The 144,179-nt window shown below is 37.8% G+C and overlaps 1 protein-coding gene and 1 non-coding gene across 3 annotated transcripts; both read right to left on the bottom strand.

The window, feature by feature from the left end:
* Positions 1 to 42,609: 42,609 nt before the first annotated feature.
* Positions 42,610 to 122,102, bottom strand: MOXD1 (monooxygenase DBH like 1). 2 transcript variants are annotated; one of them, XM_036871133.1, is made up of 12 exons: positions 121,806 to 122,102; positions 100,711 to 100,857; positions 98,901 to 99,068; positions 98,683 to 98,766; positions 64,146 to 64,325; positions 63,405 to 63,507; positions 61,773 to 61,939; positions 60,466 to 60,657; positions 58,539 to 58,598; positions 54,566 to 54,708; positions 44,556 to 44,724; positions 42,610 to 44,072 (listed from the first exon to the last, which is right to left on the bottom strand). In XM_036871133.1, the coding sequence occupies exons 1-12, from the start codon at positions 122,067 to 122,069 to the stop codon at positions 43,929 to 43,931; spliced, it is 1,821 nt and encodes a 606-aa protein (XP_036727028.1). In that variant the 5' UTR covers positions 122,070 to 122,102; the 3' UTR covers positions 42,610 to 43,928. The 2 variants fall into 2 exon arrangements, with proteins under 2 accessions (XP_036727028.1, XP_036727029.1); XM_036871134.1 differs by lacking the exon at positions 121,806 to 122,102 and adding an exon at positions 117,095 to 117,189.
* A 6,924-nt stretch (positions 122,103 to 129,026) lies between these two features.
* Positions 129,027 to 129,191, bottom strand: LOC118905559. The gene has a single exon (XR_005022265.1). It is a non-coding gene; the product is annotated as a U1 spliceosomal RNA (small nuclear RNA).
* Between the last annotated feature and the right edge of the window lie 14,988 nt (positions 129,192 to 144,179).

Below are 144,179 nucleotides of genomic sequence, written 5' to 3'. Positions count from 1 at the left end.
TGCCCAATTTGGGGAAAGGGTAGGTATCTGAGTGAGGGAAATGTCAAGAGTTGTAGGGCTTCCTTGGTGGTGCAGTGGTTAAGAATCCGCCTGCCAATGCAGGGGACATGGGTTCGAGCCCTGGTCTGGGAAGATCCCACATGCCGTGGAGCAACTAAGCCCGTGCGCCACAACTGCTGAGCCTGTGCTCTAGAGCCTGCAAACCACAACTACTGAGCCCACGAGCCACAACTACTGAAGCCTGCACGCCTAGAGCCCGTGCTCCGCAACAAGAGAAACCACCGCAATGTGAAGCCTGCACACCACAATGAAGACCCAACACAGCCAAAACTAAATAAAATAAAATTAATTAATTTTAAAAAAAAAGAATTGTAAAAGGTCAGAAATTTTACACTACTTCCAAGCTAACAATTTAACCTGCCATAGTTTCATGGATGCTGAGAGCAGACACAGTCTCCTGTGTCAGAGACAAAGGAGAGTTTAATCCTCATAGCAATAACAGTAGTCAGAGTATCTGCATTTTTGTGCCAGTACCCTGAGCCTCCATGTCCATAGGGTGACATAAAGAAGGACCAGATGTCACTTGCACACACAACAGATTACATTACTGGTAAAGAACCCTGCATTTAGAGAGCCTAAAATTTTTATCATGAGCATTAAGCATGCTTGCCTTTTTCTCTAGAGGAAGATGCTATCTATATCTTCTAAGACTATGAGCAAATCTGCATGTTGTGCCAGAGAGAGAGACACTACTTCTGTCTTTCAAGACTCTTCACTCTACAAACATTCTTGTAAAGACAATCTTGAACAGTGGGCACTCAATGCCTGGCTTGCAAGATTTGCAGAAATGCAAGACACCCACAGAGAACTGTTTTGCAACAGAAACACCCAAGGAAAAGAAGAAATTAGAATGACTTCCAGTTCTGTGGCATGAACAACAGGTGAAGAAATTGTAGGAAAAGGAGGAGAAGGTTTGGTTTCATGTATGTATCAAAGCTGAAATGGTAAAGAGCGTGACACAAAAGTCTTCAATATCACAATCACGTGTGACAACAGTTAACCTCTAAGTTCACACAGAGTTTAGATTTCTCTTCTCAATACTGTAGTAAAGAATCTCCTTAACCAGTATAGTCCTTTCTGGAAGGACTGTTGCCTGTTGCCTGTTGACTGTTGACTGTTGCCTGTTCCTGTTGCCAAGTTTGAACCAATCACCAGCTTGAATATCTTGACCTACCTGTCCTTCTGGCCTTCTAAGAAGAATCAGTGAGACTAAGAGAAACCATTGCAAGAGCAGAATTAGAAGGAAACACATAATTCAGTCTTTGACACACTTTATGAGAACTGTAGATCCTACTCAAATTTCCTCGGACTAGGGATACAGACAGTTGTCTACAGGCTGTTATCATTCACAGGGCATCCTCCAAGCTAAAAGGAAGACCACTGAGTTTGTCATGAGCTGAACAATGATTTCAGAGACCCTCACACATCTATTTGCAGCCCCACTGTAGCATTGATTTCTGAGTTGTAATTCTGGTCACAATTGTTCATCTCTTCCAATAAACCACAAGTTTCTAAAACTAGGGAGTGTCTTATTCATCTTTATATTTTTCTTGTACCTACCTTCAGTCTGATTATGTTACATAAATCAGAAATGAAAAATGTATTTTAAGTTTAACTTTTGCATTTTAGAAGCTCCTTTGTCCTCCATACCATATATCTTGGATACCATCCAAAAAGTCAAATTATCTTCAGAAATTAAGTAGAATGGCACAAACAGTTTCTACAAGCAAGATTTAGAAAATCTTATTTATATACCATTAATAGTTTATTCATGGATGAACAGAATCCTCTCATACCAAAAAAATGAATTGCTCTAATCTATATTTCCTTTCTTAAGGTCATAAGGCTTTGGTTACTTCAATAGAACAATAAATTGCTTTGTAAAGGAAATAGTGGCATCATTATATTAATCTACGAATTAAGTATAAAATTTTAGTTGCTCTGAATTTTAACAGCCCAATTACCATTTGTCTTGCCGGTAGCCTTTTTAAAGATACAATCTATTTACATGTGTTAATGTTTTTCAGTTGCTATAGATTGCCTAAGCCCCAAGGATTTTATCACCAAAACCATTACAGCATTATAAAGTGATTTTGGTATTACACAGAGAACAATCAGTGGCTTTGTATACCACCATTGACTTACATCAGAAAATCCAAGGTCTAGAGTTTTGCCACTGAATGGGATGGTAATAATAAAAAATAAAATTGACAGAAAAGGAGGAGAGAGTTTTTAGATACCTGAATAAAATGATTTGGAGCTGGGTTGTGGAGATTTATTGGGATTTTGTTAAATCAAATACTTCTTCCTTAAAAAGTTCAGCTATTGTATTAGTTTCTGAGGGCTGCTGTTAACAAAGTACCACAGGCTGAATGCCCTAAACAACAGAAATTTAGTGTGTCACAGTTCTGGAGCTAGAAGTCCAAGATCAAGGTGACAGATGGGTTGGTTCCTTCTGAGGGCTGTAAGAAAGAATCTGTTCCTTGTCTCCCTCCTCTTCTGGTGGTTTGTCAGGAATCCTTGGCATTCCTTTCTTTTAAACACATCACTTCAATCTCTCTGCCTTGATATTCACGTGGAGTTCTCTGGGTGTGTGTGTGTGTGTGTGTCTGTCTCCAAACTTCCTCTTCTTATAAGGACATCAGTTATATTGGATTAGGACTCACCCTAATGACCTTGCGTACTTCTGTAAAGGACCCTATTTCCAAATAAGGGTCACATTCTGAGGTACTGGGGGTTAAGAGTTAATTCTGCGGGGGACATAACTCAACCCATAACATCTGTTAATATCCAAACCCCAACTTTAACAAACCTCTTCTAACGTATTTGGCTCTGTTCCCCAGAACGTACAATCTCTTTCAATGACACATATTAGCCAATGAGAAATAAATAACACTCCAATGAACTTGGTTCATTGGAAAATAATTTTTCTCAATTGTATATTTCAGACATTCAGACACAATTTTTTTTAACATAAGCAAGAAGCAAAATTCCAACTGAAGTGAGATCAGAGTTGGGTGCATTACCACTCTCAACTTCTATCTAGAATTTCAAAGATCAAGTAAAAGAAACTGAATTATGAGCTTAATTATGTCAAAGTGCCTAGGACTGTTCTGAGCCCATATAAGATCCTTAATAAATATCGGTTAACTTTCTTTAAATATAGCAGTTATAAATCCTAGGCTCAAGAAATAATTTATTTCTCTATTATCTACAAAGCAAACTAATTCCCTTACAAAGTCCCCACCCACTGGGTCAAGAGGAAATTCCATCGTAATGAGATTCTAATTGTTTTGCACAGACACATCTTGCTGAACTATCCCCATCTCATCTCTCCAGGTATAACTCTTTCCAGTTCAAAAGAAAACTCCTTATCTCCTTCTTTTCCGAATCACTACCTCTGACCTCAAATATTATTTGAAAAATAGATTTTATGCCACAGTATAATCAGAAACTGACTCATCAGCAATTAAAAACCCGTTCTTTCCTTCAGGACAAAAAGATTTTAATATTCAAATCTCACAAGAAAGTAAAAAAAAAATTGTTTTAATCTTCTAACAAATTTTTTAAAAAGGACAAAGAAAAGAGAATTATGTTTCTGTAATAAAATTCATATTCAGGCTAGACTAGACTGTAACTCACCTGAGAGCAGGGGTCAGACCTATTGAACGCACCTCTTCATACACAGTGAGTTGATGAATGAATGAATGGATGAAAGTAGTTCTTTATCGATATGGACATAGGAAAAGCCCTAAGGTATCCTGATGGAAAAAGTGGGGGGAAAGGCAATGTATTTTAGTTCAAAGGCTTACATTTTGTAGTGAGAAAATCCATGTTCAAATTCCAGTTCTTGATGTTTCACCCATTTTGAGCCTTGGTTTCTGCAATTGTAGGTAAAATGGAAATAAAATCTTTCAGAATTCTTGTGAAATTTAGAGATAATTTATCTCAACTGCTTGATACATAAAAGTACTTCACATATGGGTAGTTGTGATATTTGTTATTATTACTGTTTTGCTGTTGTTATTGTTTTACATTCCCAACAGATCCTGTAGAGCTTGGTACATAGTTGCTGCTCAGGAAAATGTTAACTATGGAAAGCGGAAGCTTCCTCATGGTTTCAGGGTCAGATAGTCTGGGTCTACTGAATATTAAACTTCAGTGTCTCACACTAAGACACTGTGGTAGATAGAATAACTCCCCCTAAAAAAGATGTCCATGTTCCAATCCCCAGAATTCGGATATGTTACTTTATATGACAAAAAAAGGACTTCGTGGGTATGACTAAGTTAAAGATCTTGAGATAGGGAGATTATCCTGGTGGACCCAATGTAATCACGAGACTCATAAAAGAGAGCAAGAGGGTCAAAGTTAGAGAGGGAGAAGGGAGGCAGATGCAGAGGTTGGAGTGACCTTGGAAGGTGGAAATCCAGGCTGCTATTGCAGAATACCACAGACTTAAAAAACATAGATTTATAAATCTTCTGATATTCCAGGAAGTGACTTCATGAGGGGAGAGAAAGACCAGGCAGAGTTGTGGCAGATTGCTGAGATTAGGTCCCTGCTATGGACAAGTACTAGTTTCCCAAGTACATTGACCGAGCGTGAGAAGCCAACACCATGGGAAGTCATTCTGCATCTATGCTCCATGGGATGTCTTCATCCTGTAATCCTTTTGATTTTATTAAATTACATCTTATATGGCTTGTTTTGGTATTACAGAAGACTGCAAGAAAGAAGAGACATGATGGTCCAGAGTACATGGGATAAGAGGCAAGAAAGTCAGACAATGAGTGGATGGAGTAGGGCAGGTAGAGTAGTCAGCAGGACAGGAGAGAGCTGTGGGTAGGTGGTTCATTAGAGAGGTTCTGCAGAGAAGAGGAGAAAGTGACCAAATTCCATGGTGATTTGTATGGTAGATTCTTCCCCAACGGGAGAGATGCCAGTATTTCTTTGTCACTAGCTTGTTGAATATAACGAGAATCAGACACAGGTAACAGTGCAATAATAAGAAAACCAAGAATGTGCAGTATCCTGGAACCCAACTGAAGAAAGTCTAAAGGGATGATCATTCATGTCAAATGCTGGTGATAGGTCAGATAGGATGCAGCCTGAGTGGTAGCCTGAGATTTATAGCTGCTATATTTAAATAAAGCCAATTCATAGTTAATATAAACATCTGTTTTATGCCCAGAGAGTGCTAGGCACTCAGGCACCTAATGAAGACCATAACTTTTATTTGATATTTTCCCCCCTCTTAATTGTGACTGGGGGTGGCAATGAACCAAACTTTCACTTTCACTGGTGTTATTCACTCACTCCCACCCTGTTACTCCTCACCCCATGCAGGATCTACTCGGATCCCTATATACTCTTTGCTTTTTTCCAAACAATTCCCTCCCGTGTAATTTTCTACTTTGTGCTCCTCTGTCTTCACCCTTGTCCACCTAGCCATTCTTCAACCCAACTCAAGTGTCTCTTCCTCGACTGGAATAACCCTCTTCTTTCTTTATTTTTGACTGACATTTATTAGGGGCAAGTCTATGCTGGTACTGAGCTCTCATTTTCTATGCATGGTCTCATTTAATGCTCAAAACAACCCAAGGAGGAAGGTCCTGTTATTATTCCCATGTTACAGAAAAGGCAAAGAGAAGATAAACAATTTGCCTAAGGTTCCCTTACTAGGAAGTCGTAGGGCTAGGTTTACAATCCAGGTCTGTTGGCTGAATTCAGAACTGGGGATCTTAACTTCTATATCACCCTCCCCTCCCATTGTCCCCTTGTTCCCCTCCCTCCCCACTTCCTGCCCAGAGAGCCACTTGCTTCCTCTCCATGTACCTGAGCTCCTTCTTTCCTAGCAGTAGGGTACCTGTAGGATACTTCCTGTGTTGTTAAGCAGTTGAACACGTATCTGACTCATTGGACTCTGAAACTACACCTTTTCTCTTTTCCTCACTAGTGTATTCTCTGTGCATGGTGTAGGGATGTATATATAGTAGGATCTACAGTAGGGCCTTAGTGTTTGTTGACATCTTTCCCATCTCCAGAGAAGAAAAACCTTCTATGTATTCTAGACTTAATACTCAACTTAACAGCAAAGTTTTCTGGTTGTCACATAAAAACAAATATATTAATAAGAAGTTTCTTCCTAATTCTAATTTTACCACATAAGCTCCCAGGGTGACATCATTTAACTGTTGTGGTTTTTTTTTTAACTGGAGAGTTATGATAGAAAAAAGCAGAAGAAAACAGATTTTTGATGGGTATTTTGATGTAATTGATGCTGTTTGTAAAGAAGTGCTCATTTTCCAAAACCTGAGGGTTCAGAGTATGTGAAATAAAGCTGAATATTAAGGGAATGTTTTTCACACGTTTGCTTCCTATGTAACAGTAGATACACTACTAAAACCGTCAGTTCTATACTAGGATAGCGGTTTTTGGGGGGTTTTTTTTTGTTTTGTTTTTTTAATGTTTTAGTGGCACTAGGAACTGTACTAAACACTGTAGGTATTCTTTTTTTTTTTTTTTTTTATGGCTGTGTTGGGTCTTCGTTTCTGTGCGAGGGCTTTCTCCAGTTGCGGCAAGCGGGGGCCACTCTTCATCGCGGTGCGCGGGCCTCTCACTGTCGCTGCCTCTCTTGTTGCGGAGCACGGGCTCCAGACGCGCAGGCTCAGTAGTTGTGGCTCACGGGCCTAGCTGCTCCGCGGCATGTGGGATCCTCCCAGACCAGGGCTCGAACCCGTGTGCCCTGCATTGGCAGGCAGACTCCCAACCACCGCGCCACCAGGGAAGCCCAGGATAGCGGTTTTGAAAGTCATGAAGAGAAAGGTGCTTGTATATTTTTGCTTCTCAGGCTGAGATCTCTAGTCCGTTATTAAGACAGTCAACATTTTAATGAAAACTTTATCAGGTGTTGGCAAGACAGGTCTGAACTCTGAGCCCTAAACCAAAGAATAAGTTATGCACATTTGTTTGCTAATATGTGAATCATGTCCATTTTTTTTTTTTTTTTTTTATCTATCATGGTAAATAAACTACTTTGAAGTCCTGTAGACAGAAATGCCACCTCCCATCAGCCCCGCCTCCTGACCGGATCTTCAAAGCTGGTCTTACCCTAAAAGGTCTCTTCCTGCTGGCAGCCCCACGCTGTGAGATGGCCCTCCGTGCCCAGCAGGCACCAACTCTACCCGTGCAAGGTCATGATGCTCAGGACCTTTGTTTCAGGAGGTTTGCTATCTTACAGAAGTGAAAAATGCAATCAACCTTAACCACATGGACCCTGCAGGGAACGTTGCTGTGGATAGATGTACTTTGGTTCTAGTAGGGTATTTACTCCCTGAAGTATTATGTGTCAGTTTCAAAAGTAACTAATTTGAATGGAAGTCTTTCTCAACAGCTTTTTATGTTTTCTTCTTCTTGAACCAGTAATAAAATGTCATTTGAGATTTTCTTCATCACTTAGTATCACCCACATGGACATTTCTTAATGAGCTCTGTTACAAGGATATAATCGTTCTGGGGTTTATTAAAATTGATCAGGATTTGGACCCTTGCACTAAACTTATAAACATGGTTTCTTTTTCCATTTAGCTCTTTTCTCATCATTTCCTGTGGACTCACTCTCTTCTGTGAATATAGAAGTCAACGACTGCAGATCTGAATTGCCTTGGATTTGGAAACCATTTATATCTATAGTAACCATAAATAAGTCGTGTGATATGGTAATAATTGTGATGTATGTGTGATAATAGTAAATACAGTTGAAGTGAGGGCCAGCTATGCCCTCCCAAGGATACTGTAACTGTGCCTTAGTACCTTGATTGAGTGTGTTTTTAGCAGCTCGCAGCTGCTGTATTTTTTTTATTCCTGGTTTGCAATTATACTCCAAATATATAAGGCTGCCAAGTAGATGGGTTCCTTAACAGACCAGGTACTAAAGCAGTGAGCTCATTTCTCTCATCCCTGTACTATTATGTTCATCTGTAGAGTTCAAAACAGAGCTTGTACCGTGTGGTGGGTAAGAGACTGGGCTCTGTAACCTGGCCTGGCAGCTTGCATATCCTTTCTCAACCACTTATCAGCTGTGTGACTTTACGCAGGTTGTTTAACTTTTCTGTGCCACGATTGTTTTCTTATAAAATAAAGGTAATGAAAGTGCCTAACTAAGGGGCTATTGTGAAGAGTAAAAATGTGGCATCCATAGCGCCATGCTTAGCACATACTGAGCATTCAGTGAATGTTGGCTTTTATTAACATTGTTATGGCCAAACGGAACTGTAGATACTTGGTGTTTAATTGAGTCACTACAGGTGCTCCATATCCATGATCCATCTTTAATTCCACTTCCTGCAAAGACATTTTCCAAATGTAACAGACCCTGTCTTTAAAATACCAGGGGAAAGTTGGTCTGCTTTTCTTTTGGTGCTTATCTTGCTGTACCTGCCATTGCAGTTATGGAAAAAAGCTCAGAAGAGAGCAAGAACCACTGTATTGATCGCCAGGACCTAAAGCGCCCAAGACCGATCAAATACTAGTTTTGAACTGAGAATAGACATATATTTATATATCAGGCAGCTCTTTCACTCAAAAGTCATATATCAATTACTCCTTGAGGAATATCCCCAATTAATAATAATCTCACAGAGGAACACTTGCCTTGAGAGTGAGTAATGTTTACCAGAAAAATAAAATTTTCCAAGTGCTTTTTTGGGCTGCTAAATCTCAGCTATGCACATCAGTAGAAAAACCAACCACCTCAAAGAATGCGACTCAGTAATAGCAACAGGACTTTACTCTCATGCCCAGACCTTTTGCTGGGAAAAGGAAAACCAATACCCCACAGGGGATCCTCCAGGTTGACTTCCTCCGGGGTTGCCCTGCTCTGGCAATGTGAGTTGACAGCCCAGATGGAACATGTTGAAACACTTGGATGCTCTTCCAACAACGTCAAGCTGAAGCATGTGGAACATCTCTCTGATATAACTACCCTTTCACATACTCTCCCAGTTCCCTCAAGTGAAGAAGGGAGGAATGTGGATTAAAGGCATAACACCTGATCAGTGGTAACTAGTCTCTTTGGATAATTGTTCATAGGTTACAGTACCGGACAGTTCATAGTCTATGAAACTATTCATGGACTCCACTCAAAAATGTGTTATGACTAAAGAAGAAAAGTTGTGCTCCATAGGGTATATATATTGTGTGGTCACTTCTAAAGACAAAAATCGTCTTTGAGGGAGGTTTAGAAAGAAAAAGAGAGGTTCATGTTAGTTAGGAGGAGGTGACCTGAAGAGAAGCATGACTGCCCTGAGGAGAGGGAGGAACTCGGCCTCGGGAGAAAGTACTACAGGCAGGACCCAAGTTTCCCGATTTGCAAATAAACTTACCACCACTTCCCCCCGCCCACTCCAACACCAGCACCCCCAGTTCCAGCTGCTCCACTTCCCTGCTTTACCTCCTCTGAGGGGGACTCTTTCCCCCTCTAACCTCCCTTAGCCTCTCCTTGCTGCAAGACAACCAAGCTAGACTGGACTCTTTACACCACCTTCTGGCAACACCTAAAAACGTTTTAAAAAGGTGTGTTTTTGTTTCTTTTACTCAGAAGTATTCCCAAAGGTTTCACCTAGCTCTTCCTTTTCTAATTAAATAAGCTTTAAAAAAGAAAAAAACATTTAAGATAACTAGAAATTGGTTTCATACTGTTAAATAGTGTAACATATACTATTTTGTACTCTAGTAGCATAAGCTGTTGTTAAGGATCCTTTATCACCATTCTTATTTGTGTATTCTTAGTTTTGTGCTACTGATTAGCAATGAACTTTTATGGTGTAAGCTTCTTTTTTCAGTTGAAAAAAAGCAGAATTACCGCTGAAACAATGAAGCAATAGTAATATGAAATATATGAAATAATAATAATAAATAAAATTTTAATGTCAGGAAGGATGTAGAGACAGAATCATATTCTGGTCTTGGTGAGCTCTGTTTAGGGTTTCAGAACTTCATTCTCACACGTCACTGAGAAGCACAAGATAATTGGCTGCACTTCTGCTTTCCTAAGCAAAGCCCTCCTCAAATAGACTACAACAATCATAGACTGCTATTATTCCCCTCCCTTCCAATAAAACCTCTACAAATTATTGATATCTCTCAGACCCTCCTTTGTTCCCAAAGTTCAGTAACTTGGAAAATATATGGTGTGTCCTACTTAAAGACTAAAGCTTCCATACAAGAGAATGGTTGAATCTGAAGAAGCCTCATTAGAGTGTTTGGATTGTTCAAGATAGAAGGGATCTGAACAAATAGCTACAGTCATGGACGTGTCCGTGGATGAAAAGAAATGTTGACTTAAAAGAAAATAACAAAGAGAGGGTTTTAGATTTAGAAAGAAATTTCCAAACTCTCATTCATTGGCTGGAGAAATGAAGAGACATAACCAAGGTCATACATGGCCTATTGGTAGCCGTGTGGGACAAGAGCCAAGAATCTCTGATCTCCAGCTCATTGGACCTTCCTACAACAGAGAAGGAGATTCGGGCCATGTTGAAATAATGCCAGTGAAGCTAAACAGGACAGTGACAGCAGTGGTCCCCCTCTAAATCTAGACTTATCTGGATGCATTGTTCTAGGCTGCATGCAATATATAGAATTCTATGTAGAAGAAGGGGAAGATCTAATCATAATTGGATGTACATCAAACCACCTTGCCCACAGTTTTAGATAACTCCATGAATAAAGAGCCAAGGCCTTTTATATATTCTTCTTAAAGTTTGATATATATACACAATGGAATATTACTCAGCCATAAAAAAGAGTGAAATATTGCCTTTTGCAGCAACAGGATGGACCTAGAGATTATCCTACTAAGTGAAGTAAGTCAGATAAAGACAAATATTGTATGATATCACTTGTATGTGGAATCTAAAAAATAGTACAAATGAATCTATTTACAAAACAGAAACAGACTCAGAGACATAGAAAACAAACTTATGGTGACCAAAGGGGAAAGGGGGAGGATAAATTAGGAGTATAGGATTAACGGATACACATACTGTATATAAAATAGACAAGCAACAAGGATTTACTGTATAATACAGGGAATAATATTCACTATTGTATAATAACCTATAATAGAAAATAATCTGAAAATAATATATATACATATATATATACAACCGAATCACTTTGCTGTACATCTGAAACTAACACAATACTGTAAATCAACTATACTTCAATTAAAAAAAAAAGAAACAAGGGCTAGTTTTGGATTTCTTGCCAATCACAGAAACAGATTTCAGCAGATTGTTACACTAAACGTTAATTAGGTGAATTCTGAAGCTGTTTTACTCTTGGACGTGTAGCAGCTGTAGACATGGTCCTCCAGTTTGCACAAGGAACCTCTGGTGCAGGCTTCAAATGAGGCAGCCGATGGGTAACATCCCTCTTGCATATCTCAGTTCCAGCAAAGCCAAACTTCTGTGTAGCCGTTGTCTGTTCTAATCTCTCTCAGGCAAGGATTTCAATGGAAGTTCTACTTCTGTAAATAGAAAAACATCACATCTGATTTTTATCATATTGAGCTAAGGAGAATTTCCTTCCTGTAATGGTTCTCTCATTAAAACTAGGACACTCTTACTATTTTTCAAATGACTTTTGCATCTGCACTTGAGGAGGAAGTGAGGAGGAAGACCCATTGCTGTCTGGAATCCAGCATGCTTCCCCAGCATAGAAGGTACTGTGCTCAATGTCACTCTTGTTGAACACATGAGAGGCAGACATGCTGGGACATCCTCAGTTGTGTGAAGTCAAAGAAGCGTTTGCTGCAGGCTTTGGCTTGGCAAGCTTTGAAACATTCCCCAGCTTTTCGGAGGTATTATTATATTTTCCACACATAATGGATCCACTTTTTTATGCTGCCAAAATGTGGTATATGGGAAACACAAGATGGAAAGCTGCCTGTGTTTACAGAATTCTAGTTACTGTATGTTTCTGTGATCTACACACACAAGTTAGGACCTGGGCTCAGTCAGGAGAGCAATTACCCCTGACATATCACATTACTGAGCCACTAATTGGTATATGAAATGGGGTATCCAGGCATTCAGAGAACAAAGCATAAGTAGTACAAACTAGTGGCTAAGTATGTGGCCTCAGACACATTGTTGCCAACATATGAAATGAGAACATCTATCCTTTGGATTTGTTGCAAGTTTTAAATGGTATAATGCAAGTACAGCAGTACATTCTAAAAATGTTACCTACCATCAGCATTACATGATGCTAGAATCCTGGGTTGAAAGTGGGAACAAGACAATAATCCAGACTTTATTTAAATGATTAGGAATATGAAAATATTTGAAATCATTTGATCAACTGATCTTTTAAAGATTTGGAATAACACCGGCTTATCCTTAAATTGCCTTCTTTAAACAGTTCATTTCACATCAGGTGCCTAGCGTAGTGTTTTGCATGTAGTATTGGTACAATAATTGTTCGTCAAATAAATGAATTTTAAAATGAATGAACAAATGTGTTGTTATCCATCACATAGTATATGATTTGTTCTTTTATGAAAAAATTGCGTAGAAATTTATCTTTACCCTCCATTTGTCTGAACATATATGGGAGCTGTAGAAAGATTTGAATACAAGTCCATGAATTTCTGGCCCTCATTTATATGAATGTGCTCATTTCTAGTGATAATATGTTAGTCATAATAATAATATCTTACTATTGTAGGGTACCTCAACAGTTTTCAAAGCACTTTCACATAGACTTCATGGGAGAAGTAGTTGGGGATCACTGTCATTATTTTACAGAAAATAAAAATGTTCAACCAGATTGTAAATTAAATGAGTAAATGAAAGAAAGGGAAGAGTGTCCGCACGTGACTAGTTCTCAATACATGTTTCTTGGATGGATGGAATACATCTTTCACCATAACAAAACCAGTTATACATATTCTAAATCTACTGCTTTTTCTACTACATCAAAACAGAGATTAAAGAACTATATCTTAGTGCTTGTATCTATTTCTAATTTTACCATCTTTTTATATGTTTATGGCAAAATTATTTACCATATTTGAAAAGCAAGTTAATCCGTGCACAGATAATTTTCAGTACCTACTAAGTATTAGAAATTGGTGATATAAATGTGGAAAGGAAGAACTTCTTCAAGGAGTTCATATTCTATTTGGGAGTTGGAGAGCACTGACAGGAAACACTACAACAGAAGCATAAATGTAACCTTTTCCATGATTGCTAATTTATGAAGAAGATAAAATGGAATAATATGATAGAGTCTAGAATATAGGACACGGGGTTGGGGAAGGTTAATGTTTTGCACAGTTAATTGAGAAGTCTTTTCTGAAGAGGCGAATGGGAAGAAGGCTGTTGTGAAGATGTTGAGAAAGAGTCTTAGTTTTTCTTTCAATAAACCTTTGTTTGTAAATGGCTTTAAGATATCTATAATTATATACTTCTTCTTCATATATTATTCAACATGATTACAGAAGCCTATTAATTTATAAAATCTTCATACCTTTTTATTATTACTTATAAGCATTCTATATTAATTTTTAAAACTGCTAATTCTCAGTACTTTTTTTTTTTTTAATTTTTATTTATTTATTTATTTATTTATGGCTGTGTTGGGTCTTCGTTTCTGTGCGAGGGCTTTCTCTAGTTGCGGCGAGCGGGGGCCACTCTTCATCGCGGTGCGCGGGCCTCTCACTATCGCGGCCTCTCTCGTTGCGGAGCACAGGCTCCAGACGCGCAGGCTCAGTAGTTGTGGCTCACGGGCCCAGTTGCTCCGCGGCATGTGGGATCTTCCCAGACCAGGGCTCGAACCCGTGTCCCCTGCATTGGCAGGCAGACTCTCAACCACTGCGCCACCAGGGAAGCCCTCTCAGTACTTTTAAAGCTACTTAATAATTATATTTTACAGTGAGGTTGTTTATGCATATATTTTAAAATCTGTTTTGTCTCTTTCTATTTCTTGCTCTAATTGGATTAAGTCAAATTTTAGGAACTAAAATTTTCCTTTTATCCTTTTTAAAAAATTCCATTCGGATCAAAACAGTCTGATAAAAATATTGGTACCAAACGATTTAAGACTAGCTGGAGTAAGATAAGAAGATCAGGAAGGCAGGAACAAATGACTGTGCCTTTTTTCTGAGATTTTGATTGGATACTCGTTATTAGTTTTGATGTAAATAATGGTTAGTGAAATTCATGATTCAAGCAAAGCTCAAGAGATCTGGCATCTTTCACCATAACAAGACTAAATTTATAGTAAATCTGAAATAGAACCCCAAGGAAAGTCTTGCAAAGAGCCTGTAACTTTACAGTTGTTGAAGATTTTTGCAATGAAAATACCCAAAACAAAACAAATTGTAGCGTGCATGGGATCCTCTCCTGACCAGCTTGATGCACCGCGGTGGATGCATCATGATGGCAAGTTAGGGGACAGAATCCACGGCCTGCTATCGGCTGTGTATTTCAGGCAGAGGAACGACCTGCAGACGAGAGAACCCAGTCTGTCCAGCCCACTGATTCAATGGCAGATTTTAAGAATTCTGTTTGCAATTTTCAAACATACATACAGTATAATGCCTAAATTGAGAGTAAAAAATTAAACTATGGTGTTTCTGTGTTCAGGAGTAAACAAGGTAAAAAATATACAACAAGGATAATAAGAAGTGATAAAAGCAGCATGGTGGGAGTGGGGGGTAGGGGCTGTGAAGATACAGACATTTATTCACTATATAACTTAAGAATTTTAAGCCACCAAACTCAGTCTTCTCAAAGGCATTTAATGCAATTCAACTCAATTCAATATAATATTGAGTGCTTAGTATGTGCCAGAACTTGGAGGCAGGTCAATTTTAGAAATATCTTCAAAACCAAGCCTAATGCCTAGTATATGCACCGTAAATACTTCTGAATGAATAAAAGAATGAGTGAATAAAACTGCATGGCCCATTCAAGGATCTGATTCCAAAACTAAAATCAACCATGCTTTTTCTTTTGATCTGATTCCATCTCTTATGTTCACTATCTCACTTAATGATAGTCATATGTTTCTAGTCACCCAAGTTGACTTTAGCTATTTCCTCACCTGGATTGGTTTTTCCATTACTGTTGCAACACTTGACCACAAACTTATTGCCTTATAACAAAACCCATCTATTATCCCACTGTTCTGTAGGTCAAAAGTCTCAGTGAGCTCATCTGAATTCTCAGCTCAGGGTCTCGCAAGGCTGAAATCAAGGTACTTGCTGGGCTGGTTCTTTCTGGAGATTCTGGGTGAAGAATCGCCATCCAGGGCTTCCCTGGTGGCGCAGTGGTTGAGAATCTGCCTGCCAATGCAGGGGACACGGGTTCGAGCCCTGGTCTGGGAAGATCCCACATGCCGCGGAGCAACTCGGCCCGTGAGCCACAACTACTGAGCCTGCGCGTCTGGAGCCTGTGCTCGGCAACGAGAGGCCGCGATGGTGAGAGGCCCGCGCACCGCGATGAAGAGTGGCCCCCGCTTGCCACAATTAGAGAAAGCCCTCGCACAGAAACGAAGACCCAACACAGCCATACATACATACATAAATAAAAAGAATGTAAGCAGACAAGAATAGCATTAAAAAAAAATAATAATTAAAAAAAAAAAAAAAAAAAAAAAAAAGAATCGCCATCCAAACTCATTCAAGTTGTTGGCTGAGTTTCGTTGCTTACAGTTGCAGGATAGAGGCCATCATTCCCTTGCTGGCTGATCGCTGGGAGTCCCTTGCAGCTTCTAGAGGCAGTCCTCAGCTCTGCCGTTCCATCTGCAACCAGCAGTGGCCACTCGTCCAGTCCTTCTCATGGGTGAGTTGAGTGCTTCTCATTCTTTAAATCTTTCTGACTTTCTCTTCTGCTCCCAGGCAGAGAAAACTGTTTTTCAAGGGCTTATGTGATTAGACTAGCCCTATCTGGACAATCTCCCCTTTGTCATATAACAAGACATAATCACAGGAACAGTGTCAGGGGGTGAGGGTTGTGGAGGCTATCCTGAAATTCTGCTTACTCTACTCCCTATAACTTCTCACTTTGAATTGTCAAGCGTTACAGATTCTCACATTCACTCCCTTGCGTTACTACTACATACAAATTAAGGAAGTGGGCTCGTGTATTTGCCAGGAAGTGGTAGGAACTAAAGAACAGATGTCTCCCCTAGGCAGTAGCCCAATGTTAGGTTTTAAATAAAAGCCTAAACATCCAGATTTGGAGAGAAAAGTAGCTATTTTCGCTATATCAATATATTTTTTAAAATCTATACAGATCAAAACAAACATTTTTGCTGGCTGCATCTAAACCTGGTTTATCATGTTATAATCTCCACACTAGACTCTGCACAGACTTTTAGCTCTCCTCAAAACAGGGGCTGTAAATGTATATCTCCAACATCTGGAATTTCTCTGACACCTGTTAGGTGCTCAATTAATGTGTATTCAATGAATTAATGGTAACGTTAATCTTTTAGTTAAAATAAGGTAATGGTGTATGTCATCTGCCTCTTTCACAGGAATGTAATGAGAATCAGATATTTTTTTATCTCCTTAGATAATAGACACTGCACCTGATATACGATCACAAGAGTTATTTTAATAAATGAGGAGTATGGTGTGTTTCAATGTGCAACTCTATCACTGAAATTGAGATTGCTCAAGAAAATTAATTAGGCCTTTGACAATATTTATATCCACATTATTTAGAGATTGCCCAAAAGCATTTATTCTGTGTATGAAGCCATACTTTAAATACCCACAACTCCCTGAGCTAGTTTATTGGATACTTTACAAATGGACTTTTTACTCTACCTGAGGCCCAGCGTTCTGAGTACGTTATCAATCCCTGCTACACCAAGAATTTCTCACATGGCTCTTTACCAGTGTAATAGTCATACCTAATATTATATTTAGCAGCAACTTTGATGTCTCTTCCAAAATTGAAATGTTATATGTTTTCAAAAAATAAAACGGCTCAAATGATTGAGTGGGTGCTGGGTAGGAAAGGATTAAGAGAATGAACGAGGACTTTACTGAATTATCTCAGTCAATGACATAGATAAAAGGTCCATCAACATGCAATAAATTTTGAACTCCTGGGACAATTATCATGCTTCATTTCCTTGGACCCTCATGTTATTTGTTTCCATAGCAAAGAAAATGCATCGTTGAGCTCAGAAGCTATCAACAAGGAAAGGTAGAAGAACTGCCAATGTTATTGCTACTGTACAAAGATTAATGGCATCCACTGGATTAGCCTGAAAATAAATTCAGAGCTAGAATGTTGTCACAGTGTCACTTAACTGTCAAAATTAAAGTGTATGGGCTTATATAAAAGATTAAAAACAAAAGCTTGCTCTGGATTCATCAATAAATATATGGCTTCACAGATGTTGTCTCCCAGCAGATACATAAAAGTGTTATTATTCTCTCTTTAATACCCAAATAGTAAGTTCCAAAGGGGCAAGGCACTGGATTCAGATAAATCATTAGCCATTTTCAGTAAGCAAGTCTTAATTTTTCATTTGAAGTTTTATGTGCTTTATGAAAAGAATGACATTTATAAACTGAAAGGAAACCTGGCATTCTTAAAAATTGTGGAGAAAGTTAATCTATACTTTGAGGTAGAACATTCTGATTTTTATTCTATGATTACCTGTACAAAACTAAATTTAGTTATCCAACCAATAATGTCTAGTATGCTATGCCAATTGAATTAATACTGAGTTCTCAGAAAAATAAATGAAACGAAATGAGTTATTTTAAGGGAAATAAATCTCAATCATATAAGATAGCTGCTTTTCAAATAATATCAGTTGGAATTTTAATATAACTTATGAGAATTTTGTTTTCTTCCTTTTGGAAGGGATGTTTTAAGTCAAATATAGTAACCAAAATCTACAGTTTGGCTTTCTTCCCTCCAGGCATTCTTATGTTCAATTCCCACTATTTTTAGCTTTCAGCAGTTGCTCCAAGAACATACCTTTTCTCAGAAAGCAATATTTTCTCCCTTCAAAGAGAAAAATTCAGGAGAAGTTCAGAAAATGCAGACGCCCTAAAAATGTACTTGGCCTGCTTCTTCTTAGAATTGAAAAACAATTGGATCTCTTCAGTTCAGCCTCTCTAAAGAACAAAGGCAACAGCAGAATTTGTTGTAACTAACTTGACCAACGATAAACTATTAAATGACTTCAATACCTTCAAACCACTTATGTTCCCTACTGTTAGCTGACTTACCTTATTGTCACTGATTCTGAGAGTCAAGACTGGTCTTGATAGTCTACAACATATTAGCCCAAGAGACTCCACTGCCTTTTTAGTTTTTCTGTTTAAGAAAATTGGGAGCTTGGCAGTATAATCATATCTGACTAGCACGTGATGATCAGGCAGGGTACGCAGTAATTGCATTTATGTCTTATTGTAGGGATGTGATATAATGATATATTATAGAGATGTGATATAACGTGGTATGTGATACAATGAGTTACAAATAAACAAGAACAGGTGATGCTAGTATAAAAATACCTAGAAAAGTGTGAAGTCGGGCGTCAAGTATAATTCACAGGAATGAAAATGATTAAAAATGAAAACTGACTGTGGTGATTTCTACTTTCTAGGGGGTAGAGTAGTTGTTTGGATAATTAATAGTGAAAAAATAAATTTCTATTCTGGTCCCTTCCACGTACAGAAGTTGTTGCAGGGGCATGGGGTGTGGAGGGTGACGTTTTAAAGGCTCTGCTATATGATGAGGTCGTTAGGTGGATCTTTGTTGATTGCTGTGTATCAATGAGTCCTTTGGAGATAAGAGGAGGCTCAGAGGTGAGTGGATCATGGAGGGTTAACTTGAAAGACACTATAAGGTGTTGGGCCAAAAAATAAAGGAGTAGAGTGAGGTAGGGGACGCCTTAAGAAAGGGATGGATCTGAGTACCATGACTAGAGTAGTAAAGGCAACCAGAAGACTTAAGAACAGAGATGGGCAATAATTAATTTTAAGTTACATGCATTCCACAGCTGTAAAAAAGTCACTGGGTCATACATAAACTTGGGTACAATCTGAAATAAACACAGCGCCACCAGTCTGGTGAACGCAATCATTTTCAAGCATTAGCTCAAATGTCATCCTCTCTTTGTGACTTCGCCTGACCCACCCATCTCCTGGGAAATCCACCAGAGAAAATTAACCGTTTCTCTTTTTTTAATCAATGTTCATTGAAATATAGTTCATTTACAATGTTGTGTTTAGTTTCAGGTGTACAGCAAAGTGATTCAGTTATATATATTCTTTCTTAGATTCTTTTCCAGTATAGGTTATTACAAGATATTGAGTATAGTTCCCTGTGCTATACAGTAGGTCCTTGTTGCTTATCTGTTTTATATATAGCAGTGTTTATATTTTAGTCCCAAACTCCTAATTTATCCCTCCCCCACCCCCTTTCCCCTTTGGTAACCACAAGTTTGTCTTCTATGTTTGTGAGTCTATTTCTGTTTTGTAAATAAGTTCTTTTGTATCATTTTTTAGATTCCACATATAAGAGATATCATATGATATTTGTCTTTCTCTGGCTGACTTACTTCACTTAGTATGATAAATCTCTAAGTCCATCCATGTTGCTGCAAATGGCATTATTTCTTTCCTTTTTATGGCTGAGTAATATTCCATTGTATATATGTGCCACATCTTCTTTATCCATTCCTCTGTTGCTGGACACTTAGGTTGCTTCCATGTCCTGGCTACTGTAAATAGTGCTGCTGTGAACATTGGAGTGCATGTATCTTTTTGAATTAGAGTTTTCTCTGAAAAGTAACCTTTTCTTGCTCTGTGTTCTCATAGTACCTCATCCATAACTTCTAGAACTTACCTACCTGAATTATATGGTATTGCTTTGAAAATCTGTCTCATCCATAATACCATGAACTATTTTAAGTCAGGGGCCTTTTCTAGTCATCTGTGTAGCCCTGAAATCCTAGCACTATGCCTGGCTGGCACATAATAACCATTCAACACATCGTGGCAATCTTCTACAAGTGAACTTTTCAAAAAGAAAGAAAAGGTAAAAATAAAAATCTTCAAAAACCACTTATTGATCAGATAGAGAGATAACTTAGCTTAAATAGAGAGAGAGAGAGAGAGAGAGAGACCAAAATTGTATTGGTACTTTAATTGTATTAAAGTACCAGTTAGTGTGGACCTCTAATGTTTGGCAGGTCATTGTCTAGGACACATGTCACTTTGTACATGAGTCCCTTGTAGTATTTAGAAGGTTGTATTGCTACTAATTGTTTTCAAATCTTTCACTAGACTGTAAACCCTGTTGATGCCAAGACTGTTTTATATACCTGTATACATCCCCAGCAGCACAGTACCTGACATATATAATAAGGGTCTAGAAAAGTTTGAGAAAGGAAGAAGGAAAGGGAAGAAAGAAAAGGGAAAAGTTTAAAAGGGTGGAAAAAAAAAAAAAGACAAAGGGTAAACCCTTAAAACTGTAGTATAAAAATATTACAAAAGAATTTTTTGCCAGGTTGGGGGTGTCTAGGCCAAATAAGGCTCTCAGACATGTAAGAGTTTCCAAGTTGACAGTGACTGAGCCAAAAGAAAATCTGATTCTTTCCCGTCTCCTCTTTGTTCCTCAGGTGCCACATGTGTATCTGACTAACGTCAAAACAGAAAGCTGGACTCTGTGTACAAAAATGTGCTGGCGAGCCATCCAGTGACCTTTAAGAATCAATCGTTGCAAACGGGCATCGGGGCAAGAGGAAATGATCTTCAGCTGGGCCATTTCTCTTCTGCACACGCTGGCTGGCGAAGAGGCAAGCATACAGTTACAAGGAGCACAATTTTTGTTTTCAAACTGCCTGCCCAAACCTTCCAGTATTTTCCATAGCTTTACTGCAAAAAATAACACAAGTCTAACAGGATGTGAAAACTCCCTCCATGTCTTGAGACAATTCCCCTCCCCGCAGCTCAGCCTACTGGCCTCTTCTTAATCAGCCAGTGTGATCTGCGTCAATTGTTTTAGCAGCCAGATACCGAGAACAAATATTGGCCTTTCTCCTTCCTGTGTCCCTGAGTTCTCCCCTTATACACGTGCACCTGGCAATTCCACAAAGTCAGGAGGTATTGCCTAGCTCGTATTTGCTAGCTCAGTGTGGATAAACACAGTTCATCAGTAGCTGCCAGCCCTCCTTCCTTCCTCAACCCTCTTCATTCTTTCCCAGTGTAGGGTCCAGCTGCCTACCTGGACCTCTTTTTAAAATACCCTGTAGAGTGGGATGGTAGACTCATACCTTTCCAGACCTCTAAAAACAGATAGAAAATATTGTTTGTAGGATAATATTACTCCTTTGACATTTGTTAAAGTTCTGGCTCAGAAGCTTATACATTGTTTGTCATTGAATAGTTAATGGGAATCGTCAGTTCCTGTCATTCTTCTAATGAAGACACAAGTGCGTGCAGGAAATGGGTTTTGTTTATTTCTTTGTTTCTCTGTTGTTTGCTTTTGGAACAGAAGGAGGAGGTGAGGAAAGGAAGTTGCTTTGTTTTTTAGAATACATTCTTTTAAGGTTAAAAAAAAATCTGGTACATCAGCTTTCAAAAATCATACTGTATCAGTCAGAACTTTGGATATAGGTCATTTTTTCCTAAAAGATAAATTTCTAGTTTAAGGAGGTCAATCAGAAATGAAGGTAAGCTGCTTCTGCTACTGCTAACATTTAAGAAGCAATGTTATATTAGAATAATTCGACTTTGGATATAAGATTTTGTCAACAGCTGATGATAAGTACCTGCCTGGCTGAAGAAGTTTACATGACGCTCAGAAGTGAATCTAATATTGTAGACACAATACTGTTGATTAAAAATATCTTTCCATTTTGAACAAATCTGTAAACTATAGTACCTGTAATAGTCACTGTATATCTGGCTGTGAATAAAATGTGAAGATGTAAATGCTTGTGAAAAAAATTCATATTATATCCCCTGCTAAAAACTTTATTAACTTTGTCTTTTCTTTTTCAGATATCATAAGGGAATACATTTCAAAATCTCTTCATCTTTGTCCTCCGCTGTTCTTATTTCTTCTTAGAAATTTTCTGTGAATGTGTCTTTTGAGCTTTAAGAATGCATTCCTATGAGCTCAAAGCCTACCTAACCAGAGGGAGAGGCTTCTTTTCAACAAGCTGGTATAAAACTAGGTTTGTCATACAATACATTTGACATCTCTCCACTGGTAGGAGACATCATTAATTAAGGAAGCTACTTTCTCCTGCAGAGTACACATGAGACTCAACCCTGCCAAATACAGAGCTCAGACAGCTAAGGAAACCTAGCTCTTGGACTGGTTTTAGAGCTGAAGGAGGTCAATTCGATTCTCTAAATTCCTTCTCAATGCCTTATACAAGCATATTTTGTTTTATTCCACTTCACAGATACTGCATTTTTTGCAAATTGAAGGTTTGTGGCAACGCTGCAAAGCTATTCGGCACCATTTTCCCAACAGCATTATTTATTTATTTATTTATTTCCATTGAGATGAGACAAGCTCTTTGTTATGACTCATGTGTATGTACAAGATCATATATTTATATTTCCACACTGTGAGCAGATCTGAATACTTCAGAAAATCAAAGAGGGAATAATAAACCCAAGATTAAAGTATTGAAATGTAATAAAACTAATCTTTTCACAGTTTGTACACGCACAGAAGATTTTGAATACTTAAAGTCTAAGTACATTAAGCTAAGCAGGATGGGTTTCCATATCAATTTATATTTTTGAATGTTGATGTTGAATTCAGTGGCGCTGTATTACTGAAATACAATATCATATATCCCACATAAAAGAGATTGAGAATCACATGGCAGTATATGCTTGTGATCTTTATGACCCGCATTACATGATGTTGCTAGATGGAAAATGGCATATGTCTATAGTCTCATTTATTTTCTTTTTTTAAAATTTATTTATTTATTTTTAACATCTTTATTGGAGTATGATTGCTTTACAATGGTGTGTTAGTTTCTGCTTTATAACGAAGTGAATCAGCTATACATATACATATATCCCCATATCTCCTCCCTCTTGCCTCTCCCTCCCATCCTCCTTATCCCACCCCTCTAGATGGACACAAAGCACGGAGCTGATCTCCCTTTGCTATGCGGCTGCTTCCCACTAGCTATCTATTTTACATTTGGTAGTGTATATATGTCCATGCCACTCTCTCACTTCGTCCCAGCTTACCCTTCCCACTCCCCATGACCTCAAGTCCATTCTCTATGTCTGTGTCTTTATTCCTGTCCTGTGCCTAGGTTCTTCAGAACCTTTTTTTTTTCTAGATTCCATATATACGTGTTAGCATACGGTATTTGTTTTTCTCTTTCTGACTTACTTCATTCTGTATGACAGACTCTAGGTCCATCCACCTCACTACAAATAATTCAACTTCATTTCTTTTTATGGTTGAGTAATATTCCATTGTATATATGTGCCACATCTTCTTTATCCATTCATCTGTCGATGGACACTTAGGTGGCTTCCATGTCCTGGCTTTTGTAAATAGAGCTGCAATGAACATTATGGTACATGACTCTTTTTGAATTATGGTTTTCTCAGGGTATATGCCCAGTAGTGGGATTGCTAGGTCATACAGTAGTTCTATTTTTAGTTTTTTAAGGAACCTCCATACTGTTCTCCATAGTGACTGTATCAATTTACATTCCCACCAACAGTGCAAGAGTGTTCCCTTTTCTCCACACCCTCTCCAGCAGTTATTGTTTCTAGATTTTTTGATGATGGCCATTCTGCCTGGTGTGAGGTGATACCTCATTGTAGCTTTGATTTGCATTTCTCTAATGATTAGTGATGTTGAGCATCCTTTCATGTGTTTGTTGGCAATCTGTATATCTTCTTTGGAGAAATGTCTATTTAGGTCTTCTGCCCATTTTTGGATTGGGTTGTTTGTTTTTTTGATATTGACCTGCATGAGCTGCTTGTAAATTTTGGAGATTAATTCTTTGTCAGTTGCTTCATTTACAAATATTTTCTCCCATCTTGAGGGTTGTCTTTTCGTCATGTTTATGGTTTCCTTTGCTGTGCAAAAGATTTAAGTTTCATTAGGTCCCATTTGTTTATTTTTGTTTTTATTTCCATTTCTCTAGGAGGTGGGTCAAAAAGGATCTTGCTGTGACTTATGCCATAGAGTGTTCTGCCTATGTTTTCCTCTAAGAGTTTGATGGTGTCTGGCCACACATTTAGGTCTTTAATCCATTTTGAGTTTATTTTTGTGTGTGGTGTTAGGGAGTGTTCTAATTTCATTCTTTTACATGTAGCTGTCCAGTTTACCCAGCACCACTTATTGAAGAGGCTGTCTTTTCTCCACTGTATATTCTTGCCTCCTTTATCAAAAAATAAGGTGAGCATATGTGCATGGGTTTATCTTTGGGCTTTCTATCCTGTTCTATTGATCTATATTTCTGTTTTTGTGCCAGTACCATACTGTCTTGATTACTGTAGCTTTTTAGTATAGTCTGAATTCCAGGAGCCTGATTCCTCCAGCTCCATTTTTCTTTCTCAAGATTACTTTGGCTATTCAGGGTCTTTTATGTTTCCATACAAATTGTGCAATTTTTTGTTCTAGTTCTGTGAAAAATGCCATTGGTAATTTGATAGGGATTGCATTGAATCTGTAGATCGCTTTGGGTAGTGTAGTCATTTTCACAATGTTGATTCTTCCAATCTCAGAACATGGCATATCTCTCCATCTGTTTGTATCATCTTTAATTTCTTTCATCAGTGTCTTATAATTTTCTGCATACAGGTCTTTTTCTCCTTAGGTAGGTTTATTCCTAGGTATTTTATTCTTTTTGTTGCAGTGGTAAATGAGAGTGTTTCTTTAATTTGTCTTTCAGATTTTTCATCATTAGTGTATAGGAATGCAAGAGATTTCGCAACAGCATTATTTTTTAATTAAAGTATATGCATCATTTTGTTAGACATAATACTATCACACACTTAATAGACTACAGTATAGTGTCAACAGAGCTTTTATATACATTGGGAAGCCAAAAAATAGGTGTGACTCCTACTATATTTAAAATATGTAACCAACAAGGACCTACTCTATAGCTTAGTGAACTCTGCTTAATATTCTGTAATAACCTAAATGGGAAAAGAATTTCAAAAAGAATAGATACTTGTATATGTATAACTGAATCACTTTGCTGTACAACTGAAACTAACCCAACACTGTTAATCAGCTATACTCTAACATAAAATTAAAATTTTTAAATAAAAAGCAAAAAATATAAATAAACCACAAAAAATTGATGTGACTCACTTTACTGTGATATCTGCTTTATTGTGGTGATCTGGAACCAAACCCATGGTATCTCCAAGGTCTGCCTGTCATTGTGGTTTCTTATCTATCACGATCACTCTGGGCATTCTTCATGGCCAATTTGAGAAATATGGTCATATTATGATTACCTACAGCTTTTCTACAGTACTGTAATGGATAGAAAAGGGTTTCTGACCTCTCCAGTGTTACGAGTCAGAGAACTTTCCAGAATATTAATAAGGCTAGACAAGACCTTCTCCTGGAGCAGCCAGTGCCACGACAGGAGGGTCCTGCAGCTGTGGAAGGAGCACATTCCGTTCCTTTCCTTGATCAGCCAGATTAAACTAGAGCAGGGCTCCCCTCATCTCTGCAGCTGCATTCCAGCATGGACTGGAGAGGTGCCCCCGGCACACGGTGTTTCCTACTAAGAAATGTGCTAAAATTACCCAGAAGTTCCTCAAGTCCTGGCTTGGAGGATGCCACACAATCAGCATCACTCCCTTTCTTCTTCAGCGCTGTTTTCCTTGCTATTTCTGGAGCAAGTTACCTTTGGCATTTTGGAGGATTTATCATTGTTGGTCTTAAACTCGGAACTCTCCAGTAATGACCAAATAGTGGAAATTTCAGTGAACACAATTTTTGACTATATGAATTCCAGGCATGAGCTGCAAGATTCTGTTTGTGTATTTTTCCTCCACAGGCCCTACCTGGCGTTTGCAGCCTGAGTCCAAGGAAACCTCATGAAATAAAAGCTCCTGATGGTCACGTGTGTTATCTATTGGGCCACCCCTTTAGTATTGTCTCTTTGGGCCAAAGGTGCCATTCTTTCCAATAAACCATCTGGGGGTGAGGGGGCCTGCTCCTCTGAGACCAAGTCAGAGGCACCACACACGACATGGCCTCACGCAGCTGAGGCAGGGAGCATGCTCCCTGTGAGAGCAGCCATGCTTGGGCCAGCCCCCAAGCCCTCCAAGTGAATGTCACCTCATCTCCTTGTTACTGAGTCTAAGCCCTTACTGCATGACAGGCCAATCAATGGAGAGACAAGGTGTGGAGGCAAGGAATGGCAGCTTTATTCAGAAAGCCAGCAGACCTAGAAGATGGCGGACTAATGTCCTAAAGAATCATCTTGCCCGGGTTTGGATACTACTTTCTTTTATGATACAGAAAGACAGAAGTAAGGAGGTAAAGCAGAAAAAGGCCATAAGTTGCTGCAGCTATTTCCTGGTTCTGGCCAGACTCCAGAGGGCATGTGTTAAAATTCTTCTTTCCTGAAGCTCTTCACAGGTGGACCTGGTCAGGATGTTTGCCGTGAGCTAAACAAAGGCATTTTAGCTTAACATTCAGGCATGGTGGGCAGGGTTCCTGGAGATGGATCATTATGTATGTTTTAAGCTATAGGCAACCTTTCTTCAGGGATTCACTTGCAGCAAAGGCAATAGAAAACAAAGGTTGAAGTCAAAGCAACAGATCCAATATGGAGTCAGATTTGCTGTTTCCTATTATAGCCTCACAGAAGTGGTCCAGGCCAAGGGAGACAGCTGAGGGCTTCCTCTACCTATCCCAGGCTGACTCCACACCCCAACACAAACACTTGTTGGATTGCTCACCCCACCCCCTCTAGCTCTCACTTTGGCCTGACGTGACTTCCCACCCTCCACTCCAGCCTGCTTGGTGCCCCCACCTCGCCATGACTAGCTTCTCTTCTGTGTTCCTCACAGACCTACAGTCCTGCCTTCCTGCTAACAAGATAGACCTGTGCTTCAGGGCCCTTTCTCTCCAGGTCTCTAGTGTCTCTCTGGAACCTTCAAATCAAGATTCTGCTTCCCAGAAAGCAGGAAGTTGGGACAGAGCCCAGAAGAATGGCTGCTGATGGGGTGAGGGGCCAGAGAGGAGTATGGTGCTGGGTGATGAGCACGGCCTGGAGGTCATGGACTCCTTGGCTCCCAACCGTATGCAGGTCTCTTACCTGCTCTGCGGCTTGGCTTTTACATCCTAAAAACATGATCCTACTAATAGGCAAGGATGAATTAAACAATCTCTTCAAAGCCTTGAGTCCTGCCTTGGTACATGGTGCCTCTCCATATTAGTTTTTATTATTACAGGGGTACTTACCAATGCATCTCCTGAAGAAAGGAGTCTTGTGATTGGCCACACCAGAACATGTTCCAAGTTCAAATATGCCTGAGAAATGGTATGAACTGAAACTTACCCAAAGTCAAGGGAGGTTTGTAAAGTTCAGAGTCAGTTCTTCCACAGAGGAGCCTGGATAAGTTTCTTAACTGCTCTGCTTCCATAAAATGGGGCCAGTAATAGTCTCTTCCTCCTATTACTTTGTTAGCATGAAATCAGGGGCCATATATTAAACATTTAGCAAAATACTTGACAAATCATATGTGCTCAATACATGTTAACAGGGAATATTAAAATTATTACTATTACTACAATTATTTAATGATACTGAGAATTCCTCAAGTTAAAAAAAAAAACAAAAACTTGTATATGTTGTTGAACCAAGTGTTTCCCAAACTTACTTGACCACATGGATCTTCTTTCTGGCGACCAGTAGAAAACACAGGCTAAAGAACTGAACCCTTTAGAGATGTGTGGTTTTCAACAAGAACCTCTGGACCCAAAGAACCTTTCAGGCTACAGTAATATTCACTGAACTCTTCTTGGCATGGATGGTTCATGCTGCAGAAGGCGAAATGTTGAAGAGGGCACAGTAGTGGCAGAATTATGAGCTTCAGAGCCCAGATGTGAGAGCATCCCAGCAGAGTGCCAGGAGCATGAGCCTGCAACTCAGCTGGAACTGACTCTAAATCCTCAGGGAGCCATTTTTTATTCTTTCGGGGATAATAAAGGGGAATTACTTAATCTCCCTAAACTTCAGTTTTCTCATCTGCAAAATAAGAATGATAGTGCCTACTTCACAGACCTGTTATCTAGTATAATAAATGATATATAACTGAACCTCAAAAAAACTATATCTTTGTTTTCCCTGATGGCGCAGTGGTTAAGAATCCGCCTGTCAATGCAGGGGACACGGGTTCGAGCCCTGGTCCGGGAAGATCCCACATGCCACAGAGCAACTAAGCCCACGAGCCACAACTACTGAGCCCGTGTGCCCCAACTACTGAAGCTTGCGTGCCTAGAGCCCGTGCTCTGCAACAAGAGAAGCCACCACAATGAGAAGCCCGCGCACCACAATGAACAGTAGCCCCGCTCGCCACAACGAGAGAAAGCCCAGGCGCAGAAACAAAGACCCAACGCAGCCAGAAACAAATAAAATAAATAAATTTATTTTTAAAAAAAAAACAAAAAACAACTATATCTTCTTGTTATAAAAATTGTATTATTTTTATCTTTGTTATTTGTACCCCAGGTTCTCTACAGAGCTAGTGTATGACCTTTCGCATGATATATTTTTGTTAGGGAACCACTGACCGAAACTGCCTGCCTTGGCCAGGCATGAAGATAACTAGTTGCCTGAGTTGTCTCACAGCAGGAGGTCCTGAGAAGGAACATCGTGCTGCCGAAAACTAATCAGGAGATTTCGGGAGGGGCCAAAAGGAGAGAGGAGTCACCAGTCCATAATATGTCCTACCAACCTCCCAGAACCCTACGCACTGGAATCCGTCTTGTCTGAGAGATGCATGTACCACTGGGAAGGACCCTAAGTCAGACCAAATATGGGCCAAGCAGGATGACTGGCCAGAGACAGCCCAGAAACTAACCTCATCACCATAAAACCTGAGCCTGCAAGCCACGCGGCAGAGCAGTTCTCCTGGATTCCCTTACTTTGCTGCTCTCCGCCATGGGCACCCCTTCCCAATAAAGTCTTTTGCTTTGTCAGTATGCGTGTCTCCTCAGACATTTCATTTCCAAGTGTTAGACAAGAGCCCACTCTCTTGGTCCCCCTTTCTATAACACTTTTATGTGTTGACTTTGGAGGGTTAAGTGAGAAAATGTGCGTGAAGAGGGTGGCACTGGGAAAGTACTTACTATAACTCTGATCCTTCCCCCTGCCTTTACCTTCCTATGACACTGATTTTCATTTTCTGCTGGTCTCCATTGTTTCTTATATTGAGACTTTGTTTTTTTTTTTTTGACCAGACTATAGATCCTGAAAAGCAAATTGTAAATTCTCTCTCCTCACTCTACTCTTTTCTAAGTGCCTAGAATGTGCTAAGCATATAGGAAAGTGTCGTGATTCTCTGTGTGAAAGGAATAATGGAATGTCAGTCATTAAACCAGGCCAGTGTGGAAGAATTTTTCAGAGTAGCGTCTTTTTAGAACACTGCAAATCAAAACCAAGGAGAAAATACCTTTTCTAGTTTTGTGTTCCAAAGTGAACAGGCATCACCTCTCCTGTGGAAAAGAGCAAACATAACTCTTGGTGTACTTTATTCTTCCTGAATTAAAGTATTATTATGTTGGATATGCCTTAAGTTCAAATGCAGAGTCCCCAAGTTGAGAGAAAAAAATCTGATAAGCATTTTACTCTACAGAATGCTATCTTCCCAGAACTAGTCTGCTAAATTCCAGGCCCTCTGCAGCTTCCAGAAAGCTGCAGCATGGTTACCCCTAGGGTAGAGTCAGTGGCCCCTGCTTTGTTCTGAAGGGTTTGTGCTAAGGTAATTACATGGAAAAGGGAAACTCTTCTATCTGAATGTCTTGTGATCTCAAGTTTCTGTGTTCTATAACTATTCAAACGGCAAGAATGGGCCTTGTTCATTTTATGTGTCAACGTGACTGGGCTGAGGGATATCCAGATAGCTGGTAAAACGTTTTGTATTTCTGGGAGTGTCCGTGAGGGTGTGTAGGGAGGAGATTAGCATTTGAATCGGTGAACTGAGTAAAGCAAGTTTTTTTCACCAATGCTTCAGGCCATCCAATCCACTGAGGGCCTGAATAGAACAAAAAGGCAAAGAAGGGGTGAATTTGACCTCTCTCTATGTCTCTGTCTCTCTTTCTGTCTATGTCTGTCTCTCTCTGTTCCTCTCTCTCTCTCTCTCTCTCTATCTCTACGTCTCTCTCAGCTAAGACCTCCATCTTCTTCTGCCCTTGGGCCATCGATGTTCCTGGTTCTTGGGCCTTGGATTCAGATAGGGACTTACACCATCAACCTCCAACTCTCAGGCCTTCAGACTCAGACTGAATTACACCAGCAGCTTTCCGGCTTCTCCAGCCTGCAGACAGTCCTCTCCACTCCCATAACCCTGTGAGCCAATTCCTATAATAAATTTCCTCTTATAAATATCTATATATATCCTATTCGTTCTGTTACTCTGGAGAACCTTGAATTATACAGGCCTCATAGGATGGCCATATTGTGCAAACATTTTTATATTAAAATTTTATTTACACTCTATTTTGGAAGTTTAAAAAATAGAAAAATCAGCCATAAAAGTATACTTTTTGGGGGGAGAAACTAAATTAATATATAGCTTATTTTTAAACAAATCTATGACCTAAACATTCATTTTTTTAAAAGTAAAACATAGTGGGTAGTTATTTGCTTCATTGGTCAGTGAACTCCTTAAAAAGTAAGGACTTTATCTTTTCTCTCTATACAACTTGTATGCAGTACAATACTGACACGTAGCAGGCACTAAATACATATTTAACACAACAAACTCCTTTCAAGTGCATTTAAAACATAAAAGTTAATTTACACAGCTTTCATTGCCTAACCCATCTATTTCATGAGAAAGATGATATCTGAATTCTAGCAGACAGGTAATATAATGTGAAGCTTTCTATTTATTCATTAAACAAAATTCAATGAAACCAGTATGTTTTTATCATGCCAGACCCCTGCTAAACATTCAGGTTCTTGAGATAGAAAATTTTAATTTAGTAGCATTTCTCACAAATAAACATTGACAATAAATTTGGGGAAGTTTTATTGTTTGTTTCTATTTGAAGTAGCTAGAAACACTTAGCCATGTCACTATTTTTAATGAACACCAGACCAGAGAAGACAAGGGAAGGAAACACTGAGTTCAAAACCAATACTTTGTAACAAATGTTTTTTAACAGGCTGTATTAAGATGAACTTTCTTGTTCTTCTTACGTAATGCTAATAGGAAATGTGAAATTCTATTAGGATTGCATTCAAGGTATCTATGCATTTCCTCAAATGCCCACCCGCCCTTTTGGCAATATTTAAATCCTTAAATTCTTACGTTGGGAGTCCGTCCAGAGAAATTTATCACTCTCTTTGCAAAGTGACATATCTACCACAAGAGGGCAGTGTCCTTCTAATTCAACCTAAAAGAAGCTAAAACTCGAAACAGCACTCTGTCCTAGCTTACCGGAGAAGGTTTCAGCTGTTGCAAAAGAAACACTTGCATGTGTCTATTGTATTTGAATGGAGATAAAAGAGAGAAGTCATTATTAGCTCAATAGTTCCAAAGGCAAGAAAACAAGTGGAATGAGAACTGTTGGTTTGTCAGCACTTCTGGTCATTTTTATTCATGCTACAAGAGGGCACCTCTTCCTCCATCACAGCTGCGCTGCCAGCCCTGAGCCAGTTTCTTTTTCAAAACTTTGGGTTGGCAATCAGCACTCTCATTTTGAAAAAAGAATATTTCTTGTAAGTAGAAGCTTAATTAAGAAACTTAAGAATTTTTTTTCATTTACTTATGAAAATTTGCTATTTTTCAAGGATGGGTTTCTGTCAAAGATGATCAAATGTTAGAACAATGAAATGAAGAGATATTTTCACTCTACTTGAAGGATTTTCTCCAGCCCCTGAGCACAGCCTCATTTAATACAGGTAATGCTGGGTTTCACATGGTCCTTAGCTTGCAGTACAAGGTTAAAACTCTCTCACCAAAACCAACAGAAATACTTTGTTTAAACAATAGCAATTCATCCATGAAAAAGATAAATTATTTTTTGAGGAAAATGATTTCATTATTTAGTGTTACAATTAGGTTTTCAATTCTTTTGAGTTTAGCTGGATAATTTTCTAGCTGGAATGTCTGCCCTCATTGTGCCTTTTGACTTGCAGGGTCCATTATTAAAGTCCTCAAGCCTGAGGCACTTCTGGGCTCTACAGCAGCACCTGTGACTATGGTTTCTCTTTGTCGCATTAGGGTGCTGTCTGCTCTTTAGGAAGAGGAATAAAGAGAGCAGCATGGGTGCAAATGGTTTAAGTAAGAAGTATGGACTGACATGATATAACAGTAAGAATACTGAGGAGCATTTTTAAGTCACTGCATTGCTTTAATGAACCAACTGTGAATGTTCTAGGCCCATCCCTGAGATTATGCTTCAGTAGGTAAGACATGGCGACTGGGACTAGGGATCTTTATTTTTACAAAATTCCGCAGGTGATTCTGACACACATCCAGGTTTTGGAATCACTGACAAGGAAACTATGGCAAAAAGATCAAATGAGAGATAATAAGGACTTGAGTTAAACTCATAACAGTGAGAATGGCAGAAAGCATTCAAGGGTCTACAAGACATAGGGACAGACAGACTGTGAGGATTGAAGAAATGGGTGAAATTGATGATGAGTTCAAATTCCAGTTCAGGTGAATGAGAGGACTGTGTGACCAATTCACAAAAAAGGAAATAGGTAAGAACATAGACGTTTTGCAGCAAGAGGAGTTCTATTTGGGATATAATAAATTTGAGATTTGAAATTAAAAGTATATAACTATATATACCATAATATATATTATATATAATTATCATATATATAATATGTAGATATTACATATAATTATAATTGTATAATATAATTGTGTATATATATTTCTGTTGCTATGTCTAGTCCAATATGTTTGAGGCCAGGAATTATCATAATACAAACCCTCGTGAACACCAGGGAAGACAGAACCCTATAGAGCAGGAAGGTGCTAAATCACATAAATATATTTTGTAAGGTCTGCTCAACACTTTTTTAATTAAAAAAAAAAAAATCAAAACCTTTAGTTGAGTTTTGTGTTCTCTGATTTGGACACAGACCTCTTCATTCCAAATTTTCTTACGATCATCAAATATAATGCTTATTTATATTACCTACTTTGTCACCATAGTTATGGCATTTGCCTCCTCAATTCAAGGTCTGTGTAGGGTTTAAGAAAAGATAAACGTCCAAGAAAGAACAAAGAGAGAATTGTAACGCACAGCCAAGGAGGGGAAATATGAAGAAGACAGAAGGAGATCATTGTGTTAAATGCAGCAGAGACATTAGATGAGATTGATCTCAGAAGCAACCTGACATTTTTCATCTGATAATTTATGATAGAATGCATTTATTCAACAGATGTTTATTGAGCATTTTCTCTGTACCTGGTAGTATGTTAGGAACAAGTGAGACAACAAAGTTATAATTCTTGTCTTCATGGAATTCATAGGCCAGAGGACATAGAAAAATATATAAGGAACAATAAATCCCCCAATGTTGACATCTTATATAATCATAGTATATTGTCAAAAGTGGTAAATCAATATTGTTACAATACAATTAACTCAACTATGGACAATGTTTATATTTCACCAGTATTTGCATGTACTTTTTTTTTTTAAGGAGAGGGGTGCATACTTCTATGAAATCTTATTACCGGTACGTATTTGTGTAACTCTCACAATCAAGGGACAGAACTATTCCATCACCACAAAGAAACTTCCTCATTTTACCCCTTTACAGTCAAATCCTACACCCAGCCCTAATTTCCGGCAACCACTGGTCTGTCCTCCATCACTATAATTGTGTCATTTTGATAATATTATATAAATGGAATCATACATTATGTAATCTTTTGAGATTTTCTTTTTCGCTTGGCATATGACATTGAGAAGTATCCAAGTCCGTGTATCAATAGTTCATTCCTTTTTACTGCTGAGTGGTAATTCATAAGCTGCATGTACCCAGTTTATTCTTCCATTCGCCCATTTAAGAACATTTGGTTTGTTTCCAGTTTTTAGCTATTATAAATAAAGCTGCTACAAACATTCATGTAGGGCTTTATGTGGACATGAGGTTTCCGTTCTCTAGTGTAAACACCCAGGAATGTGATGGCTAAATGAATGAGTTGTAGGCTAAATGAATGCTTTTCTTTATAAGAAACTGCAACCTTTGATCAAAGTGGCTGTACCACTTTACATTCCCACCAGCAATGTGTAAGTTTATATATTTTTGTTTCAGGTCCTCATCAGCATTTTTTTCTGTGTTTTTGATTTTAGCCATTCTAATATATGCACAGTGGTATTTGTGTGATGGTTGTTCATGGTACGGCTTTCCCTTGAGGCTGTCAATTCTACAAAATCAGGAAATTTGTCTTGTTGATGACCCGGCCAAGTTTGGTGCTCAGTAAATGTGTGCTGTCTAGCTGAGAGTTTGCAAGAGGGAATGAAGACAGGAGGGGAGAAATGGAAGGTGGAAGGGAGGGTGGGGAGAGAACACGGAAGAAAGGAAGAAGAAAGATGAGAAATCTGTGGGACCACAGTGTCTGCTCAAACCCCAGACTATTGTTCCATCTGCAAGAGCGGACTGCTGGACCCTCCAGGATTGAGAATATTTCTGTAGCTGCCTGGGCATCTGTCCCCACAGTGGCACCCATGTCCTTTAAAACCAAATGAGGAGTTCAACGACGTGTTATTCCTTCTACTCTTTGGGAAGGTCACACCTACCACAAAAAGGGGAGAAGGAACACCTGTTATCCTTTGGCATTTCACCCCATAACCTTTTTCTTGATTAATTAAGGTCATTTCTACTCACAGAAGATAGAAAGAAAATGTAGCTGTTGTATATGGGGACCCATTTTAAACTTTGCATTAGACTTTTCCTCATGTTAAACCACAGGCTCCTATTTTACACTGAAGTAAATATCTTGCTGCTTTTATGGATGACAGGAGAGAATGCATTAAATGCAAATTACCTTGACAAATCCTGGTTGTGTGGCTTAGGCACACATATAGTGCTAACTACAGAAATTGGAAAGAAGGTTGTCTTCGACTCTGTTTAGTGTCCATTACTTTTTTTGCAGGTAGTCTTGTTCATTCTTTCATCTGAATACTCGACCCACTTCATCTCCTCCAACCTTCTTACCTCCACCACATTCCATTAAATTCCTTCTTCCTTAGGAAGGAATAATATTTAATGTATTAGCTTTCCAATGACCAAATAACAATGTTCTGGTTTTGAAATTTTAGGCAGCAGCCAGCTAGGCAGAGTTTTTCTATTCACCCTCTAAGTATCTGAATTCATAAAGCTAGATCACATGATGATTATCCTTTTGCCTATTTACAAAGCAAGCCCTGCATACCAGACATGGCCTTAGCTAGTCTCATAGTTCTGGTTACTGTGTTTTTCTACCAACAGTAAGATATCCCATAAAAGAACTTTATATGAAAAAGTTTGATTTACTTAGTCTGACATTACGTGCTTTATGTCACTTTTGGTACAAAACGAATTCAAAAATTTTTAAGTTTTAAATACTAAACATATTTAGCCTACTGGAAGGCTACTAGCAACCTACTTTTAAAAAAACTTTAAAAGCATAATTGGAGATACTCTAAAACTACATATTTCAGAATTCTTTAACTAATACTTATAATGAAATTACTATAGGCAGTTCACTGTGCTAAACTGTATAGGGGTTACAAAGGAAAATGATGAAAAATTTTCAGTTAAATCACATTAGACAGTCTAACGGACATGAATTTTAAAACGACGATTTAAAGAGGATTTTAGAAAATTTAATATCTTATTCTAGCTTCTTCATTGTACTTGGGTCAACTTTAAATCAATCTTATGTTCATTGTAATGAAGTAAGGCAAAGATTTAACGTCAAGTCATCACATCAGAATAAGTACTAAAAGCTGCTATGACCCGGCGACTAAGCATTGTGCAACAGTCCCAAGCAAAAGTGTTTTTCTGTAGATGTGGAATATGAGCCACAGAACACAGCCCAAGCTCTCCTCCTCTGAGAGCTCTCTGCCCGCTCATCCTACCTTTCTTACTCTTTTAAGCAGGTGCTCACAAGTATAATTTATAAATTAAAGCTGCATGGATCCAAATCACATGAAAAATGATATTCTTGTTAGAGATGCAGGCATATATTACTTAAAGGAAGCCCTTTTAACTGTTAAATAAACTCACCTGTAGATAATACAGAAAATAAGTTAACAGTCCTAAAAATATCACTCACATGGAGGGTAAATGCAACACTTAACTGTAAGCAATATACAGGTCAAACATTACGATAAGTAAAGCTGTAAACTCTATGTAAAAAAAAACTATGTCCCATGGCTATCAGAATTGATGCTGTATTAGCTATGCAAAGAAAAATTACAAATAAAAGATTCGTTTCACGCCGTACCTACAATCTGTTTTTCTCCTGAGATTTGAACTTGAGCTTTCTTGTTCACCAGTGTATTTCAAGTCTGTAGCAGCATGTCTGGCTGAAGGGTAAATGATGGATGAAAAGTTAAAATTGTTTAAAGGCTGCACACGGACTTCCTGCAGAGCCCATATGTACAACCACATCTCAGTTATGCAGGACTGCAGGAAATCTTTGTTAATTGTAAAAATGGAAGATTTTAATAAAGAAAAAAAGAAAATTTCTCCAGCTCATTAGCCATCGCAAAAAGTGACAGAAAAAAACGGACAACCCCAGGAGTAGGCCTAGTTACCATATTTGCTCATTTCTCCAAGTGCACTGCCCATATACGGCTCCTGGCTAGGGGAATGAAAGTGTCATAGTTTACTCCAAATCCTGTGCTTTTATAATTTGGAGACTATGGAGTTGTAAAGAACAGAGTACTTCATAGGAGCACTAAATGGTCTGTGAAAAGTAACACTATCCTTGCAAATCCAGTGTGCCATCTGAGCGATAGGGTTTATGGCTCTAGAAAGATTAACCAATGACTTCAAGCACTGAAGACAGCCTCATCTGCCCTGGGAAACCCTTTACAGGGAGCCAGTGATGTAGATGGCAGAGAGTTCCAGGGCAAAATTTCCTCCACTTTTCCTTGTTTACAGAGTGCATTCTCGCTACTGCTTGCAATCCCACTTAAGGGCATCAAGCTATTATTGAAGAAGTGTATATATATATATATATTTTTTTTTTTTGATAGAGAACTAATGGACTGAATAATAAAGAGATTGGGAAGAAATGATTAAGATGGTTAGATCAGAATTGAAACTGAGAATTAAATTTAAAAAAACAAAAAGAAAACAGTGAGAGATAAGAGAACAGAAAGTTAAAGATCTAAATAATCCCAAAATCGAAGGTGAAGTATAAAACACAAGCTACAGTAAAATGACAATTTGGAAATTTTAGAAAGAGGCTTAGAATCATCACAGTAAAAGGTTAAGAAACTTAAGATTGACCTTCGAGCTAAACCCTCAAAAAGAAAGCTTAAACTTTAGGTAACTGAATTTAGAATTAGCAAGAATAAAGGTAATATGGAAGGAAGTAGGAAGAGTCCAACATGTGAAGCCTCAAGAGCAGTTGGAGGAATCCAGCATGTTTAAATCCTGCTCCATAGCTGACAGGATTGACGAGCAGATACACAAAGCGCCCTCTAGTGGCGAATAGAAACACGTTCCTTGTTTAATTCGGATATCTCTCTCACCCAACTCTTATATTTCCCCCATCCTTCCTTATTTTTGGTTAACAGAGTATCATTATATTTAGCAGGATTATTTAGAGGAGTCCATTTTTCCAGAAATATCTTAATAAGAGAAGACAACTTATAAAATAATTTCTCAAGATGAGGTTAAGGTACTGTAATCAAATGTGGAAGAAAAAGTCTCATGAAGCAATAAAAAATAGAGAACTTCAAAGCTATTCACATAAAAACTAATCATATAAAAGACAAGAAACATAGTTCATTTGAACTCTGAAATATCATTAGTTTCAATGAGAATAGATTATTTTCAAGAGGAAATAAAAGAGCAAAACAGTATTTTACCTCTCTGGAAACATAAAACATAACAAGTAGCCAGTCATTAAAGATTTTTATTTTTGAGGGAGTGATTGCCAAATTCACTCAGACCTAATATTCATTTGATTAAGTATCATTCACTCAGTAAAAGTAGTTTGGTTAAAGTCAAATTTCAGTTGATTATGTCTGTAAGGTAGGAGAGAAAATCTGCATTTGTTATCAGATACTGTGCACCTTAAATGTGAGATCTTGCAAAGGGAGGAAAAAAACTAATATTGACAACTCATTGTGCCAGGTGCTATACCTTCATTATCACATTTAATCCACAAGCAATTTTATTAGGTTAGAAATTATTATCCCTACTTTACCAATGGGAAACAGAAGCTTAGTAAATCCAAGTAATTTGGATCTAATTTATACACATGTAGTTTGTAAAGTGATTGAAACTTAGATCTGCTATGATTACTGCAGTACAACATGCTGTCTACTTAGCTTTTCTGAATACAAATACTCACTTGTAAAAGCAGTTTTAAACACTAAGTGAGAAATGTGAAAGCACTTTGCAAATTCCAAAGCATTGTATAAATATATGGAATTATTTTGGTTGTTAAGATCTAATGGGCTTATTTAAAAATATTAAGGGAGAAATTGGTTCAATTCAGGATTACATTCTACATTTGTAGATGGTCATTCCCAATTTTCATTTTTTTTTCATTACATCAATTCCACACCATTAGTCTGTGTCTATAGGTCTGAAACTTTCCAAAAATATAGTCTTATTTGTCAACACTTCTGATACCTTATTCATGCCATATAATTCATTTTAGTGTATTTTTTTAATTAAAAAAAAGTAAATTCCCTTTTTCTTTGTTCTCCGTAAATTGTACTAACTCTAGATTAATAAAAAATAGTGTTTGTTGGCAAAAAGAACAGCAAATAAGGAATAGACCAGTGAACACACGTGGAAGGCCCGTGTCTGTTGGGCTATGCTTTGCAGCTAGCCATGAACACGTTGCAATCTTCAGAAAACTTGTTACATAAACCTGGACATGCTCTGCGGGGAAAAGTGTGTGCCCCAAAGCTTGTTCCTTGGGGAACATTGCTCCACTACAACGTGGTAGAGTGGTCAGTGAGTTCGGGAAATGTTTCATACTATATAGCTTGGACTTTCAAATGCACATTCATACATTCGAGACTCTGAAAAGTGCAACAGTAACCCTCTTTAACTTTGTATCAATTTTCCACTGCTATTCATATTTTTCGTAGAACACACCTCTCACCGGGGGGTAGGGGATGCTGCCATAAGTCTATTCAATTGACCATTTTCTTCTCATAAACTACCGGTTTGACTATGCTGGATTTGGATACAACTGTCAATCAAGATCTTGTAAGGTTAAGATGACCATAAATAGATAAAACTATATAAACTATGTTTGTGGTCCAAATAATCTATGGAAAAGGGATGGTTCAGGATGGTGAATAAGCATTTCATAAAGCTAAATTTATTCAGTTTGAAGGACTGACATTTATTCTGAATCCTTCCATTTAAAAATAAATAAATAAAAATAGGAGATTTTATTTGGCTCAGCTATGAGCTTTACCGTGAGGCTATAATCTCCATCATGGCAGAGACAATATCTGTTTTTACTCACAATTATAAGTTCAACATTCTAGTAAGAGCCTGGCTCCAAGTAGGCTTTCAAAAAAATTGTTAAATAAATACTAATTATCCTGTTTAGTGACCTACTTGACAAATATATATAGTTGACAACACTATACTGGTCTGATAATTGTCTCTAAACTCAAAACTCTTGGAATTTACTGGATTAGATGGAAGCCAATTTTGCCAAAAATATCTATTGCAGCAGAGCTTCTCTTCTGTAGTGCTATCATTAGGAGGCAGCTATCCAAACAGACATTACGTTCCCAGCCCCTTTCACATTCCAGTGAAGCCACGTGACTAATTTTAATCAGCAGAGTGAAAGTGGAAGTCATTTATGTCACTCTAGTTCAGGTCTTTCTCTGGTTAGCTGGCTGAATGCATAGGACCCCCAGGCTCTAGGAATGATGGAACCGTAGGATCTTGGGTCCCTGAATCACCACAAAAAGGAAAGCCCAGGGAGATCTGCTTGGTGCTTTGTGACCACCTAGAGGAGTGGGATAGGGAGGGTGGGAGGGAGATGCAAGAGGGAGGAGATATGGGGATATATGTATATGTATAGCTGATTCACTTTGTTATAAAGCAGAAACTAACAAGCCATTGTAAAGCAATTATACTCCCATAAAGATGTTTAAAAAAAAAAAGAGGAAAGCCAATTAGCAAATGAACCACACACATCAAACTAGTAAATGAATATGAAATAAACTTTATTGTGTTAAGCCATTGATATTTTGGAATTTGTTTCGGAAGCTAGTGTTATCTAATATCAAATATGGATTCACATAAATATATACTTTCACAGACAAATACTAGAAGCATATGAACCAAAAAGTTAGAGTTGGTAGTCTCTAGATAATAGGATTAACAGATTTGGGTTTTGTCTTTTTTTTAAGTTACCATATTTTCTAAATTTTCTTCAGTGAATAGGCATTACTACACATTAGATTTATAATCAGGGGAAAAAACAGGAAATAAATGATACATATTTTTAATGATTTCCAGCTCCAAAACCTCTTCCTTTTTTGTTTTGGGATCCTTTCCAAATCCCTAGATTTTTCAAGCCCTTTGTTCTGGACTTCTAAACTGGGAATATATTCCATCCTTAGTCAGAACTGGCAAATTGCCAGTCATCCCTGCCCTCAGCCATGGGCATCTGAGGCATAATCACATTCCAACTTCTCTCTTTGCCACTGTCTAGGGAAGATCACCTGCCTGGATCACTTTACTATAGGTGGATCTTTCATTATTGCATTAGTAACTTTTTATTCTGAAATAATTTCAAATTTTAAAAAGTTGCAAGAATAGTATTAAAAAACTCCTATATCTTTCACCCACAGTCCTCAATTGGTATCATTTTACCATATTGAATTATTATTCTCTCTCTGTGGACAGATGATAGATAGATAGACTATAGATAGATAGATAGATAGGATTCTTTTTTGAACCATTTGAGAATAATTTGAACAATAAGTTGAAGGCATCTGGCAGTATTCATCACAATTCTCAAAAATATGCAATTATTAATATGTAACTCCACTTATAGTAACTTATAAGGCAATACTTATAGAAATGAGAGTTCTAATTATAAGAACGTTAATCACAGCAATGTTTATCATACTGAAAAACTGGAAATGGCCTGTATGTCCAACAATAAGAGTTCAGTTGAGCAAATTGTACAGTGCAGTTATATCCTGCTTCCAAATGTCCTCCTATTTGCTATTCATCATTGGCCTCCGTAGCCGTTAAGATAAAGTCCAGAGCTCTTAATTCATCTGCCTCTGTTGACTGCATCACTCTAATCACTCTTATCACCCTTGACCCTGCCTGAGACTACTCCAGAGAAAATGATCACCCAAGGTACTTTCAACCTCACATGGCCTTGATGAATTTTGGTTCTATCACGGATGCCTCTCTGACCCTCCCCACATGGCAGCTCAAACCAGGGACCATTGTACATGGAGACTCTGTCCTCCCTTGAGTCTCAGGCACTCCTCCCTGATAGCCTAGGATACAGGTACTGTGACTTGATCCAGGGCAGCAGTAAAAAGCCTGGGCTGTTCAGGAAGGTGTGCTCAACTAAAGAGCAAACTAACTTAGAATATAATCAGAATCCTACCAAATATTCAACAGATAACCTATCCCAATTTCAAAGAAAGAGTCAATGCCTCAAAATTATATATATTCATGAGAATTCCTACGAGAAGAATGTCAGCTTTATTCTTAGCAACATCAAGTAGAAAAATAGATTCCCCTGGCTCCAAAAATTTGAGTTTCCAGAAGCTGTGTATCCTTTTCTAGCCAGTATGTGCACCTTCCTTACTAAGAACAATGAAAACAAATATAGTATTACACAATTTCCAAAGGAAATCATTTTACTTTGATATCTCAGATTCAGAAATTCTGAAGTAAAAATAAACATGAAATTTCAAATAGGGAGTGTTTGGGATGATCATATTTCTTACAAAAATATTTGGAAGGAAAATCATAGAATCTGATATAACACTTATGAAATAAAAGGAATTAAAGTTAACAATAAAATATTCCTCATAAACATTACAAATATTTCATTAGATGGACAAATTCTGAGAATCAAGAAGGAAAAACTCCGAAACACAATATTTATTTAAAAGACAATACAGTTTGTGTTGAAGATGTTGTTTGCTAGGGAGAAATGGCTTAAAAATGGAATGGAAAAATGCAACATTCTTAATTGATTGGACTGGCAAATCAAGCGGTATTGAACCACTTGTTTCTCTCAAGGAGTATGCAAGATACCACACAAAAATTTAATTTTATTTAGTTTATTAATATGATCCAAACAGACTTAGTTTAAGAAGTGAGCAAAAGACACAAAACAAGATTTGGCTAATCTATACTATACCAAGAGAACCAAAAAAGGTGACAAGATTTTCAGTTGGTGACAATTTTACGATGGAAAGTTAGTTTATTAACTAATATAAAAATACATCTACAATAGCAACTGTGACTCAGATTGAGCCAGTATGCAACACGTGTGACACCCACCATGGTCAGGGAGGTACTACAGGGACCTCACACCCTCCTCAGCTGGTTCACACTATCTGGCCTTTGCCCTGGAGCCCCACAAAACACCCCTCACAGCACAGAGTTTGCAGCCAATTACATTTTCTCCTCAGTCTACAATCAGTTGTGTACCATTTCTATGTTTCCCATAGCCTCTTTCTTTTTAGATAGTGACAGAGCTCAAGGAAAAAACTCACCTGGCCAGTGTTAGCAAGGAAGGGGGAAAAAAAGTACTTTGAGATGGGTTCAGGGTAGTTTGGGACTCAGACTCAGATAAATGAGGAGACTAGAATGGGCACCATCAGAAAACATTGAGGTCCATGGGTAATTCACAGAAAAGGACAGAACGAGATAACGCGGAAAGGTAGGAAGGACCACTGTTACATCTGGGAAGTCACACCAAAGAGCAATAAAGAGGAAGAAAACTGGAATGGAGAGTACTTCCTTTTACACCTTTATGATTAAAAAAAAAAAAGGTATATAGAAACCAAATCAACAATTTTAAAAAGTAAAATAACAAAGAATATTTCAATAAAATGAAATACAGAAGGAGATAAAGAATTCTTTTACTTCCACTTGACTTTATCCATAGTTTTTAAGAGGTTATATTAAGTCAGGCCAGCTTTGCTCTATTTGGGGGTCGATACATGTTATCAGATGTTTCTGAGGAAAAGACGAGAACCCGACTGACATCTCTCAGGCAGCCTGGGAGAAGGGGGAGGGGAGGAAGGGGACGTGTGAAAGGAAAGTCTCCAAGAGCTTCACCCTCATCCTTCATGCCCAAAGTGTCTTTAACCTGCACGTTAAATGTCAGGTTCGGATCTCGGAAAACCATGGTCACGGAGCCCGACAGGATTACGGGCACAAGCTCGTGGTGCTTAGTGTGCCGCCCAGACCACGAAGCACAGGAGCAGCTCGAGAGACACATTTCCATGCAGAGAAGTGGAAGAAGCTCCACACACCAAAGGCTCTGCTTTATAGGGTCTTTCTATATCTGGAGGTAATGCTGTCATCCCTTGAATCTGCAAAGGAAAGAGCAGACATTGCCACTGAGTGTGTGATTTAAGAGCAGGACTGCGGCCAAGCTTGCTCGGCCCTTGCGCTTCTGCGGGGCTTAAAGGGGCGGTGGTGTGGATGCTGAAGTTGTGCACCGTCCAGGTGTCAGAAACTTAAGGATTCCCAGCGAGGGGGCGAAGAGGGCCGGACACGCCTTTGGGAAAGAAGAGATAGAAAACACGCTCTGTCTTTTTTTGAAGGTCTCATCCCATCTTATTCCTTCTTCAGCCCAACTTTAGGTTTAGAATAGATGGCCTTCTTCGAAGGAAGTGGAATCAGGAGTTTTGGGCCAATCTAAGTAATCACTGAATAAATTCACAGACATATCAAAAGACAGCTGGACCACTGGGTTTATGGATATCTGTCTGTTCCTTTGATTGTATCTGCTGTGGATTCAGGAAAGATGTAACATCTGGTTTCCCCGAAGACTAAAACAAAGTGGGGCTTACCGACCACTCCGCGTTGTCTGTCTTGGAACACCTCACATTCACTGGCAGGCTAAGGACAAGCTTATTGAAGGCAAGACCTTCCTTTTTAGTCCATTTAAACTTATTCATTGCATCCATGAAAGAAAGGTTTTTATATTGCTTGGGGCTTTTAATAATGAAAGGCCAGGTCCTGAATTTAAAATAAATAACCATAATTAGTCATATTCAGAACAAAAGCATTACATGTTTCCATCACTTTTCAACATTCTAAAATAGACTTCATACTTGTTCATTTTTACACACATAGATAACCTAATGCAAAGCACTGATGAACTCTTAAGCAGTTGCTAGAAAAAGTACATATAAAATATGGAGTTTTTTTAAAAAAACAAAATTTCTTGGTTTAGTAACAGACGGGTATTACTTTTAAACAAATCGTTTTGGCTTAGAAAGCTTCCCCAGAGCCTCACAATTCCTCACGTACTTGTTTTGGTTCTAGTTAACAATATAACTGGTAAGCATTCAGTTCTGACGAGTATAATGCTAATGGTGTAATGAAGAAACGTACAGAATCTCAAAAGGTACTGAACAACGTTGGAAATTTCAATTCCATACTGTTGAAAAGCCTGACCCCTGCTGGCTGCCCTGTTTTAGCTTGCCTAAGTGACAAAAATTTTTTTTAAATTTGAAATTGAACCAGTGTTTTTAATATTCCACTGAGAAAAAAATACTCTACAGATGATACACTCTGCTTCTACTTGCTGCTCTAAAAAAATATATGTTAAATGTCCAGGAAAGAAGGACGAAATCACAGAAGAATGACATGACCAGCTTCAAGAGGTACTCTTCAGGTGACATCTTTCATTAAATATAAGTTTGATATTATTGAGTCTTGAAAAAAGGAAAAGTGTAAGTGTTGGCATAGCTCAGAAATTTACATAAACTACTCCACGGACCTTCCAGGAGATTATCATGGGTAACCAGTAGGTATTTGGCTCCCTTGATACCCCAAGAGGAAGTTCCAGTGATTTTCAGTAATTAACAACGAATTAACCTCCAGCTGAGGAATCTACATTTTTAATATCTGATCGTCACAATTTCTTCATTTAATTATGTCACTACCGACTCTCTCTCTTACACACATAACCTACTCAGGCACATTGAATATTATCTTTTTAATTAAATTAAACATCCTTTATTAATCTTTTACAGTTACGAAGATACATTTTTAATGTTTAAAATAAAATCATTTCCTCTGTACTCTAATAAGTAAGACAATGAATAATACAATAGGTCATATATGAGAATCTTTATATTCTTTATTCCTAACCTTCTTTTTCCTTTAATTAAAGTCAATATATCTTTGTTGAGTTTTAAATGTACTATTTTGCACAGAGACCTTAAAGTACCATAGAGAGCAATCACCATCATACTACCTTAAACATATCTAGCAATGACCTTAGATCTATAACATTGTAAAATAAATACACTGTGAAGACTCGTAGAGATACAATCCAGAATTAGTATAAAATAAAACTTGTACATCTAAAAACTTGTATAAAGTAAAAATCTGACTTGAAAGGGGCCCATTATATTTACATACAATGTCCTTTTAAATACATTAAAAGCTTTATATTTCATTAAATATAAAATAACTTTAAATCAAATATTAAAAATCAAATTTACTTTTCAAAGAGGTACGGTATTTGTCTTGAAAAAAGGAAAATCAACTTCATCACCAGGGAAATGCTGGGGGTTAGTGGGGGTGGGAGGTGGGGGGCGGTGTGGAGATCATCAGCCTGTAATCACCTAAAACACCACAAGGTGGCAATGGAAGCTCTGCTAAAGCACTAAGGCGGACTAAATGCCCTAAATTTTCTGCAGCCTTGCTGGTAAGAGTGAATAGTGTATTACATACATAGATGAAATCTTAATAAGTTTTACTGCTAAAACAAATTAGTAAACTAGTATCCATTTGATATTTCACAGTATAAAATGACAGAAGAGGTATAAACACATTTATTTACTTACTATAAATATATGGAAAAGGATGTAGGAAAGGGCAAACCCAATGAATCCCATGTCGGAGCCAGCATGACAGGCTGGGTGAGGAGAAGCATGTCGCAACCTCCCTGACCTGGCATCTTGTCTCATTTTTATTGTCTCCTTTCCCTTCCTACTAAATTTGTTCAGGCTCCTACTCTGTAACATCACACCAATCTCCTAACCTTTCCAGCCTGTCCTACACCACATTTCCAGATTACCATTAGAGAAAAGAGAAGGAAAAGACAGAATGAGGAGAAATCCTGGAAAAGTAAATATTTATCCTGAGTATTTTTCCTTAAAAGACTAAGCTGTAAACCAGAAACAGGTGATGTTGAAGTAGCAAGTTCTTCTGCTCTCACTGGCATTGGGACTTAGTTATTAGAAACATTAGGAATGTTCTAGAAATTAAGACAGTTACGTTTCTGCACATCTGGGCAGTGTCCAAATGACTACCCAGATATACATATAAATAGAAGGGTATTATTTATATATCACTATAGTTGATAAAAAGGATTTAATATTGATGAGTAATTTTCCTTTGTAAGCTTAATTTAATTGACCAGTTGAATTAAAAATACACAAATATGGAATAAACTTAGACTATCCAAAATAATTTTGGAAAAAGAAAAAGAATGACAAGTTTGGAGACTTTTACACATTACACACTCTTATTTCAAGATTTACTATAAAACTATAATAATAATCGAGTGTGGTTATATAGTAAAGCTAAACATGTACCACAATGAAACAGAACTCAGAGACCAGAAATTGTCAGTATATAGGGAAATGATTTTCAGCAAATCTTCCAGAGTAATTATATAGGAAAAGGGTAGTTTTTTTCATCAAATGGTTCTTGTACAACTTGATATCTGTATGAAATGCAATGAACCTCAGCATATACAACACACAAAAAATTATTCAAAATGGATCATCAACCTAAAGCTAAAACTGTAAAGTTTTTAGGAAAAAAAACAGGAGAAAATCTTCACAACCTGGGGCAGGCAGCAATTTCTTACATGGGATATCAAAAGCACAAAACAAACCAAAAATGATAAAACAGACTTCAAAAACTACAGTTGAAAAAGTAAAATCAAGCCAGACTGGAAAAAAAGTATTTGCAAACATATACCTGACAAAGATTTATATCCAAAGTATAAAGAACTCTTTAAAATTATGAAGGACTCCTACAACTCAGTAATTTAAAAAAAAGTAACCCAATTAAATGGACAAGAATTTGAACCATTATGAAAGAACATATATAAATGACTAATAACCATGTGAAAAGAGGCTCTATGTCATGCGTCACGGGGAAATGGAAAATAAAACTACAATAAGATACCACTGCATACACATTAAAATAGATAAAATTTAAAATATGGAAAATACAAAATACATTGGGAAGATTGTTAAGCAGCAGGAGATCTTATTAATCTGGTGAAAATGTAAAAAGGTACGCTATTCTGGAGAACATTTTGAGAGTCTTACGTAGTAAACATAAACTTAGTGTACAATCCAGGGACTCCACCACTAGGTGTTAACCCAGAAATTGAAAACATATGTCCATACAAGGATGAACACAATCATGTTCATAGCAACTTTCTTCATAATAGCCACAAACTGGAAAGAATCCAAATGTCTTTCAACTGGTGAATCGATAAATGAATTTGCGTATATACACACTGGGGAATACTACTCAGCAGTAAAAAGCAAAGGACTGCTGATACATACATATATATATGAATCTCAGTATATATTCATCAGTGTAGATGAAGCTCAGAAACACTGTAAGTTAAAGAAGCCAGGCACAAAATAGCATATACCATCTTATCCTATTTTCATAAAATCTAGAAAAGATCAAAGCCAATAGATAGTGACAAAGCAGTTTCATGGTTTCCTGGAGCTTTGTGTGGAGGGCGGATTGTCTCCAGAGGTGTGAGAGAAGTTTTGGCGGTGATGAAAATGCTCTACATCTAATTTGTGATGTGTTTAAGTAGGGGTACACATCTGAGAAAACTTGAGAACAGTACACTTAACCATAGGGCCATTTTATTGTATGTATGTTCTACCTCAAGCAATTTGACTTAAAAAAAAATAAATAAATAACAAACCGACAAAAAAGACACAGTGTATACTTTACCAATCAAATTGTTAAAAGAAGGAAACCAGGAAATCTGACTTAACAAGGCACAACTCCTAATCCTCTCGACACTCCCTGAGCCAGTGAATGTTGTGAAGCACCGAGTAAAGCTCAATCTCCCTGATAGAAGCAAAAGCTTGAGAGCTGCAACAGATTTGACAGCATGATATAAGGCCTGGGACATTCCCTTATGGAAAGGCATTCAGCCCTAACCACTTAGTAACCATTCTCTAATAGATTTTTAATAAAATCTGAGAAAGGAATAACCCATGCATTGTGATATAGAGTCCCACCTCTACACACACAGCCCTTTACCCTCAAAATATAGAAAAGGAAGTACATAAAATACATCACCCAAACTTCAAACTGTGGTGTGGAGAGAAAAAAAACTACTCTCAGATTTGCTTAGAAGGTAGTAAAAATTCACCTATATTTTACCAGAGCAAAGAAAAGTTTTAAACAGAACTGGCTCAGCGTAAGCAAGAAATGACAAATAACCATGCAAACTTAGGGTGAAAGGAAATTATATCACATTTCATATAAAGAGACAGAAAAAATCAATTCTAGAAGAAGATATAAATCAATTATACTGGAGAGAATTCCCACAAGTGTTTCACACTGTAAGTTTATTTAATAAGAACATGAATTCAATTAAACAAGAGCTCAAATAAAAGATAAAACAACACAATGAGATGAAAAGAGGGACAGCAGACTAAAGGAAATAAATTTAAGACAAAAAAATTAATGCCAAATAAGTTAGAAAAAACAGGAAGCAGAAGAGCACTTCTGAAAAATTATGGGAAAATGCTTGAGAAAAATCCCAAATAGATTAAAAAAAAGTTTGTAGATATAAGATAAAATTTTCTTGAAATGAAAAAAAGAAGTGAATATATGTACTGAAAGAACACTTTGTGTTTTGGGAAAATTTGATTCATATGCTCAACACTGAAATATGTTCAATTTAACTTATGAATTCTCCAGGTAGAGGAAGAATGAGCCCATTCATCCAAAGACATCTCCAAAGGGGGAAAAAAACCCCTATGACCCCAAAATATTATATCCAGCCAAATGCTGCCCAAATATAAATGCAGAAATTTTCAAACATAAAAGAACTCAGGGCATAAAGCACATGGAAGCCCTTCTTGATTAAGCAACTTGAGGACAAAACCCTGAGGAATCAAATTAAAGAACTCAGAAATGCAGAAATCAGATAAAGATTAGGGATTATCACTGAATCTATAAAAGTTGCACTAAATATTGTGGAAATTATGTTTTAGAATTAAATGTGAAAATTAAAAATCTTGAGAATACAAAAATTCTTATATAAATAATATTTGGAGGTACAGAAGGGAGGTTGGGGGAAAATGTGTAAGTGTGAATGTCCTCATCTTTATGATCTAAAACTGAAACATGTTTTTAAAAAAAGTGTTAATATCTTTTATGATCTATTTTCTCAACATTTGAGAACTCCTTTATACAATATTATCTCTTGTAGTTAAAAACAATAGCAATGCTTATTTGTTCAACAATTATTCAATTTTGATTTAATTTCTTTTTCTTCTGATAAAACAAAATTAAATTTTAATATTTTTGTTTAAAGCACTGCACAAATTATAATCTTTCTAACGCTACTCTATTCATCTTCATATAAATACCTACATAGAAAAATGCCTGTAATGACATTCCATTAATGTTAGTGTTGCTTATTTCTAACAGAATTTGGGGTGATTGCTTTCGTCCTCTTTTTTTTTTTTAATTTATTTATTTTTGGCTGCGTTGGGTCTTTGCTGTACGTGGGCTTTCTCTAGTTGCGGCGAGCGAGGGCTACTCTTCATTGAGGTGTGTGGGCTTCTCACTGAGGTGGCTTCTCTTGTTGCGGAGCACGGGCTCTAGGCGCACAGGCTTCAGTAGTTGTGGCATGCGGGCTCAGTAGTTGTGGCTCGCGGGCTTAGTTGCTCCGCGGCATGTGGGATCTTCCTGGACCAGGGCTTGAACCCATGTCCCCTGCACTGGCAGGCGGATTCTCAACCGCTGCGCCACCAGGGAAGCCCCATCCTCTTTTTTAAAACCTTTTTCTGCATTACCTAAACTCTTTATAATAAAGCCTGTGTGACTTTTACACCTTATCAACATAAAGTAACTTTTTTCCTGCAAAGAAAAATACAAACACCTCTCTTGGTTATTTTTTTAAGAAATAGAACAAATAAGGCAGGAACTTTCCATCACATAAACCTCACTGGAACCACACAGACAGTGGTGATGTATAGTGCAGCAGAGAATACAAATTTATCTGAGCTCATTGTCTACTCTGTTATCTGATCTTTGGGAGTTTTTTGTTTTTCCTTAAGCCTTGCCAGATCTGTAGGAGGCAGAGAAAAACTGCATCCCCCCAAACAGACAAATCCTGAGACAGGATGTACTTGTCTCTATCTTTCCACCAATGCATCCTTTAATCCTAGAATTGCTACAGAATGTTTAAAACAAAACTGGACACCTAAATAGTCCTTACATTAAAAGCAAAAATAGGAGATTCTAGGTTATATGTTTTATAATATTCCTGTTTAGTATTGTGTCCTAAAACCAAATTAGCGATATTCTTATAAGCAAAACAGAAAAAAAAGCACTCAAACCATTTCTCTCTTTCTGATCTTTTCACCAGAACCTTGTTGGTTTGGCCTTTAATGATATTTATGTCAGTGTGATGATGAACTAGACTTGAAAGTCTGATTTAAAGTCCAAACATGTATTTTATAACAGAGGCTCTTTTTCACTCATATTTTGGAAGAATAACTATATTTAACCATGTAGTTAAATGGTTTTATGTGGGCAATAACATCTCAAAACTGGCCTTGTTCTTTGAAGCAACTCTCCCTGTCTTTCGAAGTGATGAAAACCCCAACTTCAATATTTCCTGAAGGAGACCAAACGTGCGGACACTGGCAGAGCTCGTTGGGACACAGGAGCTGAAAGTTTCAGAGGCTTCACGCAAGTTGAACACACAAAAAAATAACTGGACCACAGAACACATTTCATTCATCTTGTAAATACACGGCTTTGAATGTTCATCCAACATTCACTCCAACATTCTCTTGATTAGGAAAAGTTTCTAGTCAATACGTTAAAAATATTCTAAAGGGAAAAAAAAACTACTTAAGTCTTAGTAAGAAACAATATAATCTCAATATTTTAAAAACAAGACTACATCCTAGTGTTTTTAGAATGACTTTTATGTGCTGTTTTGATTTTTATTGATATTTTATTTACTTATTTGCAATGTAGTTATTGATTGTGAACAAAAAGGCACATATATCAGCAACCACAATACAAACCCCAGCTCCCCCATTTAGTATGTACTCTATGAGGTTGAACAGATTTTTAATCTCTTAGCTTCCATTTCCTTCTCTAAACTGGGATTGCAAATACTGCTCTACCTATTGGAATTGTGTGAAAATAAATTAAATGAAATCATGTATGTGAAAATACTTCATAACCTTCAACCTAATTTACACCAGCATTTTGTTATTTGTATTTTGGTAGATACAGACTTATTGTCTAGTGGTCATTGGGTTGTCTGGATAAGAACTCAGTAGAACATATCTATGAATAGCAGGTTTAATTTAAAAAGAAGAGTGTTTTTAGTTCCTAATTTATAATCCCTATAAAATTTTGGAACAAAAAGGAGACTATAATTATATTCTCCTTCAGATCTGCATTTTACCACATCCTCATTAAGAGTTTATTTAACCTCTCCTTAAATACACCCCCTCAAAAATCTATGTGTATCTTTTGCCTAATTACATCAGTCTTTTTCATTTTGAAAAATCCTAATCATTAGAAAATTCTTCCTTATATTAAAATAAAATCTACACTTCAAAATTTCTACCAGCCACCCTAATTCTTCTTTGTGGCACTACTAAGAATGGATAAAATCCTTTTATTCTACATCAACCTTAATATTAATAATAATAATTAATAATAATTCTCAATTTCTTCTTCAAACATGTTTCCCTGCACCATTCACATATCATTACTTTCCCTTTACTCTTCTCTTTCCCTCACCATCCCCCAGAGATGCAGTCAATCAACAAGCCCAGAGAGTGCTACCTTCAAAAGCTAACCTGATTGGAACCATTTCTCATGAACACTACTGGCACCATCCTGGTCCAAGGCACCCTCACCTCTCAACTGGACAATCACCAGTCTCCAGGTAGATATTATTCTTTCCAATCTTGCCCTCCTAGAGTCCTTTCTCAACACAGTAGCTAAATTAACATTCTTAATACCCTATACCCTATAATAGCTTCTCTTCGCACTTAAAACCCAAAGTCCTTATGTTGCCTATAAAGTTCTACACTATATTGGTCCCACTTGCTCTTAGACCTCCTCACCTACTCTCTGCCAAATTTCACCCTGCTTCAGCCAAACTCACCTTCTTGCTGTTCTTTGAACATGCTAGCCTCATACTCGCCATCCATTATACTGGCTTTTCTCCCTGAAGAGTATACTTGCATATCTTTCCTTGGCTGGCTCCAGATCACCGAGGTCTCTGCTCAAACATCACCTCCTGCTATGGTCTGAATATCTGTGTCCCGCCACCCCCCGAAATTCACATGTTGATATCTTAATGTCCAGGGTGACATTATTAGGAGGTGGGGCCTTTGGGAGGCTCTGTCCTCATAAGTGGGATTAGTGCCCTTATAGAAGCAGCTTGAGAAAGCTCCCTTGACCCTCTGCCACATGAGGTCACTGTGAGAAGCTGTCTGTCTGTGAGGAAGTGGGTCCTCACCAGATGCTGAATCTGCCAGAATCTTGATCTTGCACTTCTCAGCCTCCGGAACAGTGACAGATAAATTTTCTGTTGTTTATAAGCTACCCTGTCTATGGCAGTAATAAGAGTCCAAATGGACTAAGACACCTCCCGAGAGACGCTCTCACCACCCTACTGAGAACAACTATATACTTCGTTCACTGTCTTGATTATTTTCATAACATCTTTTAATATCTGAAATTTTATATTATGTTGTTTATTTGCTTATTACCTCTTCCCCACTCTAGCACACAATCTCAAGGGAGCAGGAATAATATTTCTCTTGTTTATAATTTTATCCTAAGTCATTTCTATTATATGCAATTGTGCAGAAAGAGTTAACACAGCAGGCCTGAGACTGCCATCCTTAGGAACACCTGCTTGGAAGGCTGACCTCCGGCTGGCATCAGGGAACTTAAATAGCAAACAATTTCCTAGAAGGACATAAAACTTTCTCCAAATGATAAGAGTAATTTACTGTACCTAGACTGTCTGTACAAATGATGCTGTTTATGTTGAACACTTGCTTTCCTTCTGGGAGTCTGGAATTTTGCTATTTGCTAAGCAGAGGGCACCTATGTGACCAGCCCCCAGTAGAAACTCTGAGCACTGAGTCTCTAATGAGCTTCTCCAGTTGACAACACTTCATATATGTTGTCATAATTTGACGTGGGTGGAATTAAGCACACCCTGTGTGACTCCACTAGGAGAGGTCTCTTGGAAGCTTGCACTTGGTTTCCTGTGGACTTTACCTCATGTGCCTTTTCCTTTTGTTCATTTTTCTTTATGTTCTTTCACTGTAATAAATATTAGCCATGAGTACAACTATAAGCTGAATCCTTTAGGTCTTCCTAGAAAACAACTGAAGCTAAGAGTAGTCTCAAGGCCCCTGGACACAACAAGCAAGAAGGTCCCTTGGACTCCCCAGTTAAAAATAATCAAATAGAACAGCACATAAAGGAATCCCATAACATGGTGATGAATCTAGTATGAAAATAAAGCCCATCCTTACCCCTGCCATGAAATCTGTTTACTACTTACGTGACTGGCCTGTAGATCTCCTTAACACCAATGAACTGAAGTTGTTCCATAATGTCTGGGATACTTGCACATCGAGTAAGATTAATTCGTGGGTAATAAAGAAGGTATGAGAGACACATTTCATTCCTGGTGCTTAATCCTCCCTGAAAATGGAGATACTTTATTTAGAAAAATATATGTTCCACCGACTCTGATACTTACAGCACACAAGCTGCAAATGTTATGCAGTTTCTTCCCATATTGAAATGTCATAAATCTTAAAGCTGAAAAATAATCACTTAAAGGCCAATTTGGCTTTTCAACAGACAGCGGCACATTTAAAAATTAATAAAGTTATTTCCATCTCTTTAAAAGCTGCCTTTCTTAAATAACTTAATAATCTCCTCAAAGTTCAGTGTATGTGATGTAAACTTCTCACCACAGTGAACATTCCAGAGGATGTTCAGTAACAAGATACCAATCGGTCAGTTTGATGGAATCTTTGCCTGACTGATTGCACTGAATTTTCCATAATCTTGCTGTCATGTATATAAACATCAGCAGCTGCATACCACAGGGGAGGCACAGGTCACAGTTTGAATCTAAGTAGTAAATTATGTACTAATTAAAAAAGAAGAACAGCATCTGGAGTTGCTACAACAATGTCCAATTTTCAACCAAAAGTTATTAAACATGAAAAGAAACTGGAAACTATGATCTGTATTCAGGACAAAAAGTTAGTAGAAATTAATTGTGAGAGGACATGGATGCTGGATTTAGCAAAGACTTAAAAACAGACATAAATATATGTAAAGAGCTAAAGAAAGACGTTCAAATAATTAAAGGTAAATATGTTAAAAATGAGTGAACAAATAAGGAATGACATCAGACAAAGGAAAACATTAGAAAAAGGAACCGAATAGAAATTCTAGAGTTGAAAGGTACTATAACTAAATTAAAAATTCATAGGATGAGTGGGACAGCAACTTGACATGGCAGAGGAAGGAAGCCGTGAACTTGAAGATCAATCAATAGCAATTTCCCAACCCAAAGAACAGAGAAAAAAAGACTAAAGAAAGTGAAAACACCTCAGAGATCTGTAGGATAATATTAGATGTTCCATGTGTGTAATTTGAATTCCAGAATAAGAGGGAAGAGAAAAAAAGAATAGAAAAAAATATTTGAAAAAAAAAGGTGGAAATCCTCCCAAATTGAGTGAAAAACATTAACTTACAGACCCAAGAAGCTCAATAAGTGCCAAAGTAATTATGAAGACAGCCATACTTAGACACATCATAGTCATATTGCTGAAAGCCAAAGACAAAGAGAAAAGCTTGAAAGCGGCAAAGAAAAACGATAAAGTGCATACAGGGGAGCAGTAATACAGTGAACAACTGACATTTCATCGATGGAAGTAACAAAAAGATATTGGAATCACATTTTCAACTGCTCCAGGGAAAAAGAAATTAACCAAGAATTCTGCATCCAGCAAATCATCTATCTTTCAAAAGTGAAGGTGAAGAAACATAGTAGTGTTGTTCATAGTTATACATTAATGTAGTGGTTAATATGCAATGATTTTACAAATCGCAAAACAGAATGCTTCGCACTTGATGCAGGATTGGGCAAAAGAAGAAGCTGATCTGCAAATGAGGTGCAGCTGACACCTCAGTAAATATATTTAATCTGTCCTTGAGCTGGGACGGCTATTCAGAGTTATAGCAAATTGTAGGAAGGGAATTGGGCTTTTGTATTCTCACATCAACCAGCCATTGGCTGCTGGCTGCCCCGCTGAAGAGAGTATAACTTCAAGTGGGTCGTTCCTTGACTCCGATGGCAATGTCCAGTGAGGGACACGCTTCTGCTTTTTTTCTATTGTATGTTTGTCTTATGTTATGGATTTATAGAATCTATTTTATATGCTGGATACTAATGCTTTATGTATTGCAAATTTTTTTTTTTTCAGTTTAGAACTTATCTTTTCACTTAATAGTCTTTTTTGGGTAACCAAAAGTGTTAAGGTAATCGAATTCATCAGTCTTCTAATTTATAGTTTGTGCTTTTTATGTTCTGTTTAAGAAGTTCTTACCCCAAAGTACTAAAGTTATATTTATATATATTTCTCCTAATGGTTTTAATATTTTGTTTTTCACATTTTAATGTTTAATCTACCTGGAAATGATTTTTTTGTGTATTGTGGGAGATAAAGATGTAATTTTATTTTTGTCATCTGGATACCCAACTGTGCCAGTAATTCTTTAACGAAAAAGTCCATCCTTTGCCACTTATCTGAATGCCATTTCTATATTAAACCAAGTTTCCACGTAGGGGGTTTGTAGGTCTGTTTCCAGGATCCCTATTCCGGCCCACTCTTCTAACTCTGGACCCAAACCACACTATTAATCACCATAGCTTTAAAATAAGTCATCAAATCTAGTAGCTTGTTTCCCATCTTGTTCTTTTTAGTAGTGTCTTGCCAATTCTTAACCCTTTGCTCTTTTATGTAGATTTTACGATCAACTTGCTCCGTGTAAAAGCTAAAACTGTAAAATTTTTAGAAATTTTTTTTTAAAAAAATAGGAAAAAACCTTTGGCTAGGTGAAGATTTCTTAGTTAGACACCAAAACCCCAAATCATAAAATCTCTCTGATCTTTCTTTACTGGAATTATATCAAATTTATAAACCAATTTAAAAAGAAAGATTATCTTTGTTTCACTGAGCTTTTCTATCCATGAACACAGTATCTCTTAATTTCTTTAGGTGATCTTTAATGTCTTGCATAATGACTAATAATTTTCTCCATAGATATCAAACACATCTAATGTTATTTTATTTCTATAGGATGTATAGCCTTAAATTGAATTTTCTTGAGATAATTTATTGTATACTAAAATACAATTAACTTTAGATTTATCAGTTTGGGGGAGGTTTTGATGTGGAAAATTACAATATCTGTAAACAATGTGTTTTACTTCTTCGCTTCTTCCTTTCTGATCTTTATATCTCATTTTTTTCTTTTCTACTACGATATTGAATAAAACCAGTGATAATAAATATCCTTGTATTCTTCCTGACTTTAAAGAATTACTTCTAGTATTTCACTTAGTTTGATATTTGCTATAGATTTTTCACAGCTAATCTTTATCTGGTTAAGGCAATTTTCTCCTATTCCTAGTTTGCTAAATGTCCTTTATTCCCCCCACGACTGACAAACTTTATGAATGCTTTTTCTGCCCCTATTGAAGTGATAATAAGTCTTTTTCCTTCAATCTCTTAATGTATAATGGCATTAGTGTATTTTCTAATTTGAACCAATTTTACATTCCTTACTTAAGCCCAAATCAGTCCTAACGTTACATTTTTATATAATGCTGGATTTGGTTTGTCAATACTTTTTGTCAAAGTTACTTCCCTCTGGTGCATGTTGTGGACCTTTCTCGTATTGCCCATATCAAGTCTCAGTATTAAGCTTACGCTAACTTCATAAAATGAGTTGGTAGAAGGTGTTCCCCCTTTTTTTGTGCTCCCTGGAAGAGACCGAGGAAGGCATGAGTGATTTATTTCTTGAATGTTTGGCAGAACTCCCCAGTAACTCTGTTGGGGCCAGATTTCTCTTTGGGTCAGAAGCGCTAAGGTCATGGAATTTATTCTTCCTTTTGAAGTCTCGATTCATCTAAGTCCAGACTCACGCGCATGGTCATTAGTGACCACAGGTCTTTATTAATAATATTGGGTGAGGGAAAACTGAAAGATTAAGTATAGCTTTTCATGAAAGGGTCACTAAATTATACTGCAAATATTACCAAAGTATCATTAGTTAATCTGATAAAATGCTAAAACAGCTCTGATTTCACTTTTATGATGATTCATGTTCAAGACATTCAGGAATTTTGCTTCCAAATGTGAATGCTTTTCACTTTTTTCTCTTCTAAAATCAAAGTTTATTCCTTCTCCTCCACAAAAAAATTTTAATAATAATAAAATTCTTCTTACCCAAGTCATCCGGGATCTATCTTTTGTGTTGTAGCGACACTCAGTAATTAGATTATCTCCCTAAAACATAAAAGTAGAAGCTTTCAGATTGGAGTTTCATGCTGTTTTATTTATCTAATACATTTGTAGACAGTTTAGTTTGCTATATGAATGCATGCATTAAGTAATTTGATTCATAAGAAGACCTTTGATCTATTAAATTCTAGGTTTGCTAGTATAATAAGCAAGCAAACAAACAAATAAGACTCTCTTTGTTCAGGCCAGACTCCACCATGTTCTAGCTGCATGATCTTAGGTAAGAAAATGACTCAACTGGGCACAATTTGTTCATCTAAAAAATAATGATAAAAATAGCACTTATCTTGCACAGCTGTTGGGAGGAGATTACATGACAGAACACACATTTAGTTCTTAGTACAGATGAAACACTTCATAAATGTTAGCCACAGATACTAGTTATTGTGATTATCTCTTCATTTACATTATTTTCTTTAAAGGTCCTTAGGTGTTCATTTTCTTAAAACAGATTTATGAGGCAAATTACTAGTAATTTATTTTTCCCATACTTTCCAACCTTTTGAACAGTTCTGCACGTAATGAAAATAATTTTTTATGGCTCCCCAGTCAGGTAAGTGGACAGGCTATTCATCAGAGGGAGTGAGCTCTGGGTAATGGCCCCCAGATTTGTCCTCCCTGCCTGGATATTCAGAGAGCCCAGAGATCAGTATCTCAACATATTAATACCCTACTTATGGCACACCAGTTACGTGTCACAAGGAGTTCTGAGATAACCCAATAAAACTGGTTGGAGAGTCCCAAGACAAGACAACACCATAAAATGGAGGGTAGTCCTTAAGAATCTTGAGATCACTGTTTCTCAAATTTCATCTTCCAACTCTCAGGGTGTGTCAGGGGATTTCTGCATGTAGAAAAGATATTGCTATTACTCTCACTTCATAACTAGTATAAGTATCTGACTTTTAAGAAGAGAATAAGGGGCTTCCCTGGTGGCGCAGTGGTTGAGAATCTGCCTGCCAATGCAGGGGACACGGGTTCGAGCCCTGGTTCTGGGAGGATCCCACATGCCGCGGAGCAACTGGGCCCGTGAGCCACAACTACTGAGCCTGCGTGTCTGGAGCCGGTGCTCCGCAACAAGAGAGGCCACGATAGTGAGAGGCCCGCGCACCGCGATGAAGAGTGGCCCCCGCTTGCCACAACTAGAGAAAGCCCTCGTACAGAAACAAAGACCCAACACAGCCAAAAATAAATAAATAAATTTTTTTAAAAACCAAAAAAAAGAGAATAAGGGTAGGAATTTATAGAACTATTGAGCGTGATGGCCATTAAATAAAAAATTTGACAAAATGAAGCATCATAAAATTTTTAAAATTCTTCATTATCATAAAGCATAAAATTCTCTTCTGTGTCCTTCCACTAGAACCCCAAGTACTGTTGCAAGCTGGATTACACACAAAAGAATAATTAGCTATGTCCAAATATCTTTGTCAAATGAGAGAATTACCTTATATTCATTCTTACTGAAATGAAACTTCCAAAAACTATCTTATGTTGAAAGCAAACTTCTGATCTTACCATTACCTGAACTGCAAGCCAAAGGATTGTTAACTGGGGAGTCAAGTAAAAAAAGAAAAAAAAAAAAAAAGATGCTTACAGCACAAAACCCAAGTTTTTATTTTCTTTTTAAATCAACAACTTGAGTTGCCCCTGGGAATAGTAAGAAAAATGAGTTTCAGTTTGGGAAAACAGATCAAACACATTCCATGTGGCTTGTGCAACAGCCATGGTGGGTGGCTTTGAGGATATAGATGAGCGATTTATTCCACCAATAGAAACCTGGCTAATTCTCAGCAGACATATGTCTCAGGACTTTGATGACATTCAGTGAAAAAGAACAAAACAATCATACTGGTAAGATTGTTCGTTCTTCCTTAAGGTACTGAAACTCCTGGAAATTGAAGTCAAAATCATCATCATAAGCGAGTAATCCCATTTCCTCCCCTTTGCGAAAATGACGCAGCCTGATGCCTCTGCCTGCCAGGTGAGCGTGGAGCAGAACAGCAAACACGTGGATGCCACTTGGCTTTTCAACTTCCAAAGCCTGCAGGGGACACAGGGGACACAGGGGACAGAGGCCTGATTAGCCCAAGTAAGCTCAGACGGTTCACCTTAAAACACACTTGTAGGGGCAACGGAGAAGAAAAGCTTATTACACGATTTAAGTGAATGCATGAGCTGCCAGACATTTTGAATTTGGATTTTTCCTGACTTATACCTAGCAGTGTTATCTTTGTGAAGCAATACTGGCTGGGAGAAAAGAAAAGGGAGTAATGCTTGCTGAGGACCAACTGGACCACTTCTAAATATTACCTTTCTTTTTTCTTCTTTTAGTAGGTAAGAAAGCAGTCAAAGCTCCTGGCAAAAAGATTCCAGTATGTTGGTAGCTTGCACGTTGAAAACTCTTAAAAGGAGAATCTATTCCCACTTTTCCAGATAAGAAAACTGAACTGGGAGAGTGAAATTAAATGAAATGCTCATGGTCCTACAGCTAGTGGTTGATGTCATGGCAATTTAATTCATGGTCTAAATGTCTTAAATAACTCAGAAGAGCACAATCTTTCCACTCCACCAGTCTGCCATACTGTCTACAACCACAATATCCTATAATTCATAAAGAATACTATCCATGTCGAAATACTTTAATTCAAGAAAAAAGAACTATAAATGGAAGCAGCCATTATGAAATACTTATATATGGTTTTCTCTTATCCAATATGTATTTTTATATTAGTTATTCTTGCTCTTTGGTTAAAGAAGGGAAGGCAACTATAAATCAGAGAAAATGAGAAAAAAATGAAAATGAATCATGGAAAAAACAAATATGGGTAAAGATGAAGTTGAGAAAGGAGAAGGGGACTACACAAACAAAGGTCGAAATTGTAAAAGAGAAAGTGAAGTATCCACTATGAAACAATCAAAGGAGGGGAAAGGAAGGAAAACACCCTGAAAATTATTCCTGTCTTTAGAATTCTACACCTGTAGTCTTCAAGATTTAAAAAAGCAATAGAGGTCCTGCTAAAATTGTAAATAATTGTTTTACAGCATGACAACAAGAAAAAGGTTAATAATAAACTAACTTGGAATTTTTCCAAACATAGTTTCTAAGAGCATAGATGAATCTGGAAACAACAGCTCATAGACTCAGACATAGCATACCTCTTCCAGGCATTCCAGGGTGCAGTGACCCTCAGACCGGAAATCAGGCAGGCCTGGAGGGATTGTGTGGAAGAGGCTTACCCAGAGGCCAGCCTCAATCACCCCAGCATCGTATTTCCTTATATCTGTCGTGTGAAATAACCTCAATCCAGAATTATCTATTAAGCCTGGAACGAGCATTTAAACAAGAATCATTCAAAGTGAGTTTAAGTTCTTAAAAAAGAAAAAGTTTTCCATATTCAGTTGAAATGGGTTCATTGGCTTTTCTTAAAAATCTCACAAGGGAAAGGAATACAAGCAAAGATTAATGGACGGCAACATTCAGCTTCAAAAAGAGGAATTAAAAGATGAGTCACCATATGGTCTGCAACCATTCTTCACTTACACAGCATACCATGGGAGACACGTTTGTGCTGACTAGCTGATATATTCCACAATTACCTAACATGAAGACAGAACGAAAATTCTAAAGTCATTCATTAGAATATAGAATAACTCAACAGGAGTTTTATTTTATATTGTTTTGAGGTGAAGTTCAGTAACATTTACATAGAGGTGAAAACCCCTTGGTCTAGAAACCACCTGGTGATGGAGAAAAGTACTAATGGTTAACTTTCTTTATAGTTTATTACCAGTCTTTTAATAATTCATCAGTCGTTCTATCAACAAACAGTTATTAAGAATCTATCATGTGAACAGCACAACAACAGGCACAGTGGGGAGGAAAGATGAATAAGACACATCTCTTGCTGTGACATAGCTATCATAAGGACGGACAGTATGAGCCCCAAACACTTCATAAATCCGTTCCACTATAAAATTGCTTCTTCTCTGCAGTGGTGACTTACCTACCTGTGACTACCGAATTGACCTTTGGATCAATTAACATATACATAATTTTGTATTAATTGTTGTGATTATTTTATTGTTTCTCTTTTCCACTACACTATAATGTCCATGAGGGTGGGGACATTATGTTGTTAAACACAGATCCAGCACATCATTGGTGCTCAGTATTTGCTGAAAAATTGCACGAATCAGTGTAAAATAATAACTTTAAGTTTCTTCTGTTGATAATTTCATATTAAATCCTTCAATTTTTTGGCTTTGGAATATTACATAGTGAATTCAGGTGTAAATACTTACCTCTCTTCATTCCAACATCATATTACACAGTGTCACTGCATAAATAGTTTTGAGTATATTTATGGTTTGCCTATCACACAACAAAATGCTTAATATTTTCTAGTGTGATGAACGATAGTTTTTTATATATGCTTTTAGAAAGAAAATATTTTGTAAGCACCATGTATTTGGGACTAATTTACATCATAAAGGGAAAAGTCTATTATTCTACTTCCTGGTAAGTAATATGCAAATTGCTTTTTAAAATTAGTGATCACATGCGCCCATTTGCCTGGTTCATCGCTGGTTAATGACTGCTGTCCCAGTGTAATTATTAATAGTGCCCTTTTTCATTCTAAAAAAAATATCCTAATTGGATGACAAATGTATAGGTTAATTCTTTCTACCACTGGATGTTATTTTATTTTAAGTCTGTTTAACTCTGTTAAAATTAAAAGTTACAAAACTTTTAAAATCATAGGTAGAATGTATAAAGAATACACTCACCTTCCTTATATGTTGGATTGTCATAATGGACTTCCAGGAGCACATAATGAGGGTCTAACGGAGTGCCGAGGGATAATCCAACATGAGGTGGATAGGAAAAACCCTAAACAAGCAAAATTCCATGACATACAATCCTGTGAAAGTCCCTCAGAGCTCTACTCCACCCAAAAGCCAGCCATTCTCAACGATATTTCAACGTTCTTCAACTCCATTAATCTATAGTTGATCAAATAAAATGGCTTAAGGGAAGAATTACTTCCTATGGAAAGAAAAATAAATTACCCTCATATCAAAAATAGTATATAGGGCCTCCCTGGTGGCGCAGTGGTTAAGAATCCACCTGCTAATGCAGTGGACACGGGTTAGAGCCCTGGTCCGGGAAGATCCCACATGCCACGGAGCAACTAAGCCCGTGAGCCACAACTACTGAGCCCGCGTGCCACAACTAATGAAGCTCACGTGCCTAGAGCCTGTGCTCCGCAACAAGAGAAGCCACTGCAATGAGAAGCCCGTGCTCCGCAATGAGAAGCCCGTGCTCCACAATGAAGAGCAGCCCCCGCTCGCAGCAACCAGAGAAAGCCCACGCACAGCAACGAAGACCCAACACAGCCATAAATAAATAAATAAATACATACATACATTAAAAAAAAATAGTATATAGAGTTTTACACGTAAGTGTTAGACTCGTAGGGGGAAAAATGATCAATTAACTTCGTTACATCGCAGTAATCATTGGCCCACCTCTCCACCAATGGCCCACGCAAAAATGACAGTCTCGCAGGTGAGGAAGGCATCAGGCATGTTAGGGTGGTAGCACTCGTGCCCGTGGTCCAGGACGCTGTCGCTGAAGTTGCTGCTGCACTGATAGAGCAGGATGTGATGGACCAGACTCTCGTGGCCTCTCTGTATCACGGGCTTAACCTAAGCAAGCACAGGTGAGAGGGAGGATGCAATGAATAAAAACACCCTACAACACCCTACGATAAGCATGAAACTAGCATAAATGATTATTAGTTTTTCAAAGGAATAGTTTTCTCAACTACGTAACGGTTATGTGGCTGAAGCATAATTTGTTCTGGAGATGACGACAGTGATGATGATGATGGTGCTGATAGTGACGGCAGCGGCAAAGACAATGGCAACAGCAAAGATGCGATAACCATTTACTCCTCCAAGAATCCTAGGACTTCACTAATCTGTTGTTTGCTTTTTAAACTCACTGTTGTTTCCCTTAACAGTCTGCATAGCAGCTGTTTCAAAACTTGCTTGCTCTCTTCCAGGTTTTACTTTGCCCTGGCACTCTCTGTCTCTCTCTGTCTCTGTCTCTCTGTCTCTCTCTTTTTCACATAGAAAAAAAAATCACATAGGCATAAACGCCTTCAGTCTCCCTCTCCACCACCTCAAAATGTTATCTTTACCCATCCCTACTGGCAGTAATAGATCATGTATCACCTATCTATCTATCTTTCTATCATCTATCATCTATCTATATGGTACAGAGCATAGTGCTAGGCACAAAGGAGGGCTCAGTAAAGGATATTTTTATTTTAGTGATTAAAATCAAATTCTAACAAGAATTTTACCATTAGAACTTAGGAGAGAAAAAGTCACTGTAGCGATGCGCTCCTGTGACCCTGCTCAAATTAGAAGAAGGAAACTGGTGAAAATAGAATAAGCGGTAAAGTTCGTCCTGAAAGCGTGATTTAGGTGACTATGCTTCTTCCATTGTCCCTTCTGTAAGCTCCCTTCAGAACATTGTCCGGGAACCCAGAATGAGCTAAGCACATCCTAACAACCCAAAAAGCCTTATATCCAGAGGAAGTGGACGAGCCCTGTACTTAGCTTAGCTGGGCTATCGGTGTTGCCATTAGTTACAGGGTTCTTTGAACCTTCTGTTCATCTGCCAAAGAAGGCCTGGTGTGTTCCTAAATTTCCAAGAGTTTAGCTGTCTTAGAGCTCATCCACATTTGTGCTTTTAGCCCTAACTACTCAAATGCAAACAATTCATTTTAAAATCCTTGCTTTAGACAGTCATAAAGATGAAGTGTTTTCAGCTATTTTCCCCTAAGTCTCTCCATTTTGATTTTCTACTTAGTTTTCTTTATATATATATATGTTTATATATATGAAAATCTAAGCAGCCAAAGAAAGAAGCAGTAGGCAGTGAGTAGATATCTGAATGGGCAGCCAGGGGTTCAAGTTTTTAAATCCAGCTTTTCTTTTGTGTTGCATAGAGTCCTGCCACACCTAACCCACACGTACATTTTTAAAATCACATTCACAGAAAATGACGTTGCACCTGGTTGTGTTTGCACTTGCCTCATCTCTAGAGGATCGTGTGCCCTGAAGACAGAAACTATTTTCTATTTTGCTTGAAAATGACAGTTATTGTTCAAGCATGGTTGCGTAATATATAACAAGTACACAGAAGGACAGCCCAGGATTTCTACTAGATTGTAGTTTTCACATTTAGTTTGAGCTTTTTTGCAAGCACTTATTTGGGCGCCTCAGTACTCCAAGGGGGACAGGAAACTGCTAATATGTCCATAGTAAAATATTCAGGCACATGTGAGATTTTTGCTCTGTGCCTTCTAAGTTCAGGCAGAACCTGTAGGTTGTACCGAGCTCTACTACGAGGTAGGTCCTAGATAGGAGCCCTTAGGGCAAATGAGGGTTGGCTGTTGCCAAGGCAGCTACATAAACTAGAGGCCTTCATAATGGCACAGGAAGAGGGCGCTAAGGGAGGGTGGGGGGCACAGTATGTGAGGCTGGGTGGTGCCTGTCTTAGAGGAGCTTCAAATAAACTTCTTAAAAAAGAACTCTTTAAGAACAAGTCCCTCTTGTATGTATAAAGGAAGTGCTGAAGCCAACACCAAGTTGCCAAGCTAACAATGCATTCTAGGAACAATAATAGTAACATCTGTCTTTTACTTAGCACCTACTAACTACCAGCCACTATTGAGTCATTTCACATATTTCATTTACTATTTATAACAAATCTATAAGGTAAATGTTATTGTCTCCATTTTACAGATGAGAAAACTAAGACTCAGAGGTTTAGGCAGCAAGTTCAAAGTACCATGGCTAGGAAGTGGTGGATGGGGATTTGAAACTAGGCTGGTCTGACCCCAAGGTCAGTACTCTTCTGCTGCAACACATTGTTGAAGGAAGATACGTTGGAGATGCACCAGTGACCTTGGAGGTTGCTACCAGTGAGCGGGCGGATGAAGGGTTTCACATAAGGCAAGTTGCCGACAGCTGTCAGGCAGATGTCAATGCCAGGAGGTGCTTTCAGAGCCACTGCTGAAAATCCCCATGCAATACTGCCATCAGGGGAGCAGTGCCGGACTGGGAGGGAGCGTCATGCCTGGGGAGTCTCCTGCCCTCCTTGTCACCCAGTCCAAGTACCCTTAGCCTCTAGGGAGAGGAGACAGACTGTGACCTTTAACTGTGCTCTCTCCTAAGGAGAGCAAATAACAAGGTCTCTCCTCGAAACCCAGTGAAGGCTTTAAGGAGAATTAAATTGCAATCCAAGCCCCAGGTTACAAATGGATAGTACAGCCTAGAAAATGAGGATTTCCTAAGAAACATACACTCATAAAACAAGAAGGAAACTTACTGCAGGCAAACCTAGGTACTGATCATAAGAAAATATAAGAAGCCTTGGAAGAAGCGAAGCCCTTGGAGAAAAAGAATTTTTTTTCTACTGTGAGACGAAAGAGACAAAGAAAGAGAAGTGCCTGAGAATGATTCGTAAGGATAACTACTGAATGAAGAGGCCACAGACGTGGGAGGAAAAATACGAGTTATCAAACTCCTGAAAAGAGGAGAATTTCTTGATAGAGAATTTTAAGTTGACCATGGGGGATAATTAAGCGAGACACCAAGAATATCCCCGTGGATGGGAATAACCCGGTAGTGCAGGGTCCAGGTTCCAGGGAATGTGAGCTCCTTGATGAGAGCGGGACAGGACCACTGGCTTACGGTGCCCAGCACAGGAGAGAATTTCCCACAAAGCCTCCTGGCATGCTTAAGAGCCTAGTGACGCCAGTGCACGGCTACCAATCACCAAATGACGGCTGCACGTTATCTTCTGCTGCCACGACCAGTTCCACAAACATCTGAAGCAGTCATAGTACTTGAGTTTTATCCCCTGTTGTGATATCCTTCATTTCTCCCAAGTAAGGCTGAGGCACAGACCAGCGAGTACATCTGAGGAAGGAGAGTGAGGGGCACAAGGGGTCCATGCCTCACACTGCTTGCTGGGTGAATGCAAGCACTCAGCACTACTCTTTCTTGTACTCTTGGTTAACTGTCCACAGGAAAGAATCTTCCTTTTGCATCACTGCATTGTTTGAAACAATGGTGGAGTTCTATACTTTTGTATTTAAATATTTCGGAGACAAATAAGGCTTGTTTGTCTATCAGTGCTATAAGGGGCAGCACTTAAAAAGGATTTCCTATTTTGATTACTACTTCATAGGCGTCACGTTATTATCACAATCAAAATGGGAATGCCAAAAGTTGCCTCTATTCAAAAAAATATTACAATGATAGAAATTGTCAAAGAAGGTCATGGCAAGATAAAGCACACAAATATAAATAAATTGGTCTTCCTGAGACCGTAATGAACATTTAATTGAATTTTGCTTTTAGTTGGCTATATGCCGGCAGAAGAAATAAATAAAAAGAAATATTTTTTAAAAGTGCCTATGGAAGTGGGTGGCAATGACACCCACCTGATGACATATTAAACTGTGTGACTGATCAGTGTTCCTGCACACAGATGGAATTTACAGACCTAGAACAGATGGTAGGCCTGTACGCCCACCTTCATATGCAAAAGAAGCCAGGCAAGGATGGCCTGGCAGCTGCGGGTTATCTGTTAGCATGGGTGCACACTAAAACACAGCCGGAGAACAAAAACGCAGATGAAAAAGAGAGGGAAGTCTTCAACCTGAAGGATTTTAGCAGGTAAAACAATCCCTTCAGTTAGTTCAAGAAACTGGAACTTTGGGATACTCTTGAGAGGACTTAGCAGTAAAAAAGAGAAGAAGAAGAAGAAAAAACAAGAGCTGCTAAGCATAGCCAAGACAAAGATGAAAATTAACATTGATGATAAAATAACCTAGACATTGAAAATCCCCAGATATTTATACTGTTTCTCATGACCCCATCTTTTCTTGACCTCTTTAGTCAGGTCAAAGCAAAGTCCCTGCAACACACAGATTACTTCATAACTACTTATTGAATGGAAATGAAGTGACTACTACCTTTTTCATGAAGCCAACATTAAGGAGGCTGTGTCATCAAATGCAATGCCTCCTAACTTCCTGATCGTCTCAACTCCAGTGACTTATGCTGCACCCCACTTCCCTCACCATCTCCCAGAGAGGCAGTCAATCAACAAGTCCAGTGAGTGCTACCTTTAAAAGGTAGCCTGATGCCAAGGAGCAACTAAGCCTGTGCACCACAACTACTGAGCCTGCGCTGTAGAGCCCGCGAGCCACAACTACTGAGCCCGCGTGCCACAACTACTCAAGCCCACGTGCCTAGAGCCCGTGCTCCGCAACAAGAGAAGCCACTGCAATGAGAAGCCCGCGCACCACAACGAAGAGTAGCCCCTGCTCACCACAACTAGAGAAAGCCCGTGCACAGCAACGAAGACCAAACACAGCCAAAATAAATAAATAAAATAAATATATTTATTTTAAAAAAAAAGGTAGCCTGAATGTAACCATGTTTTCTCAACTTTCAAATATCAATTACCTTAGTACTAACACTTGCAGAAAGAAACCTATTTTTTGCTTAATTCCCCTACACTGGGTTGAGCAATGTTCCTCCAAAATTCATGTCCACCTGGAACCTGAGAATGTAACCTTATTTGGAAATAGGGTCTTTGCAGATGTAATTAGTTAAGATGAGTTTCCACTGGCTCAGACACACACACACACACACACACACACACACAGAGATGGCCATGTGAAGACAGAGGCAGAGACTGAAGTCAAGTTGCCACAAGCCAAGTAACCCCAGAAAGCAGCAGAAGCTGAAAGGGCCAAGGAAGGTTTCTCCCTTAGAGCCTTCCGAGAAAGCATGGCCCGGTCAACACCTTGATTTTGGAGGTGCCAAAATCTCTGGCTTCTGGCTGCCAGAGCTCTGAGAGAATAAATTTCTGCTGTTTCAAGTTACCCAGCTTGTGGTCATTTATTATGGAAGCTCTAGGAATCTAATAGAGCCCCCCATCTCAATTTTTTAAAATAAAAAACTAACAATTCTCAGATTTTTACACTTGTACCTAGGCCATGGTTGTCTCTGCATTTGTTTGTGATGTGAACTTATCTCAAATATACATTGTTTCCTCTTATTTGAATAGATCTGTAGATTAGTTAAGAATATTGTATCAAGGGTAATTTCCTGGCTTTGATAATCAAACTAAGTAAATGTAAGATGTTAGCATTTAGGGAACTCTACTATTTTTACAATTCTTTTTGTAAGTCTGATATTATTTCAAAATAAAAAGTGTAAAAAGTAAAAAAATATAAGATTCATTATCTATAGCTAAATATATGTGTTATCTGCTTTTGTTTTTATTTTTGGCGGGTAAAAGAGAGGGGGATAAAATGCCCTTCTTGACTGGTCTAAGTATACTGAGCTCAGTGAGAAAAACAGGAGGTGATTAGAGCTCTTACGAGCAATTTTCCTATACTTCTTCTACCAAGTCTACCCATTTAAGATGTGACTTGTTGGAACATGAGTGGAACATAGCTCTCCAAAACCAACTTGCAGTTCTAATAAATTAAAAATTAAAACAAAAGGAAGGAGGTGATGGGTGGAATCTGTAATGAGCTGGAAATTTTGTAAATCCCCATCACCACTTTTCTGCCTGCCCGTTCTTGTTCCTGGCATCCCTCTTTACATACCCACCCGAGGCACAGGTTGCTGTCCCTGTAATAGCAGGTAAACCAGCTCTGACAAAGGTTATCCAAAGGGCACCTGGCTCTTAAAGTGATGCAGCCTATGAGAACATTTCAGCCAGAACTAGTAGTATAGATAGATGATTATAAGGTCATGTGACTATTTGCTTCCCTCTCTCCCTTTCTCCCTCTTTATCTTCATCCCTGATGGGGAGAACTCTTTGAGAATGACAATATATCTGACTTTTTAAAAATTAATTTATTTATTTTTGGGTGTGTTGGGTCTTCGTTTCTGTGCGAGGGCTTTCTCTAGTTGCGGAGAGCGGGGGCCACTCTTTGTCGCGGTGCACGGGCCTCTCACTATCGCGGCCTCTCTTGTTGCGGAGCACAGGCTCCAGACGCGCAGGCTCAGTAGTTGTGGCTCACGGGCCTAGTTGCTCTGCGGCATGTGGGATCTTCCCAGACCAGGGCTCGAACCCGTGTCCCCTGCATTGGCAGGCAGATTCTCAACCACTGCGCCACCAGGGAAGCCCCTATTTGACTTTTAAGAGGCAACCAAATTGAGCAAGAGAATGATATCACTGTCCCACAGGTAATCCACTCTGAAAAAGTTCAGGGTTCAAAGCAAAACCCGACTTATTGATATGGCATCAAGAGGTCACAGCTTGAATGGACTTGGCAGCTAAAGCCCAGGAAATCATGTTCAAATCAGATGGAGATGACTAAAAGAAATGAAGAAAAGGGGAAACCTGAGGGAGAGGAGATCTCTGGGAAATAATTCACTCCGTACTGCAATCCTGAATTCTCCTAGGAACTACCACCTTCATGCGTGACCATGCCCGTGCAGCCACAGTTGACCAGTTCAGGGATGGGTGCCCAATGCATCAATCCTTTTTGGTGATTTTCAAACTATGAAAAAGAACCCACTGCCTTCTAGAAGGTGGAGATTGTGGAAGAAGCCAGCCTGTAGTGAGATACAATAAAGTCAGCACACAGAAAAGTGCCAAAGACAAGACAGTCTTTGAATACCTAACTTAAGCTGTTCCTGAAACCAGCTGCGTCTCTGCCACTCTGTGGATTATTTATTCAACCTTTCCTCTTATTTCATGAGTCAGTACATTCCTTTCTATTTCCTAAGCTAGTTCAAGTTGAGTTTCTGTTACTTGCAACCAAGAGCCCTGATTAATAATCACACAACTATATATCAACAACTTATCAATATGTGTGTGCGTTTATGTATGTGCTATCTGAAAATATCTTTTTTTCTCTTAGGAAACTTGCCATATAAAACTGCTTTGCTTTTGTTTTACCCTTTTATTTTAATTATTATTCTTAATTGGATCTGGGTAAGTTAATAACAAAGTTACTTCAATAAAATTCTCTTAATAGGCAATATGGGGAAAAAAATCACCCCCTCTAACACACATAAATGTCTCTCTCCCTTGCTTATTGATTCCTGAAATTCCACGTAGGCACTTAGTACTAAGGCTGTTTTACTTGGTGAACATGCAAATACCCTTGAGAAAGGTAAAACATTATGATTTACAGTCATTAATTTCTGCATGTGAATTAATGAGGTACTTTTGCCAAACACTTCAAGCATATTTAAAAAAAAACAAAATAAAACAAAATTACTTTTAAGAAAGTTCATAACAGCATGCTTAGTGTATGTATTGTGTTTTGAATTTTTAATAGACTATTCATGAACTCTAAGATAGCTTCTGGCCCTATATTTATATATTAATTTTTGGTTAACTGAGATATTTAATAAGCTAGAGATCACCTACCTACTCTAAGAAAATTTAAATTAACACCTGTATGGCCAGCAAGGAGTAGTGGAATGACCTGGAGGTTTGGAGACCAAGTTCACGTCCTGCTGTGCCACTAACCAGCTGTGCGACATGACCTTGAGCAAGTCACATCACACTAGTTCTTACTTTCCATCAGGCTCTAAGGCTCTAGTTTATATACAGACTAGACATATAAACATAAATATTACATTCATTAATCCTCAAAACAACCTAATGAGCTTAGGTAACAGAATTTTCACACATTTTATAGAAATGGAAAGTAAAACACATGTAAGTTAAGAAACTTGCCCAAGTGTCAGAGCCCTGATTTGACCTCTGGTGGCCTGCACTGGGAGTAGGTGTTCCTAACCACCACACTGATGTACTGGCCTCTTTATTGGCAGGGTAGTAGATGGGGCAGTGTCTACTCCACCCAGATCACTTCAGGTCCCTGTAGCCTTTACTGTGTACCCATCACCCAGGTTCTGGTGCCTAATTTCTAGGCACCAGAGGCATGATTTTGGATTCACTTTGCAAACAGCAAGAAGTACCAGAAAATGTACATTCCTCTAGGGAAGGTGAAAGGTAAGAGAATATGAATGTCTGGTAATCTTGTGTTAAATAGGACAACTCTAAACATACTTTATATTCTTCATGGGTGCTATGGACTGAATATTGGTATCCCTGCCCCCCAAATTGATATATTAAAATCCTAACCCCCAAGCTGATGGTATTACATGTGAGACCTTTGGGAGGTGATCAGGTCATGAGGGCAGATGCTCATGAATGGGATTAGTGCCCTTATAAGTAGACCCCAGAGAGCTCCCTTGCCCCTTCTTCCATGCGAGGTCACAGTGAAAAGACAGCCATCTCTGAGGAAAAGGTTCTCACCAGATAGCAAAGCTGCCAGCACCTTGGTCTTGGCCTTCCCAGCCTCCAGAACTGTGAGAAATAAATTTCTGTTGTTTAGAAGCCACCTAGTCTATGGTATTCTGTTAGAGGAGACCAAACGGGCTAAGACAATGGGATTAAGTTACACCTGGAACTACAAGGCAGTCACACCCTTGCTTGGCTTCTTCCCCTTCCCTAGCCTTACTCTGCCCCCTACTGTTTTCTCCTGGTACTTCCTTAATCGATCCTTTGTACATAAAACCTTGTCTTAAAGGACTGAATCTGGGAACCCAACCTAAAGGAGGTAGCATAATGGAAGAGCATTTTTGGACCACATTTTCTTGGGTTTGAATCTTGCTCCATTACCTTCATATTTACTTATTTTCCTTGAAATGTATTTGACATATAACATTGTGTAAATTTAAGGTGTACAACATGCTGATTTGATACATTTATACACTGTAATACAATTGCATCAAACTTGTTAAAGACTAGATTTTAATTATTCCCACCACAAAAAAAAGGAATTGATAATTACGTGACTTTCTATCTCTGTTTCCTAGTTACTTAACGTCTCTATCTCAGTTTCTTTATCAGAAAATCAGTGATAATGAGAGTTACTCATAAGATTACTTGAGAATCAAATGGCTGGTACATATAAGGCAACAGACACCTTGTAGGTGCTCAAAAAGTGATGTATTATTATAAATTGGGTTCTGGGTTTTTAAATACATTTTTAACATTGTGCCCACATAGATAACAAGCAAAACTATGCAAATAATTTATTCACAAATGCCAGTATTTCAAAATCAAAATTTAAGGCTTTATGTTATAAATATTCAAGCAAAAAAAATCACCATGGTCAAATGTTTTATTGCAAAATATGTCATCATATGAAATACAAATTTATGTGTGCCTTGTCAATTTATTTAGGATTTGAGTTTCAAATTTGTAGATATAAGACTGAGATGTATTTTCTCGACAGACATCTTTTTCTGAATTACGACCACCCTCCTTTCTCCAAAAGAAACTTAGCTACATTGCCACTTATGTGTGTTGATGTATAATTTTGAATATAAACGTTCCTTATCATTTTGCTCTGAAAATCTTTTATCTCAAAGAGATGCCCTCCATTCATTCATTCATGCACTCAACTAATCAACTAAAAAACAAAAAAACAACAAAAAAATCCACACACACCTATATCTACTCTACTGTTTGCTCTTTGTTAGGTGCCAAGGGGGGAAACAAAGATGCATCATACATGAATCTGACAGTCATATGGTTCATATTCTAGAACAGTAGAGAAGCAAAGGCCAGAGAATGATCATTTTTGGTTGCTTTCCAGCACTGATTCTCCCAGAAGATTTTCCTACCAGAATCCTGAACTGCTTAACTACACCATTGGGCTAAGAATGATTCCTACTTTCCCTGAGTGGCCTAAACCCATTTATGTGATCCCATCCTTGACATGAACTTAAATTGGTCAAATCACAGGGACTTTTCCATGGTGGCTGACAGAAGAGCCGTCCTCTCCCTTCCCCAAGATGCGAAAGAGAAAGTGTTACATCAGGAATTGAGGCTGCCATTTCCCTACCATGAGGGAAAACAGCCTAAGCCTGAAGACAACACAATGGTAAGGGCCAAACTCAAAATGAAGCTGCAGCTCTTGAAACATCACAAACCTCCAGACTAACAGATTTGCCTGAAATAAACGCAAGCAATGCTCAGTTGAAATAAAACTGGGTTTGATGCTGACAGTAATTATCAATGACAATTATTTTCTTCAGTCACCCTTCATTTGTTTCTTCCCTCGCTTTAGACAAACAATGCAAACTGCGATGAGCACCCAAATCTGAATAAAGTCAGAAGCTTTCTTAATTAAGACTTCTGAAAAAAAAAAAAAAGAGTTCCCCAAATATTAGCTAATGGCTGAGTCTCTGGTTCTATAACATATTTGAAAGCCGTTTTTTTTCATGAGAACACTGAATATTTAGAATATGTCACAGCAATATGGCTTATCCTATTTCATATTTCTCATCTGCAAAATATCCTTCAAGCTACTTTCCAGTCACAGCATTCATCCTACTCTACACCTCCTACACATCCTACCTGAATTATACCAATAGCCACATACTTATCTTCTTAAATGTTTAGGAGCTTGCTTTCTGGACCACACTCCATATCCCAGCCAAACCATCTTCACAGATTACTACTTTTCACATTGTAAATCTGAATAATATTCAACGGCTCCATACCACCCATCGGGTAGCTGATCAAGTCCACACTTCTTTTTCTGACATTCGGGGCCCTCTGTCATTGGCTGCGTGTTGGTTACACAGCCCTATATGCGTGAATTTCCATCCATAAGAATCACTTCTCTTTATGCATCATGTTCGTTCTTACCTCCATGATTTCATTAGCACTGTTTTCTCCACCCAATACATTCCCCTTACTCAACTTTGCTTGTTAAAATCGTACTCATTCTTGAAAGCCCAGCTTTTGTTTCCCCTGGATTCCTTCTCTGATTATTTTGGCTCACATTTGCCTTGTTTCTCTGAACTTCTTTTGGGAGGCAATACTCTGTGGTAGCTTGAAGCCAAAGACTTGGTTTAGAAGCCAATGTCCAGTGCTGTGTGACCTGAGGCAAATTGCTTAACCTTACTGAAACTCAGTGTTCTTATTTATAAGATGTAAATACAAACCAACTTTTAATCCATTATAAAAGTAAAGGAAAATATGTGTCTAGCACATAACAATTCATAGTAAGATGTTGAAAACTCTACTCAGTTCTGTATAACTTAGCACATCTATCATTTTTTCCTTATTGGATGCAATAATTTCATACATGAGCTTTTTTCTCCCTACTTGGAGTAGCAACTCATTGTCCTACCGCTTGTTGACAATTCATTACATGGAGCAGACTTCTTCAAAGTCTTTATTATTTCTGTGCTTTAATTAAGAAAACAGAACATCAAGACTAGTTATTGCTAGTTATTCTCTGACATGTAATTTCTAACTTACTTGTAAGTGTGAGCTGTTTTTAAACAGTGAATTGAAGTTTTAGGTAAACTTGCATTTCAGATTCTGGCAATTCATGGAATCAAAAGTACATACTGTTTATATAAAATAGATATGATTTGCTGTTTCATACTGCAGAAAAATGGTTCAGAGAACTTATCCAACAGTGCTATTAGTCAGTGCATGCTATTCAGTGCAGCAATACATATATCAAAGGTATGAGTATAACTGGATTTCTGCCAATCCTATGCAGGGTAGAGAGACACACGTGGACCAACATGTTTTATGAAGGATAAAAACTGAAGAAATGGGGGATATCTGATAGGAACATAGCTCAACATCACAGAATGACAGGGGAGACAGAACAGTGCAATAAAAATGCATGGACACTCCAACTTTATCTAAAGTGACCCATCCTCCTACTGTGGAGAAGTGGACTATACGTTAATAGAGGAAAGAACTGGAAGCAACACTCAGCTGAGCAAACACTAAATTAACACTAAGTAAACATTAAATTACCAAAATAATGAGGAAAATATTCGCAACATTTATGTCAAGCAAAGGGCCAATTCCCTTGATATAAAAAAGGTCTGATAAACAAAACAAAAAGACAATAGTAGAAACAGGCAAAGTTACATGAGTGAAAAGTATATAGCAAAGAGATACAAGTGGTTACAAATAGAGAAAAAGATGTTAAAAGTCATTCATAACTAAATAAATGGAAATAAAAACAACATACTCTTTCACCTATCAGATTGGCAACATGTTAGAAGTTTGTTAAAAGGCAATGTCGGAGAGTGGACTGAATGCTGTATCCCCCAAAAATTCATCCATTGAAGTCCCCATCCCCAAAGTGACTATATTTGGAGGGAGAGCCTTTATGGAGGTAATTAAGGTTAAATGAGGTCATAAGTGTAGGGCCCTAATCCAATAGGATTAGTGTCTTTATAAGAGACAGGAGAGTGCTCTCTTTCTCTTTCTCTCTCTTTCTCTCTCTGCCATGGGAGGACACAATGAGAAAAGAGCCATCTACAACCCAAGAGAAGAGGGCTCAGAGTGAAACTTACCTTGCTAGCATCTTGATCTTGGACCTCGTAGCCTCCAGAACTGTGGGAAATAAATATCTGCTGTTTAAGCCACCCTAGTCTATGATATTTTGTTATGGCAGCCTGAGCAAACTAAGGCAGACAGGAAGTATGTAATCGCAGAAAACTGAAAATATTTAACGTTATTAATTAAATTATATTAAATTCAGACAATGGACTACTACACAGTCATAAAAGAATTAAATAGATCTGTACATACTGAAGTGAAACATTTTCCAAGAGATAGTTAAATGTAAAAAGCAAGTGTCAAAATATATAGTTTAATTCCTTTGAAGTCTAAAAATAAAAACAAGAAAAAATATATATGTAAAGAGAGAGGACTTAAAATGTAAACAGAAATAGACATAAAGGTGTATGATTGCATATGCATAGGAAATTTCAGAAAAATACAAGAAAACATTAATGATGGCTTATGAGAAGCAGAACTTGCATGGTAGAAATTAGAACTCTTTGCTTTTCACTTTATGGCCTTCTGTATTTGAGTTGTTTACACTGAAGAAATATTAATTTTATAATATATTTTAAAAATTCTGGGTTCATCACTTATTAGTTGAATGGCCCCTGACAAGGTAATTAATTGAGTCTTTTTTTCCTACCTCATAAGGTGATTGTGAGAATCACATGAGATATTAGAAACTCCTACACAGTGCATGGTATATACAAACATCATCAAATATTAGTTCTCATATTTCCTATCCATAATCTATCTAGGATACTTCCTTGAATGTTACATATATATCTCATTTGTGTTATGCTATTACACTTGAATATATAATACAGAGTCCCCAAAAATGTAAAAAATGTTTATTTCCCTAATCTTGAGTCAGTGCAACAATAGTCTGTTTCCTCTCATGATTTTTTAATTTAAAATTAGTTATTTACAGTAATAATTGACCAGGATGGAACAACATACTGTTCCTCTGAAAACCCAATGACAGCGTCCGAATTTTTAAGCCCTTAGAATAAGAGAGTCTTCTTCCCCAAACCTGCTGTTAAGACTTTCCAGCCCACTGGCAGATGTCACTGAGTTGGCTTCACCTCTGAACAGACACAGCTCCTGCTGGGAGGGTCCCAGCAAAGACACCGAGACCTTTCCTTGGTTCTGCATCAAACATTTTCTGTCTCCCTGGATTGTTTTTGCTTTTTGGTCTCCTTTGAAGCTACAGTTGCTGGTCTGCTTTTTGTTTTTGTTGTTGTTGTGTGTGCGTTTTTTTTTTTAATGGTTTAAAGGCCTAATAATTCCATCCATGAAAGGACGGAACTCAATTACTAACAGATGATCCACATGATAAAATGCCATAGCCCCAAATTAGGGGAAAGAAAAAATTTAGTTTTTCATTTAGCCCAATACAACTGACATGTAAAAATAACTGATTTAATTCTGCATATTTTAAAACTAACTCTTCAAGACTTGTTTCCACATCCTGAAACTTCTAGTACCTGTGTTTATATATAATTTATCATAATAATTTTGGCAGATTTAAGTAAAGTGTATTATTTTAGCATTGATTCATCATAATTTAAGGATTGTTTTTCCTGGAGAAATTTAATAGATGGGCCAACTTTTTTTTTCCTCTAGGAGTACGGAAATAATCATTACATGGCATTTTTTATTCCTTCAGGCATAGTTTAAAGATTAGATGTAATTGTAAGCAATACAAATGAATAACACTGCCTCATGCAGAATTCTATGTTGGCTTTTATCCAGAGGTGTAGAATTCACTGCTCTTTAAATTTAACTTAAATTTAAGTTTAAGGCATAGTCTATTTTTTTTATCTTGTAATGAAAGTAGGAGAAACTGATGTTAAGTATTTTTCTCTAAGATACAAAACAATGTCGCTTTAGAGCTGGTAGTAAATGTAGGTTTCCAAATCATAATTCACTTCATTAAATTTTGGCCCTTTCTATGAAGTGTCTACAAGCAGCACAGCAGAACTGTTCAGTTCAGCCCATAAATTAGATACATAATCCACAGTGCCACACATTCAAAGTTCATTTGTTTCAGGGATAAGAGATAATTTACTGATAATTCACCATCACTGACTTGAATTTAGATTTGAGTCATTCATCCAACAAGCATTCATTAAGCACCATTGTCAGGACCTGTACCCAGAACTGAAGGTCTAAGGATGAGCGTGGCACAACTGTCCTGGGGCTTAACTTCTAAGGTCAGGTAAAAAGATGCGTCCCATAGGAAATATATAGGTGCTATAGCATCAGTAATAGCTATCATTTGTATTTATGTGTACCAAGCACATTACACATACTATCACATTTAATTTCATTTCATCTTCATACCATCCAGAGACAGGTATTATTGTCTCATTTTATAGACAAGGAAATTGAGGCACAGTTAAGTCAATGGAACAAACTCACACAGCTGCTGAGTAGCAGGCTTGAATTTGCACCCAGGGCTGACTAGCTTAAGTCCCATTCTCTGGGGGACAGTTCTTGTCTCCCTTTCTTATCCACACAGACTGCAGTGGGGATCTGAAAGGGGAGCTATGGTTAGAAAAAGAATTGGAGTAAGGGTCAAAAATAATTTTGTACTTTAACACTACAGTACTGTTTCAAAGAGTCATTTGATTTTATTTATGAAACTTTGCCCTCTGGTTGGAAAAAGGGTGATAAAAATAATAAAAAAGAAGGTGAGGGCTTCCCTGGTGGTACAGTGGTTGAGAATCTGCCTGCTAATGCAGGGGACACGGGTTCGAGCCCTGGTCTGGGAGGATCCCACATGCCGCGGAGCAACTGGGCCCGTGAGCCACAGCTGCTGAGCCTGTGCGTCTGGAGCCTGTGCTCCGCAACAAGAGAGGCCACGATAGTGAGAGGCCCGCGCACCGCGATGAGGAGTGGCCCCCCGCTTGCCGCAACTAGAGAAAACCCTAGCACAGAAACGAAGACCCAACATAGCAATCAATCAATCAATCAATAAAAATAAATTTAAAAAAAAAAGTTTAACCTTAAGTCAATATAAATATGAAAAAAAAAAAGAAGGTGATCTCACAGAATTTGTTATTAGCCATTACTACAATTAAGAAATACATATGGGGACTTCCCTGGCGGTCCAGTGGTTGAGACTCCGTGCTTCCACTGCAGGGGGCACGGGTTCCATCCCTGGTCGGGGAACTAAGATCCTGCATGCCATGTGGTCAAAAAAATTTTTTTTTAATTTTAAATAAAAAATTTTTTTAAAGATTAAAAGAAATACGTATGTATAGTCTTTACATTTCAGGAAAGTTAAACAAATACCAGCGGATGGCTTTTATAATTCTGGCTCCCCTCTTTGTTTCTTTCTTATTCTCTACATGTTTAAACATAAGGCCTCCATAAAAAAGAAGTCCTCATTTATAGGGCAATTCCATGAAAAGGGGAAAACAACAAAACGAAGAGTGTCTCACTCAGGCTATGGCTGAGTTAACACTGCTCTTCTGTGGGTGAACCTCCACTCTAGATGGATAACCCCTCCTCCACGAAGCCTTCGCTTGGCTTAGTAAACAGGATCACGCTGAATTCACCTTTTCAAAGCCCTTCAGTCTCCTGCTGCCTTCTAGCTATTTGAATAAATAAGTCTTCTCCTCTAGATGTAGGTTTCTGGAAAGCAAAGCAAGTATCTCATTAATCTTTTAAGTTATTTGCTTGCTTCTGATTTTAAAAAGTTTATACCTATAGAAAATAACATCATTTATAATAACCACCCAGAATTAATTAGCATATTGTCATTTTTACTTTGTTGTTCCTCTTTGCCCCCACTAAATCCAGCATATTTCTCTCTTCTCACTAGGCACTCAATGGTGACCTGAATGACAAACTCAGGCATTCAGAGTCTCAAGGAATAACTCACGGGTCATTAGTCTTAACAGGTCTGATCTTCTTTTTCCTAAACATGGTCTCCATCTTCTTTAAATTAAATCTCAAATAACTTTTGCAATCAGTACTTTTTATCAGAGCTTAAATATTCTTAGGTCTGCTGTTATAGTAATTACACACAAAATGGATCTATTTATGAGAGAAACATAAAAAGCATGGGTGATTTATTCCATATTCTTCTCAATCAGATAAAAGCCACACTCAATCTAAACTTCATTATTCACTACCTTCATAGGTATTCATATGAGAGAAATGTGCAGTTTCAGAAATGTGGCCAATCTCCTTTCTTGGCAGTTGAAAGAAGAAACCTAAAAATGATCTGATAAATCGAGTTATGATAATGGTTCCAAGAAAGAACTCGTCATCTTCTCTCCCCCATGAACCATCTCTTCCTTCGGATTTTTATTAATCTTAACCCCTAACATCAAATGAGCTGCCAAGTGTTTCAACTTCCACTTCTACAACAACACTTGTGTGTATTCTCTCCTTATTTCCCAAGCCACTCTCTCAGTGGAGGCTGTCTTTTCCTCTCACGTATACTTGTCCTAGATTAGAGGCTAAACTCCTATCTCTAATCTTCTGTATTCTAAAATCTCAACAACAAATCATGCCATTCCTCTAGTCAGAATGCAACAGTTCCGCTCTGCCTCAAGAGAAACTCACTTTTCAACCTCCTACCCATGCTCCATAGGATTCTGTCACAAGATCCTCAAACATTACTAGGAAGATCTGTTCTCTGCGCCTGTGGTCATGGCATTCCAGCCTCCTCAATCCTGAATCTGGCAAAACTGAAATGTATCCATCAGAGCTTGAGCTTTCAGTAGGATAGCTAGCTGTTTTAAACACCCCTCAGTTGGAAAACATCTGGATTCTCAAAACTTAAACATACCTTCAAATGTACTGATAAGCTCAGTAAGAAATTAAGGGAAATTTCTCAAAGGTAAATTTATATGTATATATGTTTGAAATCAAAGTGATAAACAAAAACAGAAACTGAGGCTCCTATGAGAATGTATGTCTATACTATGATCCTAGAGTCTCCGGGAATAACGGTGAGAGGATAGGCTGATTGAATGATAGGAGAGGGGAGCCTGAACTTGACACATATCTCTTCCCCCTCCCCCATTTAGACATAGAATCTGGACCCCTCAATTTGATACAACTCCAGTGAAATGTAGGCTAGAAAAATCTAAATGCTACCAAAGGCAGCCAATGAAAAAACCTGCTTCTGCCACAAATCTGGGTTAATATGTCCTCCCCAAATTCATATGTTGAAGTCCTAACCTCCAATGTGATGGTATTTGAAGATGGGGCTTTGGGGAGGTAATTAGGGTTAAATAAAGTCACAGGGGTAGGACCCTCATGTTGGAATTAAAGGCTTATAAGAAGAAACATCAGAGAGTTTGCTTTCTCTCTTTCTTTCTTCCTGTGCTTGCACAAAGAAGAGGTCATATGGGCACACAGTGAGATGGCAGCTGTCTACAAGCGAAAAGAAGAGGTCTGGGAATGAAACCCACATTACTGGCACCTTGATCTTGGATTTCCTAGCCTCCAGAACTGTGAGAAATAAATTTCTGTTGTTTACCAGTTTTCTATCACACATCTATATGAACAGCTTAAAATTAAAGGGTTGGCAAGATGTGAAGTAACTGGAATTCTAATACACTGCTGATGGGAATATAAAATGGTACCACTACCTTGAAAAACTATTTGGCAGCTTCGTAAATAATTAAACATACACACCATGCAGTCCAGCTATTCCACTACTAGATATGTATCCAAGAGTAATAAAAACATATGTCCATATGAAGACTTGTAAAAGAGCATTCGTAGTAGCTTTGTATGTGATAGCTAATCCCAGTGTGGTTTTAATTTGCACTTTCTTAATGAGTAACGATGTTGAGCAGTGTCTCAAGACATTGGACATCAATTATACCTCAGCAAACCTGTTAAAAATCACACCATGAAACACCACTATACTCCCTCTAGAATGGCTAAAAATGGAAAGCACTGGTGATATCAAGTATTTACAAGGATACAGAGCAACTAGAACCATTACACACTTTGAAAAACTGTCCTGTATCTAGGTTGAAACTGTATTCTTGGGGCAAGAGTAATGGTATGCCAATCCCAAGGGCAGACATCAAATGGCCTTATAGTTTCTACTTTCTTGCTTGGAACATTGCCACCATCTTTGAACAAGCTCAATCTAGACTTCTGGAGAACATGCTACTATAAAGGAGAGCCCACTTCCCAGCTGAGGACTCCTAGACCAGCCTACAAAGAGCTGACTCTCAACCACATGCGACAGCCCAGCCACCATTAAAGAACCGCCTACACAACCCAAGCTGGTTACAGACCTATGAATAAGCAAAGCAATAAACAGAAGAACACCTGCCAGCTGATCTGTAAACTATAATAAATGTGTATTTATTTAAAGCCTTTGAATTTCAGGGTGGTTTGGGACACAGCAATAGCTAACTGAGACAAACAAATAAAAAAATCTGGAATATACAGACAAACACTATATCACACAAAGATGAAAATGAACACATGATTTTCTACACGCAAAAGCATGGCTACTCACACAGCATGTTGAGGAAAAGAAGGCAGACACAAAAGAGTCTGAATATCTGATTCTCTCTGCATGAAGTTCAAAACAGGCAAAGTTAATAAACAATGATTGAAGTCAGAATAGTGGTTATGTCTGGAGAGAAACAGTACCTGGAAGGGATCTCAAGGGCCACTTCCAGGGGAGAGGTCATGTTCTCATTTCTTGATCTTAACTCTGATTCCATGAGTCAGTTCACCTTCTGAAAATCCAGTGAGTCATATACTAGTGTTTGTACACTTTTATATATGTAACTCAGTAAAAGGATTTTTTTAAAAGGAATCGGTAAGGAATGGAACAGCAAATTCACCAAAGAGGTAATATAAATAAAAAGAGCATCAGTCTCTCACTGAAAAAAGCAAGTTAAAGCACTCATAAATACTAGTTTTCATCCATTAGTAGGCAATGAACTTAAAAGACTGAAATATCCAGTACTTGAGAGGGAATGAGGAAATATCGGCACATTGCTAGTGTGTAAACTTTAGAAAGTAATCTAATGAATAAATTAAAATTTGTAATGCAGATAACCTTTACTCAAGGTTAAAGTTTATGAATCTATAAACTCATTTATTTAATCTATAAACTATTTAATCTATAAAGTAGTTAAAATCTATAAAATCTATAACTATTTAATCTATCTATAAACTATTTAATATACAAACTCATTCATTTATGAATCTATCCTACAGAAATGAAACCACTAATACATAAGCATATACTTACAAGAATATTTATTGAAGCACTGTTCATAGCAGCAAAAAAAATTTAAATCGCCTTGAATGCACATCAATTGTGGATCGCTGCAAGAATTGTGGTTTATACATAATAGGGAACTTAATTATATAAATATTAAAGTGTATGTATTATTATAGTTTGACCTGCAATGATAAGGGTGGTAATTTGAAAAAGCAAATTTCAAAGTAATATATATATATATAGTGATCCTACTTTTGTTTCAAAAAAGAAGGGATATTAACTCAATAAAATCCTATATAATTCTGTAATTTTTTCCTTGAGCATAAAGTTACAGAAATTAACAAATAAGTCTGTTAACATTGGTTACCCCAGAGAAGTGGAATTTGGAAGAAGGGGGACACCGCTATTGTTTCTTTTATACAGTTCACTTTTTTCTTGTTGTAACAAGTTTTCATTACATCGAAAATGAAATATGTACACACATTAGAAAATACTTTTTTAAAAAACTCCCAGCATTTAAATTAAAAATAAGAACATCTATTCACTTCATTAAATGCAGTTTTCAAATTTTATATCCAATCAGCACAGGTAGACACAAACATTATACAAAATAGACCCCCAAAAAGAAGAAAAAACTAAAGCATTCTCTTGAGAAACAGTGCACAGAACAAACTCCTTAATCTTTCAACTAATGAGGGATAAAATTTTAACAGTTGTGATCTCTTTTCAAGATTGTTAAAGGTCAGTCCAGGAGGACATCATATCACATACAAATATCATATGATTATGAATTCAAGCTGAAGAAGAAATAGTCTTTAAAATATCTTTTAGCACTTGGAACAAATACACTTTGAAATAAAGTGACCAACCCAAAAATCCGTTGGAATTATTTGCTATATGAGTGGAAAATATTACTCAGAGTACTGACATTTCCTGTTTATCATGTAAAAAAAGAACTTAGTTCTCTAACCTTGTAAATTTAATTCAGTTGTGAATCCTACAACTTCTTGCAATGAGAGCTTGCCTTACATAACAAATAAGATACGTTTGGCAGGCTAGTTCTTAGAGGAACCAAGCTTTATCTTAAAAGTGAATTTAGAAACAAAAAGCAAAGATAGTAGAAAGAGTGAACGGCAAATTATAAAGAGCTAATATACCATATGAAATCCAGTTGGATATAAATATATTTCAATGTTTCCCTCTTTTTAATGTCTCAGAAAACTCAATGAGATCAAAGTGAGTTTCACAACTGGTCTAAATTACTGGACAATTACATTTAAGTAATTTAGAGCTTTTCCAAAAGCTCTAAAAGTTCTTTCATTAGAGATTATTAAAAGATGACCAAGTAGAAAGGGATATAACTCTTGGGTATATTTTTTACCTTAAAATTGTTTTGTATTTCATATACTGAAAGACGCAGATAAATAACAGCAATTTGGGATTCATGACCTAAATTTGAATCATAGTTTCAATTAATTAACTGGATGAGGAAGGCAGGTTTTTTTTCACGAGACTTCATTTTCTGCAACCATGAAATAAATGATGACAAAAGCAAACAGAAGGTTTAGAGTGTCAGAGTAAAATATATCATATGCCATTAGAGCAGATGCTCTACAAGCATTTTCAAATAATTAATCTGTGAATAGGTAGTGTCTCCATTTTGCCAGTGAGGAAAGTGACATCCAGAGAAGTTATGTTTAAGTCACCCAAGGTCACACAAGTGGCAAATGGGAGAGCCAGGATTTGAAACCAGCTCTAAGTGACCATGAAAACAAGGTCCTCGATACTTAGGTTCATATAAGTTAAATAAATTGTGTAAGCTCCCACTGCTAGACTACAGGAATATGTTTTACAATATTAAATCCTCTGGGACATTAGGAAAGTCATCTAATTTTTCTGAGCCTCAGTTTCCTCATCTGCAAAATGACATAAGTAGTAAGTAAAGCACAGTGCCTGGTACCTAAAGAACAATCAACAAATATTTGTTTTTGAAAATTCAATATTCTTAAAGCACTTTCAGAGTAATCTTGAGAAGACAGGAATTATTACTTCCATTTTGCATATGGGCATATACTGATACCAAGATCATAAAAGGTAAGAGGGGCATATTCAATAACAGGCCACGGTATTTACTGCTGTGATGAAACTGTGTTGTTTCCATTCAAAAGGACTAATTTGCCTTGAAGCCATGAAGTTAAAATCAGCTATTGTGGAGAAAATATCCAATTTCATTAATAAAGATAAATTTGGAAAGTCTATGGAATATTTTAATAATTATGAGAAACATTCATCTTTGGAGGGTGGTTTTAAAGAAATATTTTTTCAAAGCTCAGGCAATAAATAAACTATCTCTTGAGATCTTTTCTAGGTCCACGATTCAACAAAATGAACAGCTAAGTGATACAAACCTCTTGTATAAAGAAGCCCACACACATTACATACTTGTAAACTACTGGGAAAACTCGACTGATGTTGACAATGCGAATGGATGTCCAACAAACTCAATAGTCAAGTCACCGTACAGTGAATAGAGCTCTAGGGAAGACCTCTCACTTCCATGAGAACTGAAAGGCCATCACTCTCTTCTGAGGAAGTGTCTGCAGCTTTTCTTTAAAGAGCTAAATGGTTACATGCATATGTGTGCAATTAAGAGGTAGCCTTGGTTTCTATTTTGGAGTGTATGATGCAACTTGCCAGAGTTCTAACATTAAGTAAAACTATAAGTTCATGACTGGGGATAAAGCTACACAATGGTATCATTCAAGATAAAATCAGTGACCCCATTTAGGTAGTGAAGGCCACAGTCTACAGTCCCTTTCAATATTTGACACTAGGGGCTTTGGTGTAGTATGCCTAAGGCATTCTCTGATCAAAAAATGCAGTTACCCTGACAACAAGCAACTGCAGGGATTCTGCATTCTAATCTGACATGACTATGAATTTAAAGTTCAGCCAGCCGCTGCTGGTTAGCTCTAGCATAGGCAGATGTTGGCTGGAGCATCAAGGATTCTTTGAGACATTTCTTCCTTGGGGAAAAGTATACAAACAGGAGAATTATCAGCAATGAGTAAGTTATGTAACTTCTCTGGGCTTCAGTTTCCTAAAATGAGGATAATACTACTACCTACTTCCTAGGGGTTTTTTTTTTTATGAGGATTGATGACTCACAGAATGTACAGTGTTGTCAGTAAATGTTGTCTTTCATCTAGTTTTATGTTGGCGCTTAAGCACGTGAACAGGGGGGCTGCCTCCGAGTCATCCTCACCACACCTGGATCCTTACCTAAGATCCAACTGGTTGTACTTTCCCCAAATGATTCTTTCCACACAGCATGGGACTGTGCCCAAAACTCTACTGCTCTCTCCCTTCTTTCTGCCTCAACTGCCTGTACTTTGTAGTTTGACACCATGTTCGCTTGCCGGCTCTGGGGTTTCTCTGTTATGCATGTGTGCATCTCTTCTCCCCATCTAGATTGGAAGGTCATTGGGGTGAAAGGTTATGTCTTATATTGTCTTGTATCTGACAAAAGACATAGAATTTTCTGAAGTGGACACTCATTAGACACTCATTGATTCTTCTTTGCGATTTAGAGGATAGTAGGAAGGTATATTTCTAGCTGATTAAGCATATTGTGTGTTAAGTACACATCTGATTTCTGAACCATATCACAAACAAAGTGCCTCTCCTATATTCTCAGGACTTCTCATGCCAAGCTAAAAGGCTGAAAGGCTCTAGCATTTATGTACTCAATAACAGTTATTTACATGGTCTGGCCGTTAGTCAATATTTAAGATTCCACATAGAGCAATTCAGTGGGATTTCAGTGATGAAAAGATGTCTCTTTGTTGGTAATGGAATGCATTCAAAAGTCAGGAAGGTGGTCTTCTGTATACAGTTTCCAAAATGGATCCATTACATTATAAGCATTAATGTATAGAGTTAACTTCGAGGTGTATATTTCCCTAGAACATAAGTCTTTTTTCCTTCGTAGAAGAAAGTATCCCTTATATCTGAACTAGTTCATGTTGAAATTTTATAATGAATGTCAGCTGTGGCTCCAGGAAACAGCTGGTGTTTTCGCCTCTCCACTTCCACAAAAAATGTGCAATGCATCAGGAATAAACTATCTCAAAACCATAAATTGCTTAAATCTTCATGTGCAGACAACTAACAGTGCATTTCAATAGTAGATGTTTGATGTGTGTTCAATTTTTACAACATTTGTTGAATAAAACAGTGTATTACTATAAAAATATGCACCGATGCTATGTAATATGAAGAGCATTTTACTAGGTGCTATAAAATCTAATTTAAGTATGGTCTCCTGGGAAATTTTAATACATATAAAACAGTGATTCTCAACCACAGAGTTCATATCAAGATCATTTAAGGAACTTTTCCAAATGACAGCAACAACTGCCACTAACGTAAGGGCCTGGACTGCATCCCTAAAGATTCTATCCACATGGTTCTAATGTGTACCCTAGGTTAGGAATCAAGAAAAATATAATTATTCAATGAAGCAAGACTCAACCATAACTTTTTTGATATGTGAGTGTAATATTCTCCTTCATAAAATAGATATATTATTAAACTCTTAAGTATAATCTGAATTTTTGATGTAGAAATACATTCATTTTAAATGCACTGAGAGGCTTGATATTTTAAAGAACACAACTGTGCAGCCTTATAAACTTGAATAGTAAATAACTGATTTATTTAAACTAAGTTTCTACCACATATATACTTTTCTCTACTAATTACTAAAAGCTCCATTCATAAAAACTATAAGAAATTTCAGTGTTGCATTAAAAAGGAAATAATGGGTGTCATCCTGTTTTGAAAAGTATAGAATTTTTTACATTGAAAATAGACATCAAAATAAAATTGGCATGTTATATCCCATGAGAACACACACACACACACACACACACACACACACACAAATTATCTTCATTCCTTTTATAATTTTTAGTATAACTTTTTATTACAGTTTATTTTATAAATTGTATGAATGTGTCGATTTATTTTATACATTTCCAGTTTTATCAATTTCAGTATTTCACTAAAGTCATAGAATTTTAAGGGTTAAAGGTCACTTAGAACAACCTCTTGGTTACATAGATTTATAGTCTTTGACTTGTGTTATTAACATGAGTTCAATCTCTTGAGAAGCACCCTGGTGCAGCCACATGAATGATCAGCTGACCAATGGTTACTGCAGGATTGGAGCCCACACTCAGTCTGGTTCTTAAGCCACTCGGAGATATCAACACTTCAAGACCTCTCTCCAACAACATGGCTCTTCTTGTTTTTAGGGTACTTTTCTCTAGGCACTTTGCCATACATTTAACTTCCAAATGGAAATGTTAGTATTTTTTCTCACATTGCCAGTGAAGGGCAATAAAGTAGGTCATTGCCGTTATTTTCACTTAACTCCAAAGAGGATTGTAACTCAGCTTATAGAGAAGGCTATGGGCTTGTTTCCAATGATCCTTATGCTACAAGACATGTCCAATAAGATTAGCAAGCTACCTTCTTTCCACTGAAGTTCCTGTCTCCCTAACATCATCTCTGAGATCTAACGTTCCGTGCCCTTTTGTATCCATGTGCATAATCTTTCACCTAATCAGCCTAACTCGAATCTTATTTAAATGACTTCCTAAATCACAAATGAAACTTTATAGGTGTCATCTCTTGTTCGTGAGCATTTCCAATCCCCAAGAGTGAAAACAGTAGGCCTCTGTGTACTCAATTGCCATCCAACCAGGTCTAAGTCAGTTCCCAGGATCTTTATACTGACATTTCTGGAAGGTTCCAGTGGGATCTGCTCATGTAGCCCTCTATCTATGCACTGATTCTATAGGACATAAAAGTAGCCTGGGTACTGAGGAACTTATTCAAATTATGTTTCCTTGATATATATCACCTAGAAAAGTCATAAGTCCTGGGCTAGTAGTATTGTAGAGAGAAAGATCCACTAGTTTTGCTATGAAGATCTGTGTTCAATCTTGGCTCTGCTTCACAGAATTTGTGCAATGTTAAGGAAGTTACTTATGCCTGCCATGCCTCACTGCGTTCATCTGGAAAGTGGTGGTAATTCAACTTACCTCAAGGGAGGCTGTGAAAAATCCAACAAGATAATGTATTTAAAGTAGCAAAAAAATAGGTAAGTATTTTGCTTACATACTTACCTGTATGTAAGTAAAAGTCATTCATATCTTAATATTACCATACTTCTTAATCCTATAGTGCCATCAACATCTAGAATCCAACCTAAACATCTTAGTACTCTTTCAATAGAAGTGCTATTATTTACCAATTTTTATAGCCAATAATTATCAACAGATGGGCTAATGCTTTTCGATTTTGTCATCCAACCTTTTGAACTACTTAAAAAAAAAAAAGATGTACCAGATTGGGGGTAGAGTTGGGTGGTAGAAAAGCAACAAAGAAGAATAACTATCTTTTTATGTCTGCTGAAAATTATTTAAGGCCATAGAGTGGAAGGCTAATGGGTGATCTAAGAATGTGAAAGAATATTTCCCAGAGGTTAGTCACCAGCTGGTTTTTATCCTTACTTAGCCAGAACAGGAGGAAATTAGTTTAAATTTCCTTTGGTTTAGAATAATGGAAACAAGCTATGAAATCTAACTCCCAGGGAATCTTTTCGTCAAAATAAAATAGAGACTTACTGCCTACCGTGGTTTCAGTGCGGTCCTGACTTCAAGTATGAGAAAATACTAGATGAATTTATAGTCATCCATCTCTATAATCCCCATCAAGAGTAGAAAACAAGCAATTATGAGCCGATTATGCAACAGGTGTCTTCACTTGTAACCATTTCATCTTCACTGGAAATTGTTTTTCCTACCTCACAAGGGAAAATGCACACTGAGAGTTTAGTGTGCCCAGGGTCATTGAGCTAATGAAAAGCAGAGTTAGAACACAATCCCTACCTGTCTCTAGAGTCCATCCTGTGTGCTGTGCCAACCTACAAGCTTTCCTCACCCTGGCACTCTTAATTCTATCCTTATTTTAAAAGGACATTATTCCCAAGATTTAGAGTTATTTAGTTGTTTGTCTGTTTATTTAGATTTATTTTATTTGGATTATATCCAAGATTTAGAGGTACCTGAACACCAATGTAAATTGGGAATATAGCTAGTACTTATTGAGCTATCTAATATATGCCAAATATATAAGAACTCTACAGATATTATCTCATTTGATAATGACAGTTACCATTTGAGACGAGTACTATTATTATCCCCATTTACAGATGGAAACCTAAGCCTCAGAATGTATGCTAAGAGAGCCTATGACCGAGGGACTAAAGAAGGAGACTTTTAACTTCAAGAAGGAGGACTTTTAACTTTAAGGGAGGCAGTGGGGTCCTAAGCATTGTCACCCTGGCATGCCCAGGGATAGTGAGAATGAAGCGTATCAGGAAGTCACACCACAGGGCATCCAAACCCCAGCACAGATTTCACTTTTAGTTTTCAGCAAGTCATAGATATTCAGAAGTAAAAAAGAGCCAACTGAAATCATCTGGTCCAATCCCTTTATCTTACAGACAAGGAATTTGAGGATCAGGGTGAGGTTAAGTGCTTTCTCTAGGGTCAGAAAGCTAATTAGTGACAGAGTTAGCAATAAATCACTTCCATGAAAAGACATGCTTTCAAAGTGAATTCAATTACCTCCACTCTCAAGCGGCTACTAAGAACACCCATGTAGCTAGACAGTCTCCAATGTTTCAGTGAAGTCAGTATGACCCAAGAGGATCTAGAAAGAACTTGGCAGCACTGAACAATCTAAGTCAGTAATTTTTAAAATGTGCTAATTTGAGTCAACTCATTACTGTTAGGGGCGGTGCTCCTGCCAACTTCTCTTCTGTTCAAAGTTATAGTTTTAGCCACAGTAAATGCCCAAGTAATTTCATCTCTTCTTTGGTAGATAAATCTGTACAACATTTCAGATATTCTTAGATATACTTGGACATAAGGGTAAAATTATTTTGGTATTTTGGTATTTATAAATTTTGGATGACAAATTCCCAAAGAAGAAGATCCTTATGTTTTTACAGCATGATTTTTTTCTAGAAGGTCAAAAATCATCCATTTTGTCAATCAGTGATAAAATCCACAGGTGCCAGTGGTCATGCATTGGTATTAAGAATTTAAGAACCACATATAGTGTTGCAAAGTATTTAAAAGGAATGGAAAGTATTTTTACATGAAGCATACTTGGAAACCTAATTTCTTTCAACTTACTAAATAGATCTATCTGAAGAGCTAAAGTTTGCCTTTAGGAAATATGGTTGAATTAGTAAAAGATAAAAGGGAAACATCAGGAAACCCAAAAAAGTACTATAGAGTTGGAATGAAAATGGGTGACAATACAAACAACTGTTCAGTCAACAGTCAATAACAAACACCTACTAGTCTGCCACAGAGTAAAGTGAAACACACAATGAAAGAATGAGAACTAAAGCATGGAGTCTGTGAAAATGCATCCTGATGACAAACCAAAATGCTATTTCCATCAGGGGGCAAAAAATCACATCAACTAAAATATATTTTGAAATATCATTTCAGGGAAAAAAGGAAGAAGATACACTGACTGAGAAGAGATCATTCTAATTGTTGTCAAATCATGTAGTTTGACACTGAGAATTTCCAAGTTTTACTAAATTTAATCCTGAAGTCTTACACATTTTCAGAAATAGAAACCCACTATCACACTTGACGTTTCAGAATGTGTTAATGCTAAATTTCTCCATTTGATGGCGTCCTTTTATTTCAAAAAGAAGAAGGAATGAACATAATAGGGAAACCGGACAGCAGTGTTCATTTAATTTTGTATATAAGGTCAAAGGTTCATGCTGTGTGTCTAGCACAGGAAAATCAATTTTTGAGTGACTATTTCATGGCTATACAGTACTCTGGCTTCAAGGACATTTCATGGTTATTCAGTGTCAATTGTGCTTAGATTTTCTTATCCTAGGAAACATTCCCCAAATTAAATCACTCAGATTTATGAATGCCAGCAATGAAAAAGAACAGTGGCATCTAATTTCATAGCAAGAAAGATGTTCTGTCCAGTAACAAGTATAAAGCACAGCATTTCACTTCTTGTGTAGATTGCTGAAGAGGAGAATGATGAGTGTTTTTTTCACTCAACTTCACGTTTCTCCTGAGCAGAGAGTTCTCAAGGTGGCCTCCCTAGATGAAATGAGCAACAATCTCTGTTTTATTTGGAACTCTGACTGTCTAGAAAGGGTTGGCTGGTGTGGAATCCCTCAGAAACCCAGAAACCTAACAAGATGTTTAACAGATTAGCAACTGTGTATCACTAGTGATCAACATAATTTTATTTAGTTACTTTATTTAACAAACACTATGTGCCAGGCCCTGTTCTAAATTACAAATATTAAACGCCTTTGATTCATTTAAGGGTCATAACAACCCTATTAGGTGAGCACTATTATACCCATTTTTCCAGATGAGGAAACTGAAGTACAGGACAGTAATTACTTTGCCCATGATCACACAACTAGTAAAAGTAATCCTCTCTTAAAACTCAGCAGTAGTCAACCTTCTAGCATGATGTTTGTCCTTTTCTGGGCCTTCACACAAAAGAGTAGTTTTCAATGAAAAGTCATTCAGAGAGCAAAACTGAAAATAAATGGACTGATAAGAGTAATTGAATTTATTAAGACTCTTCTGTGTTAGATACTGTACTAAGCGCTAATAAAATTTTTTTTAAACCTGCTATTTAATCTTTAGTCCAAACAATCCCATCAGGAAAGTATCATTCCCATGTAAAACTGAGTTGCACGTGATTAATAACTTTCCCGCCGTTCAGTGACTAATAGAAAGAAGGGATTCAAACCTGGCCCATCAAAGCCTAGAACCCACGTACTGCCTCCCTATTAGGGAGTCATCTCTTTTAAGGGGAGATGACTAAGGATGGTGATTCAGCCTGGCTGTTTTCCTTTTTCCTCCTCGTTAACATAATAAGCCATCAACAACTATTTATTAAATTGATTAAGACACATCAGATTTAAACAGATGAATCAGAAGTTTAGTTCATCTATGGGGAAAATCCCCTGACACTAAAAGCTCCTCAAGAAAAATAAAAAAGTGTGTTAAACCAACTGACGGCCCCAGCTTCTAGCAGAGTATATCCAAGCATTACTATAAGTTGGGATAATGATATTATATTGACTAAAGAGAGTGGAAAGAATCACTTTCTCTAAAAATTTTAAATTTGGGGTAATATCACATATTTGGCAAAGCTCAAATAGGGTCATGCTTAAATATGAAGAGATAGGCTGGAGAGTGGGTCTCAAGAGGGACTCACAGAGATGATCTCATATGAGAAGTATGGTTTTAATATAATTTACCAAGAATTTTCTTTTCCACAATCTCCATATCTGTCATCTGACAACATCAACATTTTCAAGTCATAATTTTAGACATTTTTTGCAAGCATCAAAATACAAATCAATAAACTGGAATCACAAGTAAATTGGAATGACCAATAATTTATATCATAATCCCATCTTTCCTACAGATAAAATTATTTATCTTTGTTGTAATTTTAGAAATTATTTACCTTATTATTTTGTACTTTAGTAGTAAATCATTTTTATCATTATATGATTAAAATTTAAGCTGTAATTAGTATTTTGAATTTTAGTCATTTCTATTAAATGTATTCATTGATCAAACCACCGATATATTTTATTTACCTGCTTAGTTTTATAGTTATTACAACTACTAAATGTATACTAGGCAATACTATCAACATTTAAACTTCAATTACAAACATTTGCTTTGAAATACAGTCCAGAGAATACCACTGATTTCTCATAATACCAGTGTAATCAATATGTTCTTAAAACTCATTGCAAATGACACACAACATAATACAATATACAAGCAATGTTCTTTTTTCTGACAAAGCACTTTTTGTTTGTATCAGAGAAGGACTGAGGCTTTTTCATGCAGCCAATGTGTGGGATATAAAATAAGGAATAAGGAGAAGCACTTAGCCAATGGATTTTTGAAATATAGTAGTCTTTGGTTCTATGAAAAGAAGATACACTTTTCTTAAATTATTAGAAATCATCTCTGAGGGTGTGGAGGAAAGGGAACACTCTTGCACTGTTGGTGGGAATGTAAATTGATACAGCCACTATGGAGAACAGTATGGAGGTTCCTTAAAAAACTACAAATAGAACTACCATACGACCCAGCAATCCCACTACTGGGCATATACCCTGAGAAAACCATAGATCAAAAAGAGTCATGTACCAAAATGTTCATTGCAGCTCTATTTACAATAGCCAGGACATGGAAGCAACCTAAGTGTCCATCATCGGATGAATGGATAAAGAAGATGTGGCACATATATACAATGGAATATTACTCAGCCATAAAAAAATGAAATGGAGGTATTTGTAATGAGGTGGATGGAGTTAGAGTCTGTCATACAGAGTGAAGTAAGTCAGAAAGAGAAAAACAAATACAGTATGCTAACACATATATATGGAATCTAAGGAAAAAAAAAAAAAAGGCCATGAAAAACCTAGTGGCAAGACGGGAATAAAGACACAGACCTACTAGAGAATGGACTTGAGGATATGGGGAGGGGGAGGGGTGAGATGTGACAGGGTGAGAGAGTGTCATGGACATATATACACTACCAAATGTAAAATAGATAGCTAGTGGGAAGCAGCCGCATAGCACAGAGAGATCAGCTCAGTGCTTTGTGACCACCTGGAGGGGTGGGATGGGGAGGGTGGGAGGGAGGGAGATGCAAGAGGGAAGAGATATGGGAACATATGTATATGTATAACTGATTCACTTTGCTATAAAGCAGAAACTAACACACCATTGTAAAGCAATTATATTTCAATAAAGATGTTTAAAAAAAAAAAAAAGAAATCATCTCTGCTAAGGAAAAGAGAATGGAAATTAGATAATTTCTTAAGGTAAATTAGAAATCTATGAATTCTACTTTAAACATTTATTAAAATTTTATTGTAAACTGGCAGAGGCTGCAAATTAAAACTGTTTTTGAAAGACTATCTCAAAATTTATACAACCTAAATATTTTCAATTTATTTTCCAATAGAGCTTTCTCTTGTTTTTGTGTTTGTTGTTTTTTGTATATTATCCTATTTGCGTTCATTTGCGAGTTAAATGTTTCATAATACTTAATGACTTAAAATATTTTAGGGATTACCAACAAGCTCAGGAATCTAGTCTATAAGTGGTATTCATGAGTAATAACAGAGTCTAAAATTTTAGCCACCAACCCTCCGCCCTGCAACAACGAAAGTCTGTATAAGCCTTGCTCTCCAACCTGCCGCCCCTCCCTCAAATCCCCTCTTGTTCAGGGTAAAGACCTTTTGTCATCTTACAGATCTCCAACCACTGCAAAAAAAACCAGAGCAAAACAAAACAAAAAAAACTGCTCCAAAGCCTTTCCAGTCACTGAGATCCCTCTTGATACCTATGAAGACAGCAATGTGAACCCGAAAGTACTTAATTCCAAACACACCCTTAGATAATAGATGCACACATATCTGAGTTTTACTATGATATGCTTGTGACGGGAAAGCTAGCTAAGACTTCTTAGATGAGGTCCTAAGCAAATACCCTACATAGAGGGTCAGAACATATACTGCCATCCCTTAAGTGTAGACAACTGTTTTTATTTCATTCAACTTAATTACTAGCATTAATAAAAACAAGAATAAAAATGCATTCAGGTAAGTGGTTAAGGACTTTACATCCTATCAATTAACATTTGCTGAAAAATGAATCAAGGACCTGGTTTGTGAAACATTTGCTTAACCTATAGTTTTACATTTGACCCTTAAGCCAGGTTCCAGTTAAATTTACTGCAAATGACACATAGTAATGTACGACACACAGTATGTATAAATATAACATTCTCTTTTCTGAGAAAGACTTTTCATTGATTTAAGGGAAGGACTCAGGCACTGTATTAAGTATGTAAGAATAGAATTTGCATTCCCCTTTCACATGCAAGAAATAGAAACTAACATTGCATGGAGAGGAATTGACTCATCCACAGTCACACTGTTGGTAAATCTTCTGATTGTAAAAATATCCTACAAATATTTAGGACTACTTATTAATTCAATAAACATGCCCTCAACCTACTCCTCTTGCTTCTCTAAGTAGTTATGAATCACTCTGTAAACAAAAGGCAGATCTATGCCACTGGAGAAATATATTAGAAATTAACTAATTTAAATCACTTTATAGAATGTGCTCAGTGTTTCCATCTTTACCAGAATGCTTTGAGGTTGGTAGGAAAAGTGGGACGAATAACCCTCTTTTACAGATGAGGAAACGGGGCCTGCAGCGTTACCCCAGAGTGACTTATCTGAGACCACATAGTTAAAGAGCCAACTTGCTATTTGAACCTGCATATTTCCCTCTAGATTTCAGAATCTAGAAGTTTCCCCCTTTCTCGCATCCACACTACTTCATTACGTAGTCTGGGGGAGGACAAAAAGTCAGCAATGTCTGGCCTTCTGAATGTCTGCAGTATTTTGTGTGCACTATTTAATTCTATCGTATTCTTTCTTGTGTCTTGGTCATGTCTCCTACAATCTCACTGTAGGTTCTTTGAGAGCATGAAACATATATTCAGCCTCCGTGGAACTGCCTAACAATTCCTAGCACAGAGCCAAGGACCTGTAAATTTTTTAAAATACTTGTTCACTCACTAACTAGATGCAAAAGTTTTGGGAGACCTATCCCTAGAGGAGGTGGGAGGGAATTAGATGCCACAGGCAAATTAGGCTTTGTTTATTACTCCATTCTGTGTTTTTCAACTCTGTAGACATTCACTACAATTTTCTTGTTTTCCTGTTTTCAAAAATATACTGTAACAGTTATTTTTATGACAATATCCAGTATTTTCAATGAAGCAGATATTCTCAAACAATATAGGGGAATGTGAACTTCCCGGATAGAATTTATTGATACATAAATATATTATTTTAAATTGCAATTCCAACCATTCCAAATGTTGAATTGTTGCCTACGAAATAACCAGAGGTATACAAATGCATCCCAAAACTTTAACCTTTAAACATATAAAATTAGGAGACAAAACACAAAATACTAGCTACAATCCGAGCTTCTCACTAAATTCAGTGACTTTTAGGACAGTGTGTGGGTCAGATAAGCCAGTTCCTTGGTCTCTAGGTAACTTTTAAATAACTGAAAATCATTTCTATAAATTTTATATTATTTTCATTTTAAGAACAACAATTTCTCCTCTGTTCATACAAATTAGGTTTAGCCTGTGGGTGAGTCACATACCTTTACTACATGATGCTTTTCCTGGAGCATAGGAATCTTAAACATTTGGCACCAATATGTTGTACCTTTGTTTGGGATGGGGACCTGTCTTAAAAAAAAGGAGAGGGGGACAAAAGTCACATTCTCTTGACATTCTATTAAAAACAATAATTTAAAAACTATTATGCACTTTCAATAAACCCACCCCTAGAACCATAAAAACCTGAAAAAAAACTTACGTTCTGATTTACCAGGTCAAAGTATGGTACAGCTGTAGACAACACATTGGTTTTCTCAGGATTCAATAACCGCAGACTCTTGGTACCACGACTGGATTCGTGGTACTTGGGACCCGCTTCTCCCACATCTTCGTGGTGGTAGGCCCAGATCACCCTCACCGTGCTCTCCTGGTGATCAGACAGGGGCATGATTATGTCTCATGAGAGCACTTTCCTTACCACTGAATTGAGTTTAAAGAACTCTATTCAAAGCAGGATATAGAAGCTCAAAAAAGAGAATAATGACATTTGGAGTTATCAATATGGTCTCTCACATGAACTGTGTAAATCTGATTAAGTCATTAAAAATCCAAATAGATGAGTTCCTCTTTGGAAGAAATCATCTCTCCCATGCAAGATTATGTGTTCCAAAATAGAATGAAGGACAACTGATTTAGTAGTTATGCTTTCATGCTTACGGCAACAGTAAATCACTGTCATGCTAAACCTCCAAGCTAGCAAACTAGTAGTTACCAAGCAAATACTCTTGTTAAGCAGCAGGGGTTTGGGAAAATTAAAACCTATTTTTATGCCATGGAACATTTTAGGGAAAACAAATAAATACAATTAAAATTAAAATGACTTCCCAGGTCAGGATTTTTATTTTCACAATAGATTTTTCCCAGACACTAGCCCACTCACATGTATGAATTTACAGAAAGTGGAAATACAGCAGGAACTTCTGATTCTAGGTTTGTTTATTATCCTAGAATCTATCTATGGTCATTTTATGAATGCTGGGAATTTCCTAGGGACTGGGGTATCCCAACTAGAGAAAGCACTGTCAAGTGAAATCGGTTTCCATTTAGTAAATGAGAGATTGCCCAAAGGGCAGTGGGGCAGTGGGGAGGGTTTGCTGGGGTATAAACAGTTCAGTCCCCCCACAGATAAAGATGATTTCGCCAGATCTTTGTAATAAGAACTTTGAAAATAAATAATAAAACAAAAGCTATTTATTTTAAAAGCTATATTCTTTCTTAAGTCAAACAACTATAATTATTACTCCAATTAAAGTATAATTGCACTGTATATTACATAAAAAAGTGGTCCATGTCTTTGCATGTGTTTTTTTTTTTCTTCCTCTTTTACGCTTTATGCTGAATGTTAATCAAATTTGCTTCAGATTTTTACATTCCCATTTTTAAAGCTTTGACTTACCAAATAAAAATGATAATTTTGTTGGTCTATACAAAATGAAATTGATTCAAGAAATTCATGGAAACCTTCAAAGTACCACATGAATTTTAGATCCTCTAGATACCTAATTTGCATATGCACAAAGATGTTAATTTTTGCATGATGTCTGACAATAAGAAATCTTGTTTAATATGTTGACAGGCAATTTTCATCAGTCTACTATTCATCTTGACTTTAGAAATTTACAAAAATGAATCAGTTACAATTCAGATGAATTACAGCCTAATATTCAGTATCATAATTCTCTCTTGTGTAATACCATTTTTTCCAACCTTTATCTATTACCTATTTTCAAACTTTATAAAGAAGCTAAAACCTTTTACAGATAAAATCTCACACACTTTAAACAGCTCTTCAAAATTTTAGATTCACACAAAAATTGCCTTCATTGAAATTTATAGCCTTAGATTTTTTTGTGGCTTCTAAAGAGAATTCAAAAATATTCCAAAGAAGACTATGTGACTTTGTTGTTAAAGGTTATTTTAAAATATTTGTTTCTTTTTATTCTGTAAAGTGTTTCCCATTTGTAAATGTACAATCTATTCATGCATGCATTCACTGATAGACGCCTTACCGTTATACTCTTGTCATTTATGTCACATGTATGCAGTTCTCTGGTAAATTCAATTATTGTGTGTGTACTATTTTCCATGGCATATTCTAGGTGGTAATCTTGCTGAACATCTTTTTTCAATTCTCTATTTGCATTTGTAAAATAATCCTGTGGAAAATATGAAAAAGAAAAATTAGGATGTCCTAAATTCAGGGTGAAAATAATTTAGATTGAGTGTACATATATCACCTTAAAAAATTAATTCTCAGTTTGCTTATTACAAAACCCTGTATTTATAGTCATTTTTTAAGTCCTGGGAATTTCCAAGGGGCTGGAGTATGGGATACTCCATAGTTGGGACTAGGGACAGTTCCCTAGGAAACTGGTCCATATTTGAACTTCTGGCCCTTCAGGAAAAGGCAGTAATGGATTTATAATACCACAGAGCATTGAAAGAGATGGAATGAATGAATATTCGCAATTGCTGAGTACTTTTTCCTCATTCTGCAAATGAAAAGAACTTCAACACTGGGAAATGGCTTGCTCCAAATCAAATAACTAGTTCATGGCAACACAAGGACCAGGGCCAGGGTCAGCACTTTTCCACTGTTATACCTTATGGTGCTTCCCTTCTGCACTCCTAAAAGCAAGGAGACCCATCCTGAGATTATAGGTTGTTTTAGTAGGAGCTTTAATGGCATATGTTTATTAAAATGAAATGCAATGGGAAAATATGGAAAGAAATGACACTAGTTGAATTATAAGATATTGAAAAGCTAGGGACGTTTTGTTTTGGTGGTTCAGCTATAATTTTCATACTAAGCTTGTTCAATGGTGTAAGATCACTTCTGGGAGGCAGACAGATGCAATGAAGAGGGCATGGGCTTTGAGATCAAATGACTAGGATCTGACCCACAGCTCTACTCTGAAATGTCTTGACGAATTGTTGAAGTCAAACTCTGAACTTCTGTTCTAACATTAATAAAATTGAGATGATACATACTTATTTTGTGGATTTTGAAAGATAAATAAGTGAAATAGTATGTGAGGGAAAAAACTGCCAACCATGGTTAGAGCTCATTCAATGCCAATCTCCTTCCCTCTTCTGCAATTAGAGTTTGGTTTTTCCCGAAAATATTCTCCATGCTTTTTACCATTAGCTTTCTATGTTGACAGTTATAAAAATCGCGTTGTTAATTTTTATCACTTACAGAAGACACGAAATTTGCCGTAATTATACTGGTTTTTCAGTACATAAGGGTATTTTATTTTTGATAATCACAAAGACCTGATTTAGAATATACATGTTGAAACATAATTATAATTAGTTTTTCTAACATTAAAATTACATTTGAAGAAATGATTGCATGCTTGACAGAGAAAATACAGTGTACAAGAGAAGAACTTTAAATTGTCTATAACCGTCATACTCAAATGGATGGTACTTGGCATTTCTATTCCTAGCATCTATTTTCTTTTTTTTGGCCATGTGGTATGTGGGATCTTAGTTCCCCAACCAGGGATCATACCCGTGCCCCTTGCAGTGGAAGCGCAGAGTCCTAACCGCTGGACCACCAGAGAATTCCCTCCTAGCACCTTTCTAAATTAGTTATCAAGTGTGTGTAAATTTGATATCCAGGGTACCAGATCTAGATACTGTTCAGACCCCACATTATTGGTAATGCACAGAGCCTAACTAACCTCTTTCACTCTGGTAACAACTACAACTTACTGTGTACATTCTATAGTTTAATCATGTTACACGTATTAACTCATTTAATCTTCAGATCAAGTGTATGAGATAAAATGAAGCACAAAGAGGTTAGCGTCTCGCCCAGGGTCACACAGCTGGTAAGTGGTAAAGCCAGTATTGAAACCTAGGCAGTCAGATCCAAGCCTGTGTCCTTCTTTACTGTTCTACATCATAGTGGCCACTGCTGGAAAAGGACGGGTTAGTTTATATCTTTCTGGCTACAAAATCATCTTATCAAGTTTTTTTCACATAAAATGTTAACTTTTTCTACTGCTGAAGTCAGGGTTTGTCCAAAATTTTTTTCTGAGAACCAGCTGTAATTGTGAAAGCAATTCAAATGAAATATTCCTATGATACTATGGTTTTCCCACTTTTGATCACATAGATTTCAGTATGTAAATGAAATAACAATGCCTGTGGACAACAAGGGATTTATATAAACTAACTGTGCCTTTACACCAAGCTCACATTTCATTACGTGATTCAAGTAGTCAGTTTTTGCAAACAAAAGGAATACAGTACAAAATGTAATCAGTTCAAAGAGTAGAATAATTATCCTAGTCTTGCAAATATGTTTCCAAAACCTTAGTCCCACAAAATATCCAGCTGGCTTGCCAATTTTCCATTTGTTTTATTTCCACTCACCAAAACCAATTCCTTTCAGCTATTCCACCTTTTTCTGGCTTTTCAGATAACTTAGCTATGAGAAAGCAGGAGAAACTTCATTCAGGACTTACTGAAAATCCCTTGAGCTCATCTGCCTCGTGTAAACCACTGAGTGTTCAATATTCAGAAAAGACAGATGCCAATTATGTCAAAGTTCTGGACTCCTGGAAAAATGCGGTTGTCTAAAACAAGCTGATATCTTCAATCTCATTGAGGGAAAATATGAATGGATTTGAATAAAACTAAAATTGAAATGTGAAATAGCCTAATCACCACTGTAATTCCATAAGTGTTTCTTTGCATTCTCCAATTTTTAGGGTCTATTTGGAGACATCTTCAGATTTGACCATTGTACACCTTAGCTATCCAAATAGTGTTATCAGTTACCTGTTTAATTAGCTGTGCCCTTACTAATGCTTGGAAATCCACATGTTAATCTCTTGCTTTTCCTGGGAGACCTCCCGAGACAAATATTCTAAACCTTCTCTATATAAGATGCCAACATTTCCCCAACCTCAGCTTATGATCATACTTCTCCCTTCATTGAGAGAATTTCAGTTATGATACATGAGAGCTCACATCTTGCCTTCTTTCTAGTCTAAATAATATTACTTAATGGAATCATAAAAAAATCAATCTAAAATAAGGCAGGAAAAGAGAAATATAAAACAAAGAGTAAATGGGACCAGCAGAAAACAAATAGATGTAATTGAAATGAACAAGAAATATTACAGTAGATCCTACAAACATTAAGAGGTTAATAATTTTATGCACACCTTGATGTAAAAAGCTTGAATAAATTAGATGAGAAACAGGCAAAATACTTGAAGGACACAAACCAGCAAAACTTAGTGAAACAGATACTTTGAATAGTCCTATAGTCTACCTATGGGTAAAAATTTTCCTACAAAGAAAATTCTAAGCCAAAGTGTTTTCACTTGGAATTTCACCAAATATTTGAGGAAGAGGTAATATCAATTCTTCACAAACTCTTCCACAAGATAAAAGGGAGGGAATACTTCCTAACTCATTTTTTGACACCAGCATTAATCTGATAACAAAATCAAAGACACTACAAAAAAAGATCAATATCTCTCATGGGCCTAGCTGCAAATTTTCTTAAAAATACGTATTAGCAAATAGAACCCAATGATGTTAAAAAAAAAAGAAAAAAAGATATTATGACCATGCAGAGTTGATTTAATGTTAGAAAATCAATCAATGTAATTCATTATACCAAACTCTAAAAAAGAAAAAAATCATACAGTCATCTCAATAATGTAGAAAATCCATTTAAAACATTTATTCATGGTAAAATCTGTCAGTAAACTACCAACAGAAGGTACTTCCTTAACCTTATAAAAGGAATCTATAAAAACCTATAGCTAATATCACACTTAACGATGAAAGGCTGAATTCTTCCCCACTAAGTTTGGGAACAAGTAAGTCCTGGGAATAAGGCAAGGATGTCCATACTCCCCACTTCCAGAAGGTTCCATTGTTGGTTGTCCGCCTCTGACAGTTTGTCTCTGTTATTCCCATTCCCTAACTACGGTCATGGAACTTCTGTCCTTGACATTATACTACACTGTCTTCATCTTTCATCCTTTGGGAATCTCATCTACTCCAGGAGTTTCCAATCAACACCTTTATTCAGGATTACATACCCAAAAGTCCATTGGATACCTTCACTTGGAAGGCTTACCGTCTTTTCACGTGCAATGCATCCAAAATTGTATTCACCCTTTATCTATAAGGATTTTTATTTCCTGGTACTGCCATTCTCCCAACCATCCAAATTCAAAACCACAGTTTTATTAACTTCTTCCTTTACTACTCACACCTCCACAGATAATCTCTGCTCCTATCAGTTCCTCCTTTAAAAAAATAACCCAGCTTTTACTTCTGCTCCGTTCAGCTTCTCCTATCTCAGTTCAGATTCTATCACCTCATACTTTTGTCAAGGTCTTCCTTGAAAATCACTCTCAATGTGTCATTACATTTTATTCAACAGTATAGAGTGCAAAGTTCTATAATTTAGATTCAAGTTTCTCTAGAATTTAGCCAAACCTGGTTTTCCAGAGTGTCTATCATTAATCTCACCACATGGGACTTCCCTGGCTGTCCAGTGGTTAAGACCTCACCTTCCAATGCAGGGGATGCAGGTTCGATCCCTGGTTGGGGAGCTAAGATCCCATACGCCTCGTGGCCAAAAAACCAAAAACATAAAAACAAAAGATATATTGTAACAAATTCAATAAAGACTTAAAAAAAAAAAATCTCACCACATGATCTCTATTATCTATTTATTATTCCCCTCAAATAATCTACCTTTTTCAAGCCCTTTGCTTTTGTTCATTCTTCCTCTTTATCTCCCCACTCTCTTCACCCCACTGAGATATCCACTCCACTACCTCCACCCAGAGAAACAACTCCACTGAAATGCTTCCTTCTCTCCAAGACTCATGATTCTATCTCCTCTATGAAGTTTTCTTTGAGCATTCCAACTGGAAGTGATCATTCCCTCTCTGAATTTTTATTCCTCTATTTCCATTCCCGCGTAGCATGCAATATATTCTAGACACAGCATTATCTTCTCAACCAGTGGTAATTGCCTAGAAATAGACAGCTAGTCCTGTTAATCCAGTTATAAATTTATACCTTTAGAAAAGTTGTTTACATTGTAAATGGAACAAAAAAAGGGAACAATAGATTATTTTCCCATTTGCTCTCAATTATATTTACATATGGTTAAGACCTGGTGTGGAAGGTGTTTAACCAGATGCTAGAATGAGTTTGGGTCTGCACGACCTGTGATGCAGACACATCTGGCACTGAAATTTGGGAACGCTGTTATGACCTTTTAGCCCCTAAATGGACATGAATCTTATGCAACTGACATCAACATTTAGAAAAAGAGTTTACACATGCAACAGCTCTTTGAAATCCTTTTACACTAGGATGGTATTCCCTATCTATTTTAAAGAAATTTTTTAAAAAAACATATCTGAGAAAGAGAAACCCTATTTTAGAATGTTTTCTGATGTTAATTTATATCCTCAGTGCCTAATGGAGGGACTTACATATTGCAGAGCCTCATTAAATATGTGCAGTTTTGAAAGAAGAATCCTGCCTTTCCTTTTGCTAAATCTAAATGAGGGGATAATCTTGAAACTAAAAGATAAGGACCCATAACCTATCCTCCGATATTCACATCTTTGTGGTAAAGGAACAGTTTAACTTGGTGGGAGCAAAATATCCGGCAGTAGCACCTACTTTCTTCCTTCAGCCTGTATTAAGAAGATACATGAACTATAATCAAACAGGATTGATGGTGTCAATATTATACCGTAAGAAATGGCATATTGGCAAACCTTAAAAGCACAATTAAATGAGGCAAGAGGAGAGAAAAAGGCAAAAAAAATCCGGGTCTCATATTTCTTATCATTCAATTATTCTCCCTGGGAGGGAGGAAAAACGGAAAAAGGAAGGAGGAAAAGAAAGCGAGTCAGTCAGAGAACAATCTTGAGAATTTATCCTGCGAATTGGCCAAACCAAAAAAAAGTATATTTAGTGAGTTTAAGGGTTTCCTGACAGTTTGACAAAGAGATAAATGTTATACAAGGGGATAATTAAATGGAATACTTACTTTGTTACTATCATCTTCTAGGGGAAAAAAATGGAGAATGAAATTAACAGCAAAACATTGACCAACTAAGAATTTGAATACTGGTAACATCAGCTAGAAATTTACATTCACAAAACCATACAGTATAGTACTTATGGGCTATTTAAGGAAATTTTCCAGGTCAGTTTTACTATCAGATTTTCACCTTTAGAATTCGAACAAAATGGTCCCCCTCTCTCCCACTCCCCATCCCATTTAGCAAATGGGGCCAGATGCAGCTTCACTGTACATCCATGGTGAAGGCCATTCCTCAGCCACCTTGCTGTAGTGTTTGATATTCCAGGACTTATAAAATAAAAATAGAACTATTGATCACAGTGTACTCTCATTGTCATGGTCTGATTATAAAAATAACAGCCATTATAAAAATCTCATCGTATGATATATGTATTAAATATATTTATAAACTATAAATGTAACATAAAATGCTGATAAATAAAAGTAGGTTCCGATTAAGTATCATTAAAAATTGACTTTATGAGGGCAAGAAGGTTGAGGAGGATTCAGAGAATCATGATTGTGTAAATATAAAAGCTGGTATGCAGAAGTCATTCTTCTTTGTACATATTCATTTTTAATGTTCTATAAAGTGAAATGTGAAGTAATATTTCCCTAGATAAATGGTTTTATGTGGATTTCAATCATATTCTAACTCAAATATCTGCATAAATATCAGCTTCAATATGAATTGTCATTGAGGTATTATTTTTTGTTTTTATTGCGGATTATTATATTAATCATGTATTAACCTTGTTTATACTTTTTAAAGATAAGTATTAGTCCGTTACCTTGAAAATTGAGTTGATAATTAGACTCTGGCAATAAATTAACCTGCAGTTGTGTCATAAAAATATTACTTCTAGATGAACCGGTTGCAAGGCGAATAATAGAGACACAGATGTAGAGAACAAACGTATGGACACCAGGGGGGAAAGGTGGGGTGGTGGTGGGGGTGGGATGAATTGGGAGATTGGGATTGACATGTATACACTGATGTGTATAAAATGGATAACTAATAAGAACCTGCTGTATAAATAAATAAATAAATAAAATTCAAAATAAATAAATAAAATATTACTTCTGAAGCATATTCTCACAGGATATTTTTCCTTTTGAACATGTATGCTTTGAAATAAATGATAAAGTGTATTACTGAGGTTTCAAAATGCTGTGTGGCGATAGTAAAGACGGCATCAGCAGAAGCTGGCATTAGCATTTCGCATGGTAGCCAGACTAGTGACTGCCACCTTCAAACTAAGATAACAAACCAAAAACACTAGCTTTGATAATCCACAAGATTGCTACGACCTCTCGTTAAAAAACATGATTTCACAGATGTGAAATTGGTTCTCACTCATTGTCAGTCTTTTTTTTCCTCTCTTGAGTAAAATCTCTGTTAACGAAAAGAGCTTTGACCGGGGCTGTGTTAAACAGGATGAAGTGAAAACTCTTATGGGTGTAATAAAAGATATGAATAAACCCCGGTTCAGCCTGGGGAACTGAATGTAAGCACAGCTGCAGAGGGAACCTTGAGAAAAATGTTACCATCTGTCATCATTTTCTTCAACAGGTGCTTGTAGTTTTTCTTCTTTTTCTAAATCACAAAAGCCTTGTTATTTCAAACATTTCTGTTTGTAATATCCATTTCTATAATAAGTGTTATGGTAGTTTAATAATATTGATAGTATAATAATAGATATTTTTGTGTTCAAGAGAATCTTTGATCCTAAAAAACCATAAAACCGTATAAACAAACTATATAAACATAATCTTCAGATTTCAGTATAAGCTGATTTTAATAAGTTATTTCTTCGCTAATCTTGGAAATTTGAGAGGAATGTCAAAACAGAAGGGGCTTGCCTTCCAGAAACCACTTCAGATAAAACTGAAACTCTCTAGCTCTAAGAAGGGATCTGTTAAATGGCTGCCAGAACGCCAAAATGTGAGCCCTATTAGCTTGCGTTCCAGTGAGGGGCCCACCTGAGCAATCTGTTTGTCCTTTAAGTGCCACCTTCTGGAAATACACATCCTGAATTTTCTCCCACAGCCAATCATCTCATTTTAGTTTTCATATAGGTCATTTAAGACTTTGCTATAATTATAGAATTATCAGATAAAGTGTAAAATGAAAACTTTGACCCGATCTCTAACGATAGGCTTCAATGGAAAAAACAATTTCAAATCTTACCATTGACATAAGATGTTATTTTACTTTCACCGTATTCCATCATTTTAATTTTTAAAAAAATTTGGATGACTTCTCTTAATTTTCCATGACCAGTTTATTAAAGGAATAAATTTTGAAGAGAAGACCCCTTCCTTCCTGCCTTCCCTCCTCCGTCCCTTCCTCCCTTCCTTCTTCCTCTCCTTTTTTCCAACACATATTTTATTGCATGGCTACTATTCCTCATCCCTGTTGTAGGGCTGAGAGCACACGATTGTACAGTATAGACAGTATAAGACAAAGTCCTTATTATAATCAAACTGATAGTGGAGTTGCAGGATAAGCAGACAATTTTTTAAATTTAAATAACAATATAACCAAAAATATTTTGCTAAGTGCTTATAGGAAAATAAAACAGAGATTCTAGACACAGATTGGAAAGCCTTTGGGTTGAGGGATCAGAAAAGTCACCACTGAGACACTGAGACTTACTTTGAGAAATAAACTACAGTTAGGAGCCAGCCATGGAAAGTGAGGAGGAAGTAGGTCCAGGAAGAGAGAGCAGCTATTGGAAAGGACCTAGAAGGGGGCAAGGCGAGGTTTATCCAGTTTGGTGAAGCAAATAAAAGCCAGGGTGACTGAACTGTAGTGCCCAGAACAGAAAAATGAGGTCAACAGGGATCAAATGAGGCCCCAGATGTTGTGACGCCTTATGGGTCAGTATAGGGAGTTCAGATTTATACTAAACTTATATAGAAGTTATTTGAGCTTGAAGCAGAAAGTGACATATTCTGATTGACATGAAAATATATATATACGTGTGTGTGTGTGTGTGTGTGTGTGTGTGTGTGTGTATTACTGTGGCTACCATGTGGAGAATGAAGAGAAGAAGAAAGAAGAGCCATGGTCAGAAGACAGGAGTCACAGTGGTCCCAGGGGTTCAAGCTTGAGTGGTAGTAGTAAAACTGAAGGGACGTGGGCAGGTTTTAGATTTAGTTTGGAGGAAGAGTCAATAGAATCTGAAGAGGTGGGTTTTATATGTGGGAAGAAGGAAGGAGAAGAAACAAGGATGACTCCTAATTTTTGACTGGAGGTACCTGGAGGCGCCATTTACTGAGATGGGGAAGGCTGGGGAGGAAGCAGATTTAAGATGCTACCTAGACATCCAGATGAGAAGGTCAGGAGGCAGAGAATATGTAGACTATTCTTAGATCAAAAAAATGCATCAACCAAGTTTCTGAAACTTACTGACTTTATATTCAGCCTTGAATATAAAGGCTCCTGAAGCCCTCCAATTCTTTTGAGTATATACAAGTCATAAGACATTCTTTTTTTCATTTTTTCGGTTTCAAAATGAATACATATTCACTATATATGATAAACATATACTCACTAATATAATTCAAGTATACTGAAATATATAGTAGGGAAAGAAATGAAATACTCTCACAACTAATGTAAAGATTCAATGCACACCTATCCACGGAGACAGCAGAACTTCTTGAGGCAGGTTAAAAAACAACATAGACAGTTTCATAGCTGCTAATGTCTTCCTTTCTGTTAATTTCTAGAATAACCTAAAAGCAAGGTTGTGGAGTAAATTTCTTTTCAGCATCACACTCAAGTTGGAAGACAGTCTGAAGGATACCTAATCCTAGCTCCCATCAAGAGGATTTCTCTCAAAAATGTTTTTAAGAGAGGATCACACGGTATTCAATACCTCCAGTGACAAAGCTCATGAGTTTACAATCTCACAAGGCAACTCATTCAATTTTAATACCTCTGATGGTCAGAAATATATTTCTTATACTAACCTAAAATAGAGTATACTAATTGGGTCTTTTTTCTTCCTTCTGGAACCTAATAGGTAGCATCTAATCCATATTTCTTGAGGAAGACTGTCCACTATTTCAAAGGCAATGATCATGTCTTTTCTAATTGTTCTTTTTCCAAGCAAACATTGCCAGTGGTCTCCCATTACTCAAGTACCCCAATTTCCAGAGATTTCAATCATCCTTGTAATTCTCCTTTAGAATGATCCAGTTCACCCACACATCCTTTAAAGAAGTTATTCAAGAAGGTATCTTCTCTTATGGTTAGCCTAGTACAGATTACAATGTCAGTATTACTTCCCTTGATGTAAACGTAGAGTTTATAGGCTAATATTGCATATTTGTGTTCAACAAGCACATCTTTTGAGCTTAAGAAGAACTAATATTTAGACCTTTTTCATATGAATTCCAATTAAGTCCAATTTTACACATTTTGTACATACACAACTAATCTTTAAACCAAGTGTTTAACTTCATTTGTATTCTCAGTGAATTTTTAACTTTTAGTTTCCTTCCATTATTTTAATATATCACTATCTTTTGAGTCCTTATTCTGTGGACTAATGTAGGCAGTCTGTTATCAACATGTTGTGACATCCTAAGAGACCTGCCAATTACTTTAGAATCATTCAGGGGCTTCCCTGGTGGTGCAGTGGTTGAGAATCCGCCTGCCAATGCAGGGGACGCGGGTTCGGGCCCTGGTCTGGGGAGATCCCACATGCCGCAGAGCAACTGGGCCCGTGAGCCACAACTACTGAGCCTGCGCGTCTGGAGCCTGTGCTCCGCAGCAAGAGAGGCCGTGATAGTGAGAGGCCTGCGCACAGCGATGAAGAGTGGCCCCCGCTTGCCGCAACTAGAGAAAGCCCTCGCACAGAAACGAAGGCCCAACACAGCCAAAACTAAATTAATTAATTAATTAATTAAAAAAAAAAAAAGAATCATTCAGACACACCATTGATTTATTACCACAACTACAGGTTCAGCAAATCAAATGCAAAAGCAAATGCAGTCTTGTGAGTATAACTTGTGTTTATTGAAACCATGCTGACCTCTAGTCACAAACCAATTGCTTAGGGCCAAGCATTCACAAACCAGTTGCTTAAAGTTTGTCCTTGAATTTCCTCAAAAATTACTATGAATCTCCCCCATCTATTCCTTCAACAGATATTTTTCCCCAAGCTGAAAATCCGGGACGTTTCTCTCCATGTAATCATCTGACAATTCTGATATTTCACTAAGTGACTCATTATAATAATACCTTGTATTTATTGAGTACTTTTAATGTGCCACATACTCTGCTAAGAGCTTTACATGCCTATTTCATTTAATCCTCACAAAAACCCCATGCATTAGATATAATTCCCTTCTTCATAAAGGGAACTGTCACTTTAGAGACGTTAAAGAGTTTGCCAAGGGCCACACAAGGAGTAAGTAGCAAGCAGTGCTGGGATTCAGAGCAGGACTGCCTGCTTTTAGCTGCTCAGCAGGTATTTCTTGAGGACCCGCCAGGCACGTGGACTCTCTCCTGGTCCCTCAGGAAGATTGTGGCAGCACTGACGTACTCATAGACCTGTAAACGTTCCATCCACACCCTAATAAAACACTAATTCTCCACCACTCCTACTCCTTTTCCTCCTTCTCCCTACTGCAACTACAGCTTTAGGGCATTTCACTTCTTATTAGTAACCTTGGAAAATGAAGGAGGGAAGGAAAAGAATATCTATTTGCGTAACTAGAAAGACACTTCAGAATTTTTCCAAATACAAAGGGAGTCCATTTTGTCACTGGTAATTCTAAAAAAAGATTTTAGAGCAGAACATGCCTCTTGAACAGGCTGAGAAATTATCTAAGACTTTCATTTATTAATATTCCTTTAATGCCCTGTGGCCATATATAACTTATGAATTTTAGACTCTGTGTGGGCAGATATTCCTGTTGCTTAGAAATACAGCAGCTAGTACCAACTGACAAAAGGTGTGTAGGAATGGTAGAGGGCTATGAGGAGGAGGGAGATTTCTGGCTCAGCATGTTTTAAAATACACCACTACCCACAGTTCTTCCATTGCTGCTCTCGTTTCAGCATGTACTTTTGAGAAAATACTTAGAATTATCACCAAATTTGTTGAACATTTCAGAAGTGTTTCAATTCTAGAAAAACCCACTTTATTTTTCTACTTTACAGTATAATCTTAAATATCTAAGCATATGTTTGCCCTTGCTTCAAACATCAAGTGGTCACTCTGAATTGCTTTGTCCAGAATCCTGCTATGCGTCCCCATGCCCAGCACCTGGAATCTTCCAAGCTTCTATAGGTGGACCACACAGGAGTCACCTGATTCTGATCAAAGAGCCTAACCACATAAGGTCAGTAGTTCCTGAACTTGTCTGCACATTTCAGAATTGTCTTCACAGAGTCAATTAAGAAACTTTAAAATATATTAATGCCTGTGCCCACCCCCCCAGAGATTGTGATTTAATGGGTATTAAGGAGGGATGGGGGTTGCCTGGACGGTGAAATTTTTAAAAGACGCCCAGGAGATTCTAACGCGCAAATCTGGGAATTTCTGACGTAGGAAGTATCTTTCCCAGTTCTCAGTCTTCCATTAGCTCTGCCTGCTCACCACTGGATTCCAATCCACCGTAGCACAGATCCATCTTGGCCCTGCCCAAAGGGATCTGGATGTCCAAAGTACCAGAGGCCTTGCTTCTACATGGTTTCATCTACGAAGAGCTTCCTTGTATGAGTGGGTTTCTGTGCATGAAGTTTGCAGGGGGAAAAATGGTAGCAATTTAGTTGTATCTAAGAAACTGAGACTTCCAAGTTTTAGTCTAAAACTTGCCTGAAAGATGGAAATCTTCCCCAGACGCATGTGGTTTTGTTGCTCTAGCTTCTCAAAGTCCTTTAGCTCTCTCATATTATTGAAGACGAGAAAGAACACAGAGTATAAGAGAAAAACATTCATACCTAGTATTAAGAAAGAAACTCCTATAAAATCACCGAGTCTCTAGATCAAAGCTTGAAAGACTCTAGTTGAGCTTACTAAACATCTGTGTAACAATGCCACAGAAATGGAAAAGAGAGCTCATGCGGTTCAGACACATTAATTATATTTCCTCCAGGTAGGCAGTCTCCTATATTCAAGGTCTACTGAGTCCTTTGATGCCCATGCCAGATAATCTTCTTCATAGTATATGAAATTTTGAATTGTAAACACTATGGTTAACCTTGAAAGACAACCTTTAGAACTTGGGATATTTGTTTTCCTTCGTGTTTTGATTATAAGCATCCCAATCTCAAACAGCCACACGGTTGCTCCTTATCACATCACCCTATTTTAATTCTCTGCACAGCACTTACCACTTTCTGATATTTTTGTTGCTTGTTTATTTGTTTATCCCCCATCAAAATGTGAGCCCCCTGATACCACTGATTTCCTCTCACTAAATGCTATATCCCCAGCATCTAGAACTGTTCAATAAATCTTCAGTAAATATTGGTCAAGTGAATGAATGAACATTCTAACATTCTCTGCCAATCGGTGAGTACTTTACCAAAACAGTCATATGAAAGTCCCAGGTGATTCTCATGCTGTGTGGCCTGGAGCCTCAGGTTTATACATCTACAAAATGGGAGAAATAAGATATTGACCTTATAGGGCTATTGAGAGAATTACATGAGATATCACACTTTAAGGACTTATCATAATGTATGGCATATATTAAGAACTCCATGAGGGACTTCCCTGGTGGTCCAGTGGTAAAGAATCTGCCTTCCAGTGCAGGGGACAAGGGTTCGATCCCTGGTCAGGGAACTAATATCCCACACGCTGCGGGGCAACTAAGCCCGTGCACCACAACTACTGAGCTTATGTGCCTCAACTAGAGCCCTCGTGCCGCCAACTACAGAGCCCACGCGCCCTAGGGCCCACGCACCACAACTAGAGAAGAGAAAACCCGCATGTCACAACTAGAGAGAAGCCTGCGCACCACAACGAAGAGGCCGCATGCCTCAACGAAGACCCCACATGCCGCAACTAAGACCCTACACAACCAGAAAAAAAAACAAGAACTCCATGAATGAAAAATCACATCATAGAAATGTATATCTATGACATTCATAGTACAACAAAAGTAGTAAGAGAGATACTATGATTTTATCACTTTTTTTTTTTTAATTTATTTATTTATTTATTTATGGCTGTGTTGGGTCTTCGTTTCTGTGCGAGGGCTTTCTCTAGTTGCGGCGAGCGGGGGCCACTCTTCATCACGGTGCGCGGGCCCCTCACTATCCCGGCCTCTCTTGTTGCGGAGCACAGGCTCCAGACGCGCAGGCTCAGTAATTGTGGCTCACGGGCCCAGTTGCTCCGTGGCATGTGGGATCTTCCCAGACCAGGGCTCGAACCCGTGTCCACTGCATTGGCAGGCAGATTCTCAACCACTGCGCCACCAGGGAAGCCCTTATCACTTTTTAAAAATGCATTTTATTAACATGTTTTTTCACTATTGAGGAAGAAAACTGTTAATATGTTTTTATGTAAGCTACCAGTTGCTTGTAGGAGAAGAAAGACCACCAAACCAGGACTAAGAGGAAATGAATCCAGGCTACTGATCTGTATGGCCTCCAACAAGTCGTTTAATAGGTACCTAAGGCCTAGTTTCTTAACTGTAAAATTGGGGCGGGGGTGGTTTAGGAAATTTAAGGGGAATCAACTGAACTCTGAGCTCTTACGAGCAGCAAGTAAATGCCCAAAACATCAACATTTAACTTGTAAAAGCAAACATTGTTTAAAGATTTTCTCATAATTTTTGGCTACATTAGATGACTACAAAAGACCTCAGTAGTAAATTAAATTTGGTCTATACATTATTTGCACAGCACTCATATATAATCACCCATTTTTACAGTTAAGAAAAAGTGATATATTTGAAGTTATTTTTATTTTTGTAGAATTCTCTGCTTATGTGTGTGCTGTATGTTGTCCTAATGTGAAGCTTTTTTTTCCCCAGTCTATTTTAAAACTTAACAAGTTAAAAAGACATAGATTGGGAAGAGGTTTCCTGGAGAAATAGTCTCTGCTTAAAAGTTCTGTACTAATTATTTTTTAAAAGTTACAATAAACAGCACTGTGAGGCATCCATAGGCAGAGGTGTTTTTTGTTTGTTTCATGTCTTTTGTTTTTACGTATGGATCAGACATTTCCAGAAACATGATATACAATGAATTCACTCCTTTTGCCAGCAACTTTATTTTAACAGGGCTCTATTACAAATGATGAATCAATAAACCACCGTTCACTTTCTTTGAAGTGGACTCTTCCCTCTCCTTCCAAGAATCCAGAAACAGGCTGTTGGTTGCCTGAAGTCTTAAACCTTGACGGTCAATTCAGGCGCACTGTTCTCTTGGCTCTTACTCTGCCATCTCCTCAGGCTGGCGCTATGAAATCATCTGCTCTTCCAGGGAGAACCGCACAGCCGAAGAGTGTCCTGGTGTGTTCCCGTTCCAGCTTACATTGGTGCATATGTACTTATTACTAATGCACAAAGCATGAAGCTTGGAGAGGTCCCTTCCTCATCTGGAAATTGATGGGGGGGGGGGTGGAGAGGACATAATTTGAAGATTTATAAATATCTCTTAACAAAGCCCCAGCTGAGCTGTGTCAGGGTTGCACACTCTCTTCGCCTTTCCCTTACAGCTTTTCAATTTGCTTTCCAAACATTTCTTTGTTGCCATTGGCCCCGGTGCACTTAAAAGAAGCCCATCATTAACCACAAAGAATGCTCACTGTTTTCTGTGATTTCAAATCACAGCATAATTTCCAAGCACTTCCTCAGGGAGCAGCCCTGCAGCAATTACCCCGCTGCTGAAGACTTCCTTCTCATCACAGAAAAGTTTCAGTCGTAGGGACGGCCAACCAGCAAGGCAGTAACAAATGATGACATCGGTTTCAGCCTCCATTCCCCAGCGATTTACACCCCCAAAGGAAGAGTGAATCCATTTTTGTGCAAATTCAACAGGCACATCTGACAATGCTGCCCTCTTCTCCAACTCACACAAACTAGGCATTCATCAACCCGGATTACTTCCCCCAAATGGGGACTCACAGTTGCTAAGTGGCTTGGGTCGGGGTGGGATCGCTCTGTGTCAAAAAGGGGCAAAGTACAAGGAAAGGACACGAATCCGAGTGCATCAGGGAAGTGAGGGTTGAGTTAGTTCATTGAGACAAAAAGCCGAGGCAAAAGGAAAGACCGCTTCCCACCCCCACCCCTGGCCGTTCTGTGAAACACACTGTCTCGAAACTAACCTCAGCAGCATCCCAGGGGTAACGTGTCCCCCCAAGTGTAACCCGATCCAGAACAATTTACCCGACCGGGTACACTGGGACTGGCTTTACTTCACAACCGCGTTTCTCTCTTTTCTTTCCCATTTTGACGGTACCTGGTTATACACCATTTGAAGAAACATCTCCAGACAGGGTCGGAGGGTTACAAAACAGGCAGGGCAAATTTCCACAATACCTCATCTCTGGGTGTGGTTTTAAGGGTGTCCAAGCCAGTATACTGCCTTGAGGCGAGGAAATCAAAGTCTGATTTTTCACTCCACAACTCTCCAAGCAAATGTTGCGCTGCCCTCCGGAGACAGTCTCATTGGGTCCAGCCCTGAATTAGTGATCGGCAGCCACTGAAAAATGTGGGTTTGTGGAGGTTTAGAACTCTTTTTCTGGGGGGAGGGGTGGAAGGAATGTGGACTAAGAGGACTAACCATTCACTAACTTCTTGTGAGTAATGCGCGCGCGCGTGTGCGTGTGTGTGCGCGCGCGCGCGCGTGTGTGCGTGCGCGCGCGTGTGTGTGTGTGTGTGTGTGAAGGGGCGGGGAGAGGAAAGAGGGGAATAAGTAAGCACTTGCCTCCCAATCCGAGCAGCGTCAAGAGAGAGCGACTACATGGAGACAGGTACTCAGAAGCGGTGGCGGAAGGGAACTGGCAAGTTGGTGACGATGGGTGTGGTGGCATGGATTTTCCGAGGATGGCCACACTGATATCTTCCCCTCCCACGTGACCTCCTCACAGCATGATGTTGAGGTGGCGTCTACATTCTCTCTTCAATCCAGTGGGGCTGTGACTACAGCAGAAGACACAGTCCGTGATTCCGTGGCTAAATTATAAAGGGCCATCCAGTTTCCACCTGGGCCTCTCAAGATGTTCACTCTCGGGACCCAGCCACCCTGCCGGGAGGAAGCCAGGCAGCTACACGGAGAGGCCACGTTCCCGCCACGGTACCAGCGGAGGTCCAGCCAACAGCCGGCATCAACTGCCAGTCAGACAAACCAGTGAGAGAGCCTCCAGGTGACTCCAGCACTCGCCTTGGAGCTGACACCACGTGGAGCAAAGAAGCCCTGTCACCACTAAGCCCTGCTCAAACTGCAGCTTTGTGAGCAAAATAAGCCGCTGTGCTTTGGGGTGGTTTGTTACACGATGATAGATTAGCAAAAGAAGGGGCAAGGTCCCCTCTGACACTGGACATTTCTTGACACAGAATAAATCTGGCCTGAAGAGAAATGGGACCTGCCTCTCTGTCTTTTCTGGATTTTCATAATTTGGGTTGATTCTTTCTTAACTTTAGCTTTTCTTCCTCTTGGTCCCAGATGAAGCTGTCCATGGGATGTATCTCAACTGAAATTGTGTATGTATATGGGCACTACAGGGTGCTTTGTACAAATTTGAATTGTGGCTGCTATTTACTAATCAGAAGGTTTTACTTACACACACACACAAACCAAAAATCTTTCTTCTCTTGGGACTTCCCTGGTGGTGCAGTGGTTAAGAATCCGCCTGCCAATGCAGGGGACACAGGTTCGAGCCGTGGTCCGGGAAGATCCCACATGCCACAGCTCCATGCGCCACAACTACTGAGCCTGCGCTCTAGAGTCCGTGAGCCACAACTACTGAGCCTGCATGCTACAACTACTGAAGCCCGCGCGCCTAGAGCCCACGCTCGGCAACAAGAGAAGCCACCACAATAAGAAGCCTGTGCACCTCAAGGAAGAGTAGCCCCCGCTCACCGCAACTAGAGAAAGCCCACACGCAGCAATGAAGACCCAACGCAGCCAAGAATAAATAAATTAAATAAATAAATTTTAAAAAAACTTTCTTCTCTCAAAAAAACAAAAACAAACGGCAGATCTGGCAATACTCGATTTGCATTCCTACATAACAGTAATTCACATGCAAAAACTCGGGTTTCTTCTCTCCCCTCTACTCTGCTGCATTACAATCCTGCCTGTTCCACTCAAGACGTGTCACTCTTTTACATTTGCTGCTTGACCTCTACATGAATTTGGGTTTATGACATCTGTTTCAACGACAGTTCTCTGCCTGGCTGGTTAGGATTTATTCTTATATAGTTAACCAGGAGTTAACATTCTATTGAAAAGAAGAGTTTAAGATCATCAGTTTAATAATAAAGTGAGCTTAATAATCATTATTAAAAGTCATAATAATAAAAGAATAAAAAATATGTAAAGGTCAAGTTTTTTTTAATTAAATAAGAAAGGATGAAATAAAATATATGGAAAATAGCCACAAGGGGCGGTGACTAGGATGTCAACTTAGGTTGTTATCATACACTCTGATGCCATCCTACATTGTGCCCAAGAAGCCAATGCTTTTTGTTGTATTGTTTCATGCAAAATTTGTTCTTATTGGGAGTAAAATTACACAAAATTCAGTCTACTAGTGGAATCACATACACAATGTTTAACAACCCTATTTACGTTTTGGTATAGTTGCTGAGGATACCCTTATCACACCATTGCATGAAGAATCTCAAATCAATAGTTTCTAGGGAGAAGATACAATTTCAAGAGTTGGAAAATGGAATCACCCAGCCTGGATGATCCAGCTGGAACTGATACATTTCTTTTTATTTTTAGTGTCTGGGGTCTTTCATTTTATTAAAGAGGTTTTCAATAAATTTTCTTTCTCCTTAACTGATAAGCATAATTTTTATTGTATATTATATGTCCTAAAATGAATGGGATGCTTAAAAAAATGGAATAGTAAAGGATGTCAGTCAACTAAGAAAATGGTGATCCTTTATACATGAAAATAAAGATTTCATCTCCTTAGGAATAAAAACAGAGGGGAAAGTCCTACTTCGTGCTAATTAAATATATTGGGAAAGGATCCATTTCCAAGGCTTATTTCATAGTGATATGTGTTCAGTAATTACTTTAAGAAAAGTTCTATGTTTCAAAACCCATCTAAAGAGCACTTAATTAATTCTTATGTGATCTTCATGAAGAACCACCAGCAGTGTGAAAATAACTGTAGTTTAACAAACCCTATGTTTGTGGTGTGCCCATTATGGCATGTTGAAACAGAATTCTCCTCTTAGTCTTTCATTTGATATCAAATTGGATGGGCTTTCTAGAAATGCTACTCTTCTGGGGAAAACAATATCAAGTTATCTTTTAAAGTACACATGCTCTGTTTTATGATATCACTATAGTAAGACTTGCCCCCTTCAACAAAACATGCAAGGATAGTTAAGGGGCATTTGACTCTCCCCACCCTAAAAAACCAAACAGACAAGCAAACAAAAAGATGTGGCTCAACAGGTGTTTAAATAAGGTATTGTCTACTTCATATCAGAAGAGAGCTAAGTTATTCAGCTAGTGAGGCCTGTGCTTGGGGTCAAATTCTTGGTTTACAAATTTAATGTCTGAGGTGCTCCAGGAGGAGAAAATTTATACATCAATGACTTCAACAGAGTGTAATCCTCATATAACTTTACTTTCTTGGAGTTGTCCTTATCTTGGGAAGGAAAGGACTAATTTATGAAAATATAGACAACAGAATGGTTTTAAAGTTTTTATTGCTGTCATTTTTTAAAATTTCTAGCCGGAGTTAAAAGCCCAAAGCCAAAATTAGCGTTAAAAATTAATTGCAGAATGTTGTGGAAATCAAACTTAGAAGTCAGAAATAAAATTACTGAGAAATGTTCTTTGAAATCCATCGTGCACATCGATTTTAACATCATCAAAGCCTTAACACAATGCCAGAACCAACTAGTTTTCATCTGGATCAAGAGACTTTTGGCAATGGTCAGCATTTTTGGATGAACTTTGATAAGCAACACTACATCTACCACGATGTTATGTCGTCGTGGAGAAGTGTCCAAATGTCGGTCAAGATCGAACAAAGATGTCCAGAAAACCAACCTACCTACGTAATCGTTCTGGTCATCTCATAATTTAAAAAATTTTTTTCCTATTCATAAAAACATCTGTGAACAGGCAACGACTCTACTCGGGCTCTTTCAAAGCAAAACGGTAGCCGTCAAATTAATTTTGTTAGCTATTAAAGTAAGTGAAAAGTTTTGCCACTTAATAGGGGGTTTTGCCTGGGGACTCCAGGTTTTGTAGGTTTTGCGGCTTCCTAAACGGCTCTCAGAATAGCAAGCTCCTGACGATTCTTGGGGGCCTTTCATTCATTTCTCGGGTAAGGTAGCTGACCCGGCCCGCGAGCCAGGAGGCTTCAGAATAGCCGAGATGTGGGAAGTTCTGCGATCCCCGACCCTCGATAGCAAGACAGCAAATGCTACAGCTCTCTGGTCCCTTCAACCCTGAGAGCTGTCCCGTTAGGCCCCCAAAGCCAGGGTCCCTCTTCTTTCCTGTGAGGGATGGTGGGGGGTGCGTGGCAGGTGTGTACCTGGGGGATGTATTAAGTGGGGCGCTGGGGACAGGAAAGTGTTCAGAGACGAAAAGCTGCCTGGGGTCACCGTGCTCAGCGGTGAAACCTGGGGGCCGGAGGGCGGAGCTGGGGAGCCCAGCCGCGGGCGCCTTCGGCTCCGGGGCGTACAGGGGCGGACGGCGAAGGGAAACGGGTGCCGGGCAGGGGCGGCGGGGCTGCGGAGCGCGACGGCGTCCAGTCTCGGCCGGAGGGAAAGCCGGGTGGCCCGGCGTCGGGACCGGCCGGGGCGCGGCGGGGCGGCTCCGAGAGGGGACGCGCTTACCTGCAGGTAGGGCCGCCCGCGGACCACCCCGCCCACGACGATGTCGGCCGCGGCCATGGTCCCGGTGGGCGAGAAGCCGAAGCCCACGTAGCCGGCGGTGCGCACCTCGAGGCGGAAGGCTAGCCGGCCGCCCCGCGGGCCCCAGCTCAGCCAGTACTTGCCCTCCGAGTCGAGGAGGGTGCGGTGCGGGAAGGGCCGGCCCGAGCCCCCCGCCGCCGCGCCGGGGAGCAGGCCGCACAGCAGGAGCAGCGGCCAGCGGCACATCCTCGGGCGCGTCCCGCCTGGCGGCACCTGGGCTCCCGCCGCCTGGAACGCGGAGGGCGCACGCCGAGCGGCGGCCGAGAGCCGGCGGCTGGGCACCGCCCCCCGTCCCGCCCGCCGGGAGGGGCCGGGCCGTCCCGCTCTCCCTCCCAGGCCCGGGCCGCCCGCCAGCCCGTCGGCCCGGGTCCCGCCGCCTCCAGCTGCGTCCCGCCCTTGCCGCCCATCCACCTGCCACCCCGCGCCCCTGATTTGGTCCCCGAGGTGGGATTCAGTGGGGAGCGGAGCGACGGACGTCCTGGAAGGAGAGAGGAGGAGGCGGAAGCCGAGGAAAGGGGGTCGGGGGCAGAGGGAAAAGGAGCGGGGAGGGTGGGCACGTCTTGGGGACCAGGGGGTGGGGATCCCAGGGGAAAGAATAAGAAATTGCCGAGAGAGGGTAAGTTTAGCTTAGCCGAGGAGGGGAGGACCTGAGTAATCAAAGGGATAATCCTGCGTTTGCTGGAGGGCAAGTAAGAGAAAGTCCCGTCCAGGGTTAACCGCTTAATATTTCGGTATTCGCTGCCGTCGATTTTCCGAAACCATTGTACACAGCGATGCCTCTACCCCGCCGGGAACACGGTTCACCTCGTCCAGCGCATCTCTCTCACCCTTTCATCGGGTCTGGGGAGATCTGGTTCCTGACGGCAGGAGTCAGCACCTTAAGGCTTGCCTCCTTCGGCCTCTGGTTTTCGTTTGATTTGGTTTGGTCTTGAGGGGACACCTTCTGCCAAACCACTCTGCCATCAGCAAATAGGTCAGGGTTGAAGCATCACTTGGGAGTTAGATTTTAATTTGATATCCTCGTTTCCTGCTATTTCAATTTCTGGCCATAGTCATGTTTATCAAAAAGTGTTTTTGTCTCTACCTTTGACCACATCACTCCTGTCTTCAGAATGCTAATTACTCCGTGTGGCAACTGCAAATTACCTTCTTTATTTATTCACTTATTATTTATTCATTTATTCAACATATTCTGCCATGTTTCAAAAAAGTTCTAAGGTGGCTTATAAAATACAAATAATACAAAATATAAAAATAAGAGAGGATATCAGATAAAAAAAATATGGGTAAGAAGAATACTACAAATATGTACTATTTACTTTGGATTTGGAGGCTCCACACAAGCTGCTTATATTAATTCTCTTTTCGAGTCGTGTTTCAGCCTGTTTTTTCTTGCTCCTATTTTCTCTTCCCATTCCTTTTCCCATAACTTTTCCAGAGTTGCCACCATGCATCAAAACTGTGCTCTCCCAGAGATTCGGGCATATTTGACTAATTCTGGAAAGCAACCTTCCAGCGGATCTGTTTACCAGGGAGTTCAGGGAGTTGCTTGAGAAGGGACTCATCCCAAGGAGAGAGGGGACTGAAGTCTACAGGTTTAGTCAGTGACAACAGACCACCATCAGAGTAGAGCAATGTTGAAACCTTGGGATAAGGCAAGAAATAAAAGAGCCTGTGAAGCCTTTAAAGAACTGAGGCATTGGGAGTATGAACTGCCAGCAGCCACAGGGCTCCCTGGGCGGACGTCAGGAGCAGCAGCATCAACTTCGGCAAACTAAGAATAGTATCCTGGAGCTTCCCTGGTGGCGCAGTGGTAGAGAATCTGCCTGTCAATGCAGGGGACACCGGTTCGAGCCCTGGTCTGGGAAGATCCCACATGCCGCGGAGCAACTAGGCCCGTGAGCCACAACTACTGAGCCTGCGCTTCTGGAGCCTGTGCTCCGCAACAAGAGAGGCCGTGATAGTGAGAGGCCCGCGCACCGCGATGAAGAGTGGCCCCCGCTCGCCGCAACTAGAGAAAGCCCTCACATAGAAACGAAGACCCAACACAGCCAAAAATAAATAAATAAATAGAATTCCCTTTAAAAAAAAAAAAAAATCGCATCCTTAGAACTGCATTTTTACAAGCACAGGGGCATGGCTACTGCTGTTGCTGTGGCCAGGAAGAGGAAGGGAATGTGGAGAGAGAGGAACAAAATGGTGGACATGGAGGCCAAGAAGAGTGGGTCTTGGTACCATGTGAGGCACAGGCATTTCAGGGGAGTTATATTACTCCAGAGTGATCAAAGGCAAACTTCCTGTTTTGTGACCCCACTTTTATCCCTAGCATAGAGGAGCCTGGAACACATGGTTACATCTGCTTCCTGGGGTTTGTTATATAAATCCCAAATTCACATCTGGAACCTGCCCCCTGTTTACTGTTCCAGCTTTACCTTCCATCACTGCCCTGTCACTCACCCATTTCCAACCGGACACATAAAAGCTGCCTCTAGAATCCTCAAAAGAGAGCCCTGCTCTTTCCCATCACTGTGCCTTTTCAGATTGCTCACACTCTGCCACACTTGCCTTTTCTTCCCTCCATTCTTCGAAGTATTTTCTGATCCTTCTTCCCACATGTCCGTCAGATTGCATTGATCCCTGCACAGTGGTACCCATGCCCATGGAATGTTCTGTCCAGACCTCATGATGGCACCCCTAACATTTCAGTGTCTGTCCATATGCTTGTTTTCCTCCAGGAGCCTTTTAAGTCAGGAACAGATTCTGGTTCCTTGTTCTAGCACATTGCCTAGAATATGGATGAACATGCAATAGTGCTTAATAAATACTTGTAGGAAGAATAAATAGATGCATTTTCAGATCCCCCTGCAAGCATCCTCTTAACAAAGATGGGCTGTGGAGGGAAAGGTTGGCCCCCAGATGTGATTGAATGTTCTGCTCTGCCCTGGTATTGAGGCAAAAATAGAAAAGAAGACCATACATGAATACACAAAAGAGAAAGTCTTAAATGGTCTTTATTCTTTCATAAAGTCAGAATGTTGAATGTGAAGTTACTGCCCTTTGCTTGTCTGTAACTGGCATTGCATCCAAAACACCCTGCGTGCTTAAGAACTATTAAAACTAATATAATCATGTTGAGATTAGGTCAACAAACAGAACATCATTAGCATAATTCATCCTCAAGAGACCCATTCTGCCTTGGCTTGAATTACCTTAGTAAATGAAGACAAAAGAGACAATTTTATCTAAGTGTGCTTTATAAGCTGCCTGAGTTCCCTAGATCAAAATCATCTCCCCGCTCAGTTGTATAAAGTCACAGTTTCCCAACTGGGAAATTAATTACTGTACAACTGCTTGTCTTAAATCTGTAAGGAAAGCAGGAAGAAAGCACAGGTCCATTAAAAACTCAGGGTATAAAGCCGAGAAGAGAATTAAATCAGTGGTAAGTGGTTTCAAATTTACTTTTGTAACTATTGTTTTTGCAAAAATGATACTTGCTCCTTATTTAAAGCAAAAGATCAGGAAATGCAAAAAATATGAATAAGAAAGTAAACTAAAAAAACACCTGAAATTCCACCATCCAGAAATAACACTTGTATGAATTCCAAGAAACATCATTCCAGAACCTAGTGCCATTAAAACCTTGAAGGAAGAGCCTGTTGAATAAGAATTTGCAAAGAAACAGGTGAATTACTTTTGTAAAACTCCTCTTGAAATAAACAGAGTGACTCTAAACCTGCTGGTTACAATCACATTTTTTAGGTTTCTTCTCTACACATGTATCTAAAAAAGAAACAAAAGACAAAACTAGAGATTCAGTGAGGTCCTTCCTGAGTTCAGAACATTCAACCAAATTACTCATTCTTAAAAAATGAATCATTTTTTCACACTTTTCAATCAGGAATTTTAAACGTGATGTGTATTTTGAATCCTCACCCATTCTGATACACAGCTTGCCATCAGCCAGCATGTCTGCAACCATGCTGGGCTTCCTTACCTTGCAACCCTCGCTGCTGTGGAAGGTTTATTTATATTTCCACGTTTGTCAACTGCAAGGGCTGAGGAGGATGGAAAAAAGAAATCTCAAGAGACCCTAACAAGCCAATGCAAAGTCCTTGGTATGAACCAGGTTTATCTGAAATAGGTATTTCTTACTTAAATATGGGAGTATAATTTCCTGTCTCCTTGTACCTAAGGTGTAACAATAAAACTAAATATTTATAAAGTTCCTGTCTTCTAGGGAGCTCAAAGAAAAATATTTATATAAGTGATCTCAGCAGTTCTCCAGCATTCAAATAGGGAAGCTGAAGCATTTCTCATTTTCATCTGTTAACTAAGCCTCTTGTGTGGATAGGCTTAGTTAGCAGACGAAAGTTGGCCTGGTTCAAGTTAATACTGTGAGTCAGTGGCAGAAAAGCCAAAAATAGAACTTTGGTTTCTTTCTTTTTTTTTTTTTGACTGCATACTTTCCTTAGCTCTCACCTCATATCCACTAAAAAAAAGTAATTTTTAAAGCTACCAGGTCATCATCATGAAACTTTCAGCTGGGCTGATATTTTTCACATGAGCAAGATGCCGTGATCCGCTATTAGCCCAATATTATACTCCTTATTTTAATAATGGATGATACCAATGATGATGGTGGCACGGATGAAGAAGTGCATTTATTTTTATTATTAAAAAACTGAAATGGGCTTAACTGAGTTCTTGAGGTTACTTTGAAAATAAGTGCCAGTTGGCATTGAAAATCCCTCCATATGAAGAGAACAACAAGCAAACCACTTTCTCTGTGCAAAACCTGCACTTTGGTATTATCTATAAACCATGCTCTGAAATCAAACTGTTTCAACTAGAAAAAGTAATAAAATTTTCTTAGAAGAAAAAAATAATAATAATTTTTTTTTTTTTATCACTAGTGACTATCTGTTAGAATTTCCATTTACAAGTAACTATTATGTGTATCAATACCGTGGTAGGGAAGAAATTGATTTATACCAGCACTCAGCCTATAGTATTGTAAAGCCTTTTTAAAAAGTTGTTTGGGCGTTGATGAGAGCAGTAGACCCCGGAATTGTGCTCTTTATCAGAGTGATCTTTAGATGAAGAAAAATAACCATGTTCTCTAAATTTAGTCTCTATGGCAATGAAGCAACTGAAGCTGTCAGTGATTATGGGAGGAGAAATGAGGGGTGATAAAATGTGCTGAGTTAGGCCTAGGAATATCCTAGAACTTACCTTGAAAGGAACCTCAAGGACCCTGCAGTCCATACTCTCATCTTGCAGCTGAAGCTAGCAAGTCCTAGAGAGAAGTGAATTGTTATACAAAGTTACAATTTTTTAATAGATACAAGCAGGAAGGGCGGCTGCCTGACAAAATTAACAATGTTTGGCTCTTCCCACATCCTCCTCTTAACAGTTATTCTTTTGGATGTCTCATGTTCACCACTGGTATTGGTTTACCAAATTTTAACTTCTGTAAACATGTTGGGAGAAAGAAGTCATTGTGAGTACAGTAATATTCTCCCTAGATATTACCCTTCTGGTTATACAGTAGATTTGGTATTTTAAATGCTTGTGCTTCTATGGGCTTATGCTTCTATAACCATCAATTTCAAGAAAAGTCTACATACTTAGTCAAAATGAGCAACCAGCATCAATTCAAAAACTGAATATGAATGAGATGATTCAGTACTACTTGATTCCAAAATTCCATATGAGGTTTTGGAAAAATTTAAAGAAATCTATACTCTAATGAAAGAACATAAAGACTAGAAATATAAAAATGTAATTATTAAAAAACACAATGGGGGACTTCCCCGGTGGTCCAGTGGTAAAGAATCCACCTTCCAATGCAGGGGACTCGGGTTCCATCCCTGGTAGGGGAACTAAGATCCCAAGCCCGCACGCCACAACTACTGAGCTCCCGCACCCTGGAGCCCGCGAGCCACAGCTAAAGAGAAGCCTGGGTGCCACCGCAACGAAAGATCCTGCATGCCTCAACGAAGACCCCGCGTGCTGCAGATAAGACCCAAAGCAGCCTAAAACATAAAAAATAAAAAATAATGAAAGTCATTACAATCATTACTAAGCATAATAAATAATGAAAAGAGGTTCCCTTAAATGCAAAACTGGAATAATTAGCAATTATTTTTCCATGTGGAAACTGGCAAATATAAGACATAGTCTGGGAATGAGCGTTAAACTAGGTTTTGAAGCTCTCTAATCAATTCTTGAATAAAAAAGGAAAAATGTGTGTGTTTATTTCCTATGCTGCAAGATTTTATTTCTTTTCATTTTTAAATCTAAGCTCTAGTCTCAGTTCTTTGGAAATTTCCACGTTTAAATATCCAAATTAGAAGTTAAAGAAATTAAAGATTAATTAACTTAGAAATTAAAGATTAATCGACTTAGCCTTACATAAACACAATTGGGTCTTCAAAAGGCATCTTTTTTTCTTTAGGTAATTAAACAAATAAAACAAATAATCAGGTTGACTGTCACTGTTAATTGACCAGATAATTGATGGCAATCACCTCACAGCAGAGTTTGCCCAAAAAGAGCCTATCAAAACCCCAGGCCATTACAAAATCAGCCTTAGGAGTAAAACCATTAATAATAATGAGAACACAGGATCATGACCAGAGGGTAATTTCTAGGGAGCCCTACACTTGAGGAGAATTTCCCTGTATTCATGACCTCTTCATCTCTACTCTTTACCTTCCAATGTGTTTATGGAAGTTAAATATATTTGGTAAAACTAATTCCAACAGTGAGCTTGAGACACCAAAAGAATAAAATAACTGTTAAAATGAGGATATGGGGAGAGCCAAGTATTGATAGCCTTAGAAGTAAAATCATAATAATGATAACGATCATCACAATAATACCAATACGTTTATTAAGTGATGCAGGCATGTTACATGAATTGTCACATTTAATCTTTAGAGTAACTTTATGAAGTCAGTGTTTTTTTTCTCCCTATTTGAAGGAAACTGAGGGAAAAAACGTTTTTCAACTTCTATAAAAGCAAAGACAACAGGATCTTCTCTCAACTGTAAAGGAAGACATTTCTTATAATATTAAATATTCATTAATAACCATAAACTGTTACATGTCTTAGAAACTTCTTTACACCTCTTTGTTTTTCTGGGGAAACCATAAACACAGTCCCCCAACTGCTACAAATTATGCAGTTGAGTTTCCCACACTTGGGGAAATCGCAAGGGTCAGCACATCCAAAGGGCAATGTATAAACCTCCCCCTGGGAGAACTACCTTCGAGATCATGGTACCTCCCCTGCCAGGTATGTATTTTTTTTACATCTCTTATCAAACAACTCTATTGGTAGTATTTTTATTGAATATAAATAAAATAAACAAAAACCCACAGGAAATCAATTTGCTACAAATATTTGGAGCTTTTCTTGACACAAGTTTCTAAAACTGTATGTGGTTACTGAGTTCCTTGAGGAGTGTCTATATACTAAAATTGGTTCAATGGCAATGGAACATATAAAAACTTAATGTTAAAAAGTCATGGTGAGGGTGAAGAGGGGAAGTGAAATTTTGAATGAAATTGAAGAAAGTAAGTCATCTTTTTAAAATAGTATTTCTCTTTTATACTCTCTCCTCTCTCTCTCTCCACACGTACACTCAGATACAACTTAAAGTCACTCAGTTAATCTTGTTAGGCAGAATGGTAATTGTCAATCCATTTTTTCCTCCACTTTTCAGATGTTAGGAGAGGAAAACTAAACATGTTGAAAATTTAAACTTCATGTGATATAAAATGAGAGTTGGTGTCTTGTAAGGAATAACTTAGAAAAAAATGAGTAATCTGCTCTCTTCCTCAAGTATATAATCAGTGTTTAGAATTCACAGCAGCAAAAAGTTATAGAGAAAATTGCCATGGTCACATTTTGTTTTTCAAATTGCAGGTTAATTCTATGACCCCTAGTGACATTAGGGAGTGAAGGCTTTTAGGTAATTTAGACCATGATACAAACATTAACCAGTTAGTGGGTGTAAAATAGTTTGAAAATCTAATTTTAAAAAGAAAATTTGGGCTTTCCTGGTGGCGCAGTGGTTGGGAGTCCGCCTGCCAGTGCAGCGGATATGGGTTCGATCCCTGGCCCAGGAGGATCCCACATGCCGCGGAGCAGCTGCGCCCGTGAGCCACAACTACTGAGCCTGCGTGCCACAACTACTGAAGCCCACGCGCCTAGAGCCCGTGCTTGGCAACACGAGAAGCCACCGCAATGAGAAGCCTGCGCACCGCAACGAAGAGCAGCCTCTGCTCACCGCAACTAGAGAAAGCCCGCACACAGCAACAAAGACCCAACGCAGCCAAAAATAAATACATTAAAAAAATAAAGAAAGAAAGAAAAAGAAAATTTATTTTCTTTTTAAAGAAGAACTGACAAATAATGTTTTATTATTGCTACTTATACTGCAGGACTGTTAAGTCAGGGGAAAAAAACCTAAGGGAGTTTTTAAAAAATCATGATTTGGGATATAAACCAGAGAAATCAAAGTATCATTTCTGTATCTCCAATATTGTTAAAAATCTTTTTTGACTAGCATAACCAATGTTTTGATTTGAAAATATTTTTTAAAATATACCTTTGTAAGGTAGGTTTATTTGTGTGAAGAATATTTAGGAGGCCTAAATATTCCAGAAAAGGAGTTTGACCTGACCTGTGGTATCAATTTGATCCACCTCCTACAGAGAAGAGGCCAAATATCAGCCAGAACAGACCATCTCCTGCTCTATTCTTCCTTCCTCTTTATTTTTTTTAAGATTTTTTTTTTTTGATGTGGACCATTTTTAAAGTTTTTATTGAATTTGTCACAATACTGCTTCTGTTTTATGTTTTGCTTTTTTGGCCATGAGGCATGTGGGATCTTAACTCCCCAACCAGGGATCGAACCCGCACCCCCTGCATTGGAAGGCAAAGTCTTAACCACTGGACCACCAGGGAAGTCCCCATTCCTCTTTAAAAATGATGTTTTAATTCAGTCTTGCAGATATTCCTGTAACAATACATTCCCCCAAGGAAATAATAAGTACTCCCAAGTAAAGAACATTAATTTTAATTCTTTGATTCACTGTGAACAACAGCAAACACCATGTGATAAAATGCATGTTATCTGAGGGGGGCAAAGTTAGGCAAACTGTTAAACTATATGGTAGCCACTTCTTAAAGCATATTTATTGTCAATTCTGAATTACCTTTTATATGAAGGAATTACCTGAAAAGTGTTTGTCTAAGGTGGTGTGAATGCTGTATGTTTCTTTGGTGGCCAAGAATGCAAAAAGAGAGATTAGAAAAAGCAACAGACTGAAAGAGTCAGAAGAGTGAGAAATGTGTAAAAATAAAAAGGACAAGGGTGACAAGGGGCATACCAGAGTCCTGCCAACATCAGTCTCATGGCTTCAGCCCACATGATCACCACCTCTGTTGGATCACCCATTTTAAGGTAACTCTCCATCAATTAGAGCCATTTCCCCGACTTGGCTAGTTGGTGGTATTTCACAACAGAGCTTCTAAACCAGGAGAGCCGAAGCTTGGAATGTTCCAACAGAAAACAGAAACTTAACTAGATGATCCAAGACAGCTCTGCCTAGCTAACATAAATATTGATGAGAGGGAAGATGAGCTGGGGCAAAGAGATGATTGCAGGAGTAGAGTTTATTTAAAGACCCAGCCTGAAAAGGAAAGTTAAAGATTAAAAACAAAATTTGAGGTATATATGATATATGACATCAGACTTGTGAGGAGTCTTCTATGAAGTTTTGGTTAGAAGAAAGATTTCCATCTATAGGAGAAATTTTAGGTTGGGGAGCACCAGAAAAATCAGAAAGTTTAAGAATATTGTGATTTTTACGGAAGGAACATTTTAAAATTAAGAAATGCTACTCAAATATTTAATAGAAAGAAATGTTCACAGCATACATTCTGTAATGGAGAAATTTGGTTTTTTTTACTCAGCCTTTTGTCAATAGCCACTAGAATTTACAAGTTTCTGGATTTTTACCAATGATTAAAAATTATCAGAGCAGCTGGTGTTCATGCAAACTTCTAAACAAGCAAACATAAAGTTTTCACATGTATTGTGAAACAAAACCTTTTTAAGAAATCATCATGGTTACACAACCCTATGAAAGAATATTTCCTTAGTTTGTTGGGATTAATCCCTTTAAATATTTTTTTATTTGAAATTTGTGAATTTTTTATTTAGATTGCATTCCAGGATGTTATTTTATTCATTTTTTCATTATACTTTTGATAACCTATGGTGTGCCTATACTTCTAGATGCTGGAGAAGCCCCATTAAAAAAAAAAAGCCATTCCCTCATGGAGCTTGCATTTTAGTGATTTAAGTAACTCAGGGAGCACTAGAAGAAGAATCAAATTACAATTAGTCAAAAACCTGACAAGATTTCCTCTTTTGAGGTGGATACAGCACACATTTTTCTTTAATATAAAACCGTTTTTGAAATATTGTCACTTTCTTATTTTGAGCGCCATCAAAAGAAAGAACAAAATGAGGGCCTCCATTCTGAATAAATAGTGTTGAAATGTTTTGCTCCATGTGGTAAGAATTATCGGAACATGGAGAGTAACTAAAACAAAGCAAAAATTTGGGGGAAGAGTATTTATATAAGAGAGAACTGCATCAGGATACTCTTAGTGGAGCCAAGGCACAAAGTTTAAACCACCATAAAGAAATAATGCAACCAATTTTTATGTTGGAAATAGTTTTTGAAAATGATTATTTTTCCTAATAGAATCAATTCATTGGTATGTAAATAAAACTTTGAAAATTAAAATAATTGTAATTATTTTAGTGTTTCTTATATTTTTTTAAACTATTTCCAACATAAAAATTGGTTGTAAAATAAAACAAATATTAGTAACTTAGTAATGTTACTTTTCTGAATATTAAAAATCACATAAATAGAATGAATATTCTTCATATATAATCATGCATTTGTTTTCAGTTTCTTAGTCATATCTGTTTCTAATATCATTTCAGAATTGTGTATTGACATTATCAGAAAAAAAATTTACTTTCCTTTCTATATATATATATAGTCTTCTAATTTTAGTGTTTCCATAGCCTTATCCACAAAAAAAAAAAAAAAAAAAAGAAAGAAATAATGCATCCAGGCTCTAAAGAAACAAATGGAGATGTGCCATTCTGAGCAGAACTAGAGTAGGGAGAGGATGAAATGCCAGTGCATTTCATTACGTGATTCTCCAAAGCAGAGCTGTTTCAACTTATCAAATTAATTTATTAGGGAGCAAATTCAGTCAACCAAACGAATGTTTAGGTATGACATTTTGAATCATTAACTGTGTAATGTAAATATTTTTATCTCCTCCTGTCTTATATTTCCTCAAATTGCTTGACACGCAATCACTCTTTGGATCCCACTCTTTCACCTCACTTCTGAAGTCTTATTTCCTCTATGTCCTGACATCACCCTCTAGACTACTGCCCCTGCAACACACACGCACACACACACACGCGCGCGTGATTAAAATACATCTCCAATTTCGTCATATATTTCATAACCACATGTTTAAGAATATCTGTATGTTGTGGGAGAGCTGTATTTGCCCAGAAAACATACATCTTTCTAATATCTATCTAATCAATTTATGCAAAAGTTAAAACTCAGTTATTGAGTCAACATTTGAAAACAGAATACAATTTTTAGGAACACAGTAGAAATTGAAATCTTTCTTTTGATACCCATATTTTCCCTAGCCAGTTATTGTGAATCTTCTGAATACTCTGAAAAGTATGATGAAATAATCTCCTTATTCCCCTACAATCCTTGTCTACTTAGAAAATTGAAACGTTTGATTTAAAGCAGATTCAGATTTGAATGCACTATTTCAGTGTTTTCAAGTACAGGTACACTTGGCTTCGCAGCATATAGAAGAATACCTTGGAAGCATTTTCAAATGGCATGTACTTTAAATGTATGGTACTGAATTAAATAAACCCAGCTTGTGATGTAGTGATGAAAGTGACTAATCATTGTCATTTATGATTCTTTCTCACTCTGTCCTTCCTCCTTCTCCACACCTTTTGTCTCCCCCTCTCTCTCTCCCTTCCTTTCTTCCTTCCTTGTTCAATTTCTACAAGCAGAACACACCTGTAGGTAACAAGGTATGGTTTCAGTATTTTAGAAAAAGAAGAGCATGGACTTTGGAGCAGAGGACCACCTGGAGCTGAATCTCAGCCCTGCCACTTGCCAGCTGTGCAACCTTAAGGAAGTTAGTTAACTTCTCTGTGCCTCATTTTTTATCCCTTATAAAATGTGGATAAAATTAAAGTTATCTCACAGGATTGTTAGGATTAAATGAGCTCATACTTATAAATTCCTTAAAGCCTGGCACTAGGAGGTCTTATTTAAGTACATGTTAAATAAAATAAATAAATAAGCCTAAAGACAAAACTGCTCTTCACTTAGAAATAATTTCTCTAGAAGAAAACTATGGAAAGTTAGTCAAGCCACCCAGTTTTTGTTTACCTCCTCCATCGCACCAACCTTGCCCAACAAATATATTCTATTTCAAGAAACTGAAATTGATTCCTTCTTGTCCATTTAATTCACATTTGTAAATAAAAATTCCAGAAGTTATTGTTTTCATTCCATTGGTCATTCATATAAGGCAGGACTCCTTCTGAAATTAAATGACGTTAGAGCAGCAGAGGGGAAAGAGAGAAAAGTATAGCAGAAGTGACTAAAAGTGAAATATAGGAGTGCAGAAGAAAACATTGAAAACAGCCTATAATTAAAGCATGCAAAGAGTCCTGTTGCCCTTGGCTGACTCCAGAAACACGGTTCCAAGAGAAGTGGTCTGCTCTTAACCATAAATACAGAGGTGAAGAGCTCCAGGGCAAATCACATCAAAGGCAAAGGGAATGAGTTGGTGCGAAGGGGCCCCACCCAACCTCCCAGGATGGGCTGGGTTTAAAGTCGTCCAGCAGACTAACCAAACCAGCAGCTTTGACCGTAAGTGCAAATTTTCACCAACTCTGGCAGATGAGCCTCTAAGTGGAGTTACCGGCGGTTACTCTTGAAGATCAAGGAGCACACTGAAATTAGACTTTGCATTCCCTTGTCTCTTGAGTGGTGACTGCTTGGGACCCTTGAGTTTGACTGGGATGAATAAAGCCCCTCTCAGACTTGCAGACTCCCCCTGAGGCTTTTGACATCACCCCACAAGCACTCGCTTTCTATGAGCTGCGTCATGTTGCCCTCTGACCTGATGGAAAGATCTAGTGCCTGAAAGTGTTCTGAGATAGCTATTCATTTGTAGGAAAGTTAAAATACAAATCTGTGGGCCTAGGAAATTGTTTTGAACCAGTCATTAATTCTGGAAATTTAAAATGTGAGTTTTGGGGGTTATTTTTTTTATTGTTCCTTAATTCCCAATTTACTAAATCACTATTCAAATCTATGCTAAAAAAAAAAAAAAAAAGAGTACAATATGTAGCAAGAAACAAGCCCGAAGTATTTTTTTATTTACATTTACCAAGAAAGGGATAGAAATTTCCTTTGAGGTCAGGAGAAATGTAATTTCTCTGTGTAGTAGAGAAAGCTGGTTCCATAGGGTTCTGCTGACAATACAGTGCCTGTCATTCTTGGGATCAATCCCCTTACCTATAATCAATCACCAGCTTTGTTCTGAATGTACCTATTTCAGAGCACAAAATCCTTCTAATTAATTTAAATTATGAAAACTTTCTGGCACAAAAAGACATAAAGAATAATATAACACACATTTAAGTAAAGATGGTTAACTGAACACTTGATTTGCCTGGCCTCTCTCTCTCCTGAAATGCACTAACATGGTTTTTCAAAGCCCTAAACCCACAAAGAAAAAGAGAATGTTAGGGGAGAAAAGAACAGCATACTTTTGGAAACCATAAAGCATATGGATCAATGGTAACCAACTTAGCAAATCTGAGAAAACTAAATCCTAACCTGGCAATAAAGTCCAGGAGAAAAGTGACTTAAATCCCAGCATCTCCAAATGACCAAGCACAGTGAATTCCATATACCTCTGCAAGTGAAGTTGATGGGCTGGGGAGTACAGTGAGAATAGCAAGATTTTGAAAATTTAGGAAGTAGTTGGATAAAAAAATCCCCTCTCTTCCACTCACCTGGGTCAATGACCCTCATCTGTTCCAGCCCCAAACTGAAGGTTTATTCCCCAGAAAGGGTAACAGAGCAACTTGAATTGGGGAAGGAGGTGAGGGCACCAGGCAGCACTGAGGGCAAGAGCCCTGGAAGGGAGGAGGGGAAATACATAAAGTACAGACGGTCAGATTACAGTTTTGTCTCCACTAGCTTCTAGAACCCTGAGAGCTGACTTAAACTCACCAGACAGAAGATCATTCACTGGAGAATCTACTCAGCCTAAGGATGTTGATGTTGGGCGCTTCCCAATAAAACTGCCGAGTCAGGTCACCCCACAGTATACATGTCCTACTAGACCCCAGAACTTCCCATTCACTCCCCAACTTTCAGTATGAATGAACTGCAAAAGATCACAAGGTATTTGAGGCAATTCTCTACTGTTCTAAAATGAAAGTCAGAGAGGGAGGAAAAAAAAAAAAAAGAAAACAAATCATCAAAAAAATGCAACTTGAGGAAATGGAAACTATCCTCAGAAAACAAAATAAAATAAAAATTTGTCTTTAATATCCTCAGAGAGCTAAGAAATAATATAGCATCTGTGAAAACTGGCAAGATGCCATAAGAAAGAAACAATCAGATAATAAAAGGAATCAGAGAGATTAAGAATAAAATACAGTAAATGAAAAGCTCAAAAGAAGGCAGAGAGAATAATGTCAAAAAAAACCCCAAACAAACAACAACAACAAAAAACACACAAGAAAGCAAAGCAAAAAAAAAGAGAGATGAAAATAAGATGCAAAATAGCTAATTTTAATAACACCAAATTAGTAAAGAAGCTTCTATCCAAATAACAGTCGTTCCAGAAAAAGAAAGCAGAGTAACTTGACTGGAGAGGAGGGGAGAGTTATCAAATAATCCAAGAAAATCTCCCAGAACTGTAGAAATGGGTCCACTGGGTCCAGGATGAAAATAAAATTATACCAAAGAACATCATCATGCAATCACTAAAACATGGGATGAAAACAATCTGAAAATTGCCTGAGAAGGGAAAAAAATTGTGTAAAAAAAGTGAGAATTGGATTGAGTCAAATTTCCCAGTAGCTCACTGGCATGAAGTCATTAGAGCAAAGCCATCAAATTTCTCAAGGAAAATTATTTCCAACCAAAATATTTACACCCAGCCAAATGACCAATTAAGGATAAGGTGACCAATAAAGAATTTCCAGATTTGCAAAATCTCAAAAACTTATCTCCTATGCATCTTTTCTCAGAAATATTCTGGAGGAAATAAAGCAAGAGCCATGAATCAGGGTCTCAGATATGGGAGAGACAAAGGGAGAGCCCTCCAAGAGTTGGATGGGGAGAGATCCAGAGATGATGATTCTGTCATAGAAAGGAATCAGTCCACATGGGCGTGGAACAGAAGACTCCAGGAGAACTTCCAAAACTCTGAAACTGATTGGGTACCTGTTGTGTTGGAGGTTTTGAGAGAAAATTTGGACTTCTGAGAGTTTAAAGATAGATATGTGCCATATACATAGAAAACTAAACGAATAACACACATAAAGCAAAAGTTAAGAATTTTAGCTTTTACAGTTAGGTCTGTGATCGATCTGAATTAATTTTTGTGTATGGTGTGAGATAAGGATCTAAATTCTTTTTAAAAATTATTTATTTTTAGTTTTTTGGCTGTGTTGGGTCTTAGTTGCGGCAGGCGGGATCGTCTGTGAGGCATGTGGGAGCTTTTTTTTTATGTTGTTATGGCGCATGGGCTCCAGAGAGAGTGGGCTCTGTAGTTTGTGGCATGCAGGCTCTCTAGTTGAGGTGCCTGGGCTTAGCAGTTGTGGTGCATGGGCTTAGTTGCCCTGAGGCATGTGGGATTTTATTTCCCCGACCAGGGATCGAAACTGTGTCCCCTGCACTGGAAGGCAGATTCTTTACCACTGGACCACCAGGGAAGTCCTAAAATTCCTCTTCTTGCATGCAGATATTCAATTGTCCCAGTATTGTTTATTGAAAGGCCTAGTCTTTCTCCCCAAGGAATTGCCTTGGCACCTTTGTTGAAAATCAATTCACCGTAAGTGTAAAGGATACTACATTATCTTGATTACTGCAGGCTGATACTACCTTTTGAAATCAAGAATTCTAAATTCTCCAACTTTCTTTTCTTTTTCAAAATTGTTCTAGCTATCCTGGTCTTTTGCATTTCCATATATATTTTAGGATTGGTTCATCAATATTTGCAAATCTTCTGCTAGGGAGAATTGGGAGAGAATTGCCATCTTAATATTAAGTCTTTCAATCCATATACATGAAATGTCTTTCCATTTATTTAGATCTTTTGTAAATTTTCTCAGCCAACTTTTATATTTTTTCTTCTACCTATCTTGCTCTTCTTTCATTAAGTTTATTCCTAAGTATTTAATTCTTTTTAATGAAATTATGAATGAAATTGTGTTCTTAATTTTATCTGCAAATTGTTGGTAGTATATAAAAAAATCGATTTTTATACATTGATGTTGTATCCAACATTGCTGAACATGCTTATTAATTCTAATGGAATCCTTGGGTTTTCTGAATACAGAGTCATGTCACCTGAATAAATAAAATTTTACTTCTTTCTTTGCAAACTGGATGCCTTTCATTTCTTGCTAGAACTTCCAATGCAATGTTGAATAGAAGTAATAAGAGTGGATATCCTTACCTTGTTCATGATCACAGGGAAGGAACATTCAGTCTTTCATCATTAAGTACAATGTTAGCTATAGGTTTTTCATAGATGCCCTTTATCAAGTTGAGGAAGTTTCCTTCTATTTCTAATTTGTTGAGATATTTTTATCATAAATGGTATTGATTTTGCCAAATATCTTTTCTGTAACTATTGAAAAGACCATATGGTGTTTTGTCCAGCTTTATGGTTGCTTTTAGGGAGAGGATTTTGTTTTTTTAAGATTTATTTATTTATTTTTTGGCTGCGTCGGGTCTTAGTTGTGGCACACAGGATCTTTCATTGTGGCATGAGGGCTTCTCTCTAGTTGTGGTGTGCAGGTTTTCTTTCTCTAGTTGTGGCGCACAGCTCCAGAGTGCATGGGCTCTGTAGTTTGCAGCACTTGGGCTCTAGTCGAGGCATGCAAGTTCAGTAGTTGTGGCACGCAGGCTTAGTTGCCCCAGGGCATGTGGGATCTTAGTTCCCTGACCAGGGATCGAACCCGCATCCCCTGCATTGCAAGGCAGATTCTTTACCACTGGACCACCAGGGAAGCCCCTAGGGAGAGGATTTATTTATCTACTCATTCTGACATGCTACAATTAGGAGACCCCAATGAGATTCTAATTTTGATTATTATATTATTTATTTGTAGTTTATAGTTGTTATTGTTCTTATTTATTTTCAAATCTGTTTTTATGTGTTTATTTTATTTTTTATTTATTTTACTATTTTAAAAATGTTTTTAATATATTTCAATGTATTTCAAATATATTTTTTAATATATTAGACTTTTATTTTCATAATCCTTAAATCCAAACTTCTGGGTGTTCAATTCTGTAGCTTATTGTTTCTTTTGAATCTCACTTGTAATGCTCTGTTCCCTTGTGTGCTTTATAATTTTGTAATGTATGCTCATATTCATTAAGCATATATTACATGGGAATCATGGTTTGAAGATGTTTTTCTCCAGAGAGGATTTATAATTCCGCCAGACACCTCAAGGCTACCAACTCAGGACCACTTTCTGTGAATTTTCTTAGTTTGGGATTCTTGGTTCCAAGAAGTATAAATCCAAACCTGAAGCCATGTGAGGGTCCAATGGTGGTTACAAATTCTTAGTAAACAGTTTTTTTTCCACCAGAACTCAGGCCAATTCAGATGGCTCTTGTCATTTTCCTTTCTTGGTGGGCAGATTTTTCTAGTCCCCCTTTTGCTAAGGGTGTAACACTTACAGGGATCCAGTTATACTGTTAGGTTTTCATTCCAAATTCTTCTCTTCCTGGGTCTAAGCCTTAGTTATTAAAAACTGCTGTGCTTAGAAGATTATGCCTCAGATCCAAGAAGATGGAGACTGGCAAATCCCTTGAGGATAACTATTAATTCAGTGCTGCTTAGCACGAAGGTTTTTAGCTTCTACCTGCTTTTCCTTATTTCTTGAGTGTATACCTGTGTACATGCAGTGGTGTTGTATCTAGTTTCCAAGATGGCCTTCAATGATCTTTACTTCCTGGTATTCACATCCTTGTATAGTTCCCTCCCACACTGAATCATGGTTGACCCATGTGCCCATTTAGGATAATGTGGAAATGACAATGTGTGTCTTAAGTATAAGTCATAAAAACATTGCAGCTTCCATCTTGGCCTCTCTCATGGATTGCTTGCTCTAGGGGAAACTGGCATCATATTTTAGGTACATTCAAGCACACTGTAGAGAGGGCCCCACGGGGATGAACTGAGGCTTCCCACCAACAATCAGCATCCACCTTCCAACTATGTGAGGGAGCCATCTTGGAAGCAGATCCCGGCTAGGCTGCTCCCGAATTCTTGATCTAAAAAAAACTGTGAGAGATAATGAATGTTTACTGTTGTGTTAAGCCAGTAAGTAATTTGTTATACAACTATAGAAATCTAATATTATACCATATCCAGCATTTAAAGATACTTTCTAAAGTGAGTGTTCACATTTTTTAGTCCATCATATTCCCAGAAACAGAGTATTGGCCATGAAATAAACCCAAAGATACACTCTTGTCTCAAGGCTTCTTCACTTACTCATTCCTTCCCTGGTCATCTGATCTAAAATTTCACCCCTGCATACTTTCTATGTTCTTTCCCTGCTTTTTTCGCCTCTCCTTAGCACTTATCACTATTGAACATACTACTAATTTTATTTATTTTTAAAAAATTATCTATATTCCAAGTAGCCAAAATGATGGAGATTACTGTGAACAATTATATGCCAATAAAATGGAAAACCTAGATGAAATGGATAAATTCCAAGAAACATACAATTTCCTGAGACTAAATCATAAAGTAAAAGAAAATATGAACAGACTGATTACCAGTAATGAAATTTAATCAGTAATTTTAAAAAAACTTCCCCCAAACAAAAGTCCAGGACCAGACAGCTTCACAGGTGAATTATACCAAACATTTTTAGAAGAATTAACAGCTCTTCTCAAACTATTCCAAATAATTGAAGAGGAAGGAATGCTTTTGAACTCATTCTATAAGGCTAGCATCACCCTGATACCAAAACCAGAAAGACACCACAGAAAAAGAAAATTACAGGCTAATATCATTGAAGAACATAGACATAAAAATCCTCAACAAAAAATTAGCAAACCAAATTCAACAATACATTAAAAGGATCATACACCATAATTAAGTGGGATTTATCCCATGGATGCAGGGGTGGTTCAATGTCTACAATTCAATTAATGTGATATACCTCATGAACAAATTGAAGAATAAAAATCGTATGATCATCTCAATAAATGCAGAAAAGGCTTTTGACAAAATTCAACATCCTTTTAAAACTAGCCACAAAGTGGGTATAGAGGGAACTTACCTCAACATAATAAAGGTGGTATATGACAAGCCCACAGCTAACATCATACTCAACAGTGAAAAGTTGAAAGTATTTTTTTAATATCAGGAACAAGACAAGGATGCCCAAGAACAAGGATGCCCACTCTTGCCACTTCTGTTCTACATAGTATTGGAAATTCTACCCACATCCATCAGACAAGAAAATGAAATAAATCCAGGTTGGAAAGGATGAAGTACAACTGTCACTGTTGGTAGATGACAAGATACTATATATAGAATATACTAAAGATACCACCAAAAAACTATTAGAACTCATCAATGAATTCAGTAAAGTGACAGGACAAAATTAATATACAGAAATCTGTTGCTTTTCTATATTCTAACAATGAACTATCAGAAAGGGAAATTAAGAAAACAATCCCATTTACAACTATATCAAAAAGAATAAAAAGTCTAAGAATAAACTTAACCAAGGAGATAAGACTTGTAAAATGATATGACATTGTTGAAAGAAACTGAAGATGACACAGACAAATGGAAAGACATACTGTGTCATGGATAGGAAGAATTAATATTGTTAAAATGACCATACTGCCCAAGGAAATCTATAGATTCAATGCAATTTCTATCAAAATACCAATGGCACTTTTCACAGAATTAGAATGAATAATTCTAAAATTTGTATGGAAACACAAAAGATCTCAAAGAGCTAACACCATTTTGAGAAAGAAGAATAAAGCTGCAGGTCTTATACTCCCTGATTTCAAACTATACTACAAAGCTACCATAATTAAAACAGCATGATACTGGCACAAAAACAGAAACATAGATCAGAACAGAGTCCAGAAATAAATCCATGCTTATATGATCCATTAATCTATGACAAGGGAGGCAAGAATATACAATGGGGGAAAAGACAGCCTCTTCAGTAAATGGTGCTGGGAAAACTGAGTAGCTACATACAAAAGAATCAAACTGGACTACTTTTTCACACCCTATACAAAAATAAACTAAAAATGGATTAAAGACTTAAATGTAAGACCTGAAATCATAAACCTCCTAGAAGAAAACATGGGCAGTATGCTTTTTACATTGGTCTTAGCAGTATTTTTTTGGATATGTCTCCTCAGGCAAAGGAAACAAAATAAAAAATAAAATGGGACTACATCAAAATAAAAAGATTTTGCACAGTGAAGAAAACTATCAACAGAACAAAAAGGCCACCTACTGAATGGGAGAAGATATGTGCAAATGATATATCCAACAAGAAGTTAATATCCAAAATATACAAAAAACTTATACAACTTGGTATCAAAAAACCAAACAACCCGATTACAAAATGGGCAGAGAATCTGAACAAACGTTTTTCCAAAGAAGACATATAGATGGCCAACAGACACATGAAAAGATGCTTAATATCACTAATCATCAGCGGAATGCAAATCAAAACCACAATGAGATATCATCTCACACCTGTCAGAATGGCTATTACCAAAAGAACAAAATGTAACATGTTGGCAAGGATGTGGAGAAAAGGGAATCCTCGTGCACTGTTGGCAGGAATGTAGTTTGATATAGCCACTATGGAAAACAATATGGAGGTTCCTCAAAGAAATTAAAAATAGAACTACCATACAATCCAGCAATTCCACTTCTGGATATTTTTCCAAAGAAAACAAAAACACTAATTCAAAAAGAAGTATGCTCCTCTACGTTCATTGCATCATTGTTTAGAATAGCCAAGATATGGAAGCAACCTAAGTGCCTATTGATAGATGAATGGATAAAGAAGAAATGGTATATATATACAGTGGAATATTACTTAGCCGTAAAAAAGAATGGAACCTTGCCATTTGCAACAACATGGATGGACACAGAGGGTATAATGCTAAGTAAAATAAGTCAGACATAGTGTATAATTTCACTTATATATGGAATCTAAAAAATAAAACAAATGAACAAACATAACAAAATAGAAACAGACTCATAGATACAGAGAACAAACAGGCGGTTGCCAGAGGGGAGGTGGTTGGGGGAAATGAGTGAAATAGGTGAGAGAGATTAAGAGGTACAAACTTCCAGTTACAAAATAAATGAATCACAGGGATGAAATGTACAGCATGGGGAATACAGTCAATAATATTGTAGTAAATTTGTATGGTGACAGATAGTAACTAGACCTATTGGGGTGATCATTTTCTAATGTATATAAATATTGAATCACTATGTCATACACCTGGAACTAACATAGTGTTGTAGGTCAATTATACTTCAGTTTAAAAAACTGTCTATATTCCAACTAGAACATATGTTCTACTAAGAGCTAGGATTTTGTTCTGACTAGCTCACTGCTGTGACCCAAGGACAGCAGTTAATGTCCTGGAAAGCAGTTAATGTCCAAGAAATATTTGTAGAATTAGTAATGGAATAGATGAAATTTTAGCCTGAGTTTCAGTCACATTATCTTGATAAGATCTTCCTCTATTATACTCTATCTCCCCAAAGCTTTCGTAATTCCCAGTAGTATGAAGTCCCAGTTCTCCATATTTGGAGGTGAAGTGTGCCATGCTCTCCCTCCAATTCATTTCTAT

The sequence above is a fragment of the Balaenoptera musculus genome, chromosome 12 (genome assembly GCF_009873245.2).
Source record: "Balaenoptera musculus isolate JJ_BM4_2016_0621 chromosome 12, mBalMus1.pri.v3, whole genome shotgun sequence".
In the NCBI taxonomy this organism is placed as follows: Eukaryota; Metazoa; Chordata; class Mammalia; order Artiodactyla; family Balaenopteridae; genus Balaenoptera; species Balaenoptera musculus.
The sequence above is the reverse complement of the archived record's forward strand: the minus strand, read 5'-3'. Positions and strand labels throughout refer to the sequence as shown.

Coding starts and splice junctions, on each gene's coding strand:
- MOXD1 (XM_036871133.1), bottom strand. CDS start 122,069: ATGTGCCGCTGGCCGCTGCTCCTGCTGTGCGGCCTGCTCCCCGGCGCG. Junction 63,508..64,145: donor CGTGGGCCATTGGTGGAGAG/GTGGGCCAATGA, acceptor TTGCTTGTTTAG/GGTTTTTCCTATCCACCTCA. Junction 61,940..63,404: donor CAATCCAACATATAAGGAAG/GTGAGTGTATTC, acceptor TGCTCGTTCCAG/GCTTAATAGATAATTCTGGA.